Raw genomic sequence first — 126,671 nt, 5'->3', positions numbered from 1 at the left:
TTTCAGCACCTCCATGAGTTTCCATGCTTGCAAATGTTTAAATTTCTCACTGTTTCCTCTGTGCAAATGAACATTTTCCCATGTTTTCCTAAGACTTCAGCCTGGAGGCAGCTCTCAAGGAAGCAGAGCAAGGCAACCCTAATGTTGTGGGGCTGTACCACTTCAGTCTGTAGGAGGGTTCTGTTCTTGACAAAACAATTCCCTAAACAAAGAGAAATGGTTGTCATGACACCACATGATTGACATGGAGATTACCCTGCCTGCCCAACCTCTCAGACTCTTGGGAACCTGCAATGGCTTTAAAGCCCTTTTGCTCTTTGCGAAATGCTTTTGGACAGCCCACGCCCTCCCATATGAGCCTCTGAAGTAGTGCCACCCTCCATTTCAATATCAGTCAAACAATTTTTAAAGGAGGGGAGAAGGCTGCTTGAACCCCTTCGCAAAACTGATGTTTGAAGCAGCCTTCCCTCCTTTAAATATTTCTCATTCAATTGTTTAAAGATTGGGAAGAGGTTGCTTCGAACAGGGTTTCTGCAAAGCACTTAAAACCCTGTACTCCTGTCTGAGACTGTGGGGATCCTCTTAAGGCACTTTGCAACAGTGCTATTTGAAGCAAGCACAGCAGCTACTGCTTCTTCTACCCATTGAAAGGAGCAGCCAATGGGTGTAAGTAACAGCTCCTCCTAAGCTGCTCTAGTCATCCAGTAGCCCAACTGGCAGATAGAAAGAGCAAGAGTGGACCGGAGATGTTTCAGGGTATAGAATCATAGAGTTGGAAGAGACCACAAGGGCCATCCAGTCCAACCCCCTGCCAAGCAGGAAACACCATCAAAGCATTCTTGACATATGCCTGTCAAGCCTCTGCTTAAAGACCTCCAAAGAAGGAGACTCCACCACACTCCTTGGTAGCAAATTCCACTGCCGAACAGCTCTTACTGTCAGGAAGTTCTTCCTTATGCTTCCTAATGCTTATGACAAAGTCAGAATTTAAACAAGCTTCCCATGGGGTAAAAGGTAAAATAAAGGGTATCTACTTGGGACCATAATAAGTCTTTGTCCATTAACTACCCATTTGCTCAGTAAGATGAAATCCTGCTCAAGCCGTACAATGTTCTGGCCCATGAGTACAAATGTATTGGGACTCACTGGTTCTGCAAGGGTGTGGCAGGAGAGGATAGCAAGTGCATCAGGAAGTCAAGGAGAATCAACGAAGCATTTTAGTGTGTTATAGTATAGTATTAATATTAGCATATACAAAAAGAATGGGATATGCAACCAGAAACTGTATCCACACCTCTCTTCAAGAGCACTGGCTATTCTTCTAAAATTATCTGCAATATATCTCAGGGAACAGGAATTTTCAATTTTGACAAATATGAAAGGATCAGAAAAGAGAAAAGCTTATTTATGTAGATGAGGAGATGAGAGTTTGTTTGTGTCAAATTAGACCTAATATGAGATTATCCAGCAAAAGCAAGCTCACACCCCTCGTTGAGTTTTTATTCATACATATGCAAGAGGCTTGTTTATCATTACATTTTGGGAATGATTCATATTCTTATGTTTTATACTTTCTGGATGTCCCACGATCATATTATAAAGCAGTTGTGTTCTGTGTTATAAATCAAGCACTGCTATGAGTGGTTTCTTCTTGTTTTCCAATGTGTTTCTTATCACACACAAAAATTGGTTGTGGTGTGAGCAAATTTTTATTCTGAAAGTGTGGCCCAGAGAAAAAAGTTTGAGAACCATTGCACTAGGAGATAGATATAGATATAGATATAGATAGATAGATAGATGATAGATAGATAGATAGAGATATAGATATAGATATAGATATAGATAGAGATATAGAGATAGAGATAGAGATAGAGATATGGTAACATCATATATATATATGATGTTAAAATGCAGCATAAGAACATCATTTTAAATATATCAGGATACCTGTGTTTAGAAGCTGACTTTTGGTCTGGGATTCCCCTCCTCCTCCAACATACTTTCTGCTCACCACAAAATGTATTGCTGCAGCAGTTCCTGCTTTCACTGTTTTAGAGGCTCCTGCATCTTACACACAAGAGAGACCTGGACACCTTCTGGCTGCTTCAGAGCATAGCATCATCAAATCTGCAGTCCAGTCAGCTTTACTTCCAAGCTGTTGTGTACATAGTCAGCGTTACTGAAAGAGAGTCTCTTTTTCATCTTTTGAAGTTGCTGCGAATCCTTTGCAGCTGCCAGTAACACACATTAGTATGGAACTAGAAGAATTAGGAATGAAGGTTCAGGTTTTATGAATCGGCGTCAGAACAAACTTTAGTAACTGCCTGATCTTTCACATTCTGACAGTTTCTTAGAAATCATTTTGGGAGTGGGAAGGGGGCCTGTTGCAGACAAGTGTCTTTGCCCCCCTGAATATTTGTTGGAATGGGGCCAGGCCCCCTCAATATCGAGGGGCCCCAGTGCGCAGTGCATGGTGCAGAGCACTCCTTTAGACAACGCAACAACATGCACAATATGCCTAACGTCACATCTGTGCAATGCACAACATGTGTGTGACGTCACACACATGTGATGTGCGCCGGGCCCCCTCAATCTTGGGGGCAACCTGGTAAAGTAAAACACTGATAGGATTAAACAGGCTAATTTCTCACAAAAATTGAGAAGAATTGTGTCTATACATGTGGCGGTTCACCCTGGGTGTACCAAAGGCAGCCTTCGCGGATGCTATGGCACCCACGGGTGCTGGTTTGGCAACCCCTGCTTTATCTTCTATACTCCTGTGCATTCACTTCAATCCTCAGAAGAGACCATCTCCAGAGTGCTGGGTGCTCCCAAGGTTAGTGTGGCAGCACATGCCATTCGGAAAGCACTTCCTGTTAACATCAGGAAGGCACCTATAGTTTTGGCATTTAGGTGCCTTCATGGGCTTTGAAGACACTCGAACTCAGGACGCAAGGGAGAAAGGTGCTAAGAGGAAGGCAGCCTTGGCAAATCCACACCGTGATCAACTCCCACCCAGAAACCAATGTCCCCATTGTGGAAGGACGTGCAGATCCAGAATTGGCCTCCACAGTCACTTACGGACTCAATGTTCAAACCGTGTTTATGGAAGACAATCTTACTCGGCTATGAGGGATTGCCAAAGAAGAAGAAAGCCTACTTAAAACTCATCTGTTGACCCAGGCTTTCCCTGGGGGTAATCCAGTTTGTTGATATAATAACCCAATTGAGCAATCTATGCTGTATTTTCTCTTTGTTTTATGAATGCAATTTTATGTTGTTCATCACCATGAACTTTGTTCTTGAATATAGAAATATTTGCACATAAACACAATATGCTGAGGGAGCAAGTGCCTAATTCATGTCATCATTCTGAAATAGCCAGGGTGCATTTAGCATGTTTACGGTGTTGAGTCGATGGCACCTGCACTTGGCTCACAAAATAGTTCCTGGGGATATACTGATGTAGCCTCGTGCATGTTAGTGTTAAGGCAAACCCTCACTCCCAGTGCTGCTGGTAACCTAACCCAGAGATAGTAACTGATAATGACTTTATTTTTCTTAATAGGGAAAAGCAGCTCGCAGCATGTTACTAAGATTTGAGTGACTGTTGCCAGGTGACTTTGCCAGAGAATGAGGGAAGTCAGAGCTGTGGCAATAGAGACAGGAAAACTCTAAACCTACACACAGCCGGAACTTTTTTGGTAAAAGCTGCAAAGCCATTGCTCATAACTGTCTAGGGTGCTATCACTCTAATGTTTGTCATTTCTTTAGTAATACCCATAAACGTATTGCATTGGAAGTTAGAGTGGGGAAGCAGCTCAGTGTTAAACCACGAGTGACCATCCTAGTCTTTTTCTGTATCTGTGGCTGAGTAGCTAGGTCACACCTGCATAATCCAGTAGTAACACGTATGAAAAAAGTGGGTAGTTGTACTACTTCCATCCTAGCAATAACCCCAGCAGGGGAAGATCAGTCTGACCCCAATTTTCAGTCCTTGCACTTCTGGTGCTGTCAATAGGATGTCTGTCCTTTAAGAATAATAATAATAATAATAATAATAATAATAATAATAATAATAATTTATTTATTTATACCCTGCCCATCTGGCTGGGTTTCCCCAGCCACTCTGGGTGGCTTCCAACAGAAAAATACAATACAGTAATCTATTAAACATTAAAAGCCTCCCTAAACAGGGCTGCCTCCAGATATCTTCTAAAAGTCTGGTAGTTGTTTTTCTCTTTGACATCTGATGGGAGGGCATTCCATAGGGTGGGCACCACTGCCTAGTTCCCTGCAACTTGGCTTCTCGTAACAAGGGAACCACCAGAAGGCCCTTGGTGCTGGACCTCAGTGTCCGGGCAGAACGATGGGTGCGGAGACGCTCCTTCAGTTATACTGGACCGAGGCCATTTAGGGCTTTAAACGTCAGTCAGCAGTCTAGCTGCCACATTCTGGATTAGTTGTAGTTTCCGGGTCACCTTCAAAGGTAGCCCCACGAAGAGCGCATTGCAGTAGTCCAAGCAAGAGATAACTAGAGCATGCACCACTCTGGAGAGACAGCCTGCAGGCAGGTAGGGTCTCAGCCTGCGTACCAGATGGAGCTGGTAGACAGCTGCCCGGGACACAGAATTGACCTGCGCCTCCATGGACAGCTGTGAGTCCAAAATGACTCCCAGGCTGTGCACCTGGTCCTTCAGGGGCACAGTTACCCCATTCAGCACCAAGGAGTCATCCACACCTGCCCACCTCCTGTCCCCCACAAACAGTACTTCTGTCTTGTCAGGATTCAACCTCAATCTGTTAGCCGCCATCCATCCTCCAACCGCCTCCCGGCACTCACACAGGACCTTCACTGCCTTCACTGGTTCTGATTTGAAAGAGAGGTAGAGCTGGGTATCATCAGCATACTGATGAACACCCAGCCCAAACCCCCTGATGATCTCTCCCAATGGCTGCATGTAGATGTTAAAAAGCATGGGGGAGAGGACAGAGCCCTGAGGCACCCCACAAGTGAGAACCCAGGGGTCTGAACACTCACCCCCCACCACCATTTTCTGAACACGGCCCAGGAGGAAGGAGCAGAACCACTGTATAACAGTGCCCCCAGCTCCCAACCCCTCTAGATGTTATGGTCGATGGTGTCAAAAGCCGCTGAGAGATCCAGCAGAACTAGGAAACAGCTGTCACCTTTGTCCCTAGCCTGCCGGAGATCATTGACCAGTGTGACCAACGCAGTTTTAGTCCCATGATGAGGCCTGAATCTCGACTGGAAGGGATCTGTCAGAGGGCCTGATATGGCTACTCTAGAGTAACGACTCCAGCATGGTCTTTTAAGGCTTTTATTAAGTGCTGATTATTTACAGTGTTCAGAGCGGTAAAAATGCATCCTTAAGGTGAGGTGTCAGAACCTCCGAATGGCGATTGGCGCGTTTTCTTCCAGCACCAAAGCTTTGGCAGACCCAACCTCTTCCCCCTACGTTTGCGTCGCAATTCGGGAGTTGGGGGGATTGGCCTCCCCCCCGTGCGTCCAACTTCCTGTCCCACCTGAGGCATGGGCTCCACAACCTTGCCTGAGCCTCGGACACCACTTCCTGACTCTCCGCTGGAGGCAGAGCTCTCCTTACTCTCTCCAGCGCTTGGGGATGGGCTGGAACTTAAGATGGGAGGGACTTCCCTGTATCCCTTGTCCCTCACATCCACCCCCCTCCCAGGCTCCTCTCCCCCCCTCCCTAGGGGCTCTCTGCTTGCTGGGGACGAGTGAAACCCCAAGAAGTCTGTGGCATCCGAGCCTGTGGGTGTAAAAAATTTTCCCCAATCCTGCGATCTTTCCCCTTCCCCCTGAGAAGTTGGGAATCCCAAGAAGTCAGTGGCGTCAGAGCTGGTGGGAGTAAAAATGTTCTGCCAGTCCTCTCCTGCTTCTGACGTAGTCGACCTCGGTGAAACCCACACCTCTTCTTCCGTATCCTCAAATTCCGCTTCCCATCTCCATGGAGAGCTGCTGCCTGCGATCCCTTCCTCCCGCCCCTCCCCCTCTTCCTCCCTTTCCATGTGCCAGGGCTTGGGCCTGTGGGGGAACAGGGCGTGGAACTCTTCCACTAAAAATTCCTCAGGTACTTCCGTGGCCGGTATCCACTCATTGTGGGACGGCGGAGTGTCCTCCCATGCTATCAGGTACTCCAGCCCTCTCACCCCTCTCCTTGAGTCTAAAATCTCAGTTGCCTCATTGAGCTGTCGGGCGTCTCCCGTCTCCCCCCCTCCCTCTGGAGGCTGATCGCTGTCCCTGAACCTGGTACTTTCTCTGTACGGCGACAGCAGCGATCTATGAAACACTGGGTGCACTCTCATGTCCTCAGGCAGTGCTAGCCTGAAGGCTACCGGGTTGACCTGTTGCGTGACCGTGAAGGGGCCCAGCCTCCTGGGTGCTAACTTCTTGCATCGCCCCCTGGTGGGAAGACCTTCCGAGGATAACCAAACCTTGTCCCCCACCCTGATGACCTCTCCCGGTCGCCTGTGGCAATCTGCCCCCTTCTTGTACGCTTCCTTGGCCCTCTCCAAGTGTTCTCTGAGCTGCTGGTGCACCGTCTCCAGGTCCTCTGCCCAATCCTCTGCCTGTGGGCCCTCTTCCTCCTCCTCCCCCTCCCTCTCCGGGAAAGATCTGAGGTCGCGCCCGTAGTTGGCCTTAAAGGGCGACACCCCTGTGGAGACGTGCACCGCATTGTTGTAGGCAAATTCTGCCAGTGGCAGGCGATCCACCCAGTCCGTTTGCCTCTGGCTGACGTAACATCTCAGGTACTGCTGCAGAATGGCGTTGACCCGCTCCGCCTGTCCATTGGTCTGTGGGTGCCGAGCCGTAGACAAACTGACCTCCACCTGCAGGAGGTTCATTAGCCGCCGCCAGAACCTGGAGACAAATTGGCGGCCACGATCCGAAATAACTCTTAAAGGCAATCCATGCAGTCTGAATACGTGGTCAACAAACAGTTTGGCCGTCTCTTCTGCCGAAACCGCCCTGGCACACGGTATAAAGTGGCACATTTTGGACATGAGGTCCACCACCACCAACACTGCGGTCTTGCCCCTGGACGACGGCAGGTCTGTGATGAAGTCCATGGACACTACTTCCCACGGCCTGTGCGGTGTGGCTAATGGCTCCAGCAAACCTGCTGGTGGCGCTCTGACCACCTTTGCTCTCTGGCAGGTGTCACATCCCCTTACATAATCCCGAACATCCTCCCGCACCCCTGGCCACCAGAAGTGTCTCATGACTAGGTGAGTGGTTTTGTCCCTTCCGAAATGACCCGCCGTTGGGTTGTCGTGCATCTGCTTGAGGACCTTACCTCTCAGCTGTTTGGTGGGCAGGTACAGGGCTCCCCTGTAAAAAAGCAAACCCCTCCTTTCCTCAAAGTCTTTAGCCTGCTCCCTCCCCCCTCGCAGCTCTCTGAAGATGCGGGAGGCAAACTCATCTGCTGCCGTCAGTGCTGTGAGTTCTGCCTCGCTCACCACTGCTGCTCCGCAGGACCATGCTGATGGGGGGAAAATGTGCCTGGGCGCTGGTGGCAACTCCTGCTCCATGTACTCTGGTTTGCGGGAGAGGGCATCCGCCCTGACATTCTGCTCCCCCGGGATGTAGTGGATGGAGAAGTTGAAGTTCGAGAAGAACTCTGCCCACCGTATCTGCCGCTGGTTGAGCACCCTGGCTGTTCTCCAGAACTCCAGGTTCTTGTGGTCTGTGCACACCTGGATGGGGTGCTTGGCGCCCACCAGGAAGTGTCGCCAGTGCTGGAAAGCAGCGTGGATCGCAAGAAGTTCCCTATCAAACACCGTGTAGTTGCGTTCAGGCTGTGTTAGCTTCCTGGAGAAGAAGGCACAAGGTCTCCACTCTCTGTTGGCGTCCAGTTGCAACAGGATCGCTCCCAACGCCCGGTCTGAAGCGTCTGTCTCCACGCGTAGGGGCGCATCCTGCACCACGTGGAACAGGTTCTGGTCGGACGCGAACACCCTCTTGAGGCTTTCGAACGCTGCTTGCGCCTCTGGCGTCCACCTGAACTTCTGCTTGCCTCTCAGGCAGTCCGTGATGGGAGCCGTAACCCGCGAGAAGTTCTTGATGAATTTCCTGTAGAAGTTGGCGAATCCTAGGAGGCGTTGGGCATCTTTGCGCGTCCTGGGGCTGTGCCAGTCCAGGATGGCCTGCACCTTGTCCTTGTCCATCGCCAGTCCCTTGTCTGACAGTTTGTAGCCCAGGAAGTCCACTTCCCTGGTGTGAAACTTGCACTTCTCCAGCTTCACATACAGGTGGTTCTCCTTCAGGCATTGCAACACCTCCCTGACATCCTTCACATGTTGCACTGGGTCAGCGGAATAGATAAGGATGTCATCCAGGAAGACCAAGCAGTTCTTGAAGAGAAGGGACCCCAGGACGTGGTGCATGAAGGCCTGGAAGCATGCTGAGCCCCCTTGCAACCCGAAGGGCATCACCAGATATTCAAAAGAGCCCAGAGGCGTGAACATCGTGGTTTTCCACTCATCGCCTTCCCGGATCCTGATCAAGTTGTACGCCCCCCTCAGGTCTAGCTTGGTGAAAATCTTGCCCCTGCGTGCCGCTGTCAGGAGATCGTCCACTCTGGGCATGGGGAAAGCCACTGGCTCTGTCACTGAATTGAGCCGTCTGAAATCCACCACAAGACAGCGCTGTTGCGTGTCTTTCTTGTCCACCCAGAAGACCGGGCTGCCCCCTGCTGCCTTGCTTTCTCTGATGAACCCCCTCTTGAGGTTCTTGTCTATAAACACCCGCAGATCCTCCAGTTCCTGATCTGACATGGCGTACAGCTTGGCTGGGGGTATCGTTGCCCCTGGCACCAGGTTGATCTGGCAGTCGAAAGACCTGTGTGGGGGTAGGTGGTCGGACTCCGCTTCCCTGAAGACCTCCTGCAGGTCCCAGTACTGCTTGGGTATCGCCTCACCCCCTTTGACATGCATGGTGGCCACCGTGGCTATTGGAGGCCCCTCCCCTGGTTGGTGCTGCATGCAATGTTCCAGACAAAAGTCCGACCCAAACGTGCTGCATCGCTGGTGCCAACTTATGGAGGGGTCGTGGCGCGCCAGCCAGCTCATTCCCAAAACGATGGGGGGGTCTGAGATGGTTGTGACGTTGAAAGCCAGTGTCTCTGAGTGCCTTCCCACCGTCATTCTCATGGGGGGGGTTTGATGAGTGATGGCCCCTCCCAGCAACTCTCTGCCGTCAATGGTGGCTACGTGCAGGGGAAAATCCAGCTGCAGAAGCTGGATCTGGTGCTCTTCTGCAAAGTTTCTCGAGAAGAAGTTGGCTGAGGCACCACTGTCAATTAAGGCGAGGACCGTCAGGGGATAGCCATTTGGGAGCGTTAGCGTGACTTCTAGAACCACTCCTGCTCTGGGAGGGGTGGGCTGGCTCTGCTCCTCCCTGTGCGGGTGGGCGGGCTGGGGCTGTTGTCTGCTGACTGTGCCTGGCTGCTGCCCCTTGTCTCCTGCAGCCAGGCTGTCTCGTTTCCCTGATGTGGTGCTGCTTCAGTGGGGGAAGGTACAACCGTTCCCGCCTTTCCTTGCCACTCTCTGCGATGAGGGCAGTCTCTGACGCAATGCCGGGGGGAGTTGCAGAGAAAGCAATTCCCGCCTCTTCCCTCCTTGCGTCTTGGCGCCGCCGGGGTTTGAAAAGCCCGCGCGCGCGCTCCACCGATCTCCATCGGTTCCGGCTCTGGGCTTGGTCTGGGCGGGTCTGGGGGCGGGCCCTGGGGTGGGGTTTGGTGATGTGGTCTGTCCTGGGAGCGTGGGCACCAAGGTTTTGCTGCGCGCGTCGCTTGTTTGTCATTCCATCTGGATTCCTGTCTCACCCCCACCGCTAGCACCACTTTGCTTAACTCATCCATAGTTCGCGGTTTAGGACCTCTTGCCAGCTCATCCTTAACGTCTGCGTGCAAACCCAGGTAGAAGGCTGATTTCACTGGCTCACTTTGCAGATCCCACCCCAGTTTGTGCACTAGCATGGTGAATCTCGCCCAGTAGTCCCTAACTGTCGATTTTCCTTGTGTTAAGTTATGAAGCTCCTCTTTAGTGGCCTCCATTTCACTGTCACTAGTGTACATTATTTTTAAAGCTTCTAGAAATAATTTTGCGTTCTTCATGCAAGGATTTTTTTGCGCGATGAGCGGTCTTACCCATTCTCGGGCGGCCCCCGTCAAATGCTCTATGATAAAGGAGACTCTGTGCGCGTCATCTGGGAATTCTGCTGCATGCAATTCCAGCGCATAATTTATTTCTGTCTCGAATCCTAGGTACTCCCTAGGGTCGCCGCTAAACTTGGTGACTAGGCTCTGTCCCCTTCTCACTTGGACTAGCTGCGGCTGGGGCGCCCCCCCACCTCTAGTGGCTTTCTCCTCTTCCAACTTTTTCTGCAGGTCCAATACCATCACCCTTAGCTGTTTCTCAGTCTCCTCTTTTGTCCTCACCTGGTCCACCAGCTTGTTCAGCTCCTCCTGCGCCCCTCGCGCTTCCTCCTGAGCGGCATGCAATTGCTGCTGTGCCTGCGCTGTGAGGTTCCGTAGCTCCTGCTTCGCTGCTTCGGCCTCCAGCCTCCAATGCTCAGCCTCTTGAGCGCTCATCGCTGCACTCCAAAGTAGCCAAAAAAAGATTCGGAGGTTGCTGTCAGAGGGCCTGATATGGCTACTCTAGAGTAACGACTCCAGCATGGTCTTTTAAGGCTTTTATTAAGTGCTGATTATTTACAGTGTTCAGAGCGGTAAAAATGCATCCTTAAGGTGAGGTGTCAGAACCTCCGAATGGCGATTGGCGCGTTTTCTTCCAGCACCAAAGCTTTGGCAGACCCAACCTCTTCCCCCTACGTTTGCGTCGCAATTCGGGAGTTGGGGGGATTGGCCTCCCCCCCGTGCGTCCAACTTCCTGTCCCACCTGAGGCATGGGCTCCACAACCTTGCCTGAGCCTCGGACACCACTTCCTGACTCTCCGCTGGAGGCAGAGCTCTCCTTACTCTCTCCAGCGCTTGGGGATGGGCTGGAACTTAAGATGGGAGGGACTTCCCTGTATCCCTTGTCCCTCACAGGATCCAAATGGTCCGCTTCTTCCAGGCGTGCCTGGAGTTGTTCAGCAACCACTCGCTCAATCACCTTGCCCAAGAATGGAAGATTTGAGACTGGGCAATAGTTGGCCATATTGGCAGCATCTGAAGATGTTTTTTTAAAGAAGCGGTTTAATAACGGCCCCTTTCAGCAGGTCTGGGAAGGCTCCCTCATGGAGAGAAGCATTCACCAACCCGCGAAGCCCATCGCCCAGTCCTTCCCGGCTAGCTTTTATAAGCCAGGATGGGCAAGGATCAAGGAGACAGGTGGATGGTTTCACTCGTCCAAGCAGCCTGTCCACATCCTCAGAGGTAACAGATTGGAATTGATCCCGCGCAACTTGACTAGACAGACCTCTAGCACTCCCCCGCCCCGGCACTGCTCCCAAGGTGGAGTCTACCTCTTTCTGAAACTGAGCGACTTTATCTGCAAAAAAAACTTTGCAAAATCGTTGCAGGAGATCATGTGGCCCGTACTGGGCCCCGATGGAGCAGGTGGTGCGAACCACCTGAAAAAGTCTCCTGCTGCTGTTTTCTGCAGATGCAATAGAGGCGGTGAAGAAAGTCTTCTTCACCGTCGCTACCGCCACTTGGTAGGCTCGACATTGAGCTCTAGCCCGTGTCCGGTCGGATTCAGAATGAGTTATCCGCCACCGGCGCTGTAGCCGTCTCAGTGATTTTTTCATTGCCCTCAGATCCATGGAAAACCATGGGGCTGTCCAGGCTCCATGCAATCGGAGAGGGCGCTTCGGAGCCAAACAGTCAATAGCCCTGGTTAACTCCACATTCCAGCGGGCCACCAGGGAATCGGCTGAAAGGCCATCAACATGGGATAAAGCATCCCCTCCCACTCTCTGGAAACCATTTGGATCCATTAAGTGGCAGGGGCGGAGCATCCGAATAGGTCCCACCTCCCTGCAGAGGGGAAGGGTCGCGGAGAAGTCCAGTTGCACCAGGTAGTCATCTGACCATGGCACTTCTTTAGTTTCACTTTTACTTAGTGTCAGGTCACCATTCCCTTCTGTAAAGGGACCCCTGACTGTTAGGTCCTGTCGCGGGCAACTCTGGGGTTGCGGCACTCATCTTGCTTTACTGGCCAAGGGAGCCGGCATACAGCTTCCGGGTCATGTGGCCAGCATGACTAAGCCACTTCTGGCGAACCAGAGCAACACATGAAAACGCCCTTTACCTTCCCACCAGAGCGGTACCTATTTATCTACTTGCACTTTGACATGCTTTCGAACTGCTAGGTTGGCAGGAGCTGGGACTGAGCAACGGGAGCTCACCCCGTTACAGGGATTCGAACCGCCGACCTTCTGATCAGCAAGCCCTAGGCTCTGTGGTTTAGACCACAGCGCTACCCATGTCCCATATTCCCTTCTGTAGCTTTATCTTTTTAGGACAGCCTGAGGACAAGAGCTGCATCGTTAGAAATTAGAAATTACTATAATTATTATTGTTCAACAACTCTGTGCTACTTTTCCCTTCCCACTCTCATTTCAAAGCTTTTTTTGTCTTTATATCAGAAAGGCACCTAGCCAATTTGGTTGCCAATAAATATTGCTGCAAACATTTCTGAGATCATGGTCTTTCCCATGAGTGGTTCTTGTTCAGGTTTGTTAATTGTCTTACTTCAAATGTTGTAAGGATCCTATGCCCTTTTAAAATGTGTTTTTTTGGGGGGGATGGGGGTTATTGGGTTGTTGCTTTTATTTTGATTATGTATTTTGTAGTTTAATATTTTGATTTTATTCTTGAATTGCCCTGAGACCTCCAGGTATGGGGTGGTATATAAATTCAATTATTAACAACAACAACAACTCCTCCAAAATCTCAAGTGTTTATAGTAAGCCAGAAACTTTCCTAAACAACTGTTGCTGCACTTTATCTAAGGATAAATGAAATCTTAAAAAATGCCTGAGAAATATGATCTGGAAGCCAAGTGAAAATATCCTTATCACAGATCATTAATTTGCCATGTCATCAAAATGTGACACCATCTAAAGTGATATTTCTAATTTGTATGGTCATACATTTATTAATCAGTCATCTGGTTAGTATTCCTTTCCTTGAAGAGCTTTAATCAGGGCAATGATCTGTTTGACAGCTAGACAGGCAGTTAGACAAGGAAAGACCCTTTAACAAGATGTAACTTCTATGAACCAATTAATCTTTCTGTAAATTTGTGTATTCTAACAGATGGATGGAACTCAAAGCAAGCATTTGACCAAAGGCATAAATCAGCTTTTGACATTGTTTTCTTTCAAGCAGTAGCCAGAGGCATTAATACCATTTTTTGCAAGTCATCCAGAAGAATGATAAACTCAGAACTGTGATTGTACTAAGTGAGATTTAAATTAAGAATACTACCCCTGCACATGCATTGTCCCAAAAGTATTATCCTTTATTTAAAAGGTGATGGATTTAAGAGCCATTAAAAACTGATGAAGCCTTACCACTGTGTGCAAGTAGCCACATGGCAGCTGATGTGCTATTATGGAATGTCCTCAAACATTACCAGTCACTTGGTGGTGGGGGGAGGCTATCAGCATGTTCCCAATCCTGCTTTTGTGATTAGAATTAAAATTACATGAATAATCTATTGCAGGACAGTGGGACAGGTTAAGATTGGGATGTTGACTAGAGATCAAAATCCAAGGGATCAAAATCCTAAGTAAAAACTAATGTTTAATTTAGTTGTAGAATGGAAACACCCCCACACACAAACGAAGAGAGAGACACACACACTCCAAATTAATTGGTTGCCTTTTGCACAAGCAAAGTTATTAACATTACAGTTTGTGATTTCTGTGTGACTTTTACACATAAAAAACCCCTCTACAATAAATTTAGCACAGGTTTTTTTGTTTTGTTTTTACCCCAGCCAGCTGAATAAATGTTCTGCAAAGCTCTTGGGATTTTGTGCGCTTAAATGTGAACTAAAACAAAAGCTGGTTATTTTGTTGTCAAAAGCACAGTAAAAAGATAAAGTCAGATATTGTTTGGGACAGGAGAGAGAGAAATGATCACACTTCTCCTTGGTCGTTCAAGCTGTGTATGGCCTTGTCTGCCTATGTTTTTTTCAGAATAACTGAGGATTTTAACTCCTTGGCTACAAATGAAGGAATAATACAACATGCCACAAACCATGGCCTCCCCCCACTCCTGGACAATCAGAGCTGCTTTCAGTCCACAGTTAAGCTCCACAGAAAGTACCTGAAAGTGGGAACACCTGCGGGGATCCACATGGTCCAAGAGCTTATGCAAATATCTTGATCTCATAATTAAAGGAAGGCTTGGCTGTTATATAAGTTTTGAAATCACCCAAACTGCCTGCATCTTATGAGCAACGGATGGGGCAGCTCATAAAGAACACTGATGAAACTGGTGCCTGTTTGTAGATAGCACCTTCCTATACAGCATCAACAGCAGGGGTAGGCAATCTAAGGCCCGGGGGCCAGGGGCGTAGCAAGGGGGGGGTGATGGGAGCGCACTGCTCCAGGTGCCACCCTGGAAGGGGGTGACACTCGGTGCACCCCTCTCTGGCCCACCCCTCGTCTCCGCCCACAGCCCAAGCGGGACAGAGGCAAAGCGCCAAGCAGGTGAGCGAGCAAGCCGCTTGGTGCGCGCTTTGCATCCATCGCACTGGGGCTGCGGGAGGAGTGGGCCAGCACCGCCGGGAACCCGCTAGTAGCACGCATGCGCAGCGTTTCACGTAGTGACACTGCGCGTGCGCACTACATAGCGACGCCCCACCCCCAGGGGTGCGTCATGTTTGCCGCTCCAGGTTCCGTGAGGTGGGTGGGGCTGGGAGACTTCAAAGAAGCGTGACTAGCCCAAGGTAACCCAGCAGCTGCATGTGGAGGAGCGATTACAAGTCTACCACTCTTAACCACTACGCCACACTGGCTCCACACCTAGCAGTTCAAAAGCATGCCAAAAAGTGCAAGTTGAAAAATAGGTACCACTCCAGCGGGAAGGTAAATGGCGTTTCTGTGCTCTGCTCTGGTTTCAGTGTTCTGTTGCGCCACAAGCGGCTTAGTCATGATGGCCACATGACCCGGAAAAACTGTCTGCGGACAAACGCTGGCTCCCTCGGCCAGTAAAGCGAGATGAGCGCCACAACCCCAGAATCGTCTGCGGCTGGACTTAACTATCAGGGGTCCTTTACCTTTTTTAAAAAAAATCTGGAAAAGAGGGGAGTGAGAGGAGATATGATAGCGGTCTTCAAATATCTTAGGGGCTGTCATGCGGAAGATGGAGCCAGCTTTTCTTCTGCTTTGTAGGACTCGAACCAATGGCTTCAAGTTACAAGAAAGGAGATTCTGACTAAATATACAGAAAAACTTTATGACAGTAAAAGCCCTTCAGCAGTGAAACAGGCTCCCTCGGAAGCTGCTGGACTCTCCTTCCTTGGAAGTTTTTAAGCAGAGGTTGGATGGCCATCCGTCATGGGTGCTTTAGCTGAGATTCTTGCATTGCAGGGGGCTGGACTGGATGATCCTTCAGGGGCCCCTTCCAACTCTATGATTCTGTGATGAGGGGCATTGCATCCCACTTAGCCGCTTGAGGCAAAACAGGAATGTGCCGCCACCACCCCACGCCATTGTTAGCTGTGTTGCACAGCAGCGCCTGCAAAGTGCCATCACTTTGTCTCACTGTCCATCTCTCCACCGTAAGGTGAATAATGGCAGAGTTCAGATCTATTTATCCTATTATTTTCTGCTCACTTGAATGTGATTTGATGACATAGTGTGTGTGTGTGTGTGTGTGTGTGTGTGTGTGTGTGTGTGTGTGTGTTAGAGCTGATAAAGAGAAATGCAAAACCTAATCTCAAGAAGAAGGGGGAGGTACATTTTACCATATGTGGTAGGACTGTAAAATTATTTTTTTAAAAAACTTTTGAGAAATTATATATAATGAACTAAAAAAAATGGTTAAAATAACATTTGTTTAAAAAAACCAGAAGCTTTCTTGAAAGGTATTTTAGGACAAGATCTGCCGAAAGAAAAAAGCACATTATTCATGTACGCTACAACAGCTGCAAGGATTTTAATAGCTCAAAATTGGAAGACCGGAGAAGTCCCATCAAAAGCACAATGGCAAGAAAAGTTGGCGAAATATGCAGAGTTAGCAAAGTTAACGGATAAGTTGCGTGAAAGAGACAATAGAGACTTTGAAAAAGAATGGGAATCTTTTACAATATATTTGCAGAAACAACAAAAAGAAATGGTCTCATTGGCAGGATTTAAATAAACATTTACAACTTTAGTTGCAGAGAACAAGAAGTATAACAATGTGATAACACAGTACGGTATAGAAACAGCAGAATGTATCATTGGATGTAATAAACCAGAAATAGTAGTTGAGGGAAGTCAACAGGGAAGGGGGAAATGGAAAATGTATGTTTAGTAATGATATTTGATATTTGTTTTGAGAAAAGAAAATTTTAAAAAAATCATTAAAAAACCCACCTAATCTCAAATGTCTTTTTTGTCCAATGTTAATGTAAGTAAGATAAAAAAACATGACAAAAAAGAAAGAAAAGAAAGGTATAAAAATAAGGAAAAAATAGATAGAAAAGAGCTTTCATGAGGAAACAGAAAAGATAAAGTTCAGAGATTATAGAACTTCCAATTCTTCCTCTGTCCGCTATATAAAAATAATAATCACTTTGTCCACTCCAATATAACTCAACAAAACCACTTTCTCTAAATAAACATTATCTTCATTCCTCGAATCCAAATGTCATTATTTCTTTTTCTTTTTCACACAAAAAGTCTATGAGAGGTTTCCAATCTTTAACGATGACTTTTCTCTGATTAATGATGGTCAGTTCTGCAATCTCAACTAAGTCTGTTAATTTTAACAACCATTCCTCCATTGCTGGTGATGATGACGAAGTATTTCTGGCTTTGTGATAGAAAAGTCTTGCCGTTGTAATCATATATATTGAAGCAAAGTTCCTTAGGTTTTTTTGTAACTGTATGTCTGTAAGTTCCAGTAGGAAGAGTTCTGGTTTCAATTGAAAGTTAACTTTCAAAATTCTCAGTTTCAGTGTATGTATTTATATCCAGTATTTTGGGGGCTTTTTTACACGTCCACCAAACACGAGAAAACATCTGTTCATGTTCTTTACATTTCCAACAGGTATTCAGAACTGTTTTGTACGTTCTAAATAATTCTTCAGGAGTTAAGTAACAGCGGTACATCATTTTATTTAAAAATTCATTTAAGTCATAACACAGCTCATATTTTAACCCTTTAGTTCACATATGTTCCCACTTTTCCATCTGTATATTATATCCAAAATTTCTCACCCATTTCATCATGCATTCTTTAACTTCTTGCATTTCCAATTTCAACATTAATTTATACATTTTTGCAATAACATGTTCATCATCTGTACACATCTGCATTTCAAAATTTGTCTTTTTTGTTGTATACCAAACGTCCTTTTATCCCACTTAAATCTCTCAGCTGGGTGTAGATGAGCAAACCACGGGAGACTGTAGCCGTCTCTTGTTAGTTGTTCCCTTGTTTGAATTTTATAGTCCCCTGTACTCCACTCTAATAATCCTTGGTATTATGATTTTTAAACTCCACATTAACTTTGGTCTTGTCATACCACAGGTATCCATGCCATTCGAACCTTAAATTGTGATCTTCTAAATCCAAAATTCTCTTATTTCTCAAGGTCCCCCACTCCTTCATCCAAGCCAGGCAGCTGGCTGCAAAGTACAATTTCAAATCAGGCAGCCCCAGTCCCAGCCCTCTCCTTCTTACTTTGCAGTATTTTCATTTTGTTAACCCATGATTTTTTTACCTTGCCATAAAAACTTAGATAAATGTTTTTGCCATTCTTTAAATGGTAAGTCATGATTCACAATAGGTAATGTTTGAAATAAAAACATCGTTCTAGGCAAAGCATTTTTATCACTGAAATTCTACCATGCAATGACAGTTTTAAATTCTCCCATCTTAATATATCTTTTTAAACTTCAGCCCATGTTTTAACATAATTATTCTGAAACAATGTACAGTTCATATTTATCATGGTAATACCCAGATATTTAACTTTTTTCCATTTGAAACCCTGTTTTCTCCATCAAAACCTTCTGGTCTTATGCTGTCATATTCTTTGTTAGTATTTTCATTTTCTAGTGGTTAATCTTAAAACCTGCTAAACATACCAAACTCTAAAAATTTAGTTTGTCCATAAACATTCCTAGTCCCTGCAATGGGTTTTCTAAAGTTAACATCAAATCATCAGCAAATTCTCTTAGTTTGTACATTTCTTTTTTAATCTTTATTCCCATAATTCTCTCATTCTATCTCTAAACAGCACTTCTAGGACTGGAATGAAAAGTACTGGGCCTCGTCCCCTTTGATAATATATAGAGGCCCTGTGCTTGAGTTTTTGGTTTACCTTTTAAAATCAAATCTGACTATCTTACATAAGTCTGATTTCAAATCAGACAGTATAATGTTGAGCTACATGTACATGTCTCGTTATTTAAATATGAAGCGTTACTTTGCATTTGTTTGTTTGTTTGTCTGTTTGTTTATATTGCACTCTTCTCTGTAGCATCAGGGGGGCTTTATCACAAATGAACTAATAAAATAAAATAAGAAGCTAAAAACTGATAAAATGAAAAGAGGTGCAGCAGATAAAAGCAAAAGGAGTTCAAAAAGAGGAGTTCAAAAAGAGGCAACTGCAATATTTTCAGAAGGCTGAAGATTAAAAATTTATTTTCACTTTGGAAATACGTGATTTAGTTCAGCAGCTCTGAATTATCATAGTAATAAAGTCACAGCCGTTCCCTTTTGTTAAACTGAATGAAGTTGTCTTGTTTTAAAATAAGGATCAAAACTTTACTCTACACTAAGTTCAAAACACATTCTCTAGTTCAAACATTAATTTACATCAAGAAATGTCAAGTGGCTGGTTCATGTTGTAATTACTGACTTTTTAAACTTGTACATCAGCAAGATTTTGACATTATTAGTTTATTTTTATTCTTAGTTACAATTATTTGTTGCTTTCCACAAGAAAATATCTCAAATTGACCTGAAAATCCATAAAACAGCTTGACAATAATTTAAAAAGCATGCATATAGAAAAAATACCAAGGAATGCCTAAATCATAGAGTCTGTAGAACAGCAGTATTACAAATCTGTTCAATCACATATAATATTCTGAGATAAATCATTAGTTTAAGATCCCTTCTTTTATAAATTAGTACCATTATATTTTTTTTACATATAGCCTGTAATGCTACCATCCACAACTCCATTCCCGGGTCAATCCTATGACGCACACACCCCAGGTGTGCTTTTCAAGGTGAGCTGCAGTGGGCTCCCTTCCCTCCATACCCCTTCCCTCTCGGGGGCGTGCTCTGCACACCTGCCCCAGGTGGCATGAGCATACGCACCGCCGCTGCTTTGACAATCACTGTCTCTTTATGGGCCTTTTAACCATCTCTCCTAAATAGCATTTCATTTCTTGTCTTTCAGATTTTATCAGTTCTGTTCACTTTCTGCATTGTTTCAACTCTGGCTGTCCGTCTCCATCTCCTTCTCCTGAATTCCTTTTGATGGTGAGGTACCACCAGAAAACTGACACAAAATGGAAGGTAATACAACTGTAGAGTATTACTGGAGAGCCAGTGTGGTGTAGTGGTTAAGAGCGGTAGACTCGTAATCTGGGAAGCCGGGTTCGCGTCTCCGCTCCTCCACATGCAGCTGCTGGGTGACCTTGGGCTAGTCACACTTCTCTGAAGTCTCTCAGCCCCACCCACCTCACAGAGTGTTTGTTGTGGGGGAGGAAGGGAAAGGAGAATGTTAGCCGCTTGGAGACTCCTTCGGGTAGTGATAAAGCGGGATATCAAATCCAAACTCTTCTTCTTCTTCTAGTGGAGGAACTGACCTAAAAATGTCAGCTGGGAGAGGGTTCTTCCACCTGGAAATCCACAGGGGAATGTTCTTTTGTGGATCAACAATTGTTATTCCAATTCTAGCCCTCATCTCAGGTCTATCTACATGCTTAGCAGTCAACAACCTTGCAGAGGAAAAGAATGACTGTCGCGCTTAACAGGCCTAGAAGCAAAAGTTAAAGAATAAAACTGGACACACAATACTGAACAGCAACTAGCACTGCTATTATTGTATGAAAATGAAAACGGGACACATTCTTAAAGCGTGTGTGTGTGTGCGCGCACACACACACACACAAACATCTAGGCCATTTTCTACATACGGTAGTAGATTCCCATCATTTGATGTGCTGGTTGGAACTAATGGCAGAAGCATCTTCACTGGGCAACCTAGCTTAAATTATACTGTTGGCAACACACCTGAGCATTTTCCTTTGCAAAGATTACAGTATGGGCAGAATTTTGTAGGAGAGAAGCAAATCCATATTTTTGAGTTCAAATCAGCTAATTATGTTTTCAAAGCTTTCAGAAACTATGCCAGTTTGGCAGAATCCATTTTGAGATAGGACAGCCAGAAGAGTACTACATAAGTGGTCACACTGTAGCTTTTTATAATGGCGCTGACCCTGAATGGATCATCCATTTCCTGCTAATCCCAGTGTAACTATTGTACTGTACACTGAATCAGAATTTTTCACATGGCGAGAGCAGCATGAAAAGTCTGAAGCACACAGTATATGGACAGCAATTAACAAAATGCTAAGGCTCATATGTATTTTATTTAAAACATTTCTATACCCAGCCAGCCATTTCGAGATATTCTGTTTCATTTTCCCTCCTCCTTATTTTTTCCCTTGCCTCCTTCACCAGACATGTAGTGCTCATTGGAGTGCCTCGGATTTATTGGCCCCATTAAATTTTCTTCTAAAGAGCCCCCCTCCTTCTCCAAAACTTGGGGTGCCCTGCTGATACCTCCCTCGTTTTTTTCAATAGCCTCATATTGGCCGCACAGACAGCCTGCATCAGCACGAGTTCACTATTAGTACATGCACTTAAATAATGGAAGTGTGCCGTGTAGATACCAAATTGAACCTTAAACATTACAAAATCTTAAACACTACAGCCATTTTCTTCTGCTGCTTCTTTTATAATGCCAGGGAAGAAATGTCTTAAGAGTTATGAATATGATGCTGGGTGGTGCTGGGAAATCTGCTTGTTTTGAGAATTACTTTCCAATGCTTTGTATGTTTTGTGAGCTGTCTAAATAGACATGTTTTTGTAACTTAAATTGTGCTTCCCCAAAGATGAATTAACTAACTAGCTGTAAGGCCAGAGTCATCTCAACATGGAAGCAAAATAATGATCTGCTCCATTTCAGTTAACGAGCAAAGTCTTGGTGGTAACCCTTTCATTTTACCGAGGCTTTGCTTTAGCTCTGAAAATGGGAGTCTTTACCATTGTAAACAATTTCAAAGCATAAATACGGAATACGACCTGCAAAATGCAGATTCAGCACATGAATTATATGGCAATAAATCTTTTCTTCTTTTCTATTTGATTTCTTTGCCGTTAAAAATCCCCTGCTGGCAAAGGCAAACTTAGATGGCATAGCTGTGGTTTTCTCCAGAACCAGAACCAAATACTGATCAGACTAATAGCTTCATTTTCTTATGTCTTACTGTGATGAGGAACACGCACATCTACAGTCTTTGATATTTCAGTATCAATAAATTTATCAATATGGGTACCAAAGGAGAGTTGGTTGTTTAAAACCCACACCATTCATGTAATAAATTATTAGATGAATAACATTAATCTGACAGCAATTCACAAAGATGTATCAATACAGCCAGTGGGGTATTTTCTTTTTAATCTAGTGAAGAGGTTGTGTGATTAATCTGGTGGTGTTCAAGACCCTAGAGCATCATATGGCTGAAACACAAGCATTAAGATGAACATATGCCTGGTGTCTTTGTCCATGGAGTTTTCTTGGCAAAATACCGGAGTGGTTCGCCAGTTCCTTCTCCAGGTGGATCACATTTAGTCTAAACTCTCAGCTATGACCTATCACCTTGCTGACAAAGGTCTGTATAGTTAAAGCTATGGTTTTCCCAGTAGTGATGTATGAAAGTGAGAGCTGGACCATAAAGAAGGCTGATCGCCAAAGAATTGATGCTTTTGAATTATGGTGCTGGAGGAGACTCTTGAGAGTCCCATGGACTGCAAGAAGATCAAACCTATCCATTCTGAAGGAAATCAGCCCCGAGTGCTCACTGGAAGGACAGATCCTGAAGCTGAGGCTCCAATACTTTGGCCACCTCATGGGAAGAGAAGACTCCCTGGAAAAGACCCTGATGCTGGGAAAGATGGAGGGCACAAGGAGAAGGGGACGACAGAGGACAAGATGGTTGGACAGTGTTCTTGAAGCTACCAACAAGAGTCTGACCAAACTGCGGGAGACAGTGGAAGACAGGAGTGCCTGGCGTGCTCTGGTCCATGAGGTCACGAAGAGTCGTACACGACTAAACAACAAAAAGATGAACATGAATGCAAAAGCTTGCTAGTCTAACATGTAAAGTTACAGCCAGTGATATTTTTCCAGAAAATGAGGTGCAGGAACTCACCATGAACACCTCTCTTGTTCTCTTATAATGGCAATGGCACCCACCCGAGAGGCACCCGAACTCAGTTCTGACAAGTTCTTGCTGAAAGAAAAAGCCCTGGTTATAACCTAAGTAAAAAATGATGGAGATGGATTGAGGATGAAATCTGTAAATTTAAATTTAAACCTCCTGTCCCACATTGGGGGGGGGGAATATGAATGTAAACAGGCTGTGTTATTGGAAGCTAGGAATCAGGCAATTACACATTTTATTCCTGTTTATAATATGCTGACCTTTCCCCTTTGTCTCCGTTGCTAAGAATGAACCATGTTTTAGTAAAAATAAAAGGTTTACTTACATTTCAGTGCAGGCAGCAAGTACATCAAAGTAATATGCAGATAAAAATATTTCTTAGTTACAAAACACAAAATTAGTTTCCGAAAATAGAGTCTGGGCTCTGAGTAGAGCCCAGGCATATTCATCCGCTCACAGTGCTGGGCTTGAAAGAAAAAGAGAGCACTCAGGCAGGAAGTAAGTACATAAGATTATCTCCTTTGTTAGAAATTCTCACCAAAGCATTTAGGAAGTGATGTCATGTTGATTCAGGAACTCTATATGAGCGTCAGCCCCTCATGAGCCTGCCTGACAATCATGCATTTGTGATTTTGATTGCAAAACCAACAAAAGTAGGGTCACCGTTCCCTTCCTCCGGTGATGCAACTAACCAATCATACTGGGAGATCAGTTTCCATAACCTGACTTGACAGCATGGGTAAGTACCAGCTACAAGTAAGTATCACAGAACCTAGTTGGATCCTGCTTAAATTATTTGGTTTGGGAAACTAGGTACTGGAACCATTTCCTGATGTCATACAGACCTTGTCCATTATCTTATTGGTCCCAGACAGCTAGGCAAAGTTTCTGCTGGGCTGCTCCATCTCTGTGTGAGAATGGAAACCTACTTCCCAAGACGACTCCTTGGTAGAATAATGGCTGTGTGCAGGTCCTATCTACTGCAAGCAAACCACTGGGCTACAGCATGCATCCCTTGTTGCAGGAGCCCTGCACACAAACAGGTGCTGCATATACAGTTCCACCACTAAAAAGCTCATTCAGTTAGCTGGCGTGGCACATGCTTAACCTATTTTGGGGCAACCATAAAAGGCCTGCAGGTTAGGGCATCTCTGGTGTGCCAAGAAGGGGCAGCACTCTCTCTCTACCTCCGCCTCAATTCAAGATAGAATCATAGAATCATATCGTTTTTCCCAAATCTTGCGCCCATTTGATCATCACTGTCGAAGAGCTCTTACTGTCAGGAAGTTCTTCCTAATGTTTAGGTGGAATCTTCTTTCTTGTAGTTTGAATCCATTGCACCATGTCCGCTTCTCTGGAGCAGCAGAAAACAACCTTTCACCCTCTCCTATATGACATCCTTTTATATATTTGAACATGGCTATCATATCACCCCGTAACCTTCTCTTCTCCAGGCTAAACATACCCAGCTCCCTAAGCCATTCCTCATAAGACAACGTTTCCAGGCCTTTGACCATTTTGGTTGCCCTCCTCTGGACACGTTCCAGCTTGTCAGTATCCTTCTTGAACTGTGGTGCCCAGAACTGGACACAGTACTCCAGGTGAGGTCTGACCAGAGCGGAATACAGTGGTACTATCACTTCCCTTGATCTAGATGCTATACTCCTATTGATGCAGCCCAAAATTGCATTGGCTTTTTTAGCTGATGCATCACACTGTTGACTCATGCCAAGTTTGTGGTCTACCAGGACTCCTAGATCCTTTTCACATGTACTGCTCTCAAGCCAGGTGTCTCCCATCCTGTATTTGTGCCTTTCATTTTTTTGCCCAAGATGAAAGCAGACTACCAAGTCAGTCAGGTCTAGATATCTGGGAAATTTCTGGAAGGCTTCCTAGACGTTGTGTAATATGGAGGAAGTCTCCCAGTGGCCAGGTTTTCCCAGTTATTGCAAGATTTGAGACTGATGAGCTTCTTCCCACTTTGTTTGGCTTCACTGGTGGGCAACATGCTGTGCAGCCCACCCACATCACCGCAGGCTTTATCTGGTTGCTGTCTTTGTTTTTTTAAATCTCATGTACGGTGTGGAAACACTACCCCAGCTCCCGTACCTCCCCACAGATAAAGCTACCAGACAGGCCACACAGCTATATAGGCCAGTCCTGTCTATTCTAAGTGGACACCAAAGTTTCAGAGGTAGGACTTTCCCAGCTGCAGTAACGCAAATCCCTTTAACAGGAGATGCCGGAGAGTGAGCTCTGGACCTTCTATGTGCAAAAATAGATTAAAAGGCTTGATTAAAAGGCTTCCTCATAAATGTTACAAGCAAGATATGCAGGCAAATCTGTTTTCCTACATTAAGGGTTATCTTTAACGTAACACTAAGGTGAACATTCTGTCAGCAAAAGGATTTCTCCTTGTGTAACAGAACATTTCCCTCCTCTCCTTCCTTGAGCAGATTTGGGGACAGTATGGAGCACACATGGGGGAAGGAGACCCTGCACAAGTAGTTAGTTGAATACCAGCCAGAGTGCTCATAAATTAACGTTTGTGAATCTAGCAAGAAATGTTCTCTGCCTCATTGTCACCTATGGATGGAAATCACTGCTAAGTGACAACTGTAACCCATTTTGCTAATGTTGGTTTACACTCTGCTCTTTTTCTCAAGCCAATAGAGAGACTGAAAGGGAGAAAGACAGAGAGAAAAGCAAGTGGGTTGGCTTGGGGGCTATCAACATTTCCCTTGAATGTTTCCATTAAGTATCTTAAAACATTGCCTCATCTTTGACAAACACAAGAATATATCCAGAAATCTCACTCATTTTTTCCTACATGGAGATCAAACACCTCTCAAAATCCCACGGAGATGACAGAGCTCATGTTTATACTCTTGTGTCAGGGCTCTGATCCAGACAATACAAAGGAAGACTTATATACGTTTTACTTCATCTGGTATTCCACTCTCGACACAGCTTACACCCATTGTTAGATCCAAGAACACAGGCATCCAATGATTTTTAAAAGCCCAACTCTACAACAACAAAAATGAATAACGCTTCTCTTCACTAGTAGGCATGCTAACTTTAGCCTCTCTTAAGACAATACCAGGATTCCATGCCAAAAATAAAGCCAAAGCCAATTAAGAATCCAGAGCTTTAAATGTGGTAAGTCTTCACCCATTTCAGAGGCATGCCAACCAAGATGTAGAATTCCAACCTGAGTTGGTAACTCCTTAGGATTTTGGGTTCTGGCAAGTCGCTGAAACCAAATAGTTTTGAGTCAACAGGTTGCTTCAACACTTCTCATGACACTTTCCACCCCTAGAAAATGTATGTACAAGACAAACAAAATGAACTGACCAGCTGGAAACACCCGTTTAAAAATCCAATCAGCATCAAACTGAGTGAAGTTGAAGTGGGGTAGGAAACCCACATGGGCTGAAAAGACTGCATTCTACAGGGAGCTAAAAGCAGAAGATAGGCAATGGAAACTCTACTTTTACTGAGTGCTCACTGGAAGGACAGATTCTGAAGCTGAGGCTCCAATACTTTGGCCACCTATTGAGAAGAGAAGACTCCCTGGAAAAGACCCTGATGTTGGGAAAGATGGAGGGCATAAGGAGAAGGGGACGACAGAAGACGAGATGGTTGGACAGTGTTCTCGAAGCTACGAACATGAGTTTGACCAAACTGCGGAAGGCAGTGGAAGACAGGAGTGCCTGGCGTGCTCTGGTCCATGGGGTCACGAAGAGTCGGACACGACTAAATGACTAAACAACAACAACCAACATTTAAGGGAAATCCCAATTTGTAAATATCTGGGAAGCAGGTTATATGAAATGCTTTGAATGGTTTAAGTATTGGTATGGGGGAAAACTACTTATATATCTGAGTGGCATGTTAAGCTGGAATCCAGATTGGTTTCATAAAGAAATGTTGTCGTCCTCTGGGTCAATTATGGTGCAATCACAAAAAAAATTAATCCAAAGTCTTAAAAACCAATTCAGTTCTCAGAAGAAGAAAAAATATGCTTTTGACCATCTGTTGTACTAACAAAAGCACACGGTTTGAGTCTGGTTTGAGGAAGACCTTTAACACCTTGGGATGTAGCAATGAAAATGGATTATTCTAAATGACATGGCAATGTGCTGCTCACAATGGTAAAATGAGAGATCTCTCCCGTTCGGCTTCTAACAAAAGAAAGGACAAAATGAGAAACAATCATGTCTGTAAGCAGAGATTTATTTTCAACTCCACAGCTGTATTTCAAGCATCACTGATTATCCTGTATCATTTATACATTTTTTATTTCCCTGTCCCACAAAGTGACAATATATGTAAAGGGCATCTGTATACATAGTTGTATTCCTTTATTGAAATATAATTCACAAGATTATAGACATATATAGATATATAGATATATATATCTCATAATTTTTCAAAGTGTGTGGTCCCAACATTTGAATCTTGACTAGCCAAAAACACTGCCTGCTGCTTTTCAACACACAAAAGGGTAGTAAGTTCTTGAAACTTCTAAACGCTCTACAGAAATGTTCACTGTTAAAACAACATTCCGGCCAACGTCTTTGCGAAGGTAGTATGGCTGCCAAAGGAGATCAATACAAAAAAAAGTTCACTGAATTGTACACATTGAGCTTCTAGGAGAGTTAACTGTTCTTGCCACAGGCTCCTGGCTATAGTTTACAATATCCGCCTTCACTACACTCTGTGGGGAGGAGAGAGAGAAAAGAAAAACAGAAGAGGTTATAGCAAGCGAATCCGAAGGAAACACTGTTCCAAAGTGCTAGTAAAACATTTCGCATGTTAATGACTGGACTATGAAATATGGAACATTTAAAAAGAACAAGAAAGAGAAAAGGTATGCTATGGTCTGCTGTTCTCAGAAATCATTCATATTTTGGTGTCATACGTAGCGCATATTTAAGTATTTTTATAAATATTAAAGGGTTATGATAAGCAAGTGCTGATTCCAATTCTAAATACTGGTTCCTTTGTTCCAAATGAGGGGGAGATGGGCTCTAGCTGCTAAAGTTTTTCTGTCACTTACTCTGCAGCGATATATTTACTAGTCCTGACCTCAATTTTTGTAAAGTTTTAATTTAGACCCCGAAAAAGGGTTTTTTTAAAAGCTGTGTGGGATTTCCCTTAATAATTCCCTCTGTTTAGTGATCTTTTGTGATTTACACACAGGTAGACACACACACAAACACACTCTTCAGAGTTCTCTTTTGAAGCTGCAATAAATCACTATTACTGCTATTATTATTGATTCATTAATCTCATTCTAAAACACCATCTCAAGGCAATTTACACACAAAATAATTAAAAATAGTAAAAAAAAACACTGAAAACAAAAACCCTGTGAAATTAGAAGAGAATGGTGTCACTTAGTGTGGATATCTCACTCTGAAGGAGTTCCATGGCTCAGGTGATGCTGGCAGCTTCATCACTAATCAGTGCCACATGGCAAAATATCATCCCAAGCATGCATATATGCTTTCAGGTGCACATCTTCAGCCACACTCACCCCCAGCTAGTCAAAAATGCATGATTCAGTTGGGGAGTGGTGACTCGCTTGTCTCACACACACTCCCTTTTCTCCATAGCATTTGCCTTCTTGCAAGTAATTCCAGATATTTTTAATAAGGACTATGAAAGCAGGTGGGTGGAGCTGATATGTTTTGTACAGGACAAAAATATTAACTGCATGTGTTAACATCTGCCTTCTTTTTTCCAAAGACCTGATAGTGGAGAACAGTATCTGTGGCTGCTTTAGTCCCCTTTGTGCATTTCCCCTTTTGAGCTTCTCCTTCCAAAAGTGATCCGCTATGTCACCTGTAAAGTCATCCCTGAAACTCGGGCAAAAAGCAGTTTCCAATCTTGCACAGAAATGCTATAGGAGGTTGCAACTGTTGGTCCCAAAGCTTGTCCCACCCAAATCCAATTGAAATCTGAAGGTGACTTCCTGGGGTCTTAGTGCACCTAATATCCTCTCATTTGGGAGCCAAAATATTAGCTACTGCAAATACACAAATCAGAAGGAAACACAGTATCAAGGTTAGTATTTCAAGCAAACGAAATGGTAACATTTGTTAAAACACTGTCTTTTCACTACACTACCTGAACTATTGCACAGAACAGACTTTACTCTGACAGCTGGCAGTGCTCTGCTGTTGATCTTCTTCGGGGTATTTCACTAGTTCTGCCCTGACAACATGCTGCAGCCACATGTCAAGCAGGAGACAGAACAAGGAGGCGAGTGGAAAAACAAAGAGACACAGATCAACTATTAGAAAGGAAGGCATGCACAAATGAACAGCAGCAACAAACAAAAGCCATCACATTTCAGACACCATGCAGCACGATCCGTGTGCCCACTTGCCAGCTTTGTGTGCTGTTATTGCTGGGAAACGTGGGAAGAGTCTCTGAAGCGATATCTCTCCCCGCTCACTCCTTTCAGAGCAAAAAGTTCATTGGGAAGACCTCACAAACGACAGCCCTGAGTTGATCCCCATCCTCCAACATGGAGCACCAGGAATGCCTGGAATCGTCACAGCCCTTGCCCTTTTGAGTGTCCATGCATGAGTACAAGAACGTGCATTTGGGCTGCAAAACATGCATTGCAATGTCTTCATGCAGATCTGTCTAAAGGAAAAGCTTGACTCACAAAGCCCAAGCCCATCAAAGCAATCAATGAAGGTTAATCTCAGCAGAGGTAAGAAAAGTTTCTCAAGTGGAGAGGGATCAGAAAATTAAGAGGAGGGGAAATGTGAGAATTAGCTTCTCCCCCCCGCCCCCCATTTCTACCTGCAGCCCTTTCTGTAGATGGGGCCAGGTTCAACTGAATGGTGTGCAAGTGGGAGCCAGAGCAATGAGCCCCACTAGTGCAGTGGAGATTCCCCTGCTCCCCTAGCCCTCTCCCCACCTGCAAATTGTCTCTGGGGAGGATGCAAAAATGCTTGAACTGAAAAATGGTTATAATAGCCTGACTGTAAATTCCTCCCATAGGTCACAAACAACTGTTTTGTGTCCAAGCGATACTTGGAAATTGTTTTAAATTTCAGAAGTGAGATACATGCATACATATATATTGTAACAAAAAAAAATCACAAAATGAGCCTCTGCCTAAGAGGTGATTAGATTTCATGCAGCCGTGGAGTTTTCAGCTCCATACTGCAATGTTTTGTATTTTCCTTGCTGCAGATAACAGATTTCAATAGCATTTAGTATAACATAAGTTTTTTAAGATCTTGTAAGTATAGTAAGCCTGCAATTTACATGCATTTAACTTGAGTGCATTCAGCTTTACAACCCTAGCAAAAAGGGGGTGGGGGACAGTTGGGCATTTGGGGGAAAAAGACTTTGGCAATCCCACCCATCATTGAACCCAATGTGTTTTGACTATACACAATATTGGCTTTAGGCGCAATCCCTGGAATGTGACCCCTGTAAAATTGTGGGCTTACTGTATTTAATAACCAAACAATATTCAAAAAGGAAACATAAAACAGATTTCTTCTAGAGTAACCTTTTCAGAATCACACAATTTTCTCTTCAACGGGACCTTCTCTGTAGTGGTGCTTTTCCTATGGAATGTCTCCCTCCTGTCCCGGTACCAAGACTTCTGAGCTCTTCTGGTTCTGAGTTGGTTATTATGCTGGCTTATGTTTTATTGATTTGGTTCTATATTTAATGTTTTATGGCTGTTGCTTATGTGGTTTAAATTATTTGTTTTATTGTACCTGTGACCTAGGATTGTTTTGTGATTAAGAGTGGGTTAAAAATATGTCTAAATAAATAAAATAATTTCTCTTTTCTCAGAGAAGTCACAAAGTTCCCCTGAGTTACTTGTTTTCTTAACTTTCTCGTAAGCTGGCTTTTTTCACAGTTGTTCCAGAAATTTCAATAAGACCGTTAATAAAAACTATATTTAGAACTGCAGCCCAAGCATATTTTTACATATTTTTAAAGTATAGATTACCGTATTTTTCGCTCCATAACACAGTTTTTTCCTCCTCAAGAGTAAGGAGAAATCTCTGTGCGTGTTATGGAGCGAATGCCATGGCTCTGGCAGCAGGATCCCTTGGCTGCCGCTGCAGTCAGAAGCTGAGGGATGCCTCCACCGCCGGAGCCATGGCTCCCACCCGTCCCTCCTCGCTCCTCCCTGCTCGCTGCCCCCACCCAGCACACTCTAGCCAGGAGTGGAAGCGCCGCCATGCAGGGCAAAGCAAAGAGCGAGCGAGAGAAGCATGTCCCTTTAACCCCATCGGGTTAGCCAGCCTCAGCGCATCCACCATTTTGGAGCCGGCGAGCGCGTCCATCTCTAAAAAAAACTAGGTGCATGGTATGATGTGGTGCATGTTATGGTCCGAAAAATACGGGTGCCTAATTGCATTAATATTTCTTTTTTAAGATAACTTCTCTCTAAATAAGAAATGGTAACAGACACAGGTGGCAAAGGTTCTGAATTTATGATCTAATTATGTGCTCTGCCTGACTTCTGACTGATCATCATCATATTATCTAATCAGGTAGACAAGAGTTATGATTCACTGGACTCCAGGACTCACAGTATTATGAGAAGAATTCAATTTCATGAAGATGTTAACATAAGAGCAATGTTATCTGCACTTAAACAGTCTTATCTGACCCCACAGGACTTAATTTCTATGCAGCATGCTTCCTGCTGAAGACTCACTGAGCAATCAATTGTTGCTCAAAAAGCTGAGTTAAATCCTATACTGTTTACAATATCTAGGCTAGTGACCTATGTTTAAGCCACTACATGGCATTAGATTAAAACAATTTGGACTTTTAAAAGAATTTCAGCTCAATTAACAAAGAAATAACATTACCCTTTTGGTACACTGTGTATACCCATCTCCAGATCTGAACTAATATGTCTTCCAAAGGTCCAGGTTCTGTAACTTATCAGATTCTCAGATTGGCAGATTTGATAGACAAGTCTATTTCATTGTATACCAAACGTTGTTAGTCTGGAAGATTCATTATTTTATTTGACTGCATGTTAACAACAATATATATATTCACTAGCTAAAACAAAAAAATAACACCTCCACGGTTTCATCATATGTCATATACTGCTCTGAAATACAAACTGGATGAACAATGATATATAAATGATTTAAGAATTACTAAAAAAATAAAGTGCAGAACTGAGTCCTAAATCTATCCAAATGTCAAGGGATGCCATGGGGGAGTAAGGACATCTCTTATGCTGCACAAATCTTAATGTCACATCATCGACTTACTGGTTTACAATTTTTAAACAGGGCCAGGATACTATTCTACTAAGGAAATGTTTGGGCTCAACACTCTCCTTCCAACTTCATCCTGCTCCCCAGTATGTGAGGAAGCCTTACAAAAACTTTAACTGCATCTTAAGAAAAAATTCTGTGAGAACTCCATAATGAGCCTGAAGTAGCTCTCTGGGTAATGAGAAAAAAATTGGAGAGTTCTGGGTATCTCTGGATATGCAAGTACTTTGGGAAGAAAATGATGGTGTTGAACTCTAAAGCTTTGACACCAAGTTCAGAGGAAGCTATTAGAAAACAATTTATGAGCAGAAGATTGTAAGAGTTTGTCTAGCAAAGCAAAGAAACAAAACTGCCATACCTCAGAGTAAGATATATTATTAATTCACACATTTAAAAGAAAATACACGTCGGCTAGTCAAAGCAATATGCTCAAAAACATCACCTGTGATAGCTCTATTTCCGCTTTGTTTAATTTGACGTCAAGGAGGTCAGCAGCAATTCTTTGAAAACACAGGAAGACCTATTTAAAAAGGAAAGGCGTAAGTGATTAGAAACAGACTTCCTAGAGTTACTACAAATATGGCAAAAAAAACCTGAACTATAAACAATGAAATATAAAAAATACAACCTGTGCAAGGTATCTCAAGAGCTTTCCTTTTGTAAATTTCATGCCAGCAACTGCAGCAATATTTTCATACAAACTAGTTTCATTTGTCTTAGAACAAACACTAGGCTGATTTTCTCCACTGACAGTTCCTTCAGTTGGTCAAAAATAAGCTCTTCCACAGAATGTCTAGTACAAAACAATGCCTGGACTAATTTGACAAATGTGTTAACGATACTTTTTTTAAAAAAAGTTTTTACCAAACATCCAACAGAGTCAGGTTTCAGCACGACAGCACAATGCCTAACACCAGCAGATCACTGCCTAAAGCATTGATGATGGACCACTTTACTATAATTTAAATCCTGCTAGCAGTTGAAACCATTTGCTATGCTATTTGAATTAATGTAGAAAGAAAATAATTTGTGACCAGGGGGCTTCACCAAAAAATTCATACAAAGAACATATGTCTTTGGTGTTGTTGTTCCCCATAAAGAATGGGACTACGAAGTTTAGCAGGCAGCCTCTCTGCAGAGAAGTGGGGAGGCATGCCAGAAGTTTAGGAGGAGAAGGCACAAAAGGACCCTTTGCAAGAGTTTTGGGATTTGAACTGGATACCATTATAGGCACCTTGGATACCACTCATTGTTAAGAATATTGAAAAAAATTGTTGATCTCTGCAAAGTGGCTTCATTGGCTGGGACTATGTTTTTTATCTCCTTGTTTTGAATTTTACATTCTGTGAAGGTAAGAAAATAGTTCACATATTCTGACAGAAGGCTTGTTTTTGTGTATGAGTTGCACACCACTTTTTCCTTCTTTTTATTTGGGCTTTAATCTTTAGTTGCATGTGATAATGTGTGTGTGTGTGTGTGTGTGTGTGTGTGTTTATTTGTGTTTGACCCTGTAGAATAAATCATAATTTGCTTCAAGATATATATTTTACAAATATTCTTTAGATTTCAATTATTCGTCTTTTTTTAAAAAAATGAACCCAAAGAAACAGATGATGAATTGTTTTCATGTACTGTATTATATATGAACTAATGAATTACTGGCAGCTTTCTATTTGGGAATTTGCTGTTACAGTGGACCCTCCTGATACAAATTTAAATCATTCCGGGGTGTCTGTGTGCACCCCGAAAATTTCTTAAGAAGAGGTGCCGCTTCTGCGCACGCGTGTAGCATGATAGAGCACTTCTGCGCACACGGCGAAACCCAGAAGTAAACACTTCCGGGTTTGCCACGTTCGCAACCTGAAAGTTACGTTTCCTGAAGGTAACATAACCCAAGAGTCCACTGTATTGGAGAGCAACAGCTAAATTAATGGAATTAATTAACTATTAGCGGAACTGGAAAAAATAAACATTGAATAATTATGAATTATTTAGTTCAGGTGTTGGGAACTCCACCCCCCCGCCCCCACCCCCGTTGCATGGCCAATGGCAGAGGATGATGGAAGTTGTAGTTCAGTAACATCTGGAGAGCCAAAGGTTCCCCAAACCTGAATTAGACACTAATCAACCTAATAAATAAAACTGTTCATATCATTTTACAAATCTATGGTGTGACAGCATTTAGAATACTGTGTACAGTTTGGGTCACCTCATCTCAAAAAGGATAGTGCAATGAACCAGAATGTGGTCTAACACACACACCCCACGCCCTTTTAAATCCAACAAAAAGGAAAGAACTCACTCTAAAACTCACCTACAGATGGTACCTAACACAAAGAAAACTAGCGCTAATACGCCCAGGAACCTCACCAAAATGCTGGAGAGGGTGCACCTCAACAGGCACCTATTTCCACATGTGGTGGGAGTGCTCCAAAATCCAACTATTCTGGACAACAACCATAAGAGAAATATGTAAAATAACAAAGCAAATATTAGAAATAACCCCAGACTTGGCCTTGCTAAACATCTTCCAAGACAATAATGCCCACCTGCACCACAAAGAACTCATAACTCACCTACTCTCAGCAATCAGAAACACCATAACCAGACACTGGAGAAACCTGTCAGAAGTAAGCATGGACCAATTGTACCAAACAGTATGGGAAACAGCCTTACTAGAAAAATTAACCAATAAGTTGAAACTGACACGGGGACAAATAGAAGACGGCTTCACCCCGCTATGGCTCCCCTTTATCACATCACAGCCCAACAAGACAATGACAAAAATCCACCAACAGCATACAAGTCAATATGGCTAACCTGATCCAAAACACCCACCCACCCCACTCACACACAAAACAAAGACCACCACAGCCAACCACAAAGGAACAACCATATCCTAGGCCAACCCCAACATCTCTCACCACCAAAGGAACACAAGCGAACAGCAGAGAACCTACACAAGCAACGCTGACAATAAACCCCACATATATTAAGCAAAACAGAAACACCTTCACTCGACCCCACCCCTCTTTCCCCCTTCTCTTCCCAATGTCTCAGCAAAGGAAACTGATTTGTAAAAATGTTATGAGAGACATTGCACATATCTTTGTAAACCAAGAAAACCTTTAATAAATAAAAAAGGCCTCAAAAAAAAGATAGTGCAAAGCTGGGAAAAGTTTAGAAAACGGCAACTGAAATGATTAAGGGGATGAAGAAAGGGTGCAGCATTTGAGACATTTTAGTTTAGAGAAAAGTCAAGTAAGAGGTGACATTATATTATACATACAGTATTTATAAAATTGTGCGTGGCATGGAGAGCATGGATAGAGAAAAGTTCTCCTCGCTCATAGGAACCCATGGATATCCAATGAAACTGAAAATTCAGTACAGATAAAAGACAGTACTTATTCACACAGTGCATAGTTAAACTGTGAAACTCACTTCCACGGGAGGCAGAGAATGGCCACCAACCTAGATGCCTTTAAAAGAGTAATTAGACCAGTTTGTGGAGAAGATCAATCACTACCAGCCAGGATGGATAAGCCCTGCCTCCATGGTCAGAGGCATTGATGCTTCTGAATATTAGTTGCTGGAAAGCACAGGATGAGAGGGCTCTTGGGCTCAGATCCTGCTTGCAGGCTTCTCACAGGTTGGCCATTGTGAGAACAGGATGCTGGACTAGATGGTCCATTGGCCCAATCCAGCAAGCTCTTCTTACCTTCTTAAACTATTTTATATAGTTCATACAGAAACAGTTAGAATTTAAAGCTTTGGAAGATTTAGGAATCTTACAATGCAATCCTACGCTTGGCTAAGTTAAAATCAATGGGACATAATCCTAAGGAAATATGCAGAGGACTGCAGTTAAAGAAAAATATTGGAATGCTCTGAGGGTTAAACACTGGGCAGGGGGGATTTGAAGAAATGGCAGGAAAGGAAAAAGTAAACTAGATGCACAAGATAACAGATTGGAAAGCAGAATAAAATGATGGAAATTTTGAAATTAAATGAAGAGAAACATACTTTAGAAAAATCATAACATTAATAGCTGAAAGGGAAGCAAATTGGAAAAGATATGGTGACAGATTATGGAAAAATCAAAAATGAAAATCAAAAACTAAAATGTGAAATGATCTGAGGAAAAAGGTTGAAGTAGTTAGTAGATCTGAAATGAAAAAAGAAGTGAAAAATTGAGGGGTGTTTAATCGGGGAAGTTTTCAATATGTGACATTTTAATGTATTTTAATTTTTTGCTGGAAGCCGCCCAGAGTGGGTGGGGAAACCCAGCCAGATGGGCAGGGTACAAATAATAAATTGTTATTGTTATTGTTATTGTTATTGTTATTATCCTGGCCCTGTTTCATTATCTAAGCAGGAACAGGCAGCGGCATTTTAAAACATTGTCTTTTCTTCATATCTACCAAGAAGCAAGCCTGGTTGAGTTTTTCTGATGTCTTTACTGCTTCTATGAATCATTTCATCTGCTTTCACCTGTGTTTCCATCTCTGCAGGGGCCTTTACCATTCATTTGCCCTTGAACTCCTCTTGGCAAGTGCCTACTGTAGCAGAATGCATTTGTGGCTGGAGCCACAAATCATCATCTCCTTTCTTTTATCTTCTAAAAAAACCCTGGTTTGTGAAGGATGGTGAGGGAAGGAAGAAAAATCTATCACAGGATTCTGCCGTGGAGGGAAAGATCATATGTACTTGCCTAGTTAGCCCTGGTGTTAAAAAAAACAGGTGCTTGCTGGACTATGGTCTGGAACAAATGAAGATTTTTGTTAGGATGAGTGTCAAAACAGAGAACTTGCCTAAGGCAAGGGACATAGAGAGTTGAAGAAACGGGAATATTTTAGCTGTGTGTAACTGATAGATGGGAGCTGGGGGGGACCGGGACCCTAGTAGTGGAGTTGTTATGTACTGTACAGTGGTTTTCCCAGGAAAGCGCAACAATGTTTAATTTCCAGAAATACACATGCAGAGACTCTGGCTTATGGGGAGCAGTGTCATCTGCCATATTAGGTTGTTCTTGCTTTTGCAGAACATTCAAAGGCTGGCAGAAATAACGGCTTTGCGACTAGGTCCAGCCATAATTCATGATTTCGGCTTCATACTTAAATGACTTGAATGACTGAATCCCCAAGTGGAGGATGAAATAAAACTATAATTTTTGGATGGAACAAAATTCATAAAAGGGCAGGAGATCTGAATGTTGGCAATGATAATCCTAAGAGAAAATGTCTTAGTTATTTGAGTTTAAGTGAGCCATACCTTTTAGGTTTCTTAAAAACAGATTGTTGTAAAGATGACCAAAAGAACACGAACTACGTTTGCATTTGATAGTTCACACAATGGTCAGAGCTTCACCAGCTAAGACAGACTCAAAGCTCAGAGGCTGCAGCTAGCCCACAGAGCCTTTCCATTCATGGCCCTAGTCCAAGCATCCCCAAACTGCGGCCCTCCAGATGTTTTGGCCTACAATTCCCATGATCCCTAGCTAACAGGACCAGTGGCCGGGGAAGATGGGAATTGTAGTCCAAAACATCTGGAGGGCCAAAGTTTGGGGATGCCTGCCCTAGTCTAACCCGCTCCTATGCACCATTTGTTGTTCTAGGTCTAGGTGATTTTCATTCAAACATCGCCTTAGGAAGCTTGTACAAGTCCTGCTTCGTTACATCTAAATTTAGCTTCAAAAGCAAATTGTGAAGACTCTCAGGGTGAATAGGGAAGTGGTGGCTTACTAGAAGGGAAGGAGCCTGGCAAGAGAGATGTAAACTGCTTTGTTTTTTGATGGGAAGAGCCTGGCTGGATAGTTTTCTGACCATCGTATGGTTTCTAATGTGCTTGGAGGTTTTCTAACATTTGTAGGTTATTGGTTTCTAGTGCGTGGGTGGGTGGGTTACAATTGTTAAAGGATAAATGCATAAAATAAATAAAATAATATCTCAAAAACAAACAGGAAACAAGAACATGAGGCTTAATCTAGGGCTACAAATCAGGTTCAGGTGGAGAAGACTGCTGGAAATTTTAAAAAATTAATTGATACCCTTCCCTTCATTGACACACATAATTAACAACAAAAGAATGTGAGCCAGCAGATAAAAATACAAGGGCAAACAGAAAGATAAAAGCAACAATTTAAAAAGTTGCACCACAGAATGTGGTTTTTAAAATAATAATAATAATGGATTATTCAACCTTTGTATTTGATTGCTGAAAAAAATAGAGAAATAACAGCCCACAGACTACAGTTAGTTAATAGCCTGGTTTGGTATGAAAGAGAGGCTGCCTTTGCAGACTACATTTACTCCAAACATGTTCCAAAGTGCTGGAGGTTTCCATGAGAAAGACCTTGTTGGACTAATATTCTGAGGATGTTTTATTTCATGACAGGATGCAGATTGATGTCCTAGAATTGCTGATTTTTGGCTGTATTCGGACAACTCTTATCTGAATGCATAATCTGTTCACTGAAGCCTTGTATTGCTGGAAAATATCCAGTAGTTTCTTAGATTAAAACTTGGTCAGAGAATTTGGGATGTAGCTAGGGGTTTGGGGGGGGGATATTAAAATATGGGGGGAGACCAAACAAATGTCTTTCAGAAAAGATAATGTATTAAATTTTAGAAATTACATGAATGGCTATATGATTCTGAAACTGCAAAATAAGAAATGCTTACTTAAAATGTAATCAGCAATGTAAAATGTATATTCATTATTAACAACCACAGAAACATGCAAACTTTAATATGCTATGCATGTTTTTGGAAACTAATTTATCCTCAGTAGAAGAAATCTAATCAAAACAAAAAATACAAAATACGGAACAAAGGAAGAGTTTCAAAATAAAAACCTGAATTATATTTTTAATGTTTCTCCTTTAAAAAGCATTCTTAAATAACTCAGTTCACAAAAGTTATGGAGAATGGGGAAAACACCTTTTAGTAATGTACCTGTAATAAGTACTTAACAATATTCATCATATTACTTACGGAATCACCTGTCTTGGCTGACACAAAATGACTGCTAGAATGATTTTCCTGGCAAAATCGAAGGTGCTTATCAACTTTTACTGTCCGCAGATGCTCCAGATCAACTATATAAGGAAAGGAGAGTGTGGGGTTAATGTAATAGCACATATTTAAACACATTCTAAAACTCTTATCTTTTACCATGCTGCCTTTAATGGTGAAACACACTCAGACCTAAGGGAAGTAACATCAAAGGCATTACCGCCCTGTTCTCTTCTCTTTGGAAAAAAAGAAAGGGGAGAGGTGAAAGTAGGGGGGGGAAGCAAGAGGAAAACAGACTCACAAAGAGGGTAGTCAGGTGCAGAAGAAAGCAATATTGCTGTAAGCATTATGAAATTCAGAACCCAAAGTGGGAGCTGGGCTGCACAAGCCAGCCCTGTCCCCAACATTCCCTTCTGAGGCTGACTCCATCCCTTACCTTCCTATTGAGTGGGAAGATCTGAAGGTGAGACTCAAAGCATATTCAACTCAACATGCCTAGAAGCCTCCCTGCATTCAAGAACCCTGTGCAATTTGAAAATGACTCAAACTATAATAATGGTACAGAAACAGACGTTTCATCAGGCCTTGCTTTTTTCACCTTACAAGCTGACCTTGCCAACATTCGCTTTTCATACCACCATTAAAGGCACAAGAACACTGTCTTGTTTCACCTTTGAGTCCCCCTAGACGGAGAAGCAAAAAGGCATGCACATATGGTGACATCTGGCATACCTCCTGACAAAAATACAAAAATAAATAAATATTTTTAACCTTTTGACAAAATGAGATCTATCCTAGGATGAATAGCTTCCTTTGGCCAGTTAAAAGTTTTAGTCTGCAATCCTACAAATACAGTACTTACATGAGAGTAAATCCCATTGGACAAAGTGGAACTTTCTTTCTGAATAAACATTTATAGGATTGTGCTGCATATCACACTAATATTAAAAATATTATATAGAATGTTGTCTCAATTGTGCATGTAATTAGATAAGTTGTGTTTGGTACAAATATATGAAAGGAGTAGAAATATAAAATTTCCAGGAATTTTGAAACGGGGGGGGGGAGCTCTCCCCACCAAAAAAACAGAACACAACACCCGGTTTGGGGGGGGGATTGAAAACAATGCAATACTTGTGGTTTTAATTAGTACTCTTCACAGAGAGAGAGCTGGCATCCTAAAAACAGTGCCTATTTCAATTGATACTAGGAAATCTGTCCCTGTCAAAGATGTAAATTATCATTGCAGGAAAAGCATACTACCTCTGAAACCAACTTACTTGAATTTGACAATTCATTAAAACTTTCAGATATCACCATTACAAATGCAATACCACATATTTTGATTTTATGAGATTTCATGCATTCCCATTTTTTAAAATTTTGTACAATTATAGGCCCACTGTGGGTATAGAAAATTTTTCAAATGCCACCCCAAATCCCATAAAATTGAACTCAAATCCTGCATGGATTTTATTGTACATATTCCAGTCTCTTCGAATCTAATCCTAATGTAACTGGAAGCTATATTGCACAGCTTCTCTTTTTATTGCACCAAAGTCCCCATAATGGTGTTGATTCAATGCTGTCAAATTATAAGCAAGTACATTCACAAGGTTTTAAGGACAACTAAGTTCTTTATGTCAACATGGGGGGGGGGACCTTCAAGTGATTTCCTGAGGAAGGGACCCAGCTGACTTGTGAAAACTTGTAAATTTGTAAATCTAGTAAGTCTGAATAATAGGGTCATTTGATTATCAACTGGGGGGGAAATGCAACATAAAATGCTTTATTTAAAAATGATACTGGGGGTCTTTAATTTGCACACTCTGGAAAGTTAGTCAGAGAGAGGTTCTGGCCTAACAGGATTCCTATAGTTCATTTATATGGCATACCTTGGTTACTTTGGGGGGGGGGGGGTTAGCCAGTTTTGTCTTAATAACAGGGATTGGCATAGAAGCAATGTATACCAGAACTATTCTTGTCTGATTCATGTTTTATTGGTCCCATAACATGGGGAAATGAAATCATTTTACCATGGGGTATGATTTTCAGATTGCACCTCTGATTCAAAATGGTGGCTAAAAACATTCCCCTAACCATTTCAGAGGTTGATATCATAAAGGTACGATTTTTAATTCACCAATATTCTTATAGCTGGGAATGTGAGAGGATGAGAGACGGCGGGAGCTTCTTGAATTGCTCTCTTTCTGGGCCACTCTTCACAGAACTTCTAGGCACAAGGTAGGAGCAGGGTGGTTTTTTCAGCCAGAACACTCTAGAATGGAGTTCTGGCACCTCTCAGGGGGACCTGGAAGTGGGGGGTGAGACCTAAGCAGCCTCAGCAAAACTCTGCTGCTCCATTGGCTCATGAGGAGACCCTTAGCAGAGCCCGAAACGGACATCCTCTACAGCAGAAGTCGGCAAACTAAGGCCCGGGGGCCAGATCAGGCCCAATTGCCTTCAGGATCTGGCCTGCGGACTGTCATGTGGATCGGCGTGGGGATTCTGTTCATTCGGGCTGCGGCATTCCATTCCCCCCACACACACACACACACACCGCAGCAGCGCCTCCTCCCTCCCTCCTCCTGGCTTCTCCCCACCCTGCCTAGAGGAGGAAGGGGGCTAGCTGATTGACATTTTAAGCCAGCCCTTTTGCACCGCTCATCTTCCCTCCGCTGCCACTGCCCTGGTGCTCCTGTGGGCCAGAAAGCAGAGCGGACCAGCTCCCTCTGCCCACCCACAAGAGGCAGTGGCTGGGGGTGGGGGTGGGGAGGACTACTTGCCCCCCTCACCTCTTCTTCCAGCTCCCCGCCCTCCCTGTGCTGCTTCTCCGGCCCACTACAAGGTCTGAGGGACCATGGCTTTAAAAAAAATTGCCAACCCCTGCTCTACAGCTCTGGAGTGGGTCAACTTGCAAGCCATAGGTGCACTGGGGCTTTGCTGAGGCTCTCCCGACTAACAGCTGATGTGCAGAAAGAAACTCCCTGAGTGTCAGCTCTGCAAGTCGCCCTGTCTCTCCTGGTTGCTCCTGAAAGGGAGCAGTGTTGCACTATAGCAAAAAACAACCAAAAAAGAGTCCCATTTCTAGTCATTAAAGGAAGGGAATCAATTTATCCATTTAAGGGTGCAGTTCTATACTCATTCTCCGTTGAACAGCGGGATTTACGTCTAGGTACCTCTATGGTCATGGAATCCTAAAGCTGCTGGGAATAAATCCCAGTGAACTCAGTGAAATTCAGAGTAGACACAGTTAGGCTAGCACTGTGAGCTTTGTTAGCACTGCTATAAACACATGCACCCCTTTCTTTAATGTGACAACTGTGGGATTAGCTTCAGAGCAGACATATCATCTCATTGTCAAGCGCTGCTTCTAACTCTACCCCCAGCTTTCTCTCCCTCCTCCTCCGGACTTCTCAAGATGGCAAAACAGCTTTTCTGCATTGCAAGCGCACTTCCCTTTCCCCCTCACTTCCCCTTCAAAGCAACTCCCTGGACAGAAAACTACACGTTCAAAATTTAGGGTTGCCTCAAAAATGCGAGAGCTCTCTCTCAAGGCTTGAGGAAAAACATGGGATGGGGTGGGAAGCTTCTAATGGGACACTGCAACCCTCACCATGTCTACTCAGAAGCAAATACCACTCCATTCAGTGGGATTCACTGCCAGGTAAGTGGGAGTCAACCTAGGACTGTAGGTTTTGAGGCGTAGATAGGAAGTGGGGAAAGCGAAGTAGGGAGGTAGTGAAGAAGAAAAAGGAGACACTTAAGACTGAAGTAGCCCGTGTGAGTGTGTGTGTGTGTGTGTGTGTGTGTGTGTGTGTGTTGCCTCTTGTGGACTCACAACAAGTGAAATTGCCATCTTGAGCAAAGGTGGGAGAAGCAGGGGACCAGACATCTAGGTGGGTCCTAAGACTCTGAAGTCACAGTGCAAACCTAGTCGGGGGGGGGGGGGCTTCAGCAGGAAATTGGGTGGCCTGCTATATATACAGTGGTACCTCAGGTTAAGTACTTAATTGGTTCTGGAAGTCCGTACTTAACCTGAAGCGTACTTAACCTGAAGCAAACTTTCCCATTGAAAGTAATGGAAAGTGGATTAATCCGGTCCAGATGGGTCCGCGGAGTACTTAAATTGAAAGTACTCAACCTGAAGTGTACTTAACCCGAGGTATGACTGTACATATATACACACACACTTCATGGTTTCCAGGGGGGGAAAGGCACTGGGTAGCAGGGTGGATTTGATTTAAATCATGATTTAAATCACTAGTCAGTAAGACTTGATTTAAAAAATTTTTTCCTTACAGAAAGACTCATTCTTGCTGGTACAATCTTAATATTTACAACCAGATGAAGGTTTCATTTTTGGAATAATAAATTTTCAGAGTAGTTTTTAGTTATATCAAAAATTACTGATTTGCTTATACTATTAGAAATACATAGACAGATGATTATGAAATTATTGTGAGATTTATTAAGTTAACTGTTTATAATTGGACAACTTTTCTGCTATACTTTATTGGAAAGAGAAAAATAATCATTTCCTTAATAACAATTTAAACAATTTATTTAACTAAAACAAGAACATTATAGCATATGTATCCATGTTTGTTAACTGATGTGGTTAAAAAAAAAATTAAAAAAACTTAGACCGAGTTTTAGCACACATGGAAAACTTAGAACAAATCCTTATTTTCTGATGCAACATAAATAGTAAACTATATTTAGAAAGATTTTTCCTCCAAAAACATTTTATTTTAAAAATCCGATTAAAATTTTAAAAATCCGATTTAAATTTTAAAAATCCATTTTTAAAATTTATATTTTTTTAATTTATTGATTTTTATCCACCCTGGAAGGATATGTTAGCAGAGAATGGGAAAAGGAGGAGGAGGAGCTGTAAAGACAGGATTTCATTCACTTGAGCAAATGCCTTTGGGAAGAATAGGAACCCTGTGGCCTTGAACATACAGTAGTAGTATTCCTCAAGGTCTGAGAGTTGTGGATCTAGCTTTGCCCTGGGTACTCAGCTTAAAGTATTGGTTTTGGTCTTTAAAGTGTTACATTTCCTTAATAAATTTGCATCCTGCTTTTCCAGAAAAAAATGGGCCAGGTTACCTCAGGCTGCCCAGTAGCATAGCTGCCAAGTTTTCCCTTTTCTCGCGAGGAAGCCTATTCAGCATAACGGAAAATCCCTTAAAAAAAGGGATAACTTGGCAGCTATGCCCAGTAGCTGAGATCAGCAACTGAGGCACTGTTGATTATGTGACATGAAACCACTGGATGCCAGATGCAGAGCTTTGAGGTCTGCTGTGCCCCTTCTCTTATAGTCTTCCAATCTTTGCTGAAGACTTCTTTTTAAGCATGCTTTTAATGCTTGATTGTATTCCTCCAATTTTTAATTTGACTGATTTCTTAAACCGCTTGTTTTATTGGTGTTGATTTTTTTTTCTGTTTAAGGTTATATTGTGTTTGATTGCATATTTTTAAAATACCACTTTGGTTATTTTTCTAATACATACAGTCTAAGATGCTGTATCAGTTGTGGAAGGGATGTGTAAGATTTATTTATCAGTTTATGCAATGGCTATTGCCCCTGATCATCTTGACCACCCTTTCAAGAAGATCTGGAAAAGGAATCTTAGGCTACTTTGTAGACCACTAAGAAACTACTGCCTGAGCGTCCTCTGAAACCCAACTGATGAATATGGAGATGGCCCTGCATGTAGGAAAGACAAAGCAGGAAGGAAGAAGATAAGCAAACCCAGGGATCCATTGTTAACATTACATTATATCATTACATTATATTATATCAAACATTACATTACATTATATCAAAAGTTTATTTTAATTAACTATGAAGATGTCTGGAATATCAGGACACATGCACATGCACACTCTTTCAAGTTGCAGATAGCAAGACCATCTCAGAAGATGCATTCTCTATTTTTGTTCAACTAGGAAGAAATGTCCGTATAGTTAAAGCTATGGTTTTCCCAGTAGTGATGTATGGAAGTGAGAGCTGGACTGGCTGATCGCTGAAGAATTGATGCTTTTGAATTATGGTGCTGGAGGAGACTCTCAAGAGTCCCATGGACAGCAAGAAGATCAAACCTATCCATTCTGAAGGAAACCAGCCCTGAGTGCTCACTGGAAGGACAGATCGTGAAGCTGAGGCTCCAATACTTTGGCCACCTCATGAGAAGAGAAGGCTCCCTGGAAAAGACCCTGATGTTGGGGAAAATTGAGGGCACAAGGAAAAGGGGATGACAGAGGACAAGATGGTTGGGGTCACGAAGAGTCGGACACGACTAAACGACTAAACAACAACAAAGGAAGAAATACCTTTAAGACAGTACCTGTTGCAACACAGGCACCATCAAAAAACAAATGTAGCACATTCTTTCCTTCACATATGCATAGAATCATAGAATTGTAGAGTTGGAAGGGGCCATGAGGGTCATCTAGTCCAAACCCCTGCAATGCAGGATTCTTTTGCCCAACGTGGGGTTTGAATCCACGACTCCTGAGATGAAGAGTCTTCATGCTCAACTGACTAAGCTAGCAGATATTACATCACCTTTCTCTAATCAGAATAAAAAAATTCCTTCAGTAGCACCTTAAAGACCAACTAAGTTTATATTTTGGTATGAGCTTTCGTGTGCATGCACACTTCTTCAGATACACTAGAAACAGAAGTGTCAGACCCTATATATATACAGAGGGTGGTGGGGGTGGGTGGGAATGGGAGATGGGATGATGGGAGTGGTAAACCTGTAGATGGGTGTTAATGGCTGCTGATGGCTGCAATTAGTCCTGGGCTGAGGTGCTAAAGAAAGCTTGATCATGCATAATGAGATAAGAATCCGATATCTCTATTCATCCCAGGTGCTTCCATGGTTTTAAGCTTGGTAATGATTTCCAATTCAGCAACTTCCCTTTCCAGTCTGTTCCTGAAATTTCTCTGTAATAAAACAGCTGCTTTGAGATCTTGTATAGAATGTCCTGGGAGATTGAAGTGTTCTCCTACTGGTTTTTCAGTCTTATGGTTCCTGATGTCAGATTTATGTCCATTCATCCTTTGGCGTAGGGTTTGGCCTGTTTGTCCAATATAGAGAGCTGAAGGGCACCGTTGGCATTTGATGGCATACACAATGTTAGAAGATGAGCAATTAAATAGTCCTGAGATGGTATGTTGGATGTTGTTGGGGCCAGTAATGATGTTGTCCGGGTGTATGTGGCAGCAAAGTTGGCATCTGGCACATCAAATGCTTCGACTCAGACCAACACGGCTACCTACCTGTAACTTTCTCTAATCAGGTAACACCTCTTGCATTATCATTTAAATTGGTGAAAATTTCATATTTAAATGCAGTCATGAGTATTGTTTGCATACTTGGATAATCTATATAGCACAAAGTAGATGAATTTCTAAAACATTGTGAAAAACTAAAAATAATCTATCTGCAAGGCATTTGCAGCTGTTCATACAAGTTATAAAGTTACATAATGCTTAAATAATGAGCTACTGTGATTAGGCCACACCAATCTGACAAGTAAAACCTTCTTGTGATTTATTAATTTACATGTGCTTAATTATGTACATATTATACACATATTAGTGTTCTAAAAATACACTCAGGCCATAATAAAAGCATATAACAATGTTTCTTTTAACTTGTTGGTCTACTATGGCATTAAAGGAAACTTTAGTGCAACCAGTTTGCCAAATGTGATTCATGAAGCTGAACATAACCAACTAGCCATGCATGACCCCCCCCCACCAGATGCACAATCATCCTGTTTATGCTGCCTGCCTAAACTACAAAAATGAGAAGGAAGGGCCAAGCACTTGGCAGACCACAATATGCGTCCAAACAGTTGCATTCATCTTGATAGGTCACAGCTTGTGCTGGTGTGGCCTAAAGAAAACCAATTCAGAATCTAGCAAAATCAAAGCACACACAAGTATGATTTTTATGAGAAAACAGCTGTTATTTGACAAGAAAAGCATGGCAAACTTTTATTTTTATTTTTATTTTGCTTAACAAAGAAACACAGGTAAAACAGAAACAATATGCTTCAGAGGTGACCGGTGCCGGAGGAAAAATTAACTCCAACAGGATCAATTACCTCTCCTCTTACCCAGCCATGGTGAAAAAGAATAAAAAATAACTATTGCCTCTAAATAACCAGAACATTATCTTGCTAGAACACTGCATGTCTTTATTAATAAAGATTAGAGTTTATTTCAAAGTAAGTGTTCAGGATCACATCCATTATGGTATGAATCTACCATGGTGTCCTCCTCTGTTTTGCCGAAGCCTGCAATGAGTTGCAATCAGCTTGACAAAGACTAACATCTTGGGTCAGGACATTGCTAGCACTCCACGCATCATCATTGGTAATCACATGCTTGAGGTGGTAGACAATTTTGTCTACCTGGGCTCCTCCATAACCAGCAACCTCTCCACTGAGCTGAGCTGGACAAGTGTATTGACAATGGCTTGCCTCTCCAAAAGGGTATGGGAAAATGTGATGTTGACATTCAATGCCAAGACTGAACGGTCTACCAGGCTTGTGAGTTGAACATACTGCTTCATGGAAGTGAGTCGTGGACAATTTACAACCGTCAGAAGCGACACCTCAATCCCTTCCACATGTGCTACATCAGGAGGATGTGGAGTATCACATGGCAGCACAGAATTCCAAACAAAGATGTGCTCTCCCAAACCCACATTCCTAGCATGTTCGCACTGAGTGTTGTCTAGGCTGGCTTGGTCATGCCCACAGAATGGAAAATGGCAGGATCCCCAAGGACGTGCTCTACAGGGAATTGGCTTCAGGCACCAGACTCATTGGCAGACCAACCCTGTGCTTCAAAGATGTCTGTGCATGTGCCATGAAGGCCGGCAACATCAACCTTGTTGTGTGGAAACCCCTTGCAGACAACCACAGTGCCTGGAGATAAACTGTCAGGTCATGTACCAGTAGCAGTGACCAGAGGAGGAATGACCACTGAGAGGAGCAGAGAGAGAAGAAATGCCATGGTGCATCTGCATCAGCACAACTAGATGTCTTCATCTGCACCAGCTGCAACGAAATATGTCTCTCATCTATCAGTCTCTACAGCCACAGCAGGTGCTACAACCTTCCAAGAGTTGACTCAAAGGCACCCTCCTATATTGTCTCCCAATACAGATAGACTACAACAGAGTCCTCATCTGCAAGCCATCTTTATGAAGAGGTTGCTATATTGTCTATGCATGTCTTGAACCTTCAGGTTTTTTAAGTACCCATATTCATACTAATTTAACATTTTAACTTCTGGCTCATCTTGGCTTTAAACTGGGGTGGGTGCTAACCTGTGGCTCTCCAAAAGTTGCTGGATGCTAATCACCAGCAGCCTGAATAGTCTAGAGTGAGCTGTAGGCCAGGGGTCACCAAACTAAGGCCCCAGGGCCGGATGCGGTCCAATCGCCTTCTCAATCCGGCCCGCGGACGGTCCAGGGATCAGCATGTTTTTACATGAGTAGAATGTGTCCTTTTATTTAAAATGCATCTCTGAGTTATTTGTGGGGCATAGGAATTCGTTCATTTTTTCCCAAAAAAATATAGTCCGGCCCCCCACAAGGTCTGAGGGACAGTGGACAGGCCCCCTGCTGAAAAAGTTTGCTGACCCCTGCTGTAGGTCATCAACACCAGAGGATCATAGCCACCCCTCCCTAAAACATTTAACTAGCTCTCCACACCCCAGCACCTAGGCAAGGGTACAGAATAGCCTTTGCAAGCACTCTGCATTTGCAACTTCAGATAATTATAGTATATTCTCTCAAACAAGAAAAAAATGCAAATAATGGAATGTCTTTTGTACTGTATTTGCAAACCTCTTTACTTACTGAAATCCCATGCTTTCAGCAATCCCCTACTGAAAAAACAAACATGTTGCTAGTTTGATGTAATGAGCTAAAAATCTGAAATAAACAAAGTTCTGGGATAGATTTATGCAATAATTTAGGTTATCAGGAAAGCATCTAAAGCGCTCTGCTTATGCTCTTGCCAGCCTAGCTATGTGTCATATTAACAACCTCCAGAAAGTTATTTCAAATACATAATAAACAGTTTATGCCCCTCAGATTATTAGGTGATGGGAGAAAAAATAATTTGATTGCAAGCACTGATGCACTCATGTTTGCACTGCCCTATACACTGATGCTGAAATAATTCTAAACTTAAGCTTTTCATACACTAAATGAAAAAACCATACAGAACAGTAAGCTATAAAGATCAATACCCAAGTGGAATAGAACAGGGCAGGACTAATGGTTCGATATTCTCTGTTCAACACCTGCCTTGGCCATGGGCCCTAATGTAGGACTCCTGCAAGGAAAGCAAAAAGGTAAGCTGCATAGCGCTATTGTTGTTTTGAATAGTCTGTACTGGAGAAATGCAGCTGAAAAAAGCCTTTTTTTCAGTTTCTCAATAGTTTCTACAGGTATCCCTGCGCAGAACTGCCTTTCAATAGATCCATAAAAAGTCTGTTCTGACCTACAGAGCTTTTTTCAACTGCTCTCAATTATGTACTTCCAAGAGTGCCAACACAACTTGGTTCCACACACATTCCAAGCTTATTCATTCACCATCTCCAGCAGAGGTAATAAAGATTTGGATAGCTTAGATTTTTCCTGCTCTGTACCTCTGCACCAAACAAATTACTCTCCTAAGACATAACAACATTTTACAAATTTCAGGCCAAACTACCGCTATTATAAATGTCTAGCATTAAGTCATTTCAAATATAATCTGCATTCTTGTTCCAAACCTTTCATAGCATACAAGCAAGACTGGCGCAGGAGCACAAGCCATTACTCAATGTTACTATGCAATTTACTGCTGCTTTTCTGTATCATAGCTATCCAATTCTACTTTTATGACTCAGCACTGTAACTTGGCACTCATCTGTGGCAGTGTCTCTCTCCTAACAGCCAGATCAAGCGGCAAAAGGGTGTCTGGAAGAGAGCAAAGACTAAAATATGCAAGTTTAGCCTGGCTATAGGGGGCCTTAGAGGCTACAGGAGAAAGGGGAGGAAAGAAAGATGTGAATGGAACATGGTAGATGCAGAGACTTAATGTCAAGTATGGATTGGTCCCAAGATAAAGTACCTTTTTCCCTATAGTAAGCGAACAAGCAGCTATTTAAAGTACCAATAACATACTAAGCATTTATTTTTTAAATACTGAACAGCAATTATTTTAAAAACACAGTGTCTGGGAATTTAAAAAAAAACCCTGAGACCAAACAAGTGTAGAAAAATGTATTGGCAATATTCAGAATAATTGCAGCACTTCTTAAATTCTAAGCTGAATTTCAAATGCAAATCAATACAGTGGTACCTCTACTTACGAATTTAATGCGTTCCGAACACACATTTGTAAGTCGAAAAAAATTGTAAGTCGAATCCCATAGGAATGCATTGGGAGAAAAAAATCGTAAGTAGAAGCAACCCTATCTAAAAATTCGTAAGTAGAAAAAATCCTATCTAAACTGCATCCAAGATGGCGGACGGAGCTCCATTCGTAAGTACAGTTATTCGTAAGTAGAGGTACCACTGTACTTACAAACACTTTGTTTTACTGATAAATTTGTCAGTACAGTACTTTGAGTATCTTGACCAGCTGCCAAACTGTTGGAGAAATCCATCCTCATCTAGCAGCTGACTGGAAGTGGAGTTTAAAAGAGTAAGATGCCTTCAAAATAGTAAGATTATCAACAACATAATATGAATACTTGTGTTACCCATTTAGGATTAGGCTATTCTATAAGAGTACAATGCAACCCCGTAATCATCCATCTGCTTTAGCAGTGTACTTTGGTGGAATATAAAATGCAGCTTAGAGTGAGAGACTGGATAGACCTGAGTTCATATCACAACAGTCACAAAAAGGACAAGAAAAGAAAAAGTAAATTCAATACAAGTTTGAACAGATGAATACATTTCAAAACTCTTCAAGGAAATAAAAATCCTATTGTATTTTAATATTTTGTTGGAAGCCATCCAGAATGGCTGGGGAAACCCAGCCAGATGGGCAGGGTATAAATAATAATAATAATAATAATAACAACTACTACTACTACTACTATAAAGTATATGGACTGCTCTTTTATCATTCAAGTGTCTAGTATATAATATACAGCCAAGTGCCTATTGCACAACTGTTTTAGAGAGCTGGTCTTACCTTTTTCAACATAGAAAATTGTTAAGAACTTGAAATGCCACCTTCTCCTGTGTCAACTGGGTGCCTACTCAATAGCAGTGGTGATAGTGGGTAAAGGGGGAGCCATTGACCATGTTGGTGCAATGCCAATGCACTGGCATAGCCAATCTGGTGCTCCTGCTCTGGTGCATTTGCACTGCATCAAACTGGTTGCTGCCTCTCTCCTTCCCCTCTGCCTCCTCGTAAGCAGCAACAAAGCAGCTGACGTGAGGTCAGGCGAGTGCTACTGCCCTGCCTCTAGTGGGACTACTCTTATTGTATTACCATGCAATCTTAAACACATTTACTCAGAAGTAAGTCCCACTGCACTCCCTCCCCTTACATATAAGGCATGCATCATCATGCTTCTTATTATGCTTTCTAAGATTAGTTATCATTCAATGAAATGTCCCGGAAAATCCAGACATATGGCAACGCCATGTCAGAAGTATAGATTTTGGCGAATTTCCTTGAAAATAGCCCAATAAACAGGTCGGTTCTTTATTGGTCATCACTTCAAGATGTTTTCATGAAGAGAGATTCCTAAATTAAACTAAAAAAATCCAGTGGGGCTTACTCTCAGGTAGGTAAATTGTGCTAGGATTTCATCCTTAGTCACAAAACCAGTAACAACAGCAGCAAGGGTCTTGATATTCCTATTACATGAATGCTTGTTTCTTCTTGCATTAAAAATTGGTGAGGGTGGAAGTGACGCAGCTAACTCAAACTAAAGAAGTTTGGATAGGTGAAATCTAAGTGGAAATTTTACTTTTAAAAACTCTTTTTTTCTTTTCTTTTTACAAGCAACTTTTGCTTATTGCTCTTAAACAGCTGTTCAGCTACCTCTGGGCTAGATGTGAAGTTTTTATTTTCCCAAACCTAAGCTAGAAGCTTTAAAAAAAAGAATTTGATTTAAAGTCTCTTAATTAAAAATAGAGGTTAAAGGGGGAATGGAATGGGTGATGCAGCTGTGCCGATGCCAGTGGAGAGAAATCCAGAGAAAGAAGTGAGGTAAAAACACATAAAATAGTTCCACAAAAATTAAGTGGGTGCCTTAAACAGCTGTTTTAGTTTAATTAATGGAAAGTTAACCTTGTGTAAATATTCCTATTTCAAAAGCAATGTTCTCTTTAGACTGTTCTAAATCTGAGCCTGTATCCTACATTGATTTACCACTATAAGAATAAATAACATGAAAATGACACTGAAGCCTTGGCCCTAGATTTAGCAACCCCCCTAGCTTCAGAGATTTCAGATAGCATTGTCCATCTAGGGTCATTCCTACCTTCAGATACATACAGTGCGTTTATTTTTTTATTTTTTAAGGAAAGCGTATATTCCTATGAAGGCAGAATTATTCAGCTTGTAAGCACTTCCATGAAAATGCAGCAACATATACAGCTCTATCAATGTTCAATCTCTATTATTATTTTAGCACTGATATAATTTTGAACGCACAACGAAAAAATATCCAAAGCTCGTGCACTACTCAGCATATCGTAGTTTTGAAATAAATAATTGGAAACATGCCACCCCCTTTGCACTGCTCCAAGGCTCTGATGCTGTGACACCACTTGCTTTTTGGCAAATAACAGAGTAATTACTTTAACAAGTGTGTAAAGACGAGGGAAAGCCACTCATGTAAGGTCAAACAAGAGGTTTATGAACTGCAGAAAAGCACAATTAATGCAAGAGGGCAGAAGGAGAGAGACATGTTTCACACTTTTATTGTGAAGAGCATGAGTTTTGCACTGGAACTGCCAGAACAGATGTTCATAAATTTGGGGCTTAATCTAGAACACTTCCCGGTTTTACTTTTAAATTATATCTGCTGGTGTGTAGAAATTACACCTTACTTTTTAATATAATTCTTCTGATTAGATTTTTTAATAAATACATTTATTACCTTAGTAGTGGTGCCAGCTGGTCAGTTGTGATTTACTGTCCAGGCCTGCTTTAATATAAAGTGGCTTTTGTGGCTTACCCATACAGATTACATTTTAAGCTTCAAGATATCACCATAAAGCAGCTGGAAAAAGTACTGGCTGTGCTCAGAAACCTGTATTATTGCCCAAGTGATCAACTTCCTGAAGCATGCAGCTACTCAAACTCTCTGAAAATCTTTGGCTTGGCTTTGTTCTTATACTGGAAGTTAAATTATAAACACCAAAGGAAGTCCATTGAGTCTGCAGTTATGCTTTCTATCAGGAAGACAGCTTAAGAAAATTATTAGTTTTCTAATGAGAAAACTACCTGGTCATTTAAAATTTCCGTTTACATCAAATATATTTTTTATCACATCTGATTCCTTAAAATAAAATAAAATCTCTTTAGATTTCTACCCAGGATGCTATTTCCAACAGTTGGGCAGGCCCCAAAATTGATACTCCTTTTGGTATAATACCTAAGTTTCAAAATTCCTAAAGGAATTGCAATATATACATGGAGACAAGGGGAAGGGCTTGTGCTGTAACTCTGCAAAACCATAGAAAAGACACTGAACATTGTACTTTGCCGTCCCTGTTGTCAGCTTTTGAAGGAACAGGGGAAATAAGTAAATACCCAGGTAGCTTATTCAAAAACAAATCGCCACTGACTTCTCATAAGCTCAATGATGGAACATTTCCCTATTAATTTCATATTTACTTTGCCATTGTGCAATTTTAGGCTTTACTCCTAAACAGAAGTTATATGGGAGAAAACCAAACAAATATTAAGACATTTACATACATACACAGACATACACACCATGGAAAACAGGTGTGTGCATCTATCTATTGAGCACAGAACCATAACAAAATCTACACATCACTCACAACTCCACCACACTTTTATCGGCAAACCACTAATGGGGACAAAAATGTTTTCTTCACACAAGCATACAAACTCTCAGTGTGGCTTTGAAAATTACACCAACGTGGCTGAAAACCATGTCCCGAAACAGAGGGATGGAGGCCTGCAGCATTCCTGACCATCATTCATGGCACCCTGGTTGAAAACCAGTGCTCTGAAGTATTGTTTCACAGCATTAAAATTAACACTCCCTCTTTCCCTTCTGCTGCTGTCTTCTTTCTGTCTGAATTTAGCCTATAAACCTATGGCAGGGACCTCTCTTCCTGCAGACACAGCAGGCACTGTGATTCTCCAGCAATTTGACTTCACCCCTAGAGGCACACTCCATTGTCTCACGAGGCAGAAAATGCCAAATCGACTCAACTCAGTCTTTGAATGCTTAAACAGGGCTAATAGGAATGCATCCAAAACCATAAATAATCCAGTTCTTTATTCCTCTGGTGTGTGAACTTCTTGGGGCATTTTAACTCCACCAAAAGATCCTAAACCTCTTAGTGTGCTAGACACAAATGTAGGTTCAGACACATCCTAAGGGGTGTGTTCTTTAGCTTATACTGGTTGTTTTCTCATCTCACTACCACAGCTCATGGTAGCCCACCGCCTCCCTTCATGTTCCTTATTTGCTTTCTCCCAAGACTGCAGGTCAGTTTGTATCAGAGTTGGCAAAGATTACTCAAGCACTTCTAGTTGTCACAAAGACTAATTAACTAACTTGCAGCACATTTGTGAGGGGTCAGTTAGTATCAGAATTCAAGAAATGGGCTAACTTTGTTCCATGACGAGCAGAAAGGCAGTACCATCTCGGATGCCAGAAACAAGGAATGCAGAGTCATCCATGAAAATCATCTTCCTAAAACCCCAACATTCTGTTTAAGCTAATGCTCTGAAAATATTACACCACAGATTTTACTTATTACTGATGAATTGTAATATGTTTACTCTGTGGGTAAATTTTAATATGACCAAATGATGAATAATATATTTGTAGGTGCTTAATTATATTCATTTTTAGTGTAACTCAGTAACTGGTCAACCTATGTCTTACAAGGATGAGTCAATTGAGAAGAAAACTGTAATATGAAATTAATGAATGTTGATAATAAATTACATCGAAACAATTTTTTAAAAATCCTTCCAGTAGCACCTTAGAGACCAACTAAATTTGTCATTGGTATGAGCTTTCGTGTGCATGCACACTTCTTCAGATACCAATAAATTACATCAACTCAGTATGTACAGAAGACAGTACAAACCAAAATACCGGTAAGTTTTCCACATATCAAGCTATGAGGTAACTCCCCTAAACATCATGTATAAAAAGAACTAATGCTAGCTAGAAACAAGCACACTTCTGTAAAAAAAATAAAAAATTGAATATATCAAACAGGGGCCAGGACAAATTATGTTCAAGTCACCAGATCCTTAAACACATTTCCCAGAGTTCTTTTGCCTCTTTTTGAACCTATATCAGCTTGACATTCGAGAGAAGTAATGTTTATCACATGTCCAATACTGTCTTCTGTTTGTAACCATTATCTTAATAGAAATGGAACAGAGGAACATTTAAATGATATAAGTATATGAATTCACTGATGAAACAGCTAAGTCCAGAACTACGTGTTCAGCAACATACACAGGGATTCCAAACCCTGTACTTGCCCTTTTTACATAAAATGATGGTAGTGAGCATTTTGCAGAGGAAAATGGTGGACAGGAGGCAGTGCTTAACCATTTTCTCAGCCGCCAGTCATTTTGCCCATTTGAGTGGCAAGCACATTTCAAGATCTTGGCTGAGAGAAAAAAGACAGGATCAGGGGTGGTGGATGAATCAAGAGAAAAAGCAGTATGCAGGAAAGCTCTTGCATACACACCCTCCACTCTGAATTAATTCTTCCCCACATACTAGTTTGTCAGTAACCTCTACGTCATGGATAGGCAAACTAAGGCCCAGGGGCCGGATCCAGCCCAATCCCCTTCTCAATCTGGCCCACGTATGGACCGGGAATCTGCATGTTTTTACATGAGTAGAATGCATCTCTAGGTTACTTGTGGGGCATAGGAATTCGTTCATTTAAATATATATACATACATGATAGATAGATAGATAGATAGATAGATAGATAGATAGATAGATAGATAGATAGATAGATAGTCTGGCCCCACACAAGGTCTGAGGGACAGTGGAGGGACTACTGTTAAAAGTTGCATTCTGCTTATAAGCACTGTGAATAGCATATCTAATAGTTAAGCTAGAACATAAACAATTGTAAAAAGAGCATTAGAATGTCCTTTTGTGAGGATTTGCTTTTCAGTATGTATTTTTTGTCCAAAATAACAACACTGGGAAGTGTAATTCAGTAGACTCTCTTGAGTAGGTGGTCATCTCCCTCCTCTGCCTTGATCCCCACCCAACACACACATGGCCATATCACCGGATCAGTAAACAAACATTATATTTAGTGAGTGTACAGATTAGATGAATTTGCAGCATAAGAAACAACACTGTACATTGGCTGCAAAGTTTTATTACAGTTCCAAATTTGACTCACTTTTTAGTGAAAATAACAATTGTTTTAAAAAAATTATATGGCATACAGAAGTTTTGCAGAAATTCTTAAAGACATTTGTACTCCCCTTTTCAAACCCTGTGCAAAATGCCCCGTATTAAAATATCCCTCTTACAATCGAACATTAGTTACCCTCTATCATCAGCTTCCTTTGGTGAGGATATATTTCCACAGTAGCTAATGGAGACATTCCTTCAAATCAATGTGCTGCAGTGATACAGAAATAAAAGCTCATTTCACTGTAATGATGCTTCCAGACTTCCCTCAAGTCAGGTGGTTACTTGCAGTTAATGATCTGTGACATGCCACACAAGTAGTCCTAAAAAGACTTATTATCCACTGCATGTGCAACAATATTTGCTTTATGGATGGCTAAATGAATGAAGACATTCAATGTAACTGTAAAAGTAAAAATCAAAAGAAAACTTACAAGTAACATGTTTTCTTTGAGTAAAAGAGCTGTGAACATTTTCCATTAATACTTAACCTTTTGCTGCAGCAGTGCAACCACATATAATGCTTGAATCCATAAAGCCAAATCACTGTGCAGGGTTAATGCCAATTATCCAAAACCGTGCTAAATGTGTTTTGAAAAATGTAATTTTATGTCCAAGCTCAGCTGATAATAAATATAATTCTTATTTATGCCCTTGTTATAGGCAACAACTTTATAAAAAGGACCAAAGAATATATTCTTTTAATTGATGGATAACAATGAACCATTCTGTTTTAAAGCCAAGAATCATTAACCTAGCTACTGGAGAAACTAACATTTTGGTGCAGTTAGGCAACACAATATTATTCACAGTTGACTACTGAATGAGACATTCACGTGTTTTCTGATTTATTTCCTTTTCTATATTCCACTTCTGTCCACAGTAGATTAACGGCTTTCCATGGTACAAGCTCTTCATTGAACAATGCTGCCAGAAAACATGTCTTCTTAAACACAAAGGTAGAATTACCTATTTATTTTACTGTATTTATAAAAACATTAATATACCACTGTATCAAAACTATCATCACAGCGGTTTACAATATAAAAACATAAAGCCATACAGTAAAATCATAAAAAATAAAGACAAGTTAAAAGCAAAAGAATCAAAAGCAAACATCAGTAGACCATTGTGGAGGATGTACTCTTACTTGCCTGCATAGGCCTGGTGAAATAGGCATTTAAAAACTGGCAGAGAAGGCGCTAGCTGAATCTCAATTGTTAGGGTGTTGCACAGGACTGGGAATATCTGCGACTATCATCCCAAACTCTGAAGCAAATTTGTTTCTTAGACTTATTGTTGCTGTTAAAAGCACAATGGGTTGCCTCCAACTAATTTATACTCAATAGACCCATTGAAATAAGTGGACCTAAGTTAGCCATGGGTCTAGTCCAGGCTACCTCAAACTCGGCCCTCCAGATTTTTTTGGCCTACAACTCCCATGATCCCTAGCTTGCAAGACCAGTGGTCAGGGAGGATGGGAACTGTAGTCTCAAAACATCTGGAGGGCCGAATTTGAAGAAGCCTGGTCTAGTCTGAGAAAGGCTCATATTGGAAACAGTCCAATCTACTGAGTAATTTTCCTATACAAGCCCTATTAAAGTGAATGGGAACTGTACAAGAGATATTCAGTGGAGCTTGCAAAGGAGAACTTTCTGTTGGATTGCGTCCTTCATAAACATACCAACACCACTATATGAATCCAATCATTCTATGAACATCATCATGCTTCATATTATGCTTTCTAAGGTTAGTTATCATTCAATGAAATATTTTATCAGCATTTCTACAGACCGTAAAAACTATATGGAAAATCTTGGTTTTCCAAAAAGGAGTGTTCCCTCATCCTGTTTTTAAGTAATCATCATCCACTACTAATTACAATTAATTCACGCGCAGAAACCAACAGGAAATAATCTACATTTACCATTTGAACTTGTCATGCATTTTCCTTATTGCGCCTCAAGGCTCCCCAAACCCACTCCCCAGAATAAAGACAAGATGACACAGTAATTAAGGTTAATATTAGTGGGCGTAATTTAGGCCACAACTTTATTGATCACAGAATGTGAGCGGTATTGGCTTAGGCATTGGCAAACAAGACTATATCTGACTTTCGGCCCGCTTTGCAGAAAGTCTGGAAAGGGTAAACCCCAAAGGCGGAGTCCTGCCGACGTGCACCAACTTGAGCATCCCCTGGGTTCACTGGCCTGGCCCTAGGGGTTGTGGCATGGCCCTAGCCCCTCCACAGGCTTTGGACAAGATCCAGACCCCCGGATTCCTTTAACGGAATACCCTAGAACATGGAGGGGCAGTGATGGCCGCACCTCCCCACACACACACACACACACCGCTATTCCAATGCTTAACTGCCTAACCTTACAAAGTTGTAATGATTGCTGAGAGGTAGGCGAAAGCCAAGTGGCCAATGCCAATCTGTCAAATGGAAAAATTCCTACCTGGCCCCCATTTCAAAATAGGCAACCCAATGAAGTCCAAAGCTAGGCCAACAGTGAAACCTGGAAAAAGGGGTGGGAGGGTGGGAGAACCGCGGCACGAGGCAAAAGGGAACGAAATGGCGTCGTGCTGGGGTTTAAATCATCCCGGCCATGCCCCCGAGCCTCCTCGGTGCTGTGACGTGGCCGGGACACCTCGCCGTGATGCGGGATGTTGTCCCACCCACACCGAGGTGGGAGGAAGTGTGCCCAGGAGGCCAGAGCGCAACAGGCCTCTGCTGTGAGGTGGAAGCGACTTCTTCCCACCCAACCCCCACACACTACAGTTTAACTCCCAGGTATAAGCAAAGGCTTTTGTTGAATGCATGCATGTGAGCCAGGGTACTATTGCAGAACTAAAATAGTCACACTATTTTAGAACATCATAAATTAAGGTTACCAGACGTCCCCAGATTTACAAATCAGTCCCCATACAAAATCCATTGAAGTTGAAAAAAATCTGGTAACCTTATCATAAATGACCCCCTGTACCTAGTTTACTGACTGAGAGAATTCCATGGAGGTTTTTTTTGGGGGGGTCTATTGGATTGTCTCAGGATACACTCACTTCCTTGCTAATATTGTTATTTATCATTCACTTACCTCTCCCTCTGGGTCCCCCAAAGGGGGAAGACAAGGTATGTGCAGCTTACTGCTCCTACTCCTTTCTCCACTCACTGCTCACTAGATGGAAGGTGCTCTCTTCAACAGTAAGTATATTAGCAGCAGGGCTAGGTGGACTTTAGATCTCAACAAGTTCCCAACAAAGCCAATCCTTGACCCCAGACTCCAGCCAGTATACTGATGTTAAATTGCAAACTGGGAATTTGCGCTGGGACTTTAATTTGTGGAATGGAGCAGAAAATCAAATCAGGTATCATTTAAAGAACTCATTTGCAGATATCCAAAACATTATTGTATGATACATTTACACAGAAGTGTTATAGTTTTCTTCTTTTATAAAACAAGGGAGTCTAAGCTGTTTTTGAGGATATCCCAATCTATCGAAATCCAGTAGTGCTGTCTTATCCCACAGTGTAAAAATTCATTGCTCAGTACAAACAAAAAATAGCATTTACAAGCCAGTTTACTTGAAAACTCCTAAGCTTATTTGTGCAGAAATTGGTAAATTTTTACTGAGTACCTAGAAATAACTAAACTCTACAGTTTTAAGAGCAATTAAGTTATCCCAATAGAATAGGCAGTTCAATGCATTAACCTTATGAGTTACATTAAAATGTAACCTTTAAACTTCACACTACAACAGTACAACATTTCCTGCTCAGAGAAAGCACTCCAGCATCAATTAATCATCACTCAGTGGAATATACCATCAACATTTTTAATTAGAACTGATGCACTCTCTTTTCAGGCCCATCCATCACAATGGCTGTTTAAAAACCTGACTTATTGGACTCTGCTTAGGAAAGGATCTGGATAATATCTGTGAGAAAAGGTATCATTCTTCCATCCACCCTACAATGCTGACCGATAATTCCTACCCCTTCTACAAGTTGCTGATAACAACTGCCCTCAGGCTAACCAGCCAGCTGTAAATCAAGTAACAGCAGCTCCTATGGGTTAATTTTAGGTCACAATTTATCCAGCAGGAATGTTGACTTGCCACTTGCATGTTTTGCTTATAGATGTGATAAAGGGAGGAAACACTGATTGAGATTGTCAGGATCAAGGAACAAATAGGGGGAAACCGTATGTAACAATACTTTGCCATAGTAGCCAATGGTATTAAATAGAAATAGCTTTCAAGCTGAAATTAGTATAACTTGTTCTTTTATTTTCTGAACTTGGGTGGGGTGGGGAGCCTGTATTGGAAGAAAGGAAAGTCCTCAAGATCAGCTCTAGGTAGACTGGATAATGATGAGCAAGCCACTACATCATCTTCTAAGTGCCATGGCAACATAATGATTGACTGCAATGCAATTAAAATATTTATGGGATTGATTCATTAGAACAACTTTCTGCAGCATTTCCAAGCCCCATTTTTCCTGCAATAATGGCTCGCCACTTCATATCAAGCAGTTGACCTCCAACAAGTGAATAGTGAAAAGAAAATCTTCAGAGCATAACGGAAGCTCAGTTGTCCAGTCGAATCAATTTTCTATCTGACAGCAAAGTAAGGAAATGGCAACTTTTGAGAAAGTTCACTTTTTGCAAAGGGAATGAATGCAGCTAGTAGTAAATGCTATTAGCATGCCTTTTGGAAGTACACAAAGGGAGATGGGAACAAAAACCCAGTGACATGTAAAAAATATAAGTACTGTCCTTCTCATGTATTTAATACTGTTGTTGCATTTTTATTTAGTACTGTATGCCACCCTAGTAATTTATTTCAAGACTGAGATATAAAAAATGCCAGAGGTAATTTAGCAGGTAATTTGGGAAACTTACAGTGCAATCTATGTGTGTCTGTTTAGAGCAGGTGTCAGCAACCTTTTTCAGCCATGGGCCGGTCCACCGTCCCTCAGACCATGTGGTGGGCCAGACTATATTGGGGGGGGGGTGAACAAATTCCTATGTCCCACAAATAACCCAGAGATGCATTTTAAATAAAAGGACACATTCTACTCATGTCAAAACATGCTGATTCCTGGATTGTCCATGGGCTAGATTGAGAAGGCGATTGGGCCACATCCGGCCCATGGGCCTTAGTTTGCCTACCCCTGGTTTAGAGGTAAGCTTCACTTAGTTCAATGGGACTTGCTCAGGTAAGGGTATATACTTACACTTTCTTGGGAACAATCACAATTGAAACCAGTGGAACTTCCGTCCAAAGAAACACACATAGGATCAGGTTACTTAATTTTTACACTTAGTCATTTTATTTTTTTTCCATTGCACACAGGCCAAACAAATCGAAGTAAGGCAACAGTTAAGCATCCACTTCCAGCACTCCATGTAACTCAGTTCAAGGTAAGTGGAGTGAGAGGGCAGGAGAGCCTCATACATTGCTTAATTAAATCCAGTAAATTGCTAGTGTAATACAGGCGGCAACCACTGAGGCAGGGGTCATTTTGAACCCAAAAGGCAGCAGAATGGGGCCAGGGCAGAATGGGGCGGTGCACACTTATACGTGCTCTGCCAACACATGCAGGAGCCAGGAACCCCATGTGAAATGTATATCAAATGTTGCTATATTCACAGCCCAGATCTGGACAGTTGTCAGGCCTACAAGCAGCTGATTCCAAGATTACCGACTCCAGCATGTTGCTCTGCCAGAATTTTGATTCCTTGCATCTTAATGATTAGCAAGTTTATTGCAGTTTAAATGCTTTCATAGGAAAGTTTGGTTCATTGGATGCAAAGGAACTACAAAGGTAGCAAGTATAATACACTAAGAAATAAAACAAGGTGAGAAACATGGATGGCAGGAATGGGAAAACAGCCTAATTATGGGATCTCAGAGTATACAGAAGACAATACAAAAGCAAAGGGAGAGAAGTTTGTCTTTGTTCTGAAGGAACCATTTCATTTAAGCCACAAAATGCTGTATTCATATAAAATCACAAAATGATAAAACTGTAGAGTTGAAAGGGATCTTGAGGGATCTACACCAACCCTTTCAATGCAGGAGTTTCTACTAATGCAGGGCTCCCCATACTAAGGCCGGGGGCCGGATGCGGCCCAATCGCCTTCTAAATCCGGCCCGCGGACGGTCCGAGAATCAGCATGTTTTTACATGAGTAGAATGTGTCCTTTTATTTAAAATGCATCTCTGGGTTATTTGTGGGGCCTGCCTGGTGTTTTTACTTGAGTAAAATGTGTACTTTTATTTAAAATGCATCTCTGAGTTATTTGTGGGGCATAGGAATTCGTTCATATTTTTTTTCAAAATATAGTCCCCCACAAGGCCTGAGGGACAGTGGACCGGCCCCCTGCTGAAAGTTTGCTGACCCCTGTACTAAAGTATGCATGACAGATGACCATCCAAACCTCTTCCTAAAAACCTCCAATGAAGGAGAGTCTATTCCACTGCTCAACAGCTCTTACTGTCAGGAAGTTCTTCCTGATGTTTACTCAGAATCTTTTCTCTTGTAACTTGAATTCATTGGTCTAACCCTTCAGAAGTTTCTCCAGCACGAGAAAACAAGCTTGCTCCCTCTTCCATGTGACAGCCCTTTAGATATTTGAAGATGGCTCTGATATCTCCTCCCAGTCTCATCCAGGCAGGGCCGTCTTTAGGATGTCGGGCGCCCGGGCGCCATGGTGCTAAGATCGCTCTGGCGCGCCCCCCGCCCCGTTTCTCGCCACGGCTGGTGGGCGGGCGCAGTGCGTCTCTGCCGCGCTGCGCCACCCTGGCGCCCTGCACCACCCAGCCTTCCCTTAGAGCCGGCCCTGCATCCAGGCTAAACATATTAACAAGGCTAAATGCCAAATCAAGCATGAGCCTCAAGCTTTTACATTATCTCCTTGCCTTCTCCTGGCACAGCTGCAAGGTGTTCAGAAAATTCCACTTTGTTTTGACTAAACACAGTTTAGCATTGCATCCCAAACCTAAAGCAAGCCAGCTTCATAAATCATGCTTTAGGAAACAATTATTAAAACTAACCAGCATTTGCCTATTTTCAGATGTACAGTGGTACCTCGGATTAAGAACTTAATTCGTTCCAGAGGTCCGTTCTGTTCTTAACCTGAAACTGTTCTTAACCTGAAGCACCACTTTAGCTAATGGGGTCTCCCGCTGCCATCGCACCACTGCCACGCAATTTCTGTTCTCATCCTGAGGTAAAGTTCTTAACCCTAGGTACTATTTCTGGGTTAGCAGAGTCTGTAACCTGAAGCGCTTGTAACCCGAGGTACCACTGTACCTTTTAGCTATACAGTAGTTAGTAAAAAATGGAAGCAAGACCTTCCCAACTCCTCTTCGCAGTAGTACCAGATGAGCACAGGGTAGTTCAGGTAGGACAGAGCAGGAGCCCAGGTTCATACAGCTTGAACTTCATAATGTTAAATCATTTGTTAAGCAAATAATGCAACGCCTATGCTGCTTCATGTTTCCTCCCTTATAGTCGCTTTCAACCGCTTGTCTTTTCTCTCTATCTGCTTTAAGTTCATGTGAGTAATAACCACTTTTAACTAATAGCTTTTATCCCTCTCCTCTTTAAGTCTTATGTGTTTTATTTTATTCACGTTTGTATATTATTCTGGTCTGCGACCGTAATAAAGTTTGATGACGATGATGTTAAGCAAATTTAATATTGCCAAGTAGTGATTTACATCCCTTCTAAAGCTACTATATATCCTAAGGTCAGAAATTGAAATAATACCCTGGTGGGGTTTTAGGTGTATTCCCATTTTTACAATTCAATTATGTCAGAATCACAGCAATCCACAAAAGTTGCAAGAAATGAAAGTCCACAACAAGATTGGTATAAATACTTTCCATCCACCATAAACATTTAAAATCATGACAGGCCATCAAGTATGTACTGTGTCTGTACAGAACAGTTACTGTTGAGATTTATGCACATTTTAAAATGGGACCCAGAGCTATGTTAGTTCTTATTTCCAGGACAGTGGACTACTTGGTTTTGGTACTAAGATTCTATAAGCAGACAAGAAGAAACAGATTCTAATTAAAGAAAACACACAGTCACCACTCTACACACAAGGAAAAATATTACCATTGAGTGATGTGTAAAATTAACAGAACAAACTCTGCATAGTGGAAATCACATTCATGCAAATTTGTATGAAGCTTTTTCAAGTGCATTGATAACAGTAGGAAACAAAAGGCATGAAGGATAGCATTTGAAAGCCCTTGACCAAGACTTCACACAGGGAACAGAACTATAAACATATTAATAATATTCCCATATTTCAAATAACTAAGTTAGGAAAATCAAAAGCTGCCTTTATACATTTGTACCATGCTGCAGTTAGGAGGGACTGTGATGGCTGGGCATTCTGCCCTTTCTGTAGCCTCACTCCAATCGTTTGTGGAATTTGGAGAGGAAAGAAAACCTAAACAAACATTACTTTCTAAAAAGTTTCCAGTGATAAATGCAGACAGTGCGCATCTTCCAGTCTGTAAATGTAAGAGACGTCACCTGAATGATTTGTTAGCGTTGGCATTTCAGTCAACTTACAGATGAAATACTATAAAATTGACCACTTATTATTTGATTGTAATCAAACATTGCCTATGAAAGCAAGAGTATCACTGTGTCCGTGACAGCTTACTTTTAAAGCTATGATGTCAAGGGCAGGAACGATGGAGAGCTGCTTGCCCCTCAGCACTGAGGCTGTCAAGAGGGAAACCTAACAGCAAAGCAAAGCTTCTCTTGCGTACTGGCTACCTGCTAAAACTGCAGGAATCTCCAAAGAGGTACAGGAATACAAGTGGTCAATGGCAAAGGTCATGGCTCAGAATTCCTTCTTGTACATGATCTAACCATCTGCTCTGTAAGGCTCCTGTGAAGGGCTGGACTGCAATCTAGAAAACAGCCACTGAAATAACTGAAGGTACTGAATTAAGCATCAGTGTTGCCTTCTGCTTTAATTTCATTATCCACAATTTATTTATTTATACTGCATTTGTATTTATTGAGCCTAGTTTCAGGATAAAAACCAAAGAGATCCCCCCCCCAATGAATGATTCACATTTGTTATGCTGCTATAGTAAGTTACATAGCACTTATTGTGCTCTTTACTTGGCTATTCTTCAATCTGCTAAATTATTCTGTTGCAGGTGGCTAGTTACTGAATATTTTTTTCTGCTGTGTTGAGCAGTACCCTAGAATCTACTGTAATTACCATGACATAGAATGTTTTACAATATACAGTGGTACCCTGGCTTTCGAACTTAATTCATTCCGGAAGTCCGTTCAATACCCGGAACCATTTGAAAACAAAGGCGTGGCTTCCAATTGGCTGCAGGAGTTTCCTGCATTCAATCGGAAGACGTGAAAGACATGCTGGACGTTCGGCTTCCAAAAAACCTTCGCAAACTAGAACACTCACTTCTGGGTTTACAGCGTTCGGGAGCTGATTTGTTCAGGAGCCAAGCCGTTCAACAACCAAGGTACTACTGTATATTGTGACACATGAAATTACTTTGTTTCTACAATGGGCCAATTGTCATATCTGTAGAGTAAAAAAAAAAGTGTTTCTGTTGTTCTCATAAAATTGTTACTTTAAAATATATGACCAATAGTTGACTGGCCAATTGACCAAACCTTGTTTGATAAGGGCAATACCAAACCTTAGGATTTCCTAAAATGATTGAGAGGAAATTCAGCTCCTGACAGTGTTCTTGTGACTTAACACATAGCTTTTGCCCTACCATTCTATCCTTGCCCCCATGACACTAAATTGTCTCTAAGTTGTTAAGCTCCTCATGGTAGTGGCTTGTTTGTTTGGTTTTCCTTATTATGATGTGCTGTAGTCATCTCTCAAAAGATTATTCTTTTTATTATTAGGAATTTAGGGTAAAAATTCCCTATTAGGAATTAAGGCTATGTTTTATTTATTGAGCACAGTTTAAGAAAAAGGAAGGTGAATAATAATGCAACCATTTTGTATAAGGAAAATAAGGAAAACATACTGGCAACATTTTCCAAGTTTTATGGGTAATGTCATGCTGCTAATCACTGAAGCAGGTTATTTCCATGAAGTGATAACCCCCAGCAGACTAAACATTGTGATTGCTGTCACAACATAGCACCCCCATTTGGTCTAATGCATGAAATATTACATTCTACGGGCCAGAGCCTGCCAAAATCAATGAACAATGGTGCCAGTAAAATAGAAGGGACCACACATGTACCAATGTCTGCAACGTTGAGGCTCACATAGTTGTACTACAGATCTGTGCATATGGAATATACTGCTGACCTGCATCTTAGCTCGATCACCAAAACATTCCAGCTAAACAACAGTTCAACAACTTACTTTTATTGCCTACCAGAGCCACATGTGGCTGAGTTTCTGACTCTTCATTGACCTTCTTTACAACATTATACCAATCTTCTACATTTTCAAAGCTCTGTTGGTTGGTGATATCATACACCAGGAGGACAGCCTGAGAAGCAAAATATATATGTAAAGCACAGTATGTTAAGATGTCTAAATTTATATTTTAAAAAATCTATCTTTATGTGAACTTAGAAATGAGACAAACTGAACTTACTCAATGTTAATTCATACAAGCTCCCCACCAGCAGCATTAAAATGACACATACACAGAAAATGTTCTAAAATGCCCTTGAAAAAATAAGAGTTTCCTTACTTTAAGGGTTATGTTATACTCCTACCGGTAATCATATTAGCTGAAACTGCACTGAAGCAAAGTAATTGACAAATGGAGAAGAATAACTGAGGTGTCTACACTGAGATCCTCATTTGGGAGGCAAGTCTACTCTGGTGGTTTCTGAAATTCATAGCCAGCCACTTTGGACAATACATGGCTCATCATTCCATGGCTAGGGAGTTCTAGTGTTTCAAAGCACCCCGTGTTGTAGAACGGTATGTCAAATCCTGTGGAATAAACATGCCAGGCAAGCCTACAAGGTTGTCACAACCTCTCCCCATACCCACAGGGTCTTGGAAATTTTTGTCTATGGATTTCAGTGTAGATTTGCCACTCTCTAAGTATCACACTACCACTAGTAATACGGACCTCTTTAGCAAGATGGTTCACTTTTTGCCACCTTCCAGCAGCCAAGGAGGCTGCCCAGCTGCTTGTGCAACACATATTATGCCTCTATGGGCTCCATGCAGGGAATATATTGGAGAGGCGATCTTAATTCACAGCCCATTTATAGCAAGCCCTTTTGCAACTTTTGGGTATCAAGCTCAAGTGGTCTTCCTCCCATTATCCACAGACAATGGTCAGACAGAATAGACCCAACACCATACTGAAATATCTGTGTGTAAATTATCAACAAGAAGACTGGATCACAATGCTTCCCCTTAAAGAGTTTCCCCCACCCTTCCACCCAGCAGTCCCTTTTCCTCCCATCAACTGTGGAAACTGTCCACAAGCCTCCAATTGACCCTGCCCCCCTCTCTGATCCCCACCATGAAATACTTTGTCCAAGATCTACCAGCTATGCATCAACTCCTTCAAGAGCACCTGGGCTAGGCTAAAACTGCATCAAAAGAAATTGCAAGTAAACATTGCCCAGAGGGCACCAAACTCAAAGTGCAACTATTCACTCCTCATCTCCACTCAAAATGGATGCTCATCACCTAGGACCTTTCCAAATTGAAGCACAGATCAACACCATGGCATTTCAGGATCACTTCCTGTCTTCTATGTGGATGCCCCCAGCATTCATTCCTTACCCCCCTCTGCATCCAAGCATCCTTGGGTGGCATCTTGGAGATGCCACCTGTGCTGGAAATGGTGGAAGAAGAGGAGGAATATGAAATGACTCAGATTTTAGACTCATCACCATGTTAGTCTGCTGCAGTGTCTGATAGACTGGAGCTTAGCTGCCAAGTATCCCGTTTGTCGTGGGAAACCCTGGATTTTAATCCGTTTCCCGCTGTTCTCCCAAATGGAGAAAAATCCCGGAAATCCCCCGGATTTCCTACCTGCCAGGGAGCCTCCATTTTGGGTGCTGCTCTGCCCATGTGTGGGCACCGGAAATCGGGCAGAGCGGCACCGGAAGTCGCTTCTACGCATGCCCGGCGGCCATCTTGGTGGTGGGCGCATGGCGGCGGCCGTCACCAAGATGACCGCCGCCATGCGGCCACCACCAAGATGGCCGCCAGGCATGCGTAGAAGCAACTTCCGGTGCCGCTCTGCCCGATTTCCGGTGCCCACACATGGGCAGAGCGGCCCCGGAAGTTGCTTCTACGCAACTTCTGGTGCCACACCGCTGCTGATCCCGCATTTTTCAGCGGGAGACTTGGCAGGTATGGACTGGAAGGGCTATGGACTTGATGAACACTCCTGGAAGGGTGTCATAGATGTACACACCTCTGAGCTGGTACACTACTTTCACAGGCACTAGCCCATGAAGCCAGATCCAAAGACCAAGAAAGGGGGGAGCATCATCGGAGGGGAGATGATGTAACAAGTCCTGAGGTGCACCGGGTGCAGTGGCAGGCTGATATGAAGGAGGATGGAGAACAGGAGGGTGACATTGGGAGGCAGGGCTGAAACTAAGAAACAGAGGCTGAAGCAGACAGATTCATCCCCCTCCCAGGATGTGGCTGTCTTGGCTGAGGAAGCAATCCTGCCATTCCCCCCCCCCCAACTGGGAAAGGAGTACAGCAATGGAATCCATTGAGAGTGTTAGTCCACCACTGGGTGTTAAAAAACCAGGGTCAGAGGTGGAGGGCACAGCCTGTTTGCCCAGGGCCTGGCAGTGCTCCCATCACTGGGAACAGGCACATCCTCCTTGATGCAATGAGCATCCACACACTTGGCAATCTCATGAGTTTCATGAGTAAGCACGCCCTGCCCTATATTTAGAAGCTTGGCAGATGAGCTTGCCAACCTGCTAGGGCAACTCCGTTGCTTCTGTGCAGTTCTGAACTCCTTGCCCTGATCTTGGACTTCTTAAATTTGGATTGCTACTTCCGGCCCATGTAACTTCATCTTTCCTGTCATTTAGCCTGAGTGTAGTGGCTGCTGTGACTCATTACTTGCTGCTGAGCATATAAGTTCTTCTTCTCCTTCTTCACTGTCATCAGCAGGACAGCACCTAGTTCAAGTTTGCAGAGTCTTACTTATGAATCTCTAACCTTGAAATTATGATAGTGTGAAATTGACAATATAATAGTTCAGACAATGGTTTATTTATTGTAGCAACAGACTGAGTCAGTCACGCCCAATAAAACAGATATATGGAAGATGTCAAAGGGATATGATAAAAAAAATTCTAGGCCAAGGTATAAAAAATAAAGTCTAAATAAAGTTTACAGTCTTATTTAAACTTAACCTAGAATATGGATGTCCACAAAGTTACCAGCACTCTGGGTATCAAATTTATATCCACATCTATATTTTTGTAATTCAAGAGCAACTTCTGTTGTAGAGCACAAAACAGCATAGAAATTTAATGAAGCAAATCTGAAATCAAAGGAAATTGAGGAAGAAAAGAGGTTATCTGATAAGTTAAAATGGTAATAGAATTAGTGTAGTGGCTAAATATGAATGAGGATCTCTAGGGCTCAAATTGTGATAGTTAATTCAGTAGATGGTCTCATGCAAGCTACTGCTTTTTAGCCTGAGTCTCTCATCTGCAATAGGGAGATACTAAATAATGACCTACCTGACCAGACTGGATACTAAAATAATTTATATTAGGTGGTTTGAACACTCAAAATACTTCATATATCAAAGCTAACTACATACATTTATTTGGAATACCTCAAGAACAGATGGGCACTATTTCTATGGACTGGCTGCATGGGAAACATATTTTCTAGTATTTCACATCCCCAATTGCTTTTAATTTTGTGTATATAATTTGCTTCCATATAGTGAATTTACCATATTATTGAGAGTTTAAATTTAATCTCATTTTATAGTGCTTCCTTGCCTTATGTAGGAAAACATCATGTGGCTCAAGAGATGCAGCAAGGTTGACTCAGGTTTGAGTAAGCTGCAATAAACATCTGTTAACTTCATTTCTGAAAATGACTAGCTTTAAAATTTAACAAGTTGGCCCATTTTTCTTCTACTAATGTGCAATTTCCAGTCTCTTCAATTAACAATTCCTCCTCTATATTTACACATTGCCACACCCCCAGTTTCATCTGGGCTTCAACCACCTATTTTCTTCTTTATTCAGGGAGAAAACAAAACAAAAATAGGTTCATCACAAATAAAAATGGGCTGTGGGTTTGAGTAAGTGTTTATTGTACATATTTATAAATCAAGCTGTGCAAGAAGCAGTACTATAAAAAAATTAAGTGTTCTTTTGTAGTTTACTAACAACAGAAGGTGCACTGTCTCAAATGCTTATTCTAAACAGAAAAGAATGTATGTAGCATTATTGATAATTTAAAAATTTGCCTACTTGTAAAGCACAGTTCATTTTCACTGCTCTGCAAAAACATTTAGCTACCTAGTTGCCTTCTTTTGTTTGCCCTCCTAGAACCTCAGCTGGCTGAATGAATTTAATAGCATAGGATTGGTCTTAATTTCCTCCTTCTACCTTTGCTCCCCAGGAAGCATCTGCACTCAAAACAGCCACTATGCCTATTTAGATATCCATGGGGATATCTAAATAACCTTGACGAAAACTGCTATTTTCAACTTAAGCCACAATGCAGGGCCAGGAACATCTGTTTCGGAAAGCTGTGAGGGATATACAAACTAGCACCTTTCGTTCATAAAAGGAAATACTGTTCAAGCAATCCTGTGCTAAAAAAAAAATCAGTCTACAAAACCAACGTTCAAAACAGTTTAACTTAAGCAGATGTTTACATTTTACTAGCCTCTTAAAATTCTACTGCAAACTATCATTTTTACAGTAAGGTCCTAGAAAAGCCAACAATAAGTAACCACAGTAATTTATATATTTTTTTAACCATACCTGTGCGCCATAGACATATTTATCCAACATCTTGCCTCCTATTGTTTGGCCTCCTATATCCCATACTTGAAGAGTAACATTTACATTTCCTGCAAGAAGGGGAGAAAAATAACTGATGTATTTGACATAGCTGGTTTACAGAGATTTACAACAGAATATTGCAGCAGCAACACCATGAGATCCACCTATGTCAGATGTGCTGTTGCTGATGTATTTGTCTTGTATAAAAGAGATGAGCAGTAGGCTTTGCCACTGCCTACAGCAAACCATGCCTTGCATTTGACCAGGATCCAGAGAGCAATGCAACATCTAAAGGAGCTTTAATCATGTTTTTCCCAAACTGCACCACCACCACCCATATCACACTGGCAAATAGTTTTTAAAACAAACAAACAAACAAACAAACTGAACAGTCATTTTAAATGTTGCGTCTCCTCTTGCTTTTTTTCCTTAATAATATTTTTCTGGATGCTTTTTGAAAACCATTACAATATTGGTTTGCTTATTTACATCATTTTAACTAACGCAAGTCTGTTAAAGTGTCAGTATGATAAAACATGGTCTGCTGTGCATAAAAAACAAAAGTCAAGGATCACATGGGACCCAGACAGCATATGTGCGCACGTGTGTGTGTGTGTGTGATGTGTGTGTGTCCACGATAAGCTCTTGGTTAGGATCCAAGAGCTATTAAATAATGCCCAATGGCTTGCACAAACCTACTGGGGATTTCTGACAGCAACTCTTATCTCACCACCGCCCCCCCCCCACTGCAAACAGCTCTGCCCCCCAATTTGCTTGCTGTGTTACCAGGAGGGGCTGGTGTTCAAGGAATGCAAAATTAAAACCTCACTTTGGTGCATAAAACTAGGTAATAATAACTATTTTATTATTTATACCTCACCCATCTGGCTGTGCCACTCTGGGCAGGTTACAGCATATATCAAAACATAATCAAACATCCAACATTAAAAACTTCCCAATACAGGGCTGCCTTCAGATGTCTTCTAAAAGTTATGTACAGTAGTTCTTTATCTCCTTGACATCTGAAGGGAGGGTGTTCCAGGGAGGGCGCCACCACCGAAAGAGCCCTCTGCCTTCTCAGTAAGCACTTATGCTTGACGGTCCTGGCAACAAGCTGAGCACAATGCAATTTTGTGCACATTATTTTGCAAACAGTTTGTACCTGGCAACATCACATCATTCATTATTTGTGAGTGCTCAATAGCAGCCATTTTCCACTTATTTGTACTAATAATCTGACACAATTTTTCTTGTGGGCAATTTCAACCCTAATTCAGCTGAGAAGACATGAATGGTGTGCAAAAGCTATATTCTATTTTCACTTTTCTCTGTTGCACTTCCCACAGTAACAGCCATGACATTTTTAAAATGGAAGAGCAAACAACTGCAGAGTGAAAATAAAGCTTTGGCTGACCTTGCTCACAAATGAATAGTTATACAATGGATCCCGGTTATCTCCTTGATAGCACAGCTAGAAAGACAGACTCAAAATACTAAAAGGTTGCACTTTTCAGCAATAGTAACTGGACTTGATTTTAAATATTGTGTCTAGATAACTGTGAGATAACTCCTCACAGTGTATATTTACTTGGACTAGTCAGCATACTCAATATATTGTGGATGCTAAACCAGCACTATATTCCATTAATAAATATCCCAAAAGCAAAACACCTTCAACGTGACTTCAAATATCTCATGAAATGAGCAGTAGTTTTTAATTTTTCTCTAGCAGAAATCCAAATTATTCTAATATCAAGCCTTTATAATACTTTGTATAATATAGGCATGATCCAGCCAATTTGAAACATTTCCCATTCTCACTAATCTCACTAAATAAAAGCTTAAATCTCACCCACAGGAATTCATTTGTTTGCATCACACACCCCCAAAATGTAATGATAAATAAAGAAAGCTGTAACAGCTAAGAACTACTGCTGGAATCAGTTCATGTCGGATAAGTAGTATGTCCACTTTTGCACACACTTAAAAAGTACTTAAAAGTACTTACATCTAACAAAATACTGAACACAAGAGTGCAACAAATTGCAATCATGCCTCTTCCATTTAAAAGAAATGTGTATGTGTAGAAACAACTCACATAAATTATTCCCTATGCCACCTTTTATAACCATTGTTAACATTATCACAGCAAAATATACTGCCTACATACATCACATTTTAGAACACAGTTCATGAAATGTTTGAACAACACAGCTTGCATAATACAAAATAGTGATTTTGTGCTCAAAATCTAAGCAGCCAATGCATTTTTTTTCCCTGAACAAAAATCTCAAAGGGATGCTTTAGGTCACAATTTCAGCATCAGAGTATGCTACTTTTTATGGACAGAAGCTCTGTGCCATCGTAACAATGAGCAGGCCAGTGAAAATTCAATAGCTGCATTTTTTTTCTCAAAACTGCATTTTCTCTGTCACACGGCTGTTAGCAGAGCAGTTGGTCAAGACAAGAAGGTGGCAAAATCCTGAACAGTCCACATATTCAAGAGCAATATATATTCCTAGATTCCCATGTTACAGATGTCAACCTGAGGAAATGGAAGGTGTGTGTGTGTGTGTGTGTGTGTGTGTGTGTGTGTGTGTGTGTAATGAAGAAAGAAAGGACATCAGTTTGAATTTTGTATGTTATATTGCAGATAAAAGTTTAATACACCCAAGTAACAGTTATTAAAGTCCTTCATATCAGTTATAAAAAATATCCACTTCTTTAAAACAAAAGTAATTATATTAAACATAAAGATTTAATTTTACTTACTCAATACTATTAAAGATAAAATTGATGAACCTTACGTTGATTACTCCTAATTAAAACAATGCGAATGACTTACAGTACTATGGTTTCAATCATGCACCCATTCATGTATATTTAGAGTGCAAACTTGCACGTTTATTTTTTTATTTAATCTCACAACACCTATATACTGCTTGAATGTAATAAAGCTTCAAATTGGTTTATAAAAGTATCTACTCAGAACTAAGCTCCACAACAAAATCAATAAGACTTACACCTAGGTAAGCAAATACAGGATTGTAGCATTAGTCCCACCGTGTTTAACATAAAAAGCATTGATCTTTTACAATATACAACTAACATAAATATAAGGTTTCCTGTCTGAACACCTTTTAAAACTCTTACCATAACATTGCTGCATAGTCAGATAAATAAATGATCAGAAAAACAGCATGCAAACTTGACAAAGTTAGCCAATTTTGATAGTGTTTTGCCTGTGTTAAAGAGATACATGTAGAAACTATATTCAGATCTGTAACCTTCTTTCTATACTGTATAATAAATCTAGTGTGAATAATGGTTTTAACAACTTTTCTGTGTAAATATATTCCTAAAGGGCATTTGACGTGTCAAGCTACTCTCAAATGAATGGAAGCTCTCATCCATTCTAATGAACCTTCACAGGAGAACTTCCCATGGATTGCACCTGAAGGCACCCAATTAGCAGGGTTGTTGAGACTCAAGACTAATGTGCATCAATGATATGAGCAACATACTACGTTGAAAAATATCTTATTATGATTACAACTTTCAAAAACACAGGGTTCTTCCCTCTTTATAATGTTGATAGCTGTATTTTCCTAGAATCCTGGTCTTAAGCCCATTTATTTGGCAGAACTTTGTACTGAAACAAATGAGACTAAGATATGTATTTTTCAAATGAGGCCACAATTATTCAGTTAGGTTCAATTTCCATGTATATTTAAAACTGGAGAGAATACAGACTATCCATGTAGGTGTTGAATACAGTTGTGGTAAATATTTCAAGTAACTTTTGGTCCTATAGCAAAAGAAAAACCCTTTAAAGTTTTCATATGTATTTAATATTAAAATTCTGAAGAAATTTTGTTGTAACTTGAACTTTTTTGTACTTTACAGGAAATAATGTTCAATTGAAAGTGAAGCTGAGTTTATTAGGAACACAGGGCAGATAGCCAAACTCGTTTGGTCTGAATTGATGCCACTAACAGGATTCAACAGCAGCCTTCTAAAAGTATACTTGGGGCACTGGTTAACCTTACTTAAAGTTCTACACAGTAAAGATGGAACTGAAAACACGTCTGTCCTGCCTTTTTTACTGAGGCCTTTTAAAAGCCTTTTCACAGTGAAACCCTGTTTACTGGCTTATACCCACAACCTTCCTGAAAGTATTTTGACTGTGATTCTTAAGGAGCTCTATCTGCAAAACTTCTGACTAACAGATGCACTATTTTAAGCATTGAAATCTGCACAGTGGTTACATCTAAATGACACACTAAACTGGATCATAAAATATAATGAACCAGGCCACTATTTGGAACATAATTCCCTCAAAGAGAATTGAATCAGTTTTAATTTTAAATATATATCATTTTACAGTTAAACTATTCAACAATATTTGTGCTGCAAGATATGTACCACAAATCCAAGAACATTTATCCCAATGCAGAGACCCTTGCATAGAGCAATAGACTGAGTACAAGAAGGACCTTCCATACAAAACAGTTGGCTGACACCATCAACTGTGGCCACTGGAATTGGGGGGGGGGAGAGGTCCCTGGAATCAGACCTTCTTCCCTCCAAATCCAAAATAAATGCCAGTCAAAGCTAACAAGAATAAAGCTACTAAATATGAGCTGAAATCAATATTCAAAGGTTCATGAAAAAGGAAGCAGAATAAGCGTTTGTATTTAAAATACTTTGACTTTAAAGGGTCATCTTCAAAAATATTAACCCAAAATATCCCACAGCTCTCAAGAAACTGCAGTTTTGTTACCTGGCTCCTAATGAGTTCAATCACAGTTATTGTTTCTTTTTGAAATTGCTATTCTATTTATTGTACTTTAAAAATAACAATGTTGCTATTCAAATAACAATTGCATTCATCTTTAAAAATGGATTTCTGTGGCATAAACATTTTGAGCACAAGAAGACTTATTATGGCTCTCCAACAAACATTACCATCCATAACTAAAAAGTTATGCTATCATGTGCAAAGAGGAGCTTGTGAAAAATTCTGGAAAAATAAAAAAAATTATGTACTCTACCAAAAAGCAACTGAAGTGTTCTTATAAACACAAATACAAGAAATGTGCAGATGTTATAAAGAAAGTGGGTAATATTTTATTAGAATTGGCGAGAAAAATAATTGTAGGAAAGGAAATACTTTCCCAAGCATTCAATCTCCTTTTAGAATTCAATAATGATTTAATATATTACACAAGCTTAGCAGCTATTATTGGAGGTGGTGAGGGGAAGATACGAAGAAATGTATTTCTGGCCGACATTCTGCTATTGAAAATATAATACATATTGTATGTACATCTAGAGAACCAAGTGGGCCACACAGGATTATTCTCTACATTCCTAAAAAATATGCACCCTATATTTGAGATTCAATACCACATCCAACAAATCTATGTAGCTTGAATGTTAGTAAATCTGGAAAAGTCCAGAAAACTTTCCCAAATTTCTGAAGGCTAGATTCTGAATTATTTTTCAGGACCTCTAAGACTAGCATTTATTTAACATAATTTTCAGAAAAGTTCATCTGAGGTTTAGCACACACAAAAATCCTACACACTGTTCAATTCAACTTCATATGTATTTTCCTGAAACATCCCAGAAATAATAAAAGTTCAATCTTGCAGCAACATTATCAATTCTCCCTGCAGTTTCATAGTGAAAATGCTCTCTCCAGCTTTGGTTTGTTAAGCACACCAGGGGAAAATGCATTTAATGGAATATTTTTATGCTTGCAAATTGAATTACATTAAAATGATCAACTCGTTTTAGACCCCCCAATTGTTTAGAAACAAACTTTAAGATTCTGTCATTCTTTTTTAATTACTTCTTTACGTTTTCCATGCAGTGTACTACAACTGGCATCTAAATAGTTTCTTTGCATCATGAAGTGAAACATCTTGAATGCTCAAACTGTATTTTTATGAGTGCCTGGGGACCCTGAATTTTAGTGGTCTATTAAATGCCAGCAATTTCATGCTGCCTTGCATAAGACAGCATTCACATATCACAGCCTAGCAATTCCATAGTTACAGTATATATGTATCCCCTCAACCTAAGTAAAGGTAGGGGATATTTTATCTAAAAATCATATTCATTTCAAAATAAGCTTTTTCCATTTCCATTTTGCACATGGTGTATCTACTTTAAATCCTAGATGCAAGAACCTCATACAAACACATTCTTGGGAATCTAATATTTCACACACAACAAAACATGATGTAAATATAAAAAGACAATCCTTCATCAGTAACTATCCTGTATTAGTAACTGAAGCTGGTTCATACTTTTAGAACTTCAGAACTTTTTATGTACTTAAGAGTACAGTCCTTTTCTCAACGCTTTACTGTTGGTCACACTTTTTCGTATTATGCATGTTAATCTCCTCTTACCTGGGAGTGTTATTCTTTTCAAAAAGAAGTCAAGTCCTATGGTTTGTTTGTACTGCTTCCCAAAAGCTTCTTGAGCAAAACGTGTGGCTAAGGATGTCTAAAAACAGAATCATATTAAGTTCACTTGATATCTCAGAAGACACAACTGAAGTAAAACATAATAAAATGAAAACTAGGCATTTTTCAAATCAGAGCTTCCCAACTGTGGTATTTTCGGGGGGGGGGGGTCCTGTTAACAGATAGGATACAAATTCTAAAACTATAGAAGAGAAATTTCTAACACAAAACTCATTTCTAAAGTGAGAGAGCACAATAGAATAAAAGTGTACATCCTATTCTACACACACAAAGTCTGGGCTGCTCTAGCAGAGAGCACAAGAATTCATCTTTACATCATAGGATGCTGCCTTATATCAAATCACACAATTTCTCCATGAAGCTCAATATTATCTACAATGACTGTCAGTAGCTCTCCAAGGTTTCCAATAGGGATTGTTCCCAGCCCTTCCTGTAGATGCAGAGTTGAACCAGAGATATTTTAAAAAGTAAAGCATATGCTCTGCCACACTCCAGATCCTGCCTCAATTACTTAGCACTGTAACAAGCAAAGCACTTCAGAAAGGTGTTTGTCTTCACAACAACACTGTCCAGGATTCAAAGACCACACAAATAGTTCATGTGCCCAAGGGGGCTTCGGACCTGTGTTTCCTTCCCTACATGGATGACTTTTGATGTTGATAGGAGTTGCAAAAACAGCTTGTCACGTGGCCAAAATGTATACAGTTCAAGTAAAAATGTTTTAAGAACATCTCACTACGTTAGCACAAGCCCAAGAAGAGAACCAAGGCAAAGAGAAGGCAACTTGCCTAAGACCACAGAATGAGTCCATGAAAGAACTGGGATGTGTATCTAGAATTCCTAAAAGCAAGTTTGAAATTCTATCCACTGGACTACTTTGCCTCTCACTTTCTGAGCACTAATCTACTTCTGCAGATGTTAATGTATGAGAGGCTATGGAGAGGATATGCCTAGAAAACAAGAAGCAATTTTCCTATTAATATGTGGGCCTCCAATTCATATTACTAGCAATAAAACAATGTAAGTTCAGTGGAATAGAATTCATTTCCTAAAATATATGCTTACTGATAATTGTGTTGCTGCTAACTTAAGCCCAAGACATTTTCTAGAAAAAAGGGGGGAGAGAAAGGATTTTAGACTGTAAGCTGCAGACTGACTGAGAACAATAAATAACCTATCTTACAGTGGTATCATAATTCATTTCAATGCTTATATATTTATTAATTAAAAATGATATTCACAATAAATTTGTTTTGACATTTTGATTTGAAAAATGTTTTCCAAACAATATGAAAATATTTCAGTATTTCAAAATTGCATTTTAAAACTTTATAGGAAGTATATAAATTGTATGACATCAGAGAAAACTACAAAATTGAGAATGTCAGACTAAATAAATAAATGGATCACCAAAACTACCCTCATTTGCAAACAGATTCCTACCTTAAAATATTCCTGTATTTTAATAAGAAATTGTATAGGAATATTTATTTTTTTCCAGTTAAGAAAAGTTATATACAGTATCCTCCCATCCTTGATTTATGGGATACTGTAAATATTGACTTTATCACTGTGTGACACTCAATATTCCCTAAAAGGTTTCTAGAGGCATTAATGAACACACTCATTGGGTTTACATCTGCCAATAAGTGCAAGAAGTTTTCAACAACTCAGCAAAGTTTTCTAGGACAACTTTCATGATCTCCACTTTATGCAAAAGAATTTAGAGCAGAAAAATCAGGAAATGGGTGCCTTATTACTTTGCAATTGATAAATGTAAAGTGTCCTATACCTCAGGGGTTGTGGGGAGAAAAAGAGAGACCAATATGTAACATAGCCAAGTTTAAAACAAAACAAAACATTGATGAATTAAAAATGAATCCATTATATCTGATTTACTATCTTTGGTGACTTGCTTTCACTGGAATCTAAGTATTACAAATAAAGCCTCAAGAAGTACACACTCATAAACAAATAAACTAATCTCTTTTTGGCCTCAGGAGCCAAAATAATAAACCCTAAGGTCCCATTCTAGGCTCAGGTGGTTAAGAAACATTGCTTATATGTCGAAATACCCGGAATAGTACCCAGAAAGTGAAGGGCTATAAGAACTCTGGTGTGAAGTGCTGCTAGTAATCTGTATTCAGCAGAAACAGCCAAGTTATTGGGTCTTCAACGCAGTTGTCAAACATGGGGACCTTTTACAGTTTAAGATTCCCAAAGTAGCCCTTAGCATTCCTAGTTGATTTGTTGAAACTGAGGATTCTAAGTCTCAGAAGAAGAGAAGAGAGAGAACAACATACAACTGTTAAAATTCCTTCCAAGTGAACTTCAGGTACATCTGTCTTAATCCTACAGCCTGTTCATTCCATTAGCTGTTATTAAAGGGGGTGATTAATCATCCTCTAACTAACCACTCTTTTGCCATATCATGTATTTATACTCTCCAAACTTAACTTCCAGTAAATACTTTTCTTTAGTCTTTTCCTTGTGGTTTTCTTTGCATTCCACAGCAGCACTTCCTTCTCGTCTCCACAAGCCTAGTCTGGCTGACAAATCTACTAGCACCCTATATTCCATTTCCCTTCCTGCTAGAGTGGGTTCACTGGTCAAATGTTTTCAATTAAGGCTGCACTGAATTTTTGCCCTCTAATTTTTCAGAAGAAAAGGCAGTGCCATTTTTTCAAACTATTATTTGTCATTACAGTACAGCAAATCAGAACTGGAAATCATGATTTGAACAAGCATTCTGATTATCATGCATGTAAACCAAATTTAGTAACCTTCATTAACCATAGCCTAGCCTGAATTGAGAAAGAGGTCCAGTTCAGACACAACAGAGTCACTCAGCTAGACATGATTTGAGTGGGCACGCACTTAAGCATTCCACTACCACCGTGGTTTGCAATCCCAAATTGTAGGTGGTGCTTAAAACTTCAATTTCAGACATCAGGGAAACTCTGGTCTAAAAAACCCAGGAAGTCTCATTTTCAGCCAGTCACACAAGAGGAAAGGGAAGCACTCAAGTTTCTTCAAACCAAAGTTTGGTGAGAAGTCCTGTTACATTTGAACCAGGCCACATTGACACATACACATGAATCACAACTCTTGTAAGAATTGCAGAAAGAGTGTTGGGTGTGACTCTCAAACAATCAATTTCAAAGCCCTTATCAACTTGGGAGTTACTAATGCTACCTACATTTCTTAAAAGCTAGGGTATAGTCACTTTGCATATAGGGATATCATCGGGATGAAAAAGCAAGCTGTAAAGTAATTTACACACTTTAAAATGCTAAACAAATATGTAAAATAATAAAGGCTTTCTTGTCTCTAGTCCATAATTAGGGATAAAAGTTTAGAAGAGTATAATTCTAAGCATACAGCATACAATATTATCATGTCGTATCATGTCATATAAGACACTCATAACCATTATATAGTAATTCTCAATACAATGGGAACAGACACGGTCAGAAACTGTAAAAACTCTACATGCAACTGTGCCACACAATCCAAGAAATGTACTTCAGTGCTGCCAAAAACTAGTAATGAACCCCCAGCCTGCTGTATCTTCTGCTTGTTACTGCTCCATTGTTATCAAGCTGAGCGCTGCTGTTTCTGGACAGAGGGCATGGCTCTTCTCCACTAGAGTTGAAGGCTGGGGTAAATGTGGCCCTCTAGATGATGTTGGACTACAACTCCTATCATTCCTATCCACTCACCATGAGGCTGTTCATATCTGGAAAGCCACAGGTTTCCCACACTGATATAGTTCATCGCTTCACGTGTGTATGGTCCCAGATTCAGTTCCCAGCATCTTTAGTTAAAGGATATGAGGTATCAGAAAACAGAAAGGCTAAGCCTAAGCCTGTGGAGAACTACCACCAGCGGGGATAAACAGGCAGTTGCTCTAATTCTGTACAATAGGATGAGGCAGGGAGTGGCCAGGTTTAGTCTTTTCAGTTGAACTTGTGGCACCCCATTTTTGAAACACTCTCCCTATGTAAGCTTGCCTAAGCAACTTTTGAAATCTCAGTGTCAAGCATGAAGACCTTTTTAGTGTCTGCAGGTAGCTCCAGATTTGTAAACGTTGCAGCTTTGGTTTTAATGTTGTGATAGTTTTTCCCTACTGCTGATTTACCATTAAGCTTTTGTTTGGGGTTTTTTGATCTACTATAAGTTACCCTGGTAGATCTTCAGAACTGAAGGGAGAGGTACTAAATATGTAAAATACTGTAAATACATTCTTCAGATTCAAGAAGCATTCAGCCACTCACTGCTGGAAACAAAATACTGTACTGGACTAGGCAGTGAGTCTGATCCAGCAAACCAATTCTTATCATCAACATCATAGATAATCATCATCATTGTATTTATTACCCACCCTTCACATTAAGATCCTAGGGGAGGTTACATCTAGAAAAAATAATACTATATAATGAAAACAAATCCACCCCAAAACACCATACAATACAGATTATATAGGAGGGGAACTAACAACAGTTCAATTATCAAAGACCAAGAAGAAGAGATGTGTCCTTGGCAAAGTGAATCTTGGCAGACCCCCACCTATATCAATTCATCCCCTGAGCAGCAAGTTGCTATTTAACTTCCCACAATGTCCCAGAATAATGCTGCACCAGAAGCACTGTGGGAAATTTAAACGGAAGGTGTCCAGACCAAACTGCCTAGCACTAATCAGAGACACGGGGTAAGAGACAGGGCCATGGCCTGAGGATGCTATGTCATGAAGCTGGACCTGAATGTAAAGGTAAAGAGACCCCTGACCATTAGGTCCAGTTGTGACCGACTCTGGGGTTGCAGCGCTCATCTTGCGTTATTGGCCGAGGGAGCTGGCATATAACTTCCAGGTCATGTGGCCAGCATGACAAAGCCACTTCTGGCGAACCAGAGCAGCACACACGGAAACGCCATTTACCTTCCCGCCGTTTACCTTACCTTATCTACTTGCACTTTGACGTGCTTTCGAACTGCTAGGTTGGCAGGAGCTGGGACTAAGCAATGGGAGCTCACCCCGTCGGCAGGGATTCGAACCGCCCACCTTCTGATTGGCAAGCCCTAGGCTCTGTGGTTTAGACCACAGCGCCACCCGCATCCCCTGAATGTACATACTTCTAAATGTAGGCACTTGAACATTAAGCATGATACAAGTACAGTAGTGCCTGTTATTTCTAGCACTACAGCCACACATTTTGAACTATTTTGGCTATCTGTAAATGTGAAAGAGCAGCCAGAAACTTTTAGAAAACAATCTTAACAATCCTCATAATTACTCTATGATTTTTTTTTATGATGGTTTGGAGGGTAAAGTAATTTTAAATCAGGCTTGTAATACAAGTTAGAGAGGGCAAGCTGGCAGCTTATAGCTGGAGTAAGCTGAAACTGCAGCACAGCACTAGGGCAAAGAGACTATCTTGGCTGTGAGTCCGGGAAGATCTGATCCTTGCCTTGCTGGCCTTTTTCCACCTGGCCTGGGAGGGCAGGGCCTGGACTGACTCCAGATGCAAAAGCTGTGACTGCTGAACATTCTTGGGTTGGGGTGTTGTTGAGGGGATTTTGTGGAGGGCAAGGTTGTTGCTTAAAATGCATCTCTGGGTTATTTGTGGGGCATAGGAATTCGTTCATTTCCCCCCAAATAAATATAGTCCGGCCCCCAACAAGGTCTGAGGGACAGTGGACCGGCCCCCTGCTGAAAAGGTTTGCTGGCCCCTGCCGTTATTGATATTAATTTTTTGCATCTTTATTTAGACCTTATTCTGATTTATATGGAAATTGTTCAATTTGGTTATGTGCTTTTTGGTGTTTAATTTATTGTTAATGACTATTTTTGCCATGTTTGTAATATGTAATTTTATGTTTCGTAAAATTATATTCTGTAATTTCTATATGGTTTTAACTTTAGAAAGATCGATTGATTGATTTGGGAGGAATGTTTTTGCCATGAAACTCAAAAACCTCATCAGGGGGGCTTTAAACTGACTTATGTGGGGGAGGGAAACAGTGGTCCTGAAGGTAGGAGTCTATCAAGTTCTGAAGATGATCATCCAAATGTCAAGGACCAAATGGAGCAAACAGCACGCAGACCTAGTGGTGGGAGGAAAATATCCTTAAATAAGAGACATGGTGGAATGATCAATGGTCTTCAATGTCTGTATACTAATGCACAGAGCATGGGAAATAAACAAGATGAACTTGAGCTCTTGGTACAGCAAACTAAATACGACATAATAGGCATCACTGAAACCTGGTGGGATGAGTCTCATTATTGGAATGTAGAAATAGAGGGATACAATCTATTTCAGAGAAATAGACCAAACAGGAAAGGAGGAGGAGTAGTGTTATATGTCAGGGATGTGTATACCTGTGAAGAAATCCAGGATTTAAAACTTCAAAGCCAAATTGAGAGTATCTGGGTCAAAATTAAGGGAGAGAAAAATAACAGTGATCTCATTGTGGGAGTTTACTATAGATCCCCAAGCCAAACTGAGGACACAGATGAAGCCTTCCTGGAACAGATGACCAGGCATTCAAAAGGAAGTGAGATAGTAGTAATGGGGGATTTCAACAATCCTGATATTTGTTGGATGTCAAACTCAGCCAAGAGCATAAGGTCGAACAGATTCCTCACTGGCCTTGCAGACAATTTCATTGTCCAGAAAGTGGGAGAAGCAACAAGAGGATCAGCCATTTTAGATCTGGTACTAACCAATAGTGATGACCTGGTTAGTGGGGTAGAAGTGGCAAGATCATTAGGTGGGAGTGATCATGCTCTTCTAGAGTTTATTATTCAGCGGAAAGGAGCAACCAAGCATACCAAGACTCAAATCCTAGACTTTAAGAAAGCCGACTTCAGAAAACTTAGGGAAACGCTGGGTGGGATCCCATGGAAAGAAATACTAAAAGGGAAGGGAGTTCATGATGGTTGGGAGTTTGTTAGAAGGAAGATATTAAAAGCACAACTTCAGGCAATACCAATGAGACGGAAACATGGAAGGTGCCTAAAGAAGCCAGGGTGGCTATCTAAAGAACTTTTAACTGAGTTAAGATTTAAAAGGGATATGTACAAAAAATGGAAAAAGGGGGAAATCACTGGAGAGGAATTCAAACATATAGCCAGCACGTGTAGAGACAAAGTCAGAAAAGCGAAAGCACAGAATGAACTCAGGCTCACTAGAGAGGTTAAAAGCAACAAAAAGGGCTTTTATGGGTATGTCCGTAGCAAAAGGAAGAACAAGGAAACAGTGGGGTCACTTAGAGGAGAAGATGGTGAAATGCAAACAGGGGACAGAGAAAGGGCAGAACTCCTCAATGCCTTCTTTGCCTCAGTCTTCTCCAAAAAAGAAAACAATGCCCGACCTGGAGAATATGGAGCAGATGATTCAGCAGGGGAAACACAGCCCAGAACAAGTAAGGAGGTAGTACAATAATACTTGGCTAGTTTAGATGTATTCAAGTCTCCAGGGCCAGATGAACTACATCCAAGAGTATTAAAAGAACTGGCAGAGGTGATTTCAGAACCACTGGCAATAATCTTTGAGAATTCCTGGAGAACAGGCGAAGTCCCAGCAGACTGGAGGAGGGCAAATGTTGTCCCTATTTTCAAAAAGGGGGAAAGAGAGGACCCAAACAATTACCGCCCAGTCAGCCTGACATCAATACCAGGAAAGATTCTAGAGCAGATCATTAAGCAAATGGTCTGTGAGCACCTAGAAAGAAACACTGTGATCACTAAAAGTCAGCATGGGTTTCTGAAAAATAAGTCATGTCAGACTAATCTGATCTCATTTTTTGACAGAATTACAAGCCTGGTAAATGAAGGGAACGCTGTGGATATAGCCTATCTTGATTTCAGCAAGGCCTTTGACAAGGTGCCCCATGATATTCTTGTAAAGAAGCTAGTAAAATGTGGGCTAGACAATGCTACCATTCAGTGGATTTGTAACTGGCTTACTGACCGAACCCAAAGGGTGCTCATCAATGGCACCTCCTCATCCTGGAGAGTAGTGACTAGGGGGGTGCCACAGCGTTCTGTCTTGGGCCCAGTCTTATTCAACATCTTTATCAATGACTTGGGTGATGGGCTTGAGGGCATCCTGAGCAAGTTTGCAGATGACACCAAATTGGGAGGGGTGGCTAATACCCCAGAGGACAGGATCACACTTCAAAATGACCTTAACAGATTAGACAACTGGGCCAAAGCAAACAAGATGAATTTTAACAAGGAGAAATGTAAAGTACTATACTTGGGCAAAAAAAATGAAAGGCACAAATACAGGATTGGAGACACCTGGCTTGAGAGCAGTACATGTGAAAAGGATCTAGGAGTCCTGGTAGACCACAAACTTGACATGAGTCAACAGTGTGATGCAGCAGCTAAAAAAGCCAATGCAATTCTGGGCTGCATAAATAGGAGTATAGCATCTAGATCAAGGGAAGTAATAGTACCACTGTATTCTGCTCTGGTCAGACCTCACCTGGAGTACTGTGTCCAGTTCTGGGCACCGCAGTTCAAGAAGGATACAGACAAGCTGGAACGTGTCCAGAAGAGGGCAACCAAATTGGTCAAAGGCCTGGAAACGTTGTCTTATGAGGAATGGCTTAGGGAGCTGGGTATGTTTAGCCTGGAGAAGAGAAGGTTAAGGGGTGATATGATAGCCATGTTCAAATATATAAAAGGATGTCATATAGAGGAGGGAGAGAGATTGTTTTCTGCTGCTCCAGAGAAGCGGACATGGAGCAATGGATTCAAACTACAAGAAAGAAGATTCTACCTAAACATTAGGAAGAACTTCCTGACAGTAAGAGCTGTTCGGCAGTGGAATTTGCTACCAAGGAGTGTGGTGGGGTCTCCTTCTTTGGAGGTCTTTAAGCAGAGGCTTGACAGGCATATGTCAATAATGCTTTGATGGTGTTTCCTGCTTGGCAGGGGGTTGGACTGGATGGCCCTTGTGGTCTCTTCCAACTCTATGATTCTATGATTCTAGGGGCACAGTGCCCAGTTCAGTATATTTTCTTAAAATGTCATGGGGTTTGTTTAACGACCAAGATTAGATGCAACTTGCAAGCACCCTTTTAAAAAAATAAAATAAAATCACTTTTTACTCAATAAAAGCCAGAAAGTATAAGATCAACCAATGTGGATTGTACAACTCCTGCCTTGAGATATTATAATCTTGAGGTTTCTTAAACACTGGTCTTTTTAAATTTCACAAAGCACTCTAATTAAAACCACCCTAATTTCCTAACAGAGTAGGAAAGTCACACACATTCTTGCATCTGTTGAATCTCTATGAAATCAATGGGATTTTAAAAGTGGCTAACTTTTTGCCCATTTCACCCCTTATTAAGAAGCCCTCCCGAACAGTCTTTTTCATATTTCCTATTGAAACCATTAGATATAACCAACATGACGCATGATGTTCAAATACAGTATATTAAAGGATGTCATATAGAGGAGGGAGAAAGGTTGTTTTATGCTGCTCCAGGGAAGCGGACACGGAGCAATGGATTCAAACTACAAGAAAGAAGATTCTACCAAAACATTAGGAAGAACTTCCTGACAGTAAGCGCTACAGTATTCGGCAGTGGAATTTGCTACCAAGGAGTGTGGTAGAGTTTCCTTCTCTGGCGGTCTTTAAGCAGAGGCTTGACAGGCATATGTCAACAATGCTTTGGTGGTGTTTCCTGCTTGGCAGGGGGTTGGACTGGATGGCCCTTGTGGCTTGTTTAGCTTATACGTAAATCCAGCACTGCTTACAGGGAATTTTTTTGCAAGGAGGCGCTTCTTTAGTCACTTGAGCTCCCACCTGCTTTAAGGAGCCCTGGCAGGTACCGGCTCTGCCCCTATCATGGAGAGGATCCTTGTGGGAGGAGGTGTGTTCTTATTTATTTACTTTATTCTTTACACAGGCAAAATTAAATGTTCTCCCGTTAGCATTTTGGATGGGCCAACATAAAGGAATTCCTAAAAAAGATATTGAGTCTGTGGTTGCAGCTTGGTGTCAATAGAAGATACAACCCGTGTGCTGCTTGAATGCCTTTTTAAAAATGATCTTAGAAACAATTATATTCACCTGCTGTTAAGAGCGCAGAAGGGAAGGACATCCCTTGCAAAGACCTGCTTGTTTGGTTTTGCTGTCTGATGCAGATAAGTACTGTACTGTACATACCTTTCAGAACATCCCAATTCCTTGTTAAGGCTCTATAGATCCATGCTACAAAACTTAAGGGAGGTATGGGAACTTATGTATTTTTTAAAAGGTGAAGGAGGAGTAGAAATGCAAGTCACTATTATTATAATTACCATCATTTAATGTGCACATTGGCTGCAAAATAAACTATTTGCTTTCTTAATTACATGGGGGGACCGGTAGCATCACTCCCCTCCCCCCCCGAAACACAGACGATGTAACTAAATGAATAAGAAAACACCTCTTGATGCTTAATTTAAAGCATTTCAGGACCCTCCCCCCTTTTTTAAGCGCTCCTTGTGCGTTTGGTCCCTATCATCTCTATACAACCCCCCTGCGAGGTAGGCCGGCGTTATTAAAGGGCGAGGGCGAAGGGCCGCCTGGAGAGTTGCTGGCAAGGATCCCTCGCGAGACCACAGACACCCTCACGAAGACAGCCACAGGCCCGGTTCCGGCCTCCCGGGTGGTCTCAAGGGGCGGGAGGCGCTTGGGGAGAGCGGTCCTCCCGCCAGCAATGAAGGGCGACGGCGAGTCTCGCTCCCTCGGCCGGCTGACTGACCTTGCCGGAGGTGCCGTCGCCCAGCACCACGAACTTGAGCTGCCGCTCAGGGCAATCCTCCTCCGAGTCCGACATGATAGAGCGCCTTCAGTCGCTGAGGGCCGAAGCCGCCGCCGCCGCCGGAGCCGCCATCTTCGGCCCCCTCAGCGCTTTCCGTTAACGCCGACGCTGGGCGAGACCACCTGGCAGGAGAAGGGGGGGGCGGCGACGAAAACGGCCGCGGAGACGCCACCGCGCGGGAGAAGACGCAGAAATGGGAGCTAAGCGGCGCCGCGCAACGCAGAGAAGCGGGAACCGCGAACCGCCGCCACCGCCTGAGAGCACGGACTTGAGAGCCTCCTCCCCCCCCCAAAGGAATGGTTCGATCCGGAGCCCTGGAATGGACAGCCGCGGCGGCTTGGGCTTCGTAACAAGGCCGGCGTGGTAACTAAGGGCCCGCGGAAGGTGAAAGGTGACAGGAGGGCGTGGGGGAAGAGGAAGGCGGAGCCCGATTACCTGACGGAGTGGGCGGGGCGTCGGAAGCATCCGCCAATAGCAGGGGAGGACGAGAGAGAGAGAGATTTGAGCATGCGCGTTGCTTTGCCTGCAATTTCCAAAATTGAAAAACCATGGTTTGACGCACACACACTCGGCTTATAAAAACCATGGTTTGACACCCTCCTGCTTATAAAATTATGCATGACATGGAGAAAGTGGGCAGAGAAAAGATTTTCTCCCTCTCTTATGACACTGAGAACGGAAGCTGGAAGATTCAGGACAAGGCGAAAGAAACCACATGGTTAGCCTGTGGAACTCAGTCCCACAGGAGGCAGTAATGGCTGCCATCCTGGACGACTTTAAAAGAGGGTTGGACAAATCCATGGAGCAGATGGCGATCGAAGCCATGATGACTGTGCTCTTCCGCCAGAGTTGGGAGGCAGCAATGCTTCCAAATGCCAGTTGCTGGGAACCGCGAGAAAATGCTATTGTGCTGAAGTTCTGCTCCCTGGTTTCCCTTAAGGAGCTTCTGGCTGACCACTCTGAGAACAGGATGCTGGACTAGATGGGCTCAACAACCCCCTTCCCCTCACACATGCAAACCACACAAGAACCAACCAGTCTCCAGTCACTTGTAATACCAACAAAAAATAAGTATATAAATAAAGCATTGACACGCATGAAGCTGACACAAAAATTCTGCACAAACATTAAGCAATAGAAAGAAATATCATTATCCTCCCCCCATCTCAGAATGCATGCATATGACAAGAGTGTCTCATACCGAATGTAAACAAACTGCAAAAAAGACTCTGAACTGAAAGTAGAGACATTATATGTACTTTTCTTTCTTTCTTTCTTTCTTTGTTACACAATAAAACATTTTCAAATTAGTTTTTATTAAACAGAATTTCTCAGTATTGCTTAATATTGATTAGCTGTTCTTATATACACTTGAGCACAAACCTAAGCAGTTTTATTCAACCATAAGACACCTCTCCATGCCACAAGTTCAATGCAACATGCAGTAAAACCCTAAGTGTGTTTACTTAGAGGTCCCATTGTGTTCAGTGGGGTTTGCTCCATAGTAAGGGTGCTTAGAATTGCAGCCTAATGCTTAATTTTCATCTCAAACACATTATTTCAGTACTCATTAACATACATACATCACAATTTTTCTCTTTCGCATCTGTTCACATTATATAAATATGATACTGCTGTGTTTTGGACATGCCTCTGAAACAAAGGACATTTCATAAGGCACAACGGGAGCCTGGAGAAAGAGAGTGACCATGACCTTGATTTTTCATCATGACACAAGTTATTTTAGTAAATTGAGATAATGGGGTTTAGAACACATTGCGTTCTTACTAAGAATTCTGGCTCCCAAGAGGAAAACTTCAAGCTTTATGAGCATTGCATTTACTGTGTGGAAAGGAAATTATATCTGTAGGCAGTGCCTTGCAGATCAAAAGAACAGAAAGTCTCCACCATCATATCTCAGTTTAGTATCTGAAGACAGATTTTCCAAATAATTCAGCTCCAACAGCTGAAGCCAGATTTTCATAGGAATCATCCCTTTACGTTTTCCTCTTTTTCAAGTTCTAACACTAGGATAATCCCTGAGTTTTGATTTTGGGATAGAACTTTAGCTGACCCTGTTACCGAGGCAGAGAGAACATCACAGGTTATGAGGGAAAGTTCCACACACAAGTTCATACAGCAAGTATTTAATTCCCAGCAAGCTTTCAAGCTGTGTGCTAACTCTCTAAAGCAGGCACGTCAAACAGGTAGATTGTGATCTACCAGTAGATCACTGGATGTCTGTGGTAGATCACTGGCACCCCTAAAAAAGCTCACCCAAAATTTTCCTCCTCCCTAAAAAAGCTGAACTACGACCCGAAGCCCTAAACAAAAATGGGCCTCCTCCCTCCTAAAAGAAGCTCAACAAGTTTTACCTAAACCCAAAAAAACAGGGCTTCCCGCCTTTAAAATTTCAACAGCTTTAACCTGAACCCCCCCCAAAAGGGGGTAGATCACTCCCAGTTTTTAACTCTGTGAGTAGATCAGAGTCTCTTGGGAGGTGGCCACCCCTGCTCTAAAGGAATGGTTCCCAATTGGAGGTCCAGGGACGTAACAAAAACTACCACAGATGGGGTACTTTGCTAATTGAGAACCACTGCTCCAAAGTAATTCAAGATGAACTGGTCTCTTGCTGAAGCCTTTACCCCTTCCTTCCATTGCTCCATCAATTCCGCTTCCTCCTGCCTCATTCCCACCCCCTGGCCCTATGTCTCTCCCTCTGGGTTCTTCTCACCCACATGAAATTGAACAAAGGCCACGGGTTCCTCACCCCTGTCCTAAATTTTGTACCCACTTTTCACACTAAAAGGATGTATAAGCATCCAGTATGTGTAGTTTAAGGGAGAACAGTCCTAAAATAGACTAGTTATATGATTGCTTTAAACTTTTGTTTCATTATCTGGCCCTCTAGGGCCAAGGGAGCCAAGTTTTATGTATGGCCTACCATGTTTTTTAAGAGGTATGAAATGCAAGGCTGTCTGACATCCCCTTGTGTGATATGAGGCATGGATATCTGGATCTTGCAAAGGATATTACATGAGTGAGTGTAAATAATGAGGCTTTTAAAAGCTCCAGTTTAAGAATGCTGCCTGGTTCTGGCCCTGTGCTTGTACAAGCTATAATTTAAAAGGTTCAAGCCTTTTATTCAAAGTGACAGAAACCTACAAATTTTTATTGCTGTGCATTTAATAAAATTTACATTTACAAGCTGTCAGTTTGTAATGCTGAAAAACTGCTAGCTTAGAATGCTGAACAGCAGGCTGGGGTGTGCTCCAGGTTCATTACTACCCTGCTTCTGATGTTTTTTCAGATACATGGAATAATCCTTCAATCCAGGGAGCCGTTTTTTTGTTATCTCTGTTAATTCAACGCTGGCACAAACACATCCATTGACATTGTAGAGAGGCCAGGAAAATGAATTTATCATGCTCCCATAAAACAAGACATAATTAAGAACTCCCCTTCTGCTTGTTTAATGTGCTAATATGAGAACATTAGGGCCAATGTCCCACCTAGGGCTCAGTTTCTGCAGCTGTCTGGTTGTTTGTTAATTTACAGACTCAATTATGTGGAGTCCCTTAAATCCACAGCAGTGGTGGGTGGTAAGCTAGATGGCTAATGAAGAAACACAAGGTAGAAAGCCACTTTAATGCCTGTTTTATATGCACCTTGAGTACCAATTTCTTGAGAACAAAGATCAAAGATTGTAACTTTAGGAATTCTCTAGGCGGGAATAAATCTGCATCGTATTAAGGCACACCTAAAAATTACAAGATGGCCAATATCCTTCAGAATCTGCAGTTTATTTTGAAGCAAAATGTTAAACCAAGTATTTGACTTTAAATAATAAAAATATGGGTCATCATCTAGCACACATTATTAACACATTTAAGTTCTATTTATTTCAATAGAAAAGTTGGGCACATTTAAAACATAGAACTCTTCCACTGGGGGTGGGGAAGGGAGGAAAAAATAGCCTTAATTTTGACTGCGTCATGTTGGTTATATCTAATGGTTTCAATAGGAAATATGAAAAAGACTGTTCGGGAGGGCTTCTTAATAAGGGGTGAAATGGGCAAAAAGTTAGCCACTTTTAAAATCCCATTGATTTCATAGAGATTCAACAGATGCAAGAATGTGTGTGACTTTCCTACTCTGTTAGGAAATTAGGGTGGTTTTAATTAGAGTGCTTTGTGAAATTTAAAAAGACCAGTGTTTAAGAAACCTCAAGATTATAATATCTCAAGGCAGGAGTTGTACAATCCACATTGGTTGATCTTATACTTTCTGGCTTTTATTGAGTAAAAAGTGATTTTATTTTATTTTTTAAAAAGGGTGCTTGCAAGTTGCATCTAATCTTGGTCGTTAAACAAACCCCATGACATTTTAAGAAAATATACTGAACTGGGCACTGTGCCCCTAGAATCATAGAATCATAGAGTTGGAAGAGACCACTAGGGCCATCCAGTCCAACCCCCTGCCAAGCAGGAAACACCATCAAAGCATTATTGACATATGCCTGTCAAGCCTCTGCTTAAAGACCTCCAAAGAAGGAGACCCCACCACACTCCTTGGTAGCAAATTCCACTGCCGAACAGCTCTTACTGTCAGGAAGTTCTTCCTAATGTTTAGGTAGAATCTTCTTTCTTGTAGTTTGAATCCATTGCTCCATGTCCGCTTCTCTGGAGCAGCAGAAAACAATCTCTCTCCCTCCTCTATATGACATCCTTTTATATATTTGAACATGGCTATCATATCACCCCTTAACCTTCTCTTCTCCAGGCTAAACATACCCAGCTCCCTAAGCCATTCCTCATAAGACAACGTTTCCAGGCCTTTGACCAATTTGGTTGCCCTCTTCTGGACACGTTCCAGCTTGTCTGTATCCTTCTTGAACTGCGGTGCCCAGAACTGGACACAGTACTCCAGGTGAGGTCTGACCAGAGCAGAATACAGTGGTACTATTACTTCCCTTGATCTAGATGCTATACTCCTATTGATGCAGCCCAGAATTGCATTGGCTTTTTTAGCTGCTGCATCACACTGTTGACTCATGTCAAGTTTGTGGTCTACCAGGACTCCTAGATCCTTTTCACATGTACTGCTCTCAAGCCAGGTGTCTCCAATCCTGTATTTGTGCCTTTCATTTTATTTTATTTTTGCCCAAGTGTAGTACTTTACATTTCTCCTTGTTAAAATTCATCTTGTTTGCCTTGGCCCAGTTGTCTAATCTGTTAAGGTCATTTTGAAGTGTGATCCTGTCCTCTGGGGTATTAGCCACCCCTCCCAATTTGGTGTCATCTGCAAACTTGATCAGGATGCCCTCAAGCCCATCATCCAAGTCATTGATAAAGATGTTGAATAAGACTGGGCCCAAGACAGAACCCTGTGGCACCCCACTAGTCACTACTCTCCAGGATGAGGAGGTGCCATTGATGAGCACCCTTTGGGTTCGGTCAGTAAGCCAGTTACAAATCCACTGAATGGTAGCATTGTCTAGCCCACATTTTACCAGCTTCTTTACAAGAGTATATTGGGGCACCTTGTCAAAGGTCTTGCTGAAATCAAGGTGAATGCTCACTTCATTCATCAATCCCCTCACCAAAGCCACCCCTCCCCCCACTTTTCACCAAAACCACCCCTCCCACTCCCTAGGGGCAGCACATCCTGTTTTGCCACCTGTTTTGCCTCCCTTACCTGGGTTGTGCAGTGGCACCCAAGAAGCAGCAGTGGCTGTCAGCGAGTTCCAGTGGGAGCTCATGAGATATCACAGAATGTATGATATCTCACAAAATTTCAGCAAAATCTCACTGGAAGCCACCACCACTGCTTTTTCTCACCAGCAGAGAAAGTGGCAGGGTGATTGAGGTGCCCTGCCCCACCCTTACTCCTCACCAAATCCACCCCTCCCACAAGTACTCCTTGGCAAAGCCAGCCTCTCCCCACAGAGCTCACCCAAACAAGACCCTCCCATCTCCCCTCCCTTCTCTTCTTAGACCTTGTCAAACCTCTACAGCTCACAGACTAACATAATCCAGGTAAGAGCAAAAATAATGCATCTCCCAAACTAAGTCTTGACCCCAGCAACAACCCTTAAGCAATATCCCATCCTGATAGCTAGAGCAGTGGAAAGGAAATGGGTCACACAGAGAGCAGCAGGGACCAGTAAACCGCAGGGAAATTTAGCAGGGAAACCAGAAGGTGCAATCCCCCCCATGGTGTCTGATATCTACATGGAAGAACCTGAGTTTCTAATGTTGGAGAATGATGTGATATACATTGAGAATTGGTGGCAGAAGCCTCATGACTGGAATATAGCAACTGAAAGTTAGATCTTATTTAAAAGGAATAGATCCAACAGAAAAAGAGAGGCCGTGGCATTTCACATCAAGAACATGTTACACATTCATGGAAATCTGTGAATCTGAGAGTAGAAGTAATATTGAAAAGATCCAGGTAAGGATAGCCTAGAGGATCCGGCCCAATCGCCTTCTCAATCTACCAAGCCAGGAGGACTCCCCTGCTCAGCGCCTGAAGGCCCCAGTCCTGCCACTCACCCCCTGGCCCAGGGCGGGGCCTGATTGGCTCTATAAAGGACTGTTTCCGCCGCCACTGCTGGGCAGAGAGGGCTCCGTTTTGTTTTGTTTTTTGTTTAAATTCCTGTTATTTTAAACTGTATTAAGGCTGTATTCTTAGTTTTAGATTTTGATTGATGTGGAACTTATCTTCTCCCATTCTCTCTTCTAATAGCCCATTTCAAGGATTGCCGAAATCATGGACACCATTCATAAAAAATACATATGCCAGAGAAACACCAGGTGTGATCATTTCCATGTGTCTCTTGTGATATCCAGAGTGGAATGCTTTCATAAACTTCACCAAAATAAACCTTTTCTGCTGGGGGAGGACTGTCCCCTAATAACACCAGCTGCCACTTGTGGGATATTTACAATGCAGTCAAACCAATAATGCATGTTGACTAGATAGGCACATGATAGGAGGAGCTGAAGCTCAGAGTCCTGTAAGTTTCCTAGAGAGGACTCTGAGAGACACTCACATGGTGCCCTGCGGGGGGGGGGGGGTGGCCACACAAAATCTCCTTACCTGTCAGGTAACTTCCTCTTCCTCTTTGCTCTTTCACCTTATTCCTGCAATGTGAGAACCATCTTAACATAGACTAAGGTATGCCTTTGTAACTGGATTACCATTTTAAGCCTGGTTGAACAAAGCTGCTGTATCTGTTACTTCTTCAACAAGTATTCTGAGTTGAGTAAATGTTATTTTTACCTTTTACAAGATTGTCTGTGTGATTATTGTGTTAAGGGGGATAAAAGGGGGAAATACCAGGAGAATCCAGTCTGCCTCAAAGCATCGTGGATTGCTTAAAACTCAAAGGCTATCTAAGTTTCCCTTTTAAGCTGCAAAGGGAAGCACTCTGCTGAGCTCAAACATGTGAAGAAGGAATAATAATATCTAATAAATATATCCTCTCCTAGCATCTATAAACATCCCTATACCACTGAGGCCATAGCAGCATGATTCCTGAGGAATAAGACCCACTGTGTTCAACAGGACTTTTACCCAAGTAAAATGGGAGAGCTTCTGTTTGAGAACTATATTAAAATACGTAACAAATGCAGTAACTTAATTACTTCTCTGCAATAAGAATTCTGCTTATGAGAAGCAAGCCTTAACTTCTGTTAGATCAGCCATCTAAACACCCACCCACTGCTCTCCAGACAATGCCCTTTTCTCTTTTTTTGTTCATATTTGGAATCCCAAGCAAGCAAGTATACTAGGAAAGCGTTAGCACCATTGAGCAAAGCAGGTCTTAGAGCTACTGGCCTTTTGCAAAATAAAAATGCACTTAGGATCGCGCTGCGCCTCTCCTTCAGCTGCATCCCCAGCTGGGCCATTTCTGCTGGAAAGTCTTTCCTCGCTGGCGCAGCCTCTACGAGACCCTGGGCACCTCTAAAGCCAGGAATGCGCCTCACGTGACGGGAAAGAATGTGAAAACACAGCGAAGGAGTAGGAGAAACAAACGATAAATCCTGTTTGTCAGCAGGTCAGAGCTGGCACACTCCGGGCTACCGGGAGACGGCCGGTCGCTGTTTGGGGGGGGGGGCAGGGGAGGAACAAGGCACTTCTCTTTCGCTGCTCCTCCCCCCATCGGTCCTCCTGATCGAAAAGAAAACTGTTGCAAAGAAAATGGGCCGCTGCTGCCTGGGGACCTGAGGCAGACCCTAAAATGAGATCCCCTCCCTGCAAGGGAAGAAGGAGTGAGGAAAGATCTGCAGTAGGAACAAAGAAGGAAAGAAGCTTGGCATTGGGATCTGCTGCCCTGGTGGATCATGCCGCCCGAGGCAATTACCTCATCTGGTCTCATGGGTGGTCCGGCCTTTCTGGGGCTCTGATCCATTTTCTGCCACATGGATTTCTCCGCACCACCACCTTCCTCCATCTAAACGCCCTTGCTCGGGAGTCAGTCCCGTTATTGCAACAGAAGACATGCATATGGTAGGATCGCCCTGTGAGCATATTTCTTTCAGAGCTCTCTACCTCCCACTCCGTGTCAACAAACGTTTCTGACTCCCCGTTGATGAACCAGAGCAGCAGCCTCAGGCACACACCCGCACCAAAAAAGAGAGAGAAAGAAGCCTAGGCTGGTGAACTGAAGGAAACTTTGTGGGCAGTGTTTGCAACCTAGCGTGGGTTTGTGCAAGTGGTAGGGCTGCGAGCTCAGTTCTGGCGCTGAGCACCTTCTCCCAAGGAGGAGCCTGGGCTCGCTTCAGAGGCGCCCCCTGCTGGAAGTGCAGGCCCGCTCCCCCGCTCCCCCCCCCTATTGTTTGGCTCCTGCTTCAGTAGGTGGTCCTCGCCGGGGCGTCTATGAAACACCACCGCAGATCCCTCCTGCGGAAGGTCTGCTCACTCCCCTCTTCCTCCTCCCTCCAATAGCAAGGCATGGAAAACAAGAAGGGAAGAGGAGGCAGCAGCAGGCCGTTGTCCTTTGCAGCGGCAGCTTTTTTATTTCTTCGTCCCGGGAGTCCCACTCCGGTTATCCGCCTAAGCCTGCCTTAGCCACGTTTCAACAGTGTGCAGTTGGGAGGAGGGTATTGCTACCATGTTATGTATGTTTGTCTTTTTATATTGCAAGCCGTAGTAGCCAGATAAGAGGGCCTGGGGTTTGCAGCGAGGACAGGGTTGCGGGGAGCAGCGCTTTTCCAAAGGCGCCTGCCCCCGAAGCCATGTCCCACCCGAGTTCAGTTGAACTTGGGAGTCCCAAGTCAGTTTCCCCGACGGCTGCCTTCCGCTCTAAGCGCACTATGGAAGCTTGCGCCTCTTCCCTCCTTCATATATGCACAGTCTGCCTGGGGCCGGGGATGGTAGCACTTGCAAACTCCAGGCGAAAAACAATCGTCCCACCGTCAGACTCCAATACACTCCTTCCCTCCCTCCTTCCCTCCCTCCCTGGTAATCGCTGCGCGGTGAATGTTGTGGACCTGGCCGCAGTGACTGCGCGCAGCGGCTGTGTGGAAGGGACGTGCGCGCCAGCGCGCACCTTGGAGACACGCGGAGTCCAGATGGAAACATTCCGGTGTTATTTCTATTGATATGGCACGGCGACTGCTGTTAACCACTTGCATTGTAAATATCACCATGTTTTACATGAGACACTTTTTAAAAAAACTATAGATTCCATAAGAAACACTATTGGCACTACCGGGTATGTATTAAACTGGCCTTCCCATTCTTGATTTGGCTGCTTATTGTGACCCGCCTCGGCTTCCCTTTTGAAAAAGAAAAAGCGGTATACAAAATGTGAAAATAAACACACGAGTTTCCTGCATCTCTCTCCAAGGGCGTGACAACCGAATCTGCCTCTGTTTTCTCCGACGGAAATTGCGTTGAGTTCAGTTCCTAGTAAGTTATTTTGGACATGAGCCTTAGTGCACAGCAGCAGGCATAAGCACGATAAACTGCCATTGTGTCTCATCTTAAATTATTTCTTTCTAGATGCTAAATTTGCTTTTTACAAAAAAAGCAAAAACAGGTTCGGGACGGGACCTCCAGGTTTCGCAACGGATGTTTACATTTGTGTCAGGAACAAAGACCACCAGTTTCTACCGCGTCCGCCGTAAAACTGCTTGTGTATCCTAACGCATTTAAATGGAATACTGTACTATGGCACGGAGGGGGTCTAGGAAAGAGGGGGACGCGGGTTAGAGTCATCCCACCACCGCCAGATTAGCCAGCGGGAGTGCAGCTTCATTAAGAATCAGTTTGGATCGGTTACTTACAGGTTCTCAGATGTCTTTAAAATAATAATAAAAAAACAAGCGTACATATGATTGGGTTAAAGCAATTTCAGCAATATTAATTGAGATAGTTTAGAACCTTATAACTGACGCATTAAAAATGCAGGTGTAAAAATTGACATGGAAAGTAGGCGATATTCATCATGCCTTGAGCACCTAACAAGCACTAATACCCCCCCCCCAAAGAAAAAACCTCCTGGGGCCCTTATTGCAGCCGGAACCCATATTTTTATTCTTAAATAAGTACCAAGTCTCATCTACAAGCCTGCAATAATAAACACGTGTGCAGCGCCTACTACTCTATTTGAGCGCAGCCTCAGCAGGGGTGACGTCTATTGAAGACAATGGGACTTGTTTCCGATTAAGCATGCAAAAATCGGACTACCTGATATGGAAGGAGGCACCGGGGACTTTGCACTCGGATTTCTCTATATGGGTGCAAACCCACAGAGAGAGCCGCGAGACAAATGATGCGTCTGGGATCTGAGCGGTGTGAAGGTGATGAATACAGCAGTACCTTTCTTCCGTTCCGCTTTGAATTTTGATAAGCCTCACATCTGAACGTGTAAACCAGGTCCACGGAGAAAAGGCTGCCTTTGAGCTGGTGCGGAAGCTCTAGATGTGGTTTCTGACTAGGGAAGAAGGTCCATTCACACGTGCAAGTTATCGCTTGATGTAGCAAGCTTCAAGAAAAGAGCGTGAGCGTGTGAATCAGCCCTGTTCCATGGGATGATTTAAGGTAAAGGTAAAAGATAAAGGACCCCTGGACGGTTAAGTCCAGTCAAACTTGACTACAGTACATATGGTGTTGCGGAGCTCATCTCTCTTTCAGGTTGAGGGAGCCGGCTTTGTCCACAGAGAGCTTTCCGGGTCTTGTGGCCAGCATGACTAAACCGCTTCTGGCGCAGCAATACCTTGACCAAAACCAGAGCGCACGGAAGCCATCTACCTTCCTTGCCACAGTGGTACCTATTTATCTACTTGCACTGGTATGCTTTCGAACTGCTAGATTGGCAGAAGCTGGGACAGAGCAACGGGAACTCACCCCCTTGCGCTGATTCATGGGCTGATTTATTTGCCCCTTGTCTCTAGATCGGTGGGGCAGGTGTCCTTTACAATGGACATTTGGGGCCCTAGTCCTACTATCATCCTGAAAGTCTATGACTTTCGGTGGGTTGACCTTTCAAAGACACGGAGGATTGTACCAGAGTAAATCGGCTAGGCAGAATCTGGCTCTTAAATACATTACATATACAGTACTTGAAGCGGAAATGCCGCTTATCATAGCTGCCAAGTTATCCCTTTTTTAAAGGGATTTTCCCTTATGCTGAATAGGCTTCCTCGCGAGAAAAGGGAAAACTTGGCAGCTATGCCGCTTATTTAGGTGAAGTTTACCCGCAAGTAAATAGATTTCGGATCGCGATGGGCTTGCGTGCTCAAGCAGTTCAATGCCCAAGTGCCCCTGAAAATGTTGGGTGGTGGCACCATAACTGGGCCCGCTTCGTTGCTGTGCAGTAAGCAATTTATTTGCCATGCCCAGGAAGTCTCTCTCCCGTCTTGTGTGTTGTGTTGGAATCCCGTGTGGAAACAGATTAAAGAGATCAGCATAATCTTTCTCCATTTCGACACCGTTTCTTGTGGTGGAAATGTAATCGGATCTGATTACAGAAGGCGGCTAACTGCCCACCTTTGCCGGGGGAGTGGGGAGGCATTATTTGGCTCCCTTCCACAGCGCATCCCACACGCGGGAGTATTCTTAAGGAACCCAACGGGACTACTCCGGAGCATGCGGTCCGCGGATCGCAATCTTTTGGAGTTCTGAGGGCGCCCTGCGGATGCTGCTGCTATTTTCCTCCAGCGGTTTCATCGGCCTTTGCAGCCTAGGCTGCCGACCCGAAATTTGCTGGATTAGCGAGGCGAGGTCTGCCTTGCTTCTTCCATCTGAAGACCTCGAAGGCCTTGAAAGGAAACCGAAAAACAGAGGCCCTTCTGAAGCTTTAAAGCTCTTCCAGGTTTTGTTTTTTATTTACCTTAAAATCGTACTACTGTAATAGCGAGACGAGTTTATGGTCGGACGCTGACGCATCCAATTGGAACGAACTGCTTAGGTGACTAAGTGTCCACCGCTTGGAGAAAAGGGAGCCGCATTCCTGACTCCTTTTTTTTGCCTTCCTCTCGTAAGGAGGGACTTGTTAGGGTCCCTGATCCGCAGGAACAGCAGTAATTCTAGCGACGTTAATGCCCTCTCGAAAGCTCAGGGCGCTCGGAAAGCTGGCTACTTATTGCGTAAAAGGAGTCCTGGTGGCGGCGATGGAAACGCCAGGGGACAATCGGTACATCTCGCTTCTAGCCCAGTAGGCAGGCGCAAAATCATTGCTGTAAAGTGAATTCTGTCATGCCGCTGCAGGTCAAGATTAATATTATTCCAGATCGTTAGCTATTTGCCTTTCTTCTTGCACAGCTTTGAAGGACATATCTATCAGCACCAATTATAGACTCAGAATAAAGGCAGAGAAACCTTATCGGTAAGGTGATGTTTCAAGGTTATTAGACAAACTGAGGGGTAAAAAGGTTGGTGAACTGAATTTCTGATGTTTGCAATGGAAACAGTCAGCAAGGCTGTACTCTACAAGGGGACCTCTCGGAGAAAAGCAGTATAAAACTAGAAGAGGAGGAGATGTCACTCTAGTGGAAACTCCACAATCCTGGCAGCTTTCTGCTCGGAGAGCGTTTGAGTCGGTGTGGATTTCCTTCCACCCACCGACATCATGGCCCAACCTACAGGTCCCCGGAAGCTGAAGGGGTCGAAGGGAACTCAAGTCCCATTCATCGAAGGCAATCTCACAGCCTCCTTCGCGTCCGTGAGCAAATGCGATCCCCAAACCAGTTCAAAGCGTGGATTGAGGCGGGGTGGTCTCTCCCGCTCCCTGCAAAGTCTACATTTTTATTGCATGGTTTGCGGGGTGACGAGGACTTTTCCTCGGCATGCGTTTTTTCCCCGCAAAGCGACTTGTACAGTTAAGAGAATCCTGGCTTCAAAGAGGGTTGCGATAGAGAACCAGCAGTTCCCACCCTTTGCCCCGGAGCCGTTTTAAAGTCCCTGCCCTTCCTTTATCGCTCAGATCTGAGCCAAAGAAAACAGTGCCAAGCGCTCCGGAGGGAGCAGCTGAACAGAGCAGGAAATGTCACCCACCGGACGGGGCGACCCCAGTAGGGCAAAGAGGGGGGACGCACCTCCACCCACACTCTGGGCCGACAGGGTGCTGCTGAATGAGACCCAGGCCCATTTGGTCCAGCATTCCAGGTGACCTCCCTCAGGCCCCTCCCCGGCTTGGGATTTATCTAAGCCAGAGGTAGTCAACGCGGCGCCCGGCAGACGCCGCGGACTCCAACTCCCAGCAGTTCCTACCATTGTCTAGGGTGGCTGGCACTGCTGGGAACTGGAATCCAACTGTACCTGGAACCTGGAGGGCGCCGCGTTGGCAAGCCAATCTGCTGGTCGTCATCATCACCAGGGGTGGCGGGGGGGGAAGCACACGGCAAATCCTTCCGCACCTGGAGGTCTCTCCTCCCCAGCTGCTGATGGATGTGGGTGGTGTGAGCGAAGTGGATGACTTAAAAAAAGAAAACCAACCATTTTACTGCTGGAGGAAGATACTCTGCAGACGCTCAGAAGCACCGTGAGTGCCAGCAGCAGCACACTGGCCTCGCCGAGCCAGGGCCAGAATGAAGCCCCATCCGCGTGCGCTGCAGCCGCTGGAGGAATCGCTTGGCCTGCGTCCTTTTCCTTGGCCAAGCGCGCACATATGGCTTTAGGTGTCAACGGGCGGCGGCGGCGTCGAATTAGAGCTGGTAATTGTCCCTCATTAAGGGCCTGAAACGCGATCTGTCACAACAACTGGAACATGTCTGGGCGGCCGGCGAAAATAATCGGAATGATTAGTGCTCATTATGGATGTCAAGCCGAGTCGGTGATGCTGGAGGCGCAAATTAGCCTTGACGTGCGAAATCAGACGTCAAAGAAAAAGACGGACGCTCTGCCGGGCGGGGGGAGAGACAGAGGAAATAAACAGGCCTAGGAAAGGGATCCCCAAGAGTCCCCACCAAGAGATATAGGGGGCCAAAGCTCCCTGGAAGACACGTCGCGGGACCTGCTGAGAGGAGGGCATTCTGCGAAGGCTCAGGGGCACTCAGCCCTTGAACGTCTGAACTGCCACCAGTGTTAATTGCTGCGGATTCTGCACATAGGCAAGCAACGTTTTCACCCGGAGCAGCCATCCTCCGACACGGAAGTTTCTCTGTTTATGCTCGGAGGCGTGAGTGACTCAGAACTATTGCATTAATATTATCACCGTCATCTCATATGTTCCAGAGCTCTGAGCCCCTGTGCATGTGCAGAATACCCTTCAACAAGTACAACCACTACCGTTATCCCCATATAGTTAGTGTGAAAAGAGACTCCCTTGCAATTTTATCTAAAGATAAAAGGGAGTTATCATCATATTAATCGCCTAGCATTAACTAGTAGCTGTTATGCTCTGTTTTATTTATTTACTTATTATTTTAATCCCATTCCTTCCTCCAAGGAGCCCCTTCCTCAGGGCGGCTTACAATTTTCTCTCTCCGCACTTTCCTTCTCACACCAATCCTGTGCTCCATCTTATTTGGAGAGAGAGTGCCTGGCCCAAAGTCACCCAATCAACTGGGAAGCTGGGTCAGGATTGGATCTGCTTTTTTCTCGGGTTTAGTCGACAACTGAAAGAACACCTCACATATTAACTTATCCCTGCATGATTAATGTCTGCAGAGGAGACTCAATTTGGTGTGTGTGTGTGTGTGTGTCCCGCGTGGAGGGCCTTCTTGGTGGTGACACCAGCTCTATGGAAGGCCCTCCCCTCTGAGCTGCGTCAGTCTTCTTTCATTGGAGCTCTTAGCGCAGGCATATGGGAAGGGATGAAGCGCCCTGCAGATTGAGTCTGCTGCGTCGTGCGATCAGACGACCGCGTCGACTGAGTTAAGGAACATTTTATGATCTTCGTTTCCAGTTTTGTTACATGGGTGGTCTTAAAGTTTTTGCGTTCCTTGCCTTGGACCAGTCTGGCTCTGGCATTGTTCTGATGTGCTGTTTCTGCTGCATCTTTTACTTGTTGGTTCTATGCTCTCGCGGGCTTACTGCATGGGATCTCTGGGGATCCAGGGGGCGGGGAGATTGGTGGCTCATAGCAAGCTTGCTTGCTTGCTCTCTTTCAACATCTTCGATTACTTACATATAATTTAACTAAAGCGTCGGCATTTGTTTAAGTGAAATGTGTGCAAGGCCTCTTGTGGGAGCCCACGTGTAGCGGCAGAGGCGGGGGAATTAATCTCTGGTACTGTATTTTGTTTCTCACAGCTGGGATTACAAGCCCAAAGCACATCCCAGCCCAAGTGCAGCACTTAACAAAAAAAAAAAACTTTTGATTTAAATCAAGTTTGATTGAATCTATTGCATTTGGGGGCGACCATTCAATCCAGCGGTGGCCGGCTTGTAGACTCCCATCACCCCTGACTATTGGCAGCGCTGATCGGACTGGGGCCATGGGCGTAGTCAGGATTTTTGTTGGGGGGGCAGGATTTTTGTTGGGGGGAAGGGCAGAACCTAGCTACCCGTAACGCGATTGGTCAGTTAGGTATTTTTATTTACTTACTTTATGGGGGGCAGCTGTCCCCCCCTGCGGCTACGTCCATGGCTGGGGCCCATCGACTTCTAAAGTTCCCCATCCTTAATTTTTGTTTATTAAAAAGAGTACTAGGATTGACACATCAGGTGCTGCTATCCTAACCTCACTCACCTGGGAGTAAACCCTGTCAACAGAACTGCTGCTAAGTAAACACAAGCCTCATCCTCAATATACTGTACATCTAAAGCGATTTCATACCACTCTGAACAGTGTTTGTCCCCACTTCAAAGAATAATGGAAGCTATAGTTAATTAAGGGTCATAAGAGTTGTTAGGAGATCCCTATTCTGCTCACAGAACTACAGTTCCCAGAATTCTCTGGGAAGAGGGCTTGACTGTTACAACCACGAGATTGGTAACTCTCTGAGAGACTTTCCTCTATAGTCAATCTTTGTATGGTTAAACGATCAATTGTCTTTTAAATGTGTTTGTGAGAGGTGGGTTATCTTCTGTTTGTTTTTGTTGTGGATTTTGTGTTTTTATTTTGTATTTCTATACTGTAAACCGCCCTGTGATCTGTGGATGAAGTGTGGTATATAAAGTCAATAAATAGATAATAGAATAAATAAACAAACCCTTTGCACCCCTAGCCACCTACAGTTTCCAGGACACTTTGGGAAGGAAAGCCATGAGTGTTTAGGGTGGTATGAGATTGTCATAAACCTGTTAGGGCAGTTAGGGCCATGGTTAGGATTGCGCGGTATGCTCCGTTTCATTGACATGGTAGTACCCAGTGGGTTCCGAAGAGAGGTGTGTAGGATTCCATGTAGGGATTTATAAACCGCCTTTCCAGGCAGATCTCACCAAGCGACTTGACTTAAGATTATGACGACCATATGCAACGGCTTAAAAGGTGAAAAAAATGGAAAAGGAAACCGTTTTGCGCCTGTTTCTTCTACATTCCCCTCAGGACAACAACCGGTGCTAAAGACACCAGCTGCGATCCTAAACCCTCTCCAGCGTCAGTGGCAATGACGTCCATATGCCTGCACGTTTCGCTAGCAGATCTGTTTGACTTCTGCCGAACAGGGTTAGGATCGGGTTGAACGCCTTTCCTTTGAAATGGGTGGCGGTTCCAAGCAGGTGCTACAAATGAGGAATGGCGGCTCCTTTGGGGAAATTAAGGCGGAGCTAGCAATGCTGATTTGAGAAGAAGCCCCTGCGTGGACTACAGCAGGAGTGACTTCCAGGTAGACCTGCGCAGGATTCGGCTGCTAACGCCCTCTTAACCGGGAAGTGATGCATGGAAGTGAGAGCTGGACCATAAAGAAGGCTGATCACCGCAGAATTGATGCTTTTGAATTATGGTGCTGGAGGAGACTCTTTGAGAGTCCCATGGACTGCAAGAAGATCAAACCAATCCATTCTGAAGGAAATCAGCCCTGAGTGCTCACTGGAAGGACAGATCGTGAAGCTGAGGATCCAATACTTTGGCCACCTCATGAGAAGAGAAGAATCCTTGAAAAAGACCCTGATGTTGGGAAAGATGGAGGGCACTAGGAGAAGGGGACGACAGAGGACGAGATGGTTGGACAGTGTTCTCGAAGCTATGAACATGAGTCTGACCAAACTGCGGGAGGCAGTGTAAGACAGGAGTGCCTGGCGTGCTATAGTCCATGGGGTCACGAAGAGTCGGACAAGACTAAACGACGAAACAACAACAACAACAACAACCGGGAAGTAAGCTCCAGTGAACAGAGTGGGGGATTTACTTTGGCGTAAAAGCGCAAAGGCTTTGTGTAAAAAGGAAACGAAGCAAAACACCTCCACATTGGATTCGATGGGAAAGTTACAGACGCGCAACCAACGGGATTAAAAATTGTGTTTTGGTTTGGCTGGTTCTGTCCTGTCCTGTCCCGCCCCCGCCCCCGCTCCCCCTATCGGCATCCTTGGAAATGGGGTGTGCCAGTGCCCCATCCCTCCCGCGAAGGAGAAGCGAGAGGCAAAGATCAGCTCTATCGTTTGAGAATCAATTTAACAAAAAGAACGGCAGCTTCAACGATAGCCCTGGAGGCCAGCAGCAGGAACCAACGCTGATTTGCTCAGGACTCAGGAGTGTCGTTGGGTTTGGGTGAAATTTACTCTCTAGCAACGCTGTTTGTGGCTGTAATCCTGATTATAGGGTGACCAAGGGAATTTCTAGAAGTTGTAGCAAAAAGGAGCCAATCCGACTTAACACTAAGAACGGCCACCGGTTTTTTAGATAGCGCTTTGGAATTATCCAGCAAGCATTTAATTTTCGTTACATCCCTGCAGTGTAGGCCATCGTTATTGTTTCCACATTTTATATTGCAACGCGGAGGAAAAGGGAGACTAGCGCACCTGAGCCCAGTTGATGGCGCAGGTAGGAAGGCAACGCGTCACCTTATAGTTTATAGCTCAGTATTTCAACTTTTATGCTACGAAATAACGAGAGAACAATTCTAATAAAACTCGACCTCGTCGCCCCTCTGTCTGAGAAAAGCAAATCAAATGTTACAGTGTGCGTGCTTTCTCCTTTACCTATAGATAAATATGACTTTGTTTCTTAATATTCAGATCCTAACCCACGCCTGCCAATCGTTTCCCAAGGTCTTGCAGAGATATTTCCTGCCAAAAAACGAACAAACGGAAGCTTTCTTGTAATGAAAACCGCCTTGTGTATAGTAAGATAAAAAGGCGGTATACAAACTAAAAGTGACATGAAAATGAAATACCCAGAAAATGGCTAGTAGCGGGATTGTTGTTTTTAACCATCTGCCTTGATCGTAGCAGCCAAATCCTATGGGTGCCTTCACCCCTCCCTAATAAAATATTTGAGCGGGCCACCCCCCCCCCCCAAGTTCATAGGCATTGTCATTCAAATGCATTGCCGTTGTGATCCATAATGCGAGGAGGGGCTTACCTGATTCCCCCCCCCAATATTTTAATGAAGTTGGAACCCACCCCTGACCGTGATGAAGAGTTCTGGCGGACGCGAGAGCTTGCCCACGATTTTTGTGACATGTTGGTTCTCCTAGTAACAGGTCTTGCCGTAATACAGATTTTCGGGGCGTCATTTGTTTGCTTTCAACTGCACCGCCACCTGACACTTCTTCATATATGTGTGACAGCGACCGTTCCCGAATGGGCCGTCCTAAGCATCAGCAAACCCCGTGGAAATCAAGCTGGTGGGGACTGGGAGGCTTGGCAGCTAAGAAGTCACTCTGGAGAGCGTCCGGAGTTTCTTCGCCTGCCTCCCTTCACAGACCCGATACACACAAACCGTGAAATCCGGAGAAATTGGCCCGGAGCCTCCCGCGGGCTTTCGGAGAACAAACATCCGGATTCACAACCAGTTTAAAGAAGCCAAATACTCTGAAAGGAAGGTTATATGTCTGCCACGGAGGTCGGTCCAACTGGACCTTCCAACGGATGAAGTGATTTCATCCTTATTCGTCCATTCCAAATCTCTTCAGTTTGTTCTTCTTGCAGCGGATTCAGCTTTGAGTTCCACCACAAGGACCGTCAGCAAGAGTGCTGAGTTGCTGGGTCCCAACCCTCAAGGAGGCGTCCCACCAGAGTGCAAGCGCAACTTTTAGGAAGCAGAAGATGCAGCCCTAAGCAAACTTTCCCGGAACACAGTGGAACTAATTTCTGCAAGCCCCCTTGAGGAAATATATTGGGGGTCCGTATTTGCGTACCCTGACGGAGGCTAGGCGTGGCTGCAGACAGTCAGATTCCTTGACTGAAAAGAGAGAGAAGCGGTACGGGACAGATTATAGATCTCACCCGTAGATGTAGATATCAATGAGATGTGTAATATATCTATGCATCGGTGTCATCGTGCATAGTGTATATATGTACACACACACACACACAATCTATATCGTTCATGACCTATCACCTGGGGTTTAAGTCACTTAGGGAACGAATCTTTCGGATGCAGCCAATGTTTCTTTGCCTGCTGCCATTTGGCCTTGCATAAGATGTCAGATAAGATAAAATAAAATGTCTGAAACACAGACATTCACCAAATACAACCAAGCTACCAATTCACGTTCAGCATAAAAAGCATCGCGCGCGCACAGAACTTTCCAATGGTTTTTTCTGACTTAGTTCAAATGAGTGAACTGAGATTCTTTTGAAATCTGAATAGTTCAGTTTCCTGAAACGTAAAGCAGGCTGCTCGGTTAGAGCGTAAGCACCGAGGAGCAGCAGAGACTTCCCCCCGAAGCTTCCCCCCAGGGTTAGCAATGACATCGATGCACACATACAGAGGCTAGATGCGGGCGTTCGTGTGGCGCCTTAGCTTCCTGCTCGCAGGGAGCTGTGAGGTGGCATTCCTAAGAGCCTTCATTTGGAAGTAAACCCATCGCTACTGGCTCACCGGGCAAGCCCGTATGCATCTACTCAAAAGTAAATCTCATTGGATTCAACGGGTCTTACTCCAAGGCTTTGGTCTCGCCAGAACGTGGGCGATCCCGGTGCAACTGGAATCAAGAGCCGCTTCTCTTTGAACGCTTAACTGAGCTGAATTGCAGCCTAAAAAGTAATTAAACATGGTTGGTTGGTTGGTTGGTTGGTTGGGTAGGTGGGTGTGGAGAAGGAATTCGTCCAGGCTGGTTCTCTTTTGGTGGGGCCGAGAGTCTGCAGGGATTGTGTCGCGCCTCCCCCCACTTGTCTCCAGCGCCGTAGCTCCTCATATCTCCATTTGGGTGTCTGACCAAAACTCCCCCGAAAACCCTCATCCGCCCCACGCGCGCAGTCACGGGCCCACACCTTTTCTTGCTGCTCTCTCTGCCTTGCAAGCAACTGTTTTGCTTTGCAGCAGGCGTTGCCGGAGCTGGAGCGCGATAGAGAGCGAGCTCGCAGCTCGGGGATCTCGGGTTGCAGAGGAACAGGGGCTGGGTGGGTCTGTGGGATGCAAAGGGTTAAGTGCAGTCAAGTCACAACAATCCCTAGATAGTCCACTTGGAGGACTGAGGAGGAGGATATGACTAAGCGTAGTTTCCTCTTCCTTCACATGCAAATGAGTTGAGGAAGTGGCAGATAAATCCTGAAGGAAACAGCCATTTCCCCTCTCTTGGACCAGACCTCTTGGACTACACACATCTTAGTGAGTCTCTCCCTCAAGGCCTCCAGCCTAGAGAGAGAGATGAGATGGAGTCTCACTTCTTATAAGTGAACTTCACAATGTATATATTACCTTTTAACTAAGCAAGTCTACCTCTTGAGTGTGCTGTACCTCGAGATGCTTGTAAGTAAACATCTTTTATACTTTTAAGAGCATTGTGTTGTGTCTTTTCTTTTAAGAGGGAAAAAGGGGAAATACCAGGAAAATACACTTTATTTTAGTGGCTTAAATCAAGCCTGCGCAAACGTTCTTCTGCTGTGTATTTTGCAAAAGGGGAATGTTTTACTCTGCTAAAGTTTTGTGCTTGCTAGCGCAAGCGGGGATAGGATATATTAAACAATATCTCCTCATCCACATTCCTGAACATTCCCACAAAGGGTTATGGGCCCAGAGTTGCGTATTTTGTGTATTTTTGAAGGATTGATTTGGATTGTGATTTTGAGCTGTGTAGGATTTTTCTGTTAGAGTTTCCTGGTTGAGCACATGGTCTCTTTGTTCTGCAGTGTGCTTGGGGGATTAACTACCCCTCCCCTCCCTCAGAGTTTGCAGCACTGAGATAGCTCAGAGGTAGTGAAGATATTTTTGAGATTTGAGATTTTGATTTTGATTTTTGAAAGATTTTAAATTTTGGAAATTTTTGAAGTTTTAAGATGGCAAGCTCCAGTTTTGGTAGTGAGGCAAGACCAAGTTTTATGCTGCTGGATGACAATAATTTTGTGCAGTGGAAGCAGCGCATTTTAGTTTATCTTGCTGCTAGGCGTGTTCTGCAGGCCATTAAGGAAGAAAAGCCTACAGGAACCGATGCAGAAGCTTTAGCCAAGATAGAAGCTTGGAGTATTAAAAATGATGAAGCCAAGCACATAATTTTGAGCAGTTTGAGGAATGAGCATCTATCGATGATAGATTTTGAAGATGATGCATCTAAGATCCTAGAGGACATTGAACGCATTTATGCACAATCTACAGAGAGTTCCTATAGATACTTGTTGGATAAGTTACTCAAGTTGAAGATGAATTCTAGAGAAGAGTTTACAGAGCATTTTAAGAATTTTTCTGAGATTGTTCAAAGAATTGCCCTTACTCCTAGAGCCTTTGATGATGTGACTAAAGTAACGTTTATGCTTGCATCATTGGGACCTACGTTTGCTCCATTTAAAAGTATAATGGATCACACGAAAGATTTAAGTTTTAATGAGCTTATCAACCATTTAAGAGAGGAATGCAGAGATAGCCTTGATTCTCAAGAAAGGAATCCAAGGAGGAAGGATAGCAGCTATGCATCCAAGCATTTTGGAAAGTCCAGAGAGACATCTAGAGAAATAATTTGTTTTAAATGCAATGGGAAAAACCACATAGCAAGGAACTGCAAGGGTTCAAATGAGGATAAAGTTGAATCCCACCCCTCAAAACCACAAGGCGTTAAGAAGGGGAGTCATGAGCAAACCATGTTGATGCAGGAGAGGAGTCTAGCTGTCCAGAATCGTGAAAATAAGCGCAATAAGTGGATTCTTGACAGTGGAGCGAGTTCTCATTTCTGTTATGAAAAGGAGTATTTTAATGAGATTAATGGGGATGAAGCCTCTGAAATTGAGATTGCTGATGGCAACATTGTAAAGGCAATTGGTGCAGGAACTGTGAATTTGAAATTCAACGTAGATCATGAAACAATTAATACTAAGATAACTGAAGTTAAGTTTGCACCAAAGCTTAATTGCAACTTACTCAGCGTGTCCAGTTTGGACAGGAAAGGATTTAAAATTACATTTGAAAAAGGGCAATGTATTGTGACTAAGCATGATGAAGTTTGTGCTCAGGGCACACTAAAGGATGGTGTATATGAGCTTAATGTTTCAGAGAACCAGCAGAACCAGTCTGCAAAGGTGGCGCAACCAAGTCAAAAGGACGAAGGAAGTCTGGAACTCTGGCACAAGAGACTTGGACACAGAGACACCAACGTTATTCTGGAACTACAGAAAGGTGATCTTGTGAGAGGTCTGCAGGTAAAGCAAAGCAACACAAATACACCAACATCAAAATGTATTACTTGTGTTAGTGAGAAAGCAACTAAACCTTCTTTCCCACGTTGTGCAGAGAAGAGAAGCACTAAAGTATTGGACATTGTCCATACAGATCTATGTGGACCAATGAATGTATCTTCTCTAGGAGGTAATAAATATATTTTGATATTTTTGGACGATTTCTCGAGATTCTGCGTAGCATACTTTATCAAGGAGAAGAGTGAGACAGTGGAATTGTTCAGGGACTATCTTAACATGGTCAAGAACAAGTTCCAGCGAGCCCCTTCCATTTTAATGTCCGATAATGGTGGGGAATTTTGTTCACATGAGATGCAGGCCGTCATGGCTAGGGAAGGCATATCACACGTGACCACAGTTGCCTACACACCCCAACAAAACTCAATTGCAGAGAGGAAATTTAGATCCATTTTGGAAATGACAAGGTGCATGCTAAAGGAAGCTAACTTGTCACACAGGCTGTGGGGTGAAGCGGCTCGTTGCTCAGTCTATCTTCAGAACAGACTGCCCACAAAAGGCGCAGAGCGCACACCATTTGAACTTTGGCATGGAAAAGCCCCAAATTTGTCACATATACGTGTATTTGGAAGTTTGTGCTACTATCATGTGCCCAAGGAGCACAGACACAAACTTGATTCCAGAGCGAAGGCAGGGATCCTAGTTGGGTACGCTTCTGGAGGAAAAGGATATAGAGTCTTGGATCCGCAAACTGGCAAGACAAGTTCGCAGCATGTAATTTACTTCGATGAGCAAGGCAAAGTTGATACAAAGGACACTGCCATTGATTGTTCCAAGGAGCCACAGGATGAGGAATTTGTGATTTTTCCTTTTGAACCAATACAAAGTACTAATCCAACTTCTAGTGTCGTAGCACCCCCTATAGGTGACACCCGAGAAGACGTGGAGGTCCAGGCCCCTGGCAGCACCAGAGACGAAGATGATGACGAGCAGCTGTATGGGGATATGCCACTGCTGGAGGAGGATGAGGAAGCTGATGCGGTCGAAAGACCAGAGGTCAGACGCTCATCCAGAACCAACAGAGGTGTTCCACCATTACGGCTGTCCTACCTTACAAGGTCGGCGTCTCCACAGGAACCTTCCAAATGGGAAGAGATAGAGAGGATGCCACCAGATGAAGCCAGTCTCTGGAGGAAAGCTGCTCAGGAGGAGATAGATGCACTTCATCGGAACAGGACCTGGACACTCACAGAACTACCTCCTGGTAAGGAAGCAATTGGAAGTAAATGGGTGTTCAAGGTTAAAAAGGGTTCAGAAGGGGAGGTGCAACGCTACAAAGCTAGGCTTGTGGCACAAGGTTTTTCCCAGAAGTATGGAGAGGATTACGATCAAGTGTTTGCACCGACAGTTCGATACAGCAGTGTCAGACTACTTTTAAGTATTGCAGCATCTAAGCAAATGTCAGTTTACCATATTGACATTGCGACAGCCTTTCTTCACGGCGAAATTTCTGAGCAGATTTATATGAAGCAGCCCAAAGGTTTCATTAAACCAAATGAGGCACATCTAGTGTGCAAGCTGCAGAAAGGACTTTATGGTTTGAAGCAAGCAGCGAGGGCTTGGAACCAGAAACTCCATGAGATGCTGGTGCAGCTTGGGTACAAGCAAGGGACTGCTGATAAGTGCTTGTACACCAAACAAAGGAATGGACAGTTTTCGTACATTTTAGCCTTTGTTGACGACCTTTTAATTTCTACGTCAAATGAGAAAGACTATAAAGACATAGTCAAACACCTCAACAGGGAAGTAGAGGTCAAGGAACTTGGAAAAGTGAAATACTACTTGGGAATTCAAGTTGAGAGAGAAGAGGATGGATCGTTCTTACTCAGCCAAAGGCAAAAGATAACTGAACTGATTGAAAGCATGCAGATGCAGGACGCACACCCAGTTGCGACACCGATGGCCACAGACTTCTTGAAGAATCAACAAGGTTCGAAGTTGCTGCCAAACAACACGCAATACAGGTCAGCGATTGGCAAACTTTTGTATTTGGTTACCACATGCAGACCTGACCTGGCAAGTGCAGTGGGGATCCTAAGTAGGAAAGTAAGTTGTCCCACTGAGCATGATTGGGCTGGAGTTAAGAGGGTTGTTCGTTATCTAAAGGGAACCATGGACTGTAAATTAAAACTGCCAGCTGTCAGAGACCCTAAACTGCTTGGGTACACTGATGCGGATTGGGCTGGGGACAATAAGGATTATAAATCCACAAGTGGCTATGTTTTTATGTATGGGGACGGAGCTATTGCATGGGGCAGCTATAAACAGAAATGTGTAGCTTTATCGTCCACAGAATCTGAGTACATTGCGGCTTCGGAAGCTTGCAGAGAGATCCCCTGGCTGGATCAGCTCCTGAAGGACTTTGGCGTGCCAAGAACGGGACCTGTCAGCTTGATGGAGGACAATCAGAGCAGTATGAAGCTGACACAAAGTGAAAAGTTCCTTGCACGCACCAAACACATTGGGGTCAGGTACCACTACATACGCCAGGTGATCGAGGATGGACTTGTTGAAATGTGTTACTGCAACACTGACCAGATGACTGCAGATGTCCTAACAAAGCCCCTGCCAAGAGAGAAGTTCCAGGATCTTCGTGGCAAGCTGGGACTCTTGGGTGGTTGATTAAAGTTATTTATGTATGTTTTTGTGTATGTTGTGAATTGCCTGAGAAGGGGTTTGTGGGATGCAAAGGGTTAAGTGCAGTCAAGTCACAACAATCCCTAGATAGTCCACTTGGAGGACTGAGGAGGAGGATATGACTAAGCGTAGTTTCCTCTTCCTTCACATGCAAATGAGTTGAGGAAGTGGCAGATAAATCCTGAAGGAAACAGCCATTTCCCCTCTCTTGGACCAGACCTCTTGGACTACACACATCTTAGTGAGTCTCTCCCTCAAGGCCTCCAGCCTAGAGAGAGAGATGAGATGGAGTCTCACTTCTTATAAGTGAACTTCACAATGTATATATTACCTTTTAACTAAGCAAGTCTACCTCTTGAGTGTGCTGTACCTCGAGATGCTTGTAAGTAAACATCTTTTATACTTTTAAGAGCATTGTGTTGTGTCTTTTCTTTTAAGAGGGAAAAAGGGGAAATACCAGGAAAATACACTTTATTTTAGTGGCTTAAATCAAGCCTGCGCAAACGTTCTTCTGCTGTGTATTTTGCAAAAGGGGAATGTTTTACTCTGCTAAAGTTTTGTGCTTGCTAGCGCAAGCGGGGATAGGATATATTAAACAATATCTCCTCATCCACATTCCTGAACATTCCCACAGGGTCCTCCATTCTCGCCATTGTCTCGAGTCGAGGGCTTTTGGTCAGAGTTTCTCTGGGGATCGCTTTCTGTGGAGCGCGCCTTGTGCGAAGAAAGGAAGCGCCATCCGTCACCTTCGCACAGGCAATCCCCACCTCGCGACCAAAGCCTAGAGCGAGAGCGAGCGCTGGACGCTCTTAGTTTTGGGTGCGTTACCAACCTGAGAGAAGAGACAATCTGGCACAGCTGTCAACCTCCCCCCCCCTTTTTGCGGGAAACTCCCTTATTCCAAGCCACAGCTGTCAGCCTTCCCTTATTTTGCTGGAAATTCCCTTATTCCAGCGCCGTTTCCAGCTGCTATCCTGCATTGTTAGATATACCGTCCCCGGGACAGGTGAGGCTATTGCTGATCCCTTATTTTCAAATCCGAAAGTTGACAGCTATGCAATCTGGTTAAGAAGAAATTTCCATCCCCGACCCCATGGTTTTGGCTCCTCGCCTCTTCCCCAGGACTCTGCTACCACCACAGCCAGCATATTTCCCCTTGTTTATCTTTCATAGACCTCGCTAAAGGAAAAAAGCCAAAGGGCCCCCGTCACAAGCAACAAACAAACAAACAACGGGGTGGGGGGGCGACCAGCCGGGCCCGGTCCAGCGGCCGAAGGACTCAGAGCACCCGGGCTGCCGGCTTGCTCCTGCGCGCGACAGCAATCTGTTGTAAGCAGCCTCGAAGGTCGCTTATTCGAAAGGCGGAATAGGGATTTTCTAAGAAGCAAACAAACTCTGAAATAAGAAATCCTCTGAGTTGTTGGAAATCAATTAATTCGGACGCCCAAGCAGGTTTGTTTGGAAGCGTCACTGAAATCAGCGAGTGTGTGTGTGTGGTGTCTGTCAAGTGAGGCTTACGGTGATAAGCAAACCTATTAAAGAGTCCGTCTCGTTGAACTCAATGGGATTTGCTCCGAAGAAGCGCGCCCGAGAGCCAGCTGCAAATGCGTTTACAGCGGAGTGTCCGGCGTCCCTCCCCCTGACGTCAATGGGGTTGACAGCCTCATCCACAATCCAAAGTCAAAACGTTTGGATATATTTCAGCGGGGAAAGGAGAGGGAGAGAAGGAAGTGCTGTAGAGCCAATCGCTTGTATCTCCCTCTCCCTCTTTCTCGGGAGAAAATCTTCAACCCCACAAGAACCCAGCGACATGAATTAGATCTTGCAAGGGAGGGTAGCTTAGCTGCGACGGAGGGGTAAACCTGGGAGGCGGGATATTCACATAATGCTCTCCACACGAAACAACACCTGCACTTAGAAAACTAGCATGTCAGGGAGAAATTAGGCTTCTGTTTGCCTGACATCTGGTTTAATCATATGGGCTCCCCAACCTGGTGTTTCCCCACCTCAGAAATCAGTGGCTCCTCAGCGGGGACCCGCTGACGTTTCTAGCAAACACCTTTTAAGGAACGCGGCGTCAAAAAGGCAGATTCCCAGACAGATGGTCACACACTTCAGCCACGTTGCTGCAGCTATCCTTCTGATAACTCTATAAAGCAGAAAGGCTGGGCAGAGGAACTATCCAGACTGAGGGGAACGGCTTGCCTAATGCCACCGCTCCAGTCGAGGCTAGGGCCGGAGTTAAACCGGGTGGGGGGTTTCACCCATTCCTTCGAGATTTCAGAAGAAATTGGGGTGCAAAGCAAATATAGGAAGGCTGAGAATCTCATGCAGTCAGAAAGAAGAAATTCCTATTCACTGACTTGTTCACTTCCAAGAAAGCATACTGTATTTCAGATTAGATCATGGGATATTTAGGGTTGTTCCCTCAACCCTAAACACATACCGGTACAGTATATGCACGCGCCAATTCAGGATACTCAGGGAAGGTAGCGCTGCATCCCCCTGTTATCTATGGATTCAAGTGAGGTATTTCTCTATTTGAAAGTAAAATTATATATAGAATTTAAAAAAGAAAACAGTCGCTGTCCCGGCTTAGTAGTATTGTGGAGAATAAGCAATACCGGTGTTTTTTTACCTGTTTAATTAAATCAATGGAGGAGGAAGAGCATTTCCAAGGGAAACAATCCATGTACATTTAACTGGAAGTAAGCCCCACTGAATGCATTCGCGGAAGCAAGTGTTGGGGAGAAACAGAGAGAGTGAGGGACCTCCACGCGTCCTCAACTGTCTCTCTGTCCTTCAGTTCTCTAATTTAGCTGGATCTCTAATTTAGCTTTTGATCGCTTTTAGGAAGGAAGAGTGTTCAGCAGCAAGTATTTCAAGCCAGCTTTCAAGCTGTGTGTGTTAACTCTGTCAGCCAATTCAGCACCTACGGTACTTCGGAGTAAATAAGCACAGGTTGGGACTCCAGAGCAGCTGGGTTTGTTTGTCTTTTTCATGTTACTCATTCGAGAGAGAGCTCATGATGCAGTCCTTAGCGTCAAGAGCTCGCGGTGGTCCTGGACTTCAGACTGCAGGACCTGCGCTTTGGAATTTGCAAATAATGGAGAAGTTGGGGAGGTGAATCGTTTTCCTTGACCCGCTACTTTTCCACATGATAAAAGACTCTTTTCTTTTTCCTTCGGTTGGCGAGTACTGCACTCGGCAACCTGAACTGGTACTTGAGGCGGCGCCAGTTGTCACTTGGTGAGTCAACCGAATGTTTAAAATGGTGCTTAGCACGTTCCTTAGGAGTGATACATTTACTTCCTATCTATATCTCCATCTCTCGTTCTCTATGTATGTATCTATCCATCTATCTGTCTATCTATTATGAAACCAGCAGGTAACATACAGTGGAATTGGCTTCCAAGTCAACATGCTGCACGCATTGTACATATTTTGCACCGTAGCGGAAAGGAACGCTACTACCGATACCTGCCACAGTTTCTTCCCGACCCGGAAGCACAGGTGGCCCATTTAATCCCTTGCTAACCACCATCCATCAATTTAGATTCGGATCAGCCTTTTACACTGCTGTGCTTACCCACCCCATAGCCGCCACAGCCTCCCCATCCCGGATTTAGATGGTGGAGCTCCGTAGACGCTATTCCTTCCCTTCAGGAGTAGTTTATCTTCAAAGCGATGAAACGAAGTAATAAAGTCAGGAAAGGGTTACTGTGTTCTTGACCCACCTGTACTTGCAGGCAAATAAAAAACGCCTCCCCTGATTCTAAACACACACCCCACCTCGGATCTTCCCGCCATCGCATCATGGAAATGAATGAGAATCCTAATTTTATCTTACTCAGCTGACACTGCCTAGAATGGGGAGGGGAGAACTGCAGGGTGGACCGTGCTCGTTATTTGGGGAGGAGCCCTGTGCATTCAGGGCATTAGCAGGTGCCTTGCCGTGTATGGTTTACACGAAGCAGGAAAATACTAATATTTGGGACCTCCAGCATAAGCAGGTGACTCATCCGGAAGCCCCAGTGAAATAACTACGAATCAGAGGGCATGGTTGGGAGGTCGGCTCCTTCTGTTTAATTGAACAATAAATATCAGCTTCAATTTTTTTGTTTCATAATCGTAATATGCTTATATAAACCACCATATGCCAATGTGTTTATTACTCATAATAATATGCGAATTTTGATGCGAGCCTGATGCTGCGCTAGAAATTCCTCAAGAATCAACTGGCCTGGAGGCGGCCTGCCGTTCTCTTGGCGCTCTCTTGCAAGCGCCTGCCTCCCATTTATTTGCTCCGCGTTTCCCAGCCAGCGCCCAGGAAGGAAGGGGCAGCCGCCGTCGGATGGGCGGACGGGCCCCCTGGGCTCCCTTTCTTCGCCCTCTTTTCCTGTCTTGAAAGCGACCTGCTTCTGCGAAAACAACCAGAGAGGCCTCGGTGTTCTCGGGACAGGTGAAAACTGCGATTCCTGCACGCTTCGCTGGAAGGAAAAACATGTGTGTGAGACCCCCTAAGAACGTGAGAAGGCCCTCCCTGCTGGATCAGACCAAGGGCTCACCGCCCGCCCAGCATTCGGCCTCCCACAACGGCTGGGCAGATGCCACTGGAAAGTCCCAAGCAGCGAGCGCAGGCAACGGAGGAGAGCTTTCTTGGTTCTTCCCCCGGGCGCCTGCCTTCTTCCGCCTCCCAGAGGCAGCCTCCGCAGCCTCTTAAGAGAACCATCTGAGGGACTCGTGTGCTGGACTAGGAGATGGAAGACCAAGGCTTTCATCCCACTCGGCCCCAGTCGCTCAGCCTAACCTACCTCACAGGGTCGTTGTGAGCCCCTTGGAGGAAAGGTGGCGATAGAATCGTATTGACAAATAAATAACAGAATAGCCTCTTTCTTTGTTATATCTCGTGGAGTTTATTTTTTTAAAAAAAATATTTATTAAAATTTTATAACTTATCTCGTGGAGTTTAGAGCCACGTTCAAGAGGGGGAAATAAATACGCAGTATCTGCTATCTTTCTCTCTTTCTCCTTACCATGATTCTCTAACCCTTTATGGCGTTGTCAAATAAGTGTTAGCCCTCCCCAGCACAAATATATCCTCAAACAAATGGGTCGAACCCTAAAGTCTTATGATGCAACCCAGACCCCATTCCAATCCCCGGGGCGCTGCCACCCATCTCGGCGGAGGTGCCCTGTCCGTTAAGGGAGGCTGGAGACACTCCTTTCATTTGCAAGAAAACGGCTCCGTGAGACCTAATCGTACTTGGAGGAATAAAATATGCCACGGGATGTTGCCGCTCCTGTTTCCTGAGTTCAGAGTAGGCTATCATAAAGCATATGAGTTGGTGTTTTGGTTTTTTTTAACATAAAAGTAAGAATTTGCTTTTTTTAAAAAAAAAAAGATGACTCGGAGGTATCGCTTTGGTGGCAGCGGTTGTTTTTAAATCGGAATGAATGTTGTATTGAAAATAATTTGTTTGACTCGGTAATTAATAAATAAATAAGGCTTTTAATGAACTGTTTTCGGTTTAATTGGGACCTGGGTTGAGCTGTAAATGTCACTAGTGACTGTGATGGGAGTTAACTATTATTAGCAGTTGAAAGACGGAGTAAACATGACCCTATCAATACAGGGTTTCTTACACACACACACACACACACGGGCTTCAATAAGGAAAACCCTGTCTTCAGCCTTCCTCGTAGAAAAGAAGCCGAGAGGATTTAAATGTGCTTCTTTGCAGCCAGATCGTGCCCATGGCAGCAGACCCTTCTTAACCTGTGCAACACCTTAGAACAAATGAAAGGCGTGCGGGACCGGTTGCTTTTTTGTGGGGCGGGGGGGGCAGTGTTTAAGGGCAATCGTGACTCCCCTCCTCTCCCAACGGCCTACAATGCCTGCTCTTCCTTCCGCGGCCAGAGCTCTGAATGTCTCAGGAACTTTTGCCCGAGAGAAGAAGTCAAACTGGGGCCCCTCCTGGGGGAGTCAAAACACAAATCTCCCCCACCTTTGCCCACAAACAGATCCTCAGGGTTGTCCCTCTGAACGTTTCCCCAATGGGGAGTGGCAAAATTCAGACTGAAAGCAAATCCAGAGGCAAGAAGAGAATCCTCCCACTTCCTCGGAGCCCCAAGACAAACTCTCCCTCTCACCCAGAGTCTTGACTTGACTGACTCTCGAGTCAAGCCTGGTGGAAGTCCGAGAAGGAAAACACAGCATTAAGAAAAGGAAAGAACAAAAGCCAAAAGAGGCGGGGTGTATGGAGCCGCTCAGTAGTTAAGAGAACCCCATTTACTTGGCTATAAACCCCGATCCCTCTTCCCTGTGCTCCAGAGCCAACTCTTTCCGCTCCAGGAGGTCGGCGGCTCCCAGCAGTCCGTAGATAACAGATCTGGACTGGTGAGGCTTCCCCGGCCACCGCCCTGTCCAGCCCTGGAAGAAAGTTACCCCCCCCCCGGCTGAATGATCTTGAGCGGTTATCAGGATCACAGCCTTAACAGGGGCCGAACTAGTAACAGGACGTAATTACGCCGATTTCACGACTCTTAATGATTTATTTGCGTCTCAAGAACGCTGCTTGAAGCCTCGCCGTTTTGCCTCCTCAACGCCTCTGGAAAAAGAGCGCAGATAAAGATGGAGAGGGGAACATTGTTTTTTTTCTTTTTAGTGCAAAAGGCCGTTGGCCTCACAGGCGGACTTAGACTGCCGCCTTCTCACGGTTTTGCGATTCAGCTCTGCGGCCAACACAATGCGGATCTTGCCAAATGCTTTTCCTAGAACCTCTGCGCGGTGTATTCTGATAAGAACACAGCAGGCTGCCTGGTAAAATGGTCACCGTCCTGAGTGCGGTTCTCCGCAGTCACACGCGGGCCCCGGCCGCAGCAGATCAAAGTGAAAGTATGGATAGCAGCTCTTCGACAAGGCAATGCATTCCAGAGCCTATAGCACCATGTTTAGTCCCCTGCCTTTTCACTGATTAATATGGTAGTTATCTTACCAAAAGCTCAAAGTAGGCACATTTTTGATATATAATAATAATAATAATAATATAACAATTTATTATTCATACCCCACCCATCTGGCTGGGTTTCCCAGGGTGGCTTCCAACAGAAAAATGAAATAAAATAATCTATTAAACATTAAAAGCCTCCCTAAACAGGGCTGCCTTCAGATGTCTTCTAAAAATCTGGTAGTTGTTTTCCTCTTTGACCTCTGGTGGGAGGGCATTCCACAGGGTGGGTGCCACTACCGAGAAGGCCCTCTGCCTGGTTCCCTGTAACTTGGCTTCTCGTAGCGAGGGAACCGCCAGAAGACCCTTGGCGCTGGACCTCAGTGTCCGGGCAGAAGGATGGGGGTGGAGACGCTCCTTCAGGTATACTGGACCGAGGCCGTTTAGGGCTTTAAAGGTCAGCACCAACACTTTGAACTGTGCTCGGAAATGTACTGGGAGCCAATGTTCAAGACTGGTGTTATGTGGTCTTGGCGGCCACTCCCAGTCACCAGTCTAGCTGCCGCATACTGGATTAGTTGTAGTTTCCGGGTCACCTTCAAAGGTAGCCCCATGTAGAGTGCATTGCAGTAGTCCAAGCATGCACCACTCTGGAGAGACAGTCTGCAGGTAGGTAGGGTCTCAGCCTGCTTACCAGGTGGAGCTGATAGACAGCTGCCCTGGACACAGAATTGTTATTAAAGGAATTGCAAGAGAACTGAGGATATGATCAAAAAAGTTGCCTGTAACTGGTTAAAATATTACGGTATTTACTTTCCCGTCCCATTCCTTATAAGTCACCAGTACTTTGGGTGAAAAATAGCTTGAAAAACCAACATTCCTGCCCTTAACTCGCAGCAGCACGGATTGAAATTCCCTTCTACGATTTAACCCTTCTCTTCTCCATAAATCAGATACAGCTTTCTGGCCTAATCCCTCGTGTATGTTCGGTTAAGTAATCCACACCGAGATCAAGGGGATTTATCAGCATTCAGTGTGCTCAGGAATTAGGATCGGAACCGTAAACTCAATAGGACTTTCTTCCGAGGAAACACGCATAGGATTGCGCAGCTAGCTGGTTATTTCCCCACTTAAAGCTTGCAGCGCAAGGATTTTGAACCAGGAGGGGTTAAGTCCGCTCTTGCGGAGATCTGGTGGATCTGAAACCTCTTGGGATAAATGGCAGTGAGAATCCTTACTCTCCGAAGTCGAGCTCCCGCCTCTGACGCTCTAGGGATGGCGAGAGACACCCAGGGCTCTGTCATGGGCGTCTTTGCACGCAACGAAACCGTCCAATCCCCGGCTCAGCTGCGGGCACAACAATCGCTCTCCGCGAGCGGGCCGCGCTCTTCCCGCAAATGCATTCCCCTGGTGCTTAATTATGGAGGAGAGAATCTTAGCATTGATGGGGCTGGAGCAGGAATTCGTTCAAAAGCTGGAAGCTTCCCACCAAGTGACTCTTCAAGGGTGGTTGGGTGTGTACACACACACACACACACACACACAATGAGGGGGGGGAGGGAATGGCGCACCTGCGCCCACACGCACCCACAGAGGATGGTACCGGTATTTGTTATGGACCGCGCTTATTAATACATCCCCTTGTGCTAAGAGAAGCAGCATCCATTATACCCCCTGCAATGAAGACGCTCGCTTGGATGCTTGTCAAAGGACTTTCACCACCAAGAAAGAAAGAAACCCGGTACAATTGCCTCACTGTTTAAATGGCAATGAATTCTTCAGGGCTAGCCCCTGTTGGGCCGACGTGTGGGACGCGTCGGCGCTTTCCCGAAGCTAATAGGCAAAACCCAAATAGCTGCCCTTTGGCCTCAGTTGCTGAGATGATCTCAAGCACAAGTTCTCTCAGGTGTCTCTATACCACACATTTCCGCCACCCAGCAATTTGTGTAGACGTGCGTCGCGTCCTCGATCGGAGTCTGCCCGTGCCCCGTTTACTCAGGACTTTTTCAGCTATTGTGAGCCGAGATGCGAAAAGAAACCTTTCACAGCTAGCTAACCTCAGGAGAAACGCAGCCCCCCTCTCCCTCCCTCCCTCCCTCCACCCCCTCTCTCGTGTTTGTGTGTGTACAGTGGGAGGAAGAGGAAGAGGAAGCAGTTTAGGAATCTAAAGCTATAGGCCTACTGTATATAAAATCTCGCTGTCTGAACCCTTGACGGTGGCACCCGGTTTCAAAACAAGGATGCACAGAGACTTGGGCAGCCCATCCTCTTTTCATAGGTGCTCTTACCCAAAGGTTTGCAAGGAATGGATTAAGATTATTGTTAAATTTATTGCCCGCCCTTCATCAGTAGATGCCAGGGCGGGTTACAATGATTTAAATTTTAGAATTAAAAACAGTTAAAACAGAGCACAGTAACACACACACACACACACAGTGCCGTCACAGAAGTAGGGTGGGCGTGAAAACACAGGCCTCGTGAATAAAGAGATTGGCACTGCCGTTGACTTTGCTATGGAAAATGGAAATAGAGTCACAGCGGCAGGCGATGTGGTGGCATTCAGTTGAATGATCCACAACCCAGAAAAGACGAACTTCACTGTGGGGGAAGGTTGGTAGAATTCTACACTTAATGGGCCCGAACCAAACTGGTGGTGGCATTCAGTTGAATGATCCACAACCCAGAAAAGACGAACTTCACTGTGGGGGAAGGTTGGTAGAATTCTACACTTAATGGGCCCGAACCAAACTTCGTTAAGCACCTACAGATTAAATCTCAAGCAGATCCGGGTTAAAGGTCACATTGTCATGGGCCGAACTTCTTAGCGACCCAAATTGAACACGTTTGTTTCCGAGCCAAGGAAAGTGAAGCCATAACCTATCATATTTACTCGGAACCAGGTTCCACTATATTCATTGCAGGGCTAACCCCCATATAAAGTCAAGTTACATTTCGCTTGCAGGAATCACACCCAGCAGCCTTCACCCAGGAAAGGGTCCTCTAACTAATTTTACTCGGTGGTAAGTCCGACTGGGCCTGAGAATCAAGGCCAGCCGTAGAAAAAGGAGACAATAGTCAGGAGTTAAATTGAACTTTATAAATTAAAAAAAGAATAGGTACAGGGGAATGGATTAACAAACAAATATTCACAAATCTCTCTGGCGTCCACCAGAGAGAATGACAGCGAGGCAAAGAGACACGAGAAGGCACTGAATAGTATTGAAACTCCCTTTAGAGGGTTCCCACCCCACCCCCGCAAGCCCGACTAAAATATTCACATTGAATATAAAAATAATTATCATAATAACAACAATTTAATACAACCGCAAAGTGCTAAAATATCAACTCTCCCAAATCCTCTCCATCATCGCCGCGAAGAAACCGGGCGCGATCCAGCGGGAAGTTACCCAGCGGCGCAAGGCCCATGGAAGTAAGTGAATGGGCAGGCGGCGGCTCCTCCGTTGCCCAAGTGGGCCAGTTCGCGCCGGAGAACTTCCGGCGGGGTTGCGCCAAGGCATAAAATAGCTTTGGATTTATTTGCGCTGTTCTGGGGTGCGTGTTGGGCAAAACCTCACCCTTTTGCCGCCTCGAAGAAAGAGATGGGTGGAGCGGAGGCTGCCTTATATTCATCCAGCCCCGTCGGGAAGGCTCCACTGGTTTCGCTGGAAGACCAAAAAACATGTGGCAGGGGCAGGGCAGATGAAATAATGCTGTTCTTTGGGATTCAGAGGCAGCGAGTCAGCGTGCAGTTCTCCTCTGCCCATGCTCCCCGCACCCCGCCTGCCCTGCTCCCCGCACCCGCCCTCCCGCTCTAGTCCATTTGCCTTAGTCCGAAACCACGGCTCTTAATCCAGCCTGGATCGAGGGCAGGGAGTCCCCGTCACTGCGTGGGTCACTGCGTGGCCCCGGCGGCCGCAGCGCAGGCGGAAAGAGCCCAGCTCGGTAGGCAATAATAGGGGTAATAGTAGGATGGCTGGAGGGAGAGGAGGGGCGGCGGCCGGAGGACCTCGCCCGGGTGATACTGCCTCTGATCATCACGGACTAGCACCTTGACAGCCACTTTCTTGGCGGCCGGCGCCGAGGACAGCAGATCCGCGGCCAGCTGGCGCCGCTTGGTCTTGTAGCGCCGGTTCTGGAACCAGATCTTCACCTGCGTCTCGGTGAGTTTGAGCGACGCGGCCAGGTCGGCGCGCTCCGGCCCCGACAGGTAGCGTTGGTGGCTGAATCGTCGCTCCAGCTCGAAGACTTGCGCGTGGGAAAAAGCCGCCCGGGAGCGCTTCTTTCGCGGCTTCGGAGCTGCCGTCGAAGCGGTCATCGGGGCCGAGCCGGACCCAGCTGCTGTTGCCACCGCCTCGTCTTCCTCTGACAGGGCCTTGGAGTTCTTACCGCCACCTCTGCTGTCGCTCTGCTCTTCCTCGAGCTCGTCAGGATGGCTGCGATCTGAGAGAAACAGGGTGGAGGCACAAACAATCCAGAATCAGAAGAGGCGGGGCGCTGGGGGACCCCCCCAAAATGCCCTCGCCACCCACACCCGACTCAAACTGGAGCGCACACTGCGGGGATCCCACTGTCGTCTTTTCAAAGGTTCGCACCCACAGGCAGCACCCCAGGCAGGGGCGACGTTTCGGATTTGGAGAGGCACAAAGGGGTGGGGTATTTGTCAGAGAGAGGCAGAGAAAAGCACATTTCTCGTGTATGTGTGTCACGCAGAAACACACAGCACACACACATTTTTAACTTGCACATCTCAACTCAGTCCTCTTCTTTGTGCCTTTGAAATGCCCACCCAATGACCCAGTCTCATTCGAGAGTAAATCACAATAGTAACACGGGCTTGGAACCAGAGTTGGCCAGAAATGTAGGATCTTCTGAGAA

General features: G+C 43.3%; 2 protein-coding genes across 8 annotated transcripts in view; both read right to left on the bottom strand.

The window, feature by feature from the left end:
* Window positions 1–26,905: 26,905 nt before the first annotated feature.
* RAB28 (RAB28, member RAS oncogene family) lies at window positions 26,906–89,139 on the bottom strand. 7 transcript variants are annotated; one of them, XR_015946919.1, is made up of 9 exons: window positions 88,966–89,139; window positions 86,691–86,837; window positions 78,118–78,214; window positions 71,675–71,763; window positions 67,071–67,200; window positions 38,984–39,079; window positions 32,423–32,500; window positions 28,823–28,920; window positions 26,906–27,407 (listed from the first exon to the last, which is right to left on the bottom strand). XR_015946919.1 is itself a non-coding variant. In XM_088657381.1 (9 exons), the coding sequence occupies exons 1-8, from the start codon at window positions 89,038–89,040 to the stop codon at window positions 28,828–28,830; spliced, it is 813 nt and encodes a 270-aa protein (XP_088513507.1). In that variant the 5' UTR covers window positions 89,041–89,139; the 3' UTR covers window positions 26,906–27,407; window positions 28,823–28,827. The 7 variants fall into 7 exon arrangements, 6 of the variants coding, with proteins under 6 accessions (XP_088513507.1, XP_088513505.1, XP_088513523.1 ...); XM_088657381.1 differs by having other exon boundaries at window positions 38,976–39,079; XM_088657379.1 differs by lacking the exon at window positions 28,823–28,920 and having other exon boundaries at window positions 38,976–39,079.
* A 35,732-nt stretch (window positions 89,140–124,871) lies between these two features.
* NKX3-2 (NK3 homeobox 2) overlaps window positions 124,872–126,671 on the bottom strand; it is a 6,662-nt gene continuing 4,862 nt past the window's right edge. Inside the window, exon 2 of the mRNA XM_035103652.3 lies at window positions 124,872–126,236. Within this exon, the coding sequence (XP_034959543.3) occupies window positions 125,689–126,236 (548 nt within the window). The 3' untranslated portion in view covers window positions 124,872–125,688. The remainder of the gene's footprint in view (window positions 126,237–126,671) is intronic.

This window comes from Zootoca vivipara, chromosome Z1, assembly GCF_965207765.1.
Source record: "Zootoca vivipara chromosome Z1, rZooViv2.hap1.1, whole genome shotgun sequence".
In the NCBI taxonomy this organism is placed as follows: domain Eukaryota; kingdom Metazoa; phylum Chordata; class Lepidosauria; order Squamata; family Lacertidae; genus Zootoca; species Zootoca vivipara.
Note: the sequence above shows the minus strand (reverse complement) of the source record. Positions and strands in the feature narration are given on the sequence as shown.

Excerpts from the sequence above, each read along its gene's own strand:
- RAB28 (XM_088657381.1), bottom strand. The coding sequence starts at position 89,040 with ATGTCGGACTCGGAGGAGGATTGCCCTGAGCGGCAGCTCAAGTTCGTG. Across the intron at positions 78,215-86,690 it reads AACTGGACACAGTACTCCAG|ACATCCTTAGCCACACGTTT; the intron begins GTGAGGTCTGAC and ends TTCTGTTTTTAG. Across the intron at positions 28,921-32,422 it reads CGGAAATAGAGCTATCACAG|CATGTTGTCAGGGCAGAACT; the intron begins GTGATGTTTTTG and ends ATGTGGCTGCAG.